This window comes from Rattus norvegicus, chromosome 4 (assembly GCF_036323735.1).
Source record: "Rattus norvegicus strain BN/NHsdMcwi chromosome 4, GRCr8, whole genome shotgun sequence".
Lineage (NCBI taxonomy): Eukaryota > Metazoa > Chordata > Mammalia > Rodentia > Muridae > Rattus > Rattus norvegicus.
In genome coordinates this window covers 156,083,537-156,197,453 of record NC_086022.1, presented here as the reverse complement: position 1 = coordinate 156,197,453, position 113,917 = coordinate 156,083,537, and the positions used below count along the sequence as shown (strand labels likewise).

General features: G+C 46.1%; 3 protein-coding genes and 2 long non-coding RNA genes across 12 annotated transcripts; 2 read left to right on the top strand and 3 right to left on the bottom strand.

Annotated features, from left to right (window-relative positions):
• Nucleotides 1–24,390: 24,390 nt before the first annotated feature.
• LOC102553072 (uncharacterized) lies at nucleotides 24,391–25,850 on the top strand. The gene is made up of 2 exons (XR_353592.5): nucleotides 24,391–24,527; nucleotides 25,500–25,850. It is a non-coding gene; the product is annotated as an uncharacterized LOC102553072 (long non-coding RNA).
• Nucleotides 25,851–26,161: 311 nt separating this feature from the next.
• On the bottom strand, nucleotides 26,162–53,684 carry Usp18 (ubiquitin specific peptidase 18). Of its 3 annotated transcripts, NM_001014058.2 has the most exons (11): nucleotides 53,530–53,628; nucleotides 47,047–47,297; nucleotides 45,922–46,018; nucleotides 44,788–44,933; nucleotides 41,589–41,668; nucleotides 41,203–41,349; nucleotides 40,615–40,710; nucleotides 40,009–40,155; nucleotides 28,192–28,323; nucleotides 27,817–27,866; nucleotides 26,162–26,607 (listed from the first exon to the last, which is right to left on the bottom strand). In NM_001014058.2, the coding sequence occupies exons 2-11, from the start codon at nucleotides 47,192–47,194 to the stop codon at nucleotides 26,562–26,564; spliced, it is 1,089 nt and encodes a 362-aa protein (NP_001014080.1). In that variant the 5' UTR covers nucleotides 47,195–47,297; nucleotides 53,530–53,628; the 3' UTR covers nucleotides 26,162–26,561. The 3 variants fall into 3 exon arrangements, with proteins under 3 accessions (NP_001014080.1, XP_038963593.1, XP_038963594.1); XM_039107665.1 differs by lacking the exon at nucleotides 47,047–47,297 and having other exon boundaries at nucleotides 53,530–53,665; XM_039107666.2 differs by lacking the exons at nucleotides 26,162–26,607; nucleotides 27,817–27,866; nucleotides 28,192–28,323 and adding an exon at nucleotides 31,252–31,515 and having other exon boundaries at nucleotides 53,530–53,684.
• A 77-nt stretch (nucleotides 53,685–53,761) lies between these two features.
• LOC120102509 (uncharacterized) lies at nucleotides 53,762–66,864 on the top strand. Of its 3 annotated transcripts, XR_010065920.1 has the most exons (4): nucleotides 53,762–54,008; nucleotides 64,196–64,363; nucleotides 65,573–65,686; nucleotides 66,238–66,864. It is a non-coding gene; the product is annotated as an uncharacterized LOC120102509 (long non-coding RNA). The 3 variants fall into 3 exon arrangements; XR_005504191.2 differs by having other exon boundaries at nucleotides 53,765–64,363; XR_005504190.2 differs by lacking the exon at nucleotides 64,196–64,363 and having other exon boundaries at nucleotides 53,771–54,008.
• Nucleotides 66,865–68,388: 1,524 nt separating this feature from the next.
• Tuba8 (tubulin, alpha 8) lies at nucleotides 68,389–86,892 on the bottom strand. Of its 3 annotated transcripts, none has more exons than XM_017592844.3 (5): nucleotides 84,970–86,892; nucleotides 74,663–74,885; nucleotides 73,887–74,035; nucleotides 70,747–71,427; nucleotides 68,389–68,705 (listed from the first exon to the last, which is right to left on the bottom strand). In XM_017592844.3, exons 1-5 carry the CDS (start codon nucleotides 85,423–85,425, stop codon nucleotides 68,412–68,414), a joined length of 1,803 nt encoding a protein of 600 aa, XP_017448333.3. In that variant the 5' UTR covers nucleotides 85,426–86,892; the 3' UTR covers nucleotides 68,389–68,411. The 3 variants fall into 3 exon arrangements, with proteins under 3 accessions (XP_017448333.3, XP_038964164.1, NP_001019510.1); XM_039108236.2 differs by lacking the exon at nucleotides 84,970–86,892 and adding an exon at nucleotides 78,310–79,334; NM_001024339.1 differs by having other exon boundaries at nucleotides 68,393–68,705; nucleotides 85,098–85,182.
• Nucleotides 86,893–98,357: 11,465 nt separating this feature from the next.
• On the bottom strand, nucleotides 98,358–111,487 carry Pex26 (peroxisomal biogenesis factor 26). Of its 2 annotated transcripts, none has more exons than XM_006237235.5 (5): nucleotides 109,928–111,487; nucleotides 108,150–108,290; nucleotides 106,491–106,786; nucleotides 103,795–103,941; nucleotides 98,358–100,926 (listed from the first exon to the last, which is right to left on the bottom strand). In XM_006237235.5, the coding sequence occupies exons 1-5, from the start codon at nucleotides 110,143–110,145 to the stop codon at nucleotides 100,826–100,828; spliced, it is 903 nt and encodes a 300-aa protein (XP_006237297.1). In that variant the 5' UTR covers nucleotides 110,146–111,487; the 3' UTR covers nucleotides 98,358–100,825. The 2 variants fall into 2 exon arrangements, with proteins under 2 accessions (XP_006237297.1, NP_001100088.1); NM_001106618.2 differs by having other exon boundaries at nucleotides 98,358–100,929; nucleotides 109,928–110,461.
• Between the last annotated feature and the right edge of the window lie 2,430 nt (nucleotides 111,488–113,917).

Here is a 113,917-nt window from a genome sequence, read left to right as displayed (position 1 = left end):
AGCAGCCTCTGTTCACGGCTCAGAAAGCAGGAGGCTGCAGAAGAAACGAGTCATAATACGGAGAGGAAACATGCTGGCAAATTGGTAACTGTGCACACTGCCAGCATTATGACTTTTAAAAGCAAAGAAGGGTTGAAATCATTGCAAGCACAGATCCAGCCTGCACTGCATGGTGAGTTCCAAAGCACCTGGAGTTGGAGTGAGAACTTTGCCATACACAGAAAGGAAGAAAAGAAGGCAGAAAGGCAGGCGGGAAGAAAAGAAAGAAAGAGGGAAAGAAAAAAATGCAGGGAGGCAGGAAGGCAGGCAGGCAGGCAGGCAGGCAGGCAGGCAGGAAGGCAGGCAGGCAGGCAGGCAGGCAGGCAGGCAGGCAGGCAGGCAGGCAGGAAGGAAGGAAGGAAGGAAGGAAGGAAGGAAGGAAGGAAGGAAGGAAGGAAGGAAGACAAACAGGCAGACAGGGAGGAAGGAAGGAAAGAACAAAAGAAGGAAAGAAGGCAGGCAGGAAGGTGGGAAGGAAGGAAGGAGGGAAGAAAGGAAGGAAGGAAGGCAGGTGGCCTGGAAAAAAGGAAGGAAGGAAGAAAAAGGCCAAGATCCAACCCCTTTGTCTAATGCAATAATTATGCTGTACAAAGTTGTTTAAAAAAAAAAAAGGGATGCGAATCGTTTAGTGTGGACCAAAGAGCACGCAGAAGCATTATGGGATTTAGAACTCACAGCAGCAGATTTAATGAGATGTGGAGATTTTTATTTATTCATTCATTTAAGTAGAAACTACTAACTTCATTAAATGCAGGAGATGAGCCGAAGGGAAGTTATAAACCAAATTGCAGCCAGCTTATAGCATTTTAGCCCAACTGAAATTGGCTGGGTTTGCTCTTAGGAATGCTAGATGAGGCATCCGTCTTCTCAACCTTGAATAGGGAAATGTGCATGGATCGGGTTTTAAACCTACGGAATTTAGCAGCTCCTCTTGGCTTCCCACAACAGTGCATTTGTCACAGGGACTATTGAAGGACAAAGTGGCTTCTTGTGATCCAAGCCTCCGGCTTCCCATCCTTCTATGACCTCCTCTTAGGTGTGAGCAGGAGCTATGAACAGCCTCTAGCCAAGTGAAGAATAAGACAAAGAGAGCATGAACGTGTGACCACATGTGACCATGTCACGTAAGAATGAAACATTGGTTTTAAGACATTGGCTCCTTGCTGGCCTGAAGATCCTAGCGGCCATGTTGTAGATAGTACAGAAGGCAAGGAACCAGAGGCGGCCAACAACCCATGCTCACAGATTGGCAAGATCAACGCAGTAAAAATGGCCATTGTACCAAAAGCAATCTATAGATTCAATGCGATTCACTTCAAAATTCCAAAACAATTCTTTTTTTAAGATTTAAATTTTCCAATAATTCCTTGGTGTTTTTTTATGTGCATTGGTGTTGTGCTTGTATCTGTGTGAAGGTGTCAGATTCCCTGAAACTGGAGTTACAGACAGTTATGAGCTGCCATTAGGAATTGAACCCAGGTCCTCTGGGAGAGCAGCCATCTCTCCAGCATCACCCTTCAATGCAATTCCTTTTAGGCCTTGAAAGAGAACTCACAGCTGGACGGAGATCCTGCAGACCCCACCTGTTCTGGGTTTCACTAAATCCTTCCAGCCCAGTGTGTACCTGCACTTGGACACCCAGAAGAACCAAGGTGCAAAACCACAAGTGTGTGTGTGTGTGTGTGTGTGTGTGTGTGTGTGTGTGCGTGTGTAGCATATATGTACAGGGGTCCTCAGAGCCCAGAAACAGTGTTGGACCCATGGAGCTAGAACTGCAGGCAGTAGAAAGCCACGTGACATGGGTGCGTAGGACCTAACTCAGACCCTCTGGTAGAGCATAACTGCTGAGCCAACTATCTCTCCAGCATCCAGGAAAATATTCTTGAGATGTTTTGGAGGCACTTGGAAGAAAATGGAGGTGGTTTTAAATATGATACTAAGATATATAAAGGTGAGCTAGAACTATCTGTTAAGCTCTATCAAATTAATCACTATCAAATTAATGATCTCAGTCATACTGATGAGAGGTCATTGTACCCAGAAGGTTGGAGCCACAGAGGTAAAACTGTGTGCTGTAGTCTTATGACATATGGTAGTTAGTATTCACTAGGATTGCTCACAGTGAATTTAAAGCTGTGGTCCTCCACCACAGCTGCCTATTAAAATAAACTGAGAGCTTCAAAAGAAATCCTGATGCACGATCCTAGAAAAGGGAAATCCTGTACATTGCTTAGTGGATGCTTGGGGCTGGGAGTAAACAGAGGGAGCAACTGCCAACAGGGCAATGGAAACACTCTGCAGTTCGTGTGTGTTGTGATAACTGCACAATTCTGCAAGTCTCTAAAAATCACCGAATATTTTTGTATGCAGAAGAAAGATTTGCAGGATATAAATTACACCTCCACCAAGCTATCCAGAAAGAGCCTCATCAATGCAGGGTCTGCAGGGGCAACAGCAAGTTTGGTTGTGGCTTTAAAAGCTCTCCAGTTGATTCTGCTGTGTCATTGGGGCTGAGACCCACCAATTCAGTTATCTGAAACCACTTTACATAATGACTTGCATGTTACCTGAAAATAATAGGAAAACATGCTCCAAAGATCTAACATGAGGTCACACCTAAAGCTAAACCTCAGACTATCTGACCCCTAAGTCCTATCCTGTTTACTTTATGTGATTCTAGGGTTCTCATCTAGATTACTAAACTTTTAATTTACAGAACATTCTTTGTCTCAAGCAGGCTCCCCAATACAAATTCTTTGCATAGAGCCACCCCAGTGCTCCTAAGGCTTCTAGGTGAGTTTTTTTTTTTTTGTCCACTGCAACACAGGCTCCAAAAGTAAAGGTGAAGGAGACTCATACCTAATTAATCTCATACCAAATTAATCTCATACCTAGTTAGTGAATCTTTACCATATAAAATGTTAATTAAATTATTTCTACCTACCTATAATTAATACTATTTCTTCCAAAGAAATACAACTTAAAGAAGAAACAGGATCACCCAGACAACCCAGTAATTCTAGGTACTTGTCACAGAAACCCAGTAAGGTTTGATATCCAGAAGCCAAGGTGGAGGAGAGGAAAATTGGCCTCTGATGTCCACACACACTGTGGCACATCTGCCCACATGCATAGATGTACACACACTAGTAATAATTAATAAAATTAACTTTTAAAGAAGGACAAATAGGTTAAAAGTTTTCTTAAAATATAAAATTACTTTAAAGTTTAATCATACGATATTATTTATATGTGACTTTTTGAGGTTTTGGTTTTAAAGGGGGGTTGCTGTGGAAGAGTACGTTCGTGAATCAGGAATAAGGAATGCTGCAAAATCACACAAGAATTTATTGGCGGTGAAGGGCTCGAAAACCACCCCTGAGTGGGTCCAGTGGGAGGGGGTCGGTGGGGGGATGGGAACACAAAGCAGGCATGATGTGCTTTATAAGGGGGAGGGTATGGAGCATGCGCATTCATGACGGTGAAAACCTGTCTCGTTAGTCGCACTGGCCTTAAGAAATGACGGATCACAGTGGCCTCTAGTAATGACTGTGACTGAAGGTAGAGTGGAGCAGTGTCTGATTCTGGAATGTGAGTGAGTTGTTCTAACAATTTTGGTGTGTGTGTGTGTGTGTGTGTGTGTGTGTGTGTGTGTGTGTGTGTGTGCTCGCGCGCTCCCGCGCATGTGCAGTGTTCTCTTTTACCATGTATATTCTTCCAATCCGTGGTTAACTTTTCCATGAAAGAATTCCAAGTTTCCTAGGATTTTTGCTTCCAAGCACAAAATAAGATTCCCAAGGTTTAATTTCTGGGAACCACACATGTATGTGTGCATGTTAACATCTATTACACACAGGGGTGCACACAATCACTCATACACACACACACAGTTAATTACATATAATAAAAAATATTTTTACAAGACATACTTGATCTGAATTGGAGGACCATGCAATGTTTAGAAAGTAAGACTTCATTCGATTAAGTTATTTTTTTTATTTTTTTTAATTCTCTGAGAACTTCATACACAGATGCAATGTTCTATGGTCACAACCACCATCCATTTGCCCCTTTACCCCTCCCTCTACACCTGTCCCTCCCTCTGCATAAGATCGTTTTCTTCTTTTTAATACCCTATTACATTGGATTAAACTAATCCAAGGATGGAAAAAGAGAAAGATGGAAAGAAAGAAAAGAAACCTTGCCTCTTCCACTTCACATTTTCTGAAAACACTACTGTCAGAAAATGTACTCGGCTAATCACACCTCATTACAGTGAGAGAGAAAATCAAATACCAGGAGCTACTCTTTCCAGTGGGGTGTTTTCTCAGTGAGGCTCCATCTTCCAGAATGACTCTAGCTTGTATCAAGTTGGCATGAAACTAACCTGCACACATCCTCCACCAACTAGTCTATCCTATGCTGCACAGTGGTGAGTGGATCCAGGCCAAGAGAATACTCCAATCTCAAAGACACAGTAACACTCACTCTCTCCCTCTAATGCTATAAATACCACGTGGCAAATCCATACCCGAAGTAACAGTGTGGTTTGATTTAAATGGACAGGGGTCTGAAAAACACTGTGCTTAAGGACCAACTTCAAAAAAGCAACTTTCAGTGCCGGAGAGGTGGCTCAGCAGTTAAGTCTTTTCTGCTCTTCTAGAGGACTAAAGTTCAAGTCCTGGCACCCCCATTGGGTGCACCACTGGGCAACAAGGCCAGTGCCAGGAGATCTGATACCTGTGTCGAAGTGACTGAGGTGATGCCACCTTGTCCTGATCCTCCCCTAACTCCACTTTCTGTCTGCTCAGTTTTCAGCCCCTACCTCCCATCCCTGGACAGCCATGCCTGCCTCGGCATCTCACTCAGGACCTTCCATGACCCTGGCTATGGTTCAGATACAACAGTTGCTGAAAGTGTAACCAAACGAGTGTTGGCAGGTCCCCTGATCTACAACCAACAGTGATATCATTGTGCTCATTGCCGCTATAAACACTGTACCCTGAGCGCCATTTTAAACATTGTCATAGTAAGCGCAGGCGCTGAGAGTTCCTTTGAGGGAGGAGCCTGAGCTTGCTCACTGGCTTAAATAAAAGACTCTGATTGGCCTTCTACGCAGGGTGGTCTGTATCCTTCTCGCCTGGACTAAGACGGCACATTCACGTGCACAAACACATACATGTACACATAATTAAATTTTTAAAGATAAATTTTAAAATAATTAGAGCTTCTTTCTACATACATAAAGTTTCAACGTGTGAAACTTTATTGAACATGGCTTCAGGGTTATATGGGTTTCCAAAATCCACTACGAACTATTATTTACTCCTTTAAGAGTCGGACTGTCCACGCTTTCGTAAGGCAGGCTTCCATGGTCCTTCCCTTCCTCCTACCTTACTCATTGACATGCAAATGTACTACAGAATTAAGGGCAGTTTCTTCACGTGCACTGAACTCTGTCCAGCAAACTAAGAGGAACAAACGGACATTTCTCAGGCCCAGTTGAGGACACAAAGCCGAGCTGGAAGGGAAGGGAAGCACTTGTGAAATCATGCTGACCTCCAGCACCTGGCAGTGTCTGCCATGTTCCTGTCAGGTCATGGGCCATCACAGACTGAATGTCTGTCTGCCTTTCAGCTCTTCCAAGTATGACACAGTAATTCATCCTCTCACTGCGGCTCAAGTCAGAGTCAGACGGGCAGAGTTGGCTCATAGCAGCCACTGCGCATGGCTTTTGCAGGAACGCCAGGAGGTGAAACAAATGTCTGTGAGAGGATGATGATGCCACCTCTTCTCCTCCAACTAAGGACCAGTAACTACTGCTCCCTTGTACTTCTGAATGTGGGGACTGCACAGTTATAACTTTCCTTTCATCAAAGACTTAACTGTGTGTGTGTGTGTGTGTGTGTGTGTGTGTGTGTGTGTGTGTGTTTCACTATATAACCCCAGCTGGCCTGGAACTTTCTATGTGGACTAAGCTGACCTTGAACTCACAGAGATCCTCCTGCCTCTGCCCCCCAAATGCTGGGACTAAATGACTGCACCATCACAGCTAACACATTAAACTTCCTTTTCTCCCTTCTGTTACCTGCATCAAAGTCTCTGTGATAAAGCTGTGAGAAGCAGCTTTGAAAGCATCAAGCACACAAACTAAGCTCTAATGGAGGAGAGGAATGGTAACTCTGCAGAGACAGAAAAGGCAAGAAACCTAAATCCAGTTTTAATGCGAACTTTTCAGTCTGCATGCTTTTAAATCTGGCAGAAGAGTACTAATTTCTCTCATATTCTTATCAGACATCTAAATCTGTGGTGAAGACAAATCAAATTCTCTAAATAAGTATAGAAAAAGTCAACTGACTCATCAAAATGACATATTTAAACTTTAAAATGTCAGGAGATGACAGGAAGCAATTCCCAGGTACAGACGGCCTTGTGCATATCCCAGGTCCAACACGCACTACAGAGAATATGGATTCTTCCTCAGACAGTCACTGAGATCCTTTCTTAGCCTCCTCCTAACTCTCCTCCTTCAATAAAAGTGGTTAATAAACAAAGAATCGGTAGGAAAGATGCTTTTTAAATGGATTCTGGGCATTTGGTACTTACATTTTAAAAGGTTGAGCCACTTAGCAGGGGAAATCATGCTTGGTACTGGAAACCTAGCCAACTCCCCAGGGCTGGCAAAATCATGGATCTTGGAGGTGAGCTTACAACTGCCATTCTACTGAACCACATCCTAAATATTTGTCCTTATATCCACAGATAAGTTAGTCCTCCCCTTCATCAGCAAAACTTCTTTGTGCAACTGACAGAGACCATTAGAGAAAACCACAACCAATGAAAATGCTGAGCTGTGGGGCGCCGTCCCGAGCTGTGGGGTGCAGTCCCAAGCAACACATCTATCTACAAAGCAAACAGCTCTGCGGCTAAGTCTCTGGGAACATTGCAGAAGAGAAGGCGGGAAGAGCCCGAGCATCAGGGAGTTTGCTACGAGATGTTAGAAGCTACACCCACGACAGCCTAAAATCTCAAGATGGCAGCCGTAAAGTGTGTTGAGAATGGACAACAGTACACAGTCTAATGTAAATGTGGGAGGGGGCAGGGCCCCTCAAGTCTTCGCCATACAAAGAGAAGCATGGGCAACTGAGGAATGCAGAGAATGAGAGAAATAGTCTTCCGCAGGGAAGAGCACATGAACGAACTGATTATCCAATACCAAATGGTCAGCCTTGAAAACGTACGTACAAGCAACAGTATAGAGACTGCGCAGGGTGTAGCTATGCGTTTATGAATGAATATTTTCTCTTCAGCTTTTGCCTTGGAGGCGTCACCTTGATATGTGTGGTTCCCAAAATGGTAACTTCTAAACATGCCCCCAGCAGGTGCTGCTCAATAACAAGAATTCCTCAGAGGGTGTGGGGATGTAGATCCTCTGGGGGTGAAACTGTTTTAGTAAATATGTTTTTTTTAAAGAAATGAAGGAAATACATGTTCTCACTTTTTTCGAAAGATGTAAGTGACTACCTGCTGTTCTGTAGATTACTTTTCTAAACATATATGTGTAAAACAATAATTAATGAAAAAAGGGGGGCCATGAATTAGAAAGAGAATAAGGAGGGATTTATGGGAGGGTTTGGAGGAAAGGAAAGAGAACTGAGGGATGATATGATTGCATTATAATCCCAAAAATAAAAGAAACGATTTTTAAAAGGACTGAATTGCTTTCAGTTCTTAACTCAGGAGTACTTCAATAATTTTACAAAGAGAAAAGGATACGTATTATATATTTATCTTCTATAAAAATAACCAGATGAGGGGTTGGGGATTTAGCTCAGTGGTAGAGCGCTTGTTTAGCGAGCGCAAGGCCCTGGGTTCGGTCCCCAGCTCCAAAAAAAAAAAAAAAAGAAAAAAAGAAAAAAAAAGAAAAAAGAAAAGAAGAAGAAGAAAAAGAAAAAAAATAACCAGATGAAGTTCTTTACAAAGTGACAACTTCCATACAGTTTGGCAAGATAAAACCCTATTAAATTGGATAATTAGCTACCTCATAATTACCACAGAAACTCTAAGCCATTCTCACTCATTGACCATAAGTTCTTCACTCTTTGACCCTAACACATTCACTTACTGACCCTAAGCCATTCCCTCATTGACTGCAACCAATTCGCTCATTGATTTTAAATCATTCGTCCACTGACCCTAAGCCATTCATTTACTGAGACGAAAAGTCAAGGCTCACAAACACAGCAACACCCCCAAGTGCAAACACTCAAAGCCTTCCCTGGTCTTAAGGAAGGAAGCAAAAGCAGGAAGTGTGAGCCACACAGAAAACATCTTTAGAAACCGAGATCTTGTTTTACAAAGCTCTTTTCTTTTCCTAAGACACCTCTCAAGTTAAACTTCACATCCACCCCATCTGAACCTGGGCAGTATCTCTCACTTCTGGTTCCTGGAAAACACTTCCTTAAAAGAGACTGGACAACAAGAGAGGCAGAAACTACAAATATTTTTCTAGCAATGCTCAGTGCCTCCCTTTAAGAAGACAACTGCTGAGTTCAAATCAAACTGCACTTTTTAAAAGCTTAGTATAAGACATTGAATAGAAGATGAAGGGACACTTTCCTAGTAATAGGAACTTTTGCAGCTACCTTGCTAACAACGAAAACACAGAACAGAACTGGACAGGGTGTAGGGTAAGGAGAGGGCACTACGTAGCGCCATGTGTTCAAACATGAAAAGCAACCAGCACTGTAGAGTAAGACCATGCTGTCCAACAGACAGGGACGAGTCCCTACACGCAGAGGAAACATATTGTCTGTGTGAACAAAATATGCTCATATAATGATAGACAAGGGTGTTGTAACTTCTTGGAGTGCAAGGAAGGAGTGGGATTTGTTTACTAAAAAGCTTTAGGAAAAGTAAGACTCCAAGGATCTTTGAAGATGATGAAGTTCTCTCTCTTATATGTACATATAACATATATATGGGAAAAAATAATCTATAAAACAGCCAGTGGAGGGGTTGGGGATTTAGCTCAGTGGTAGAGCGCTTGCCTAGCAAACGCAAGGCCCTGGATTTGGTCCCCAGCTCCGAAAAAAAGAAAAAAGAAAAAAGAAAAAAAAACAGCCAGTGGTTGAATGCATCTTTAGAAAAAATTAAAAACAATTTTTTCTCCTTTGTAAAAAATAGATTTACTAGAAAAGTTTCACACAGAGGGCCACAGCCCCACATCCTCTGATGAGACCCTGGTGTTATCCAACGGCACCTGCTGGATATAGGCATGTACAGAAGCTGCCATGTTGCAAAAATGTGCATCGAGTTGGGAAGAGCAAGGTAAAAGCTAGTATTTGCCAGTCTTGCTCATGCAGTGCCTGAAGAATGGTAGGGCCTGATATTTGGGGGGAAAATAAATATTTCCCCCAAAAGTATACATCACTGGGGCTCAGTAGGGTATCCTCACTAGTCATCATCCCTGCTCCCTCTACAAACCTGGATCCAAGTGCCTTCTCTTCCCTAAAATGCAGACGCAAACAGACAGACTTTACAACCTAAAAACTGATTGCCTAGGTAGGTAGGTAGGTAGGTAGGTAGGTAGGTAGGTAGGTAGGTAGATGTAGGTTGATGTCGATATGCAGGTAAGGGCTGGCATAAGCTAGGTCAAGGCCATGATTGCACAGTAAAAAAAAATAAGGAGGGGACAAAGTTTTTGTAAGGTGGGAGAGAAGGGGAAAGAAGGGGAATCAAAATGGAGAAGGAGAAGGATGACCCAGATCCGGGTGATCCTGATTGCCAAGGTAGTTGGGATGGATTTCTGTAGGCAAAGTATCTTATCTAGGTGAGCAGTTTACAACCTTATCAATTGGTTGTGAGTTTATTGTGTGGATGTATTGTGGATTGAGAATTTAACAAATGAATCTGATTGTTGGGTTACGGTTTGTTGAGTCTTGATTTTAACAGGTTGTTGGGAGTTTGTACCATAACTATTAGCGGGTGGATGTTGGGAATGTAAACAGAGCAGTGGCAGGGAGTTATGAGAGGGTAGCCGCTGCTGAGACCAGGGCGGATATGCTAGAAATGTAAGCAGAGTCTACAGTAAGAGAGCCAGGAGATTGGCAGTCTCTGCATGAAACTGGCAAGGCAGCGACCCACCTTGGGAAGTAGATGGGTAGAGAGTTGCTGCCTGGGTCAGAGAGTACTTGGGGGCAGCACGGAGCTGCTGAGATAAATTAGCACTAGTTTCAATGACCCCACAAAGCTGGAACTAGCGAGAGAGAGAAAGACCACAAGGGTACGAACAGGAACTGGTAGATACATTCATACATAGTTGATAGATACATAGATACATAAATAGATAGATGATATAGATGATAGATAGATGATAGATAGATAGATAGATAGATAGATAGATAGATAGATAGATAGATGTAGATATAGTTTCTACAATCTGATCTGTCAGATTTTTTTAACCTGATGACACCCTGCTGTGTAAGGTGGGGTGATCTGCCCCTAAAGATGAGGTTCTCTTTTGAGAGGTTTTCTTCTTGGTTTAAGTAAGCACAAGCAGCTGATGTCTACAGACTTTCAGCAGGGACAAGTCTGGCTTGCCCCTCCTAGTCCCCTAACATCAGTAGGACCTAAAATGCTAGTCACTATGAAAAGCAAGCTGTACTCTGACTCCTGTTAGCCCAACTAAAGAGATGTAGGCAGTCAGTGCCTCCAGATGTTGCTACCCTTAGGCTGTGAGCCTCTACCTAATGTCAACTGATTATAAGCCACACCCCATATGTCCTCTTATTACCACAGAAGTACCAAAGCCCATAGAGACAAAACAGCATGTGACTGAATGACAATTGCGTCAAGAAAGAAAACAAGAAGGAAATTTAACATTTCTAGAGTTGAATGGAAGTAAAAACACACTGTACCAAAATCTATGAGGCAAAATGAAGGCAGTGCTGAGAGGAAAATTTACAGAACTAAGTGCCTGCATCAAAACTTAATTAATTTTTCTTTTTGGTTCTTTTTTTCCGGAGCTGGGGACCGAACCCAGGGCCTTGCGCTTCCTAGGTAAGCGCTCTACCACTGAGCTAAATCCCCAGCCCCAATTAATTTTTTTAGGCATGTGCCACCACACCCAGCTTTTTTTGTCTTAGCCATTATGACTATCATAAGATGAAATCTCAAAGTAGTTTTAATGTGCAATTTCCTGATGGTAAAGAAGGTTGACTATTAAATATTTCTTGACCATGTATATTTCTTTTTTTGAAAACTCTCTGCTTAGTTTCATGCCCCAATTTTTAATTGGTTTGGTTGGACCTCAATTAATAACTTGATGATATCCCTGAATGATTTAGACAAACAAGAACAACACCCCAAAACAATAGGTGGGAATATATAATCAAAATTTGGGCTGAAGTTAATAAACTAGAATTTAAAAAATATGAAGCAACAATGAGACAAAGAATTGGCTCTTTTAAAATGTTTAATAGAATTAACAAACCCATAACTAAATTAACTAACACAAAAGAGGAACTAAATTAATGACATTTGGAAATGAGAATGGAGGCATTACAACAGACACTGGAGTTATTCAGAGACTCCTAAAGACATATTTGAAAATTTTATGTTCTGTGAACTAGAAAAACCTAAAAGAAACAATGAATTTGTAGACACAAATGACATGCAAAACATAAACCAAAATGGAGAAGATAATTTTAAAACACATTAAAAACCATAGGCAGTAATTAAAAATCTTCCAGCTAATTAAAGTCCAGGGCCAGATGGATTCAGCACAGAATTCTTTCAAAGAACTAACACCAATACTCCTCAAATTATTTCATAAAATAGAAAAGGAAGAAATATTTCCAACTCATTTTATAAAAAACTGTTACTTTGATGCACAAAAGCAGAAAAAGCATCCACTGTGACTAAGACAGCTTTGTCCCAGGGATACAGAGTAGTTCAATACATGTAAATCAATAAATACAATCTACCACATAGACTGGATGACAGAGATCACAAAATTATCTCATTAGATGCAGAAAAGCCTTTGACAACGCCCAACATTCACCTATAATAAAACTAAATTAAGAACACAGATATTATCCTATTTTCCTACAACCACCTTTTTGGACAAAAAAAGATCAAAAATAAACATTGCTGTAAGAACACAGCACAGTCAACAATGCTGGTCCAACCTAAGTACACATAGAAGAATTTAACCAGATCTGCATATCTGCCCCTGCATAAACCCTGATCCCCTGAACCTGTGCTTCAATTTACAGACACAAGAAAGCACTCTCTGAACCAGATGCTGGTAACACAGACATTAAGACTGACAATTCACAAATGGGAGTTCATGAAATTAAAGGGTTTCTGTATAGCCGTGGGCACTGTCATTCATGGGAATAGACAGCCCACAGAATGGGGAAAACAAGTTTGCCATCTGTGCATGTGACAGAGGGTTACTGAACAAAGAACACAAAAAAACTAAACACCAAAAAGACAGCCAACCCAATTAAAAAATTGGGGCATGGAACTAAGAAGAGTTTTTTTTTAAGATTTATTCATTTATTATATATAAGTACACTGTAGCTGTCTTCAGACACACCAGAAGAGAGCATCGGATCTCTTTACAGATGGTTGTGAGCCACCATGTGGTTGCTGGGAATTGAACTCAAGACCTCTGGAAGAGTAGTCAGGTGTCTTAACCGCTGAGCCATCTCTCCAGCCCCAGGTTTTTTTTTTTTTTTTTTGTTTTTTTTTAATTGTTTTTTTTTTTAAGGAAATTTACATGGCCAAAAAATATTTAATGTTCAACCTTCTTAGTCATCAGATAATTGCACATTAAAAAAACTACTTTGAGATTTCATCTGGTGGTTGTCGTAATGGCTAAAACCAAAAAAGCTGGGCGTGGTGTCACATGACTTTAATCCCAGCACTTAGGAGGCAGAGGCAGGTGGTTCTCTGTGAATTTGAGGGCAGCCCGGTCTACAGAGTGAGTTCCAGCACAGCCAGGGCTACACAGAAAAGACTTTTTTCAAAAAACCAAAAGCCAAACATAGGAACAAAAATGCTAATGTGGATCATGGATATAGGGAAACATTTATCCATTGATGGTGAGAGTTCAAACTTATGCAACCCTGGTGGAAATTAGTATGGAGGCTCCTGGAAAAGCTAGAAATAAATCTACGATCTGGCCCTGCTATACCACTCCTGAGCACATTCCCAAAGGGATATCTCCCATACCCTGCCGCAGCGGTGCTTGGTCACGCGTGTTCATGACTGATTTATATGCAACAGCCAAGACACTGAAACAACCTAAATGTTCATCAGCGGATACACAATGAAAATGTAGCTGCCTGTACACAATGGAGTGTTATTCAGCTGTCAAGAAAAATGAAATCTTCAGGGAAATAGATAGATCTGAAAATGATCTGACAGAGGAAACCTAGACCCAGAAAGACAAATGCCATACCTTCTCTCTCGTATGTAGATGCCATCTTTGAGTCTTTAGATGTGTGTGTTTAGAGTGGAGCACCCATAAAAGGCAGGAAGCTAGTAAACGGCCAATGGGTGGGCAAATGGACGGAAGGGGGATAGAAAGCAAGTGGTATGAAGGAGAGAAGTTGAATAATGGAACAGAGAGTTAAATGGGGTGGGGGATGGGGGCGGGGTAGAGAAAGGAGAATTAGGAAAGACGAGTAACACTAAAGACTTTTGAAACACCGTGACTATAGACTCTCTAAAACACACGCATGCGCATCTGTAGTGGGGGGTTATATGGAGTTACTCTGTAAGGAGGAAGATGTCCCCCAGATTCCATAGGCAACTAGATTAAAAGCCCGTTGCCTTGTATGTGTTATCTCTTTTCAAGTTGCTGGTCAGAGGGTTCCGTAGGCCTTCCAAATATTACATGTTGTTACCATTGCGCCAGAGCTTCATGGTAAGAGCCTATTGCTGAAGACGCCACATACCTGAACCATAAGACATGGAGATATCACGTTCTTAGTGACCTGGAAGCTTCATTCCTACTGGCTAGCTGTGGCTGTTTGGATGAGAATGACCTCCCCTACTTGGTCCACAGTTGGTGGAACCGTTTGGGAAGGTTAGGAGGTGTGGCCTTGTTAAAGAAGATGTGTCACTAGAGACAGCATAGAATTTTCAGAAGATTGAATTCCCAGCGCTGTCTTGATGCCCCCACTCCCAAAGCTGTATGGCTGTGGATCGAGACAGACGTTGGTACAAAAGGGTGAGATATTACTGTGACTGGCATGATCGTGCTGGTTTTGGAGGAACGTGGAAGACTTTGAGATCATGACTAGGAAGGCAGTTGGATGCTGTAAGTGGGGATTAGAGAGCCATCCTAGTAGGAGTTCGGAGACAATAGTGCTTACAGCAATGAGGATTGTGGAGACCCAACTCAAGAGGTTTCAGAAGGGAGCAGTATTGCAGCTGAGGTACAGACCATTCTTGTGGCATTTTGTCGAAGTGTGTGGCTGCTTCCTACCCTTGTGCTAAGAGTCTGTCTGGAGCTAAGTTAAAAGGCAATGGACTAATTTCCTGGGTGAAGGAGGTTTCGAGAGAGCCTAATATTGACTCTGCTGGATGGTTCTTAGGAATCAAGCTCACGCAGAGCTATAATGAAGAGAACAAGTGGGGCAAAAAGAAATACAAAATATACAATTTAAAGAGAACAAGGGCATCGGTAAATTTCAAAGTGGAGCCATTGTGGAGCACAACAATAAATGGTTGTGTGGGGAAAGGTAAGATAAAAAGAGAGGCTTGACCCGAAATGGAGTAAAGGTTCAACAAGCTCACTTATCAGGGAAAGATGCTTGTTGCCAATCCTGAAGACGTGAGTTCAGGCTCCAGGACACACACCATGGAAGGAGAGAACATACTCTGCCATGTATGTACACACATATGTACAAAATGTTTAATGTAATAAAAAATGTTAAGATTTATTTATTTATTATATATACAGAGTTTTGCCTGAATATTTGCCTGTATGCCAGAAGAGGGCACCAAGATCACATTACAGGTGGTTGTGAGCCACCATGTGGTTGCTGGGAATTGAACTCAGGACCTCTGGAAGAGCAGTCAGCACTCTCAACTGAGCCATCTCTCCAGCCCCCGAAATAAAAGTTTTAATTGTATGAAATAAAAGGCAGACAGGGGAAGGAGAAAGGACCTAGAACTTGGATTGAATAGGGAAACAGTCAGAAAAGGTATAAAAAAAAAATCGTAGGAAGGAGGCAAGAAAAGAAGAAAGGTGTTATCGTTGTTGTTCATTCACAATGCCTTTAATTCCAGCACTCAGGAGGCAGACACGGGTGGATCTCCGTGATTTTGGAGGCCAGTCTGGTCTACATTTCAAATTCCAAGCCAATCAGAGTTACATGGTGAGCCCCTAACTCAAAAATAAACAACAAATGCATAATGAAAAGATACATGCGTTCAGCTAAATAAACATAAGATAAAAATTAAATGCATAAGCTGGTATTTAAAATAAGTTACATAAGGGTCTCATGAAAGGCAAACAAAGGACGTAGTAACTTAAACACCCACAGACACATGGGCACATGGACACACCAGGCATTTCCTTCTGGCATTATTTCTCTAATATTAGGTCCTGACAGGTATAAGGATGGACGCTTGAGGTTGGAGACTCTTCTAGCTCATTCTGTTCAAGTAGGCGCTGAGCCTAGAACAATGTAGAGCTAGAGGCAGCGTTATGGTCACTTTCCGAGCTTCCCTTCTAACAACCCCAGGAGTCACTTCTTAACTCCCACTTCAGAGACTCTGATTTTAGCTGTGGGGCAGCTCATATCCATGCCAAGATGTTTTCCTGAGGGCGCTGTGGTATGCTGGAACAGGTGCAGCAGCACTGAGATCAGCTATTGGACCCATCTCAGGCTCTAACCATGCTGGGCATTTAACCCCCTGCGGGAGGGAAGACCTGCAAAGAGAATCCACTAGACCTGAACCTTAGATCCCTCAGCTCTGCAGATACGAAACTGCATGGCAGAGAAGAAGCTGTGGAATTTGAGGCACCCTGTCCCTCTGCTCCAGACTAACAGCCTCCTCGGTTCCTAGGTTCCTCGGTTACCTGAGCCTTGAGGAAGAGCCTTAGGCTTTCCCACCCTCAGCAGGGAGCAGAGCAGATAGATTCCTTTTCAGCTCCCCACCTTTTCTAGTTCTCCGAACTCTTCTGCTATTCTGTGATGTCTTCCGTAGTTTCTTTCTCTCTGTGGTATAGAGACTGGCCTTTGTTTCTCTGTTTCCCTCAATCCTGATATCACACAAACCAGAGATAGAACTCTGGTGTCAGCCTTAGCAGCGAGCACTTTAAACTGCTAAGCAGTGTCAGTGGTGGCACCTGGGCATTTCAAATAGCCTTTTTTTTCTTTTCTTTTCTTTTTTTCTTTTTTTTCCGGAGCTGGGGACTGAACCCAGGGCCTTGCTCTTCCTAGGCAAGCGCTCTACCACTGAGCTAAATCCCCAACCCCTTTCTCCCCAACCCCCCAGAGTTGGGGACCGAACCCAGGGCCTTGCACTCACTAGGCAAGCGCTCTACTGCTGAGCTAAATCCCCAACCCTCAAATAGCTTTAAAATACTATTGGTCAATGTTGTTACAGTAGCACTGTAGGCCCTTTAAGGAAAAACTATTATTGAATGAGAAGAAGAGAAGGAGGAGGAGGAGGAGGGGAGGGGAGGGGAGGGAGTAAAAAAAGAAGAAGGACATGAGTGTTCCTGGGTATGGTGGAAGAAAAAGCTTATTATAGATATGTGGGAGAGCACAGCCAGAGGCAGAACATCTGGAAGAGTCCAGAGTGAACATGACCAGACTGAACTGGCCACGTGGGAAAAGGGGAGGGGAAGGGAGAGTGGAGAGAGGGGAACCAGGTACAAAAGTCCAAAGGGGCAGGTAACCAAAATGTCTAGATTTTATAAGGAAGAGTTTATGAAGGAAGGGCAGCCCAGCCTCCTGGGCTGGAGAGTTCAGGGTGGGGAGGGGTATGCCGGCCATACCCTGTAACAGTTAAGGACTGAAGGGTGCTGGGAGAACCTGGAGGCCAGGTCCGCTTTGATATGTTAAACGGGCACCCCAGTCACCGTCCCTGGTTTGAAACTTAACAATTACCTCCTAGTCAAGAGAATGGGCTCTCTGGCTCCATCGCACTAGCTAAGGGACCCGCCACACCTTCCGCCCTGCCAGAGATAGGAGGAATGATCGTCCTTTTAATAACGATGTACCTTTTCTTCCCAGAATTCTCGCCCGCAAGCATGACAACCTGAGTTCCATCCCTAGAACCCACATGAAGGTGAGCAACTCCAAAAGCATGTCTAACTTCCATGTCTGAGTCTACACACACAATAATAGTAAATACTGCTTTAAGAGAAGAGTGAGCTGAGCATTGGCTTGCGCTGGCCCCTCCCTGGTTTTTACAGGTTTATTTTACTGTTCTATGTGTGGGGGTGCTTCGCCCGCGTGTATGGCTGTACATCACGTGCGTGCAGCATCTGCAGAGGCAAGAAAACAGTGTTGGATTCCCTGGTGTGATAGATGGTTGTGAACCACCATGTGGAGGGCTGGGAATCGAACCCAGGTCCTCTGGAAGAGCAGCCAGTGAGTGTTCTTAATCTCTGAGCCATCTCTTCAGCCCCCATCATCTCTCTGCTTCTTGATTGAGGATGCGATCTTACCAGCTGCCTCGGGCTCCTGAAACCTTGACTTCTCTGCTATGATGGACTGCACCCTTGAACTCTCTTTGATAGGAGGGGGGGAAAGATCTTCACATGTGCACAATGCTAGGCCTCTGTTAACATTACCACAGAACCCTGGATATGGACTTGGGGATCACTGAGTGTCTTTGTTCCTCTTCTCAATGTATCCACACGAATAAGTCCCCTTCTTCTAATTTCTATTAAATTAGCTGTTTTGATTGGTTTATGGAAGATGGGTGGCCAAACTTGGGTTGATGGAGCACAGGCTGCTACTCCAAATCGAGTAACAAAACAATGAATGTGAAAAGACAAAAGGCATATTTAGGGGTGTCTGCCACTCACAGCAAGTTGACCTGAACAGAAAAGAAAGTGTGGAAGGCCCAGGGGCTACTGGAGTCATCGCATCATGAAAACATTGTCCTGTCTCTTCCCTCTGCCCAGCAGCCGCCGTTCTTTACCTCTATTTAGTATAAGAAATATTCAATGAGGGTCTTTTTTATCCAATACTATAAAACTTGAGTTTGGGACAAGGAAACATTTTAATTCTCCTCATCCACATCCAGTTTACACAACGGTCCCGATGGTGTTCTAGGAAGCTGATGGCCTGGGGGAGCGAGACCCTTTCCCCTTCCTTCACTTCCTGGGTGCCCATTCTTTAAAGCCTGTCCAATTGAATAAGACGGACCCAGCCAATGAGGTAAAGGCGCAGTGGCCTTATAAGCTGGAATAGAGGCGCAGTGTGAGGTCTTCCGATCACATGCTCTCGATCAAGAGTGAAGTGTCCCTTGTCCAGGCGCTGCAGGGGAGTGGTGGCCTCTTTGTGATTCCAAACTTACTTCTAACATTGGTGAAGCAGAAAAGTGAATATTTGGAGTGTTTAGACCTTGATTCAGTCTGGGCCTTGGAGAAAGTTTCTCCTGGCCTGTGCACCCCAGGCTCTGCTTTTCTGGTCTTGTTTGTTTGTTTGTTTGTTTGTTTGTTTGTTTGTTTGTTTGTTTGATGCAGGGGTGTATAAAACAGCATGTGCCAGTGTTTTTCAAGCAACTTGGAATTCATCTGACCCATCGTTGACAGCTGTCCATTGGTAACTGGCTTTTTCTCTGGAAGTTTCTCCTGCTGGACTATTGGCACTATCACATCATCTGTATAACAGCCTCTCTCCGTTTGGAAGCTCTCTTTGACAAATTTGTAACTCTCTTGAACTGCTTGGGGTGTTTGCCATGTGACAGGAGAGGGCTTGGGGCCCTTGGGTCATTAGATTCTGTAGAGCCAGTCCAGGTAAGAGAGCAAGGACTTTGAGATCTCTGCCATGATTTAAAAAAAACTGTTGGGGTTGGGGATTTAGCTCAGTGGTAGAGCGCTTGCCTAGGAAGCGCAAGGCCCTGGGTTCGGTCCCCAGCTCCGAAAAAAAGAACCAAAAAAAAAACAAAAAAACAAAAAAAAAAAAAACCTGTTACCTCAGTGCCCCCTAGGGGGAGCTGTACTTCAAAGTGTTTAATAACCCTGGAGCATTTCTGTGTTGCACATGGACAGAGGGGTTCCCTTTGAAAGAGAAGACAGCTGGAAGGCAAGCATTGGGAGAGTCGGAAAGTAAAGGGAAAGCCGGACTTCAGGCTGGCCTGTGTAAAAGGTAATTATTGGAAAGTTAATTATGAGATTCCTTGCTGCTAGGATGTTCAAGCCTGATGCTTTCAAATGTCAATTCAAGAAACTGAGATAGAGAGAAGCCGTGGCAGGACAATGGAGGCTGACGTAAAGATCTCGCTCTGTGTATTTTCTGGTTGTTATCAATGTTCTTAAGGGATGGATGGTACCGGGCTTTGTATGTTTAAGTGGGCAATTATATCTTATCAATTGGATCTAAGATTATTGTGTTGTGTGTTCTTTTATGTGAGGGTTTGAGTGTAAGAAAGTGTGTGGCGGGAGACACTGGGCCGCCGAGGAGTTGGGATGTGTTTCTGCAGAGATATCTAGCAGATCTCTTGGGACACCGTGGTGCAGACCCAGCGAGGTAAAAGACAACAATACATTTTTTTATTTTTATATTTTTACAACAACAGATGGTGAACTAATGTGATGTGCAAGAATCCACTAGTAATCCTAAGAGTTGAGAGAAAGTTTTTATTTTCTAAGTAAGAGGAGGATAGCACCATGTTAAGTCATGTGATATCTTAAGGGCGGGAATTCAAACAAAGAAACAGGGAAGCCACCTGGTCTGGCAGGCTGTAGGTCCCCTGTTGTGTGATAAGAAATGGCAGCTCAGAGAGTTAGAGATTAAAAGCTGCTTTTTAAAGAAAGTTATTTAGAAAGTCTTTCAGGATAGTCATATTCTTTTTAACATGGGCTCCACGGGAGTTTTGGGTTGAAATCCTAGTTAGACAAGCTACTTCTTAATCACAGGTATTATTAAAAGGTGATTGAGTTTGTTTTTAGAAAGAAGAGAGTAAAGAGATTACCTGAGTCAGGTGGGGATTTTCATCCATGGTTCAGAACTTAGATAGGGAAAAAGTAGTTACTACCTCCAAGTAGAGAGTTGTGATAAATGTCTGTAACACCAGGCAGAGTGAATGCAGACATATATTATAGAAGTTATTACGGTTAAATACAAATCTGTGGCTCCAGGTAGAGGGCTTAACAGATGGTTATATTTTGGGCTAAAGTCCTGGTTTGATAAGCTGTTTAGTGGTTTTAGGATTGATAGAAGGTGTTTAAGTTTGTTTTAAGGAGAGTAAAGAGATTACCTGAATCACATGGGGATTTTCATCTATGGTTCGGAACTTAGGGAAAAATTGGTCACTAACTCCAAGTAGAGAGTTGTGATAAATGTCTGTAACACCAGGGAGAGTGAATGCAGACATATATCATAGAAGTTTTTAAGATTAAAGGAAAATCTGTGGCTCCAGGTAGAGAGCTTAACAGATGGATATATTTTGGGCTAAAGTCCTGGTTTGATATGTTGCTTATTGATACTGGAATTGATAGAAGGTATTTGGTTTGTTTTATGAATTATCCCGTTAAAGGCCATATGGCTCGTTGATACCAGATAGCGAGGGTTTGTGGTTACTTTTGATATTTACCACAACAGGAAGCTCAGATTCTCTTAACAAGAATTTTGGGTTCCTGATATTCACAGAGTACAAAATCCTATCAGGCTCATTGTTTAGCTTACTTTTTTAAAAAAAAATGTTTAATCTTCATAATGTGTGTGACTTTGAGTTTTATGGTTATATTTACTCTGGGAGAGAGTGCAAGATACAAGCTTTTCTGGTTACAGACTAAGGAACACAGTATTTTGGGAGAAAGATTTTGTCTTTGTGTTTTTAAAAAGTGTGATTAGGCTCTGGAAACCTCACAGAGTCATACTGATCAGATTTGATAGAGATAGACCGCCTGAAAAATTGATTCAGGAGAATCAAACAAGATATCTTGATTCTAAACTTTTGTCTTGAGAGCTGTATTTTGCAGAGTGTGCCTACTTGGATTCCTGGTCTCAAGGACTTTCAGCTGGGTCCAGTCAGGACACATCGGCTACAGCATTTGCTTCATTCTTCCTACCCCCTTACCCCCAAGGATATCTCAACGTCCATGTACAGCTTGAAGAAATTATGGAGGAGTCATCGTCCCAATTCCCTGGACTTTTGAGGGGCTTGGAAGTGGTTATTCTAAAGTTGTTTTTATGAGGAACTTAAAATTGATTGTAATTTAACAGGGAGGAATTAGCTAGATTGAGTTGTACAGTCATAATTTCATTTGGTAACCAAGCTAAAATCATATCTTTGTTTTGATATAGAATTTATTCGTTAAAAGAGTTTAAAAGTACAAATTTTAGAGTCAGTCCTTCTATTGATGTCATTACAAACTTCTGAGTTGATTACACATGTGAGTTAAGGGCCAAATAGCAAACATATTGCTGACTTTGTGAGACAATTTTCAAGATATTGTTAAGATATAAAGACAATAGTACAGATTGTCTTATATAGGTAGATGGTTTTCAAAAACATCAGAGGGGTTGGAGAGATGGCTCAGTGGTTAAGAGCACTAAATGCTCTTCCAGAGGTCCTGAGTTCAAATCCCAGCAACCACATGGTGGCTTACAACCATCTATAATGAGATCTGATGCCCTCTTCTGGTGTGTCTGAAGACAGCTACAATGTACTCATATATAATAAATAAATACAAAAACGTCAGAAATCCACAAAATTTGAAAATTAAAGTTATTTCTCTTTTGTTGAGACATATCTTCTCCTAAAGTCCCCCTTTGGAGGATTTAACGAAGAATTTAAACATCTCTACCTCCAGATGAGGCAATACTTTGTGGCTAGGCAGCCACTAGACAAAACTGCCTGTTTCATCTGCAGACTAATACTGTCCAGAAAAGGACAAATTATGCAGAATAGTTGACTGATAAACTGCCAAGACAGGGTGATCAGCCCTTCAAAATCTGCATTTCAAGAGTCTGTCAGTTGATTTTGGGCCAGAAGACTGAAGACTTGCGCTCACATGTTGCTATCAGGGGGCTGTGCTAGTGGAGATTTGTCTCTACAACTCTCAGTTCTGGAAGCCATATTAGGCTTCCTTTGTGTATAGATATTTGGTCATTCTCAGATTTCTAACAGGGTTGAAGACTGATTATAGTCTCATAGCCTATCAGACTTTAACTCTGAATATGCATATTTTATTGGATAGTTATCAGATAGTATACAAGCTAGCCAAGATATAATATAGATTTTAAGCCTTTCTTAAGCTGGAATGGATAACTAAATGTTCTGTTTAACTGATATAGTGATGGACTAGGTGTTGAGTATATCGTACGTTTTATAAATTGTAGAATGGTAATAATTGTACTCAATTTATATATAAGTGAAAAGGCTTTATAACTGGACAAAAAGGGGGAAATGTGGCTTGCCCTGGAGTAATCTGTATTTTGATGCTAATTCCACTGCCCCAAGGACAGTTGCTTAGTCACATACTCAGGAATCAGGTGGCTTCACCAAAACCTCTCCATTGAATTTATAAAATACAGGTGAGGGGCAGGTACAAGATAAAAGGAGGCCTGTCACTGGAGGAGAAGGAAGGAGGGGTGGGAGAGAAGTTTGAAGGAAGAGGAGGAGACTGGAACGAAAAGGAAGGGAGACTGGAGGGAGAGAGAGAAGCCATGGCAGGACAATGGAGGCTGACATTAAGATCTCGCTCTGTGTATTTACAGGTTATCAATGTTCTTAAGGGATGGATGGCACCGGGCTTTGTATGTTTAAGTGGGCAATTATATCTTATCGATTGGATCTAAAAAAAAAAAAAAAGAAAGAAACTGAGATAGAAAAAAATTATTACAAAAATTACAGAAGTTGGATAAAATTCAAGTCAAATCAAATAACACCTGAAAATGCTGTTATGTTGCTAAAGTGCCTCTAAATGATATACATTAAAATTATAAAATTAAAAATTAGATTGTTGATTATGGTCCTGTTATTTTCATATGAGTGATAAACAGCTTTAATTAAGACTATGATATAGGAAGCTATAGTATGTATGTACATCAAAGATCTTTACATTAAATTTCCATTTTTAATGAAAATTACAGGACAAGTAAAAGCATTTTAGAGATTTATTTTCGCCCTCTTTAACTGTGTATAGGAGCATGTGCCAGTTTGCCGGTCCATACACAGGAGTACAGGTGCCCACAGAGGCCAGAGACATTGCCCCAGCTTTCTTTTTGTGTAGCAATTTTCTTAAAGACCTGTTCTGTAAGTCTTAACAAAAGGAGATAACTAATATGTTACGTTTAAAGGCTGATTCAAAGCTAGCTGGAGAGCTGTCTCCATGGTTAAGAGCACCTAGGCAGGCCCATGACGAACTTTTTCATTAGGTTCATTGGTGAGGGAAGACCCGCCCTTTATGTGGGCAGCGCCTTCTATTAGCAGCCCAGATATAAGGAGGTCACAGGGGAAGGCTTTTGCTCTTTGCCTGCTTCTCTTAGCCGCTTGCTCGGAAGTGCATCTACTCTTTTGATGCTGTCACTGCAGCCACCATCTTTGCTGACACCAGAATTCAGCTCCTTCAGCCTGACAATGTGAGCTAAGGACAAGCACCTCTTGAGTCCTTCAGCAGCTGATGAGGAGCCGAGGCATCCGGCCTTGTGGCTACGCACTTGCTACTGGTCCCCAGCTTCTCGATGTAAAGATGGCCACTGCCGGCCAATCCAGGCCTTATCATCCACCCTGCTCATCTCCCAGTTTGCTATTGGCGCCTCTGGATTCCTCTCCCCACCCCCACCACGTTCTTCACCCAAAACTTCTGTTCCCGTTATAATTTTTTTTCTGTAATCTTTTTCACCTGAAAAATTAGTTTTACCATATCATAACTACGCATCACTTCCCCTTTCAACCCCTTCAGCAGTTCCTTAGCCATCTGGTTAAATCCAAACCGCTCAACCTATTTAAGACCTCTCTCCCAGTCTCCACCCCTGAATACTTGCTTCCCCAGCACGGGAAAGTCATGTTTGCGGACTTCATCCGACCTTGAATATTGTCTTTTCAGCCCCCTGACTGTGTATGCTTTCCCTACAAACCGTTATCCTTCCTCTAAGCCCCTCCCACTGGAAGGCTTACTCCCTGCCCCACAGCACAGGGGTTTCACTTTCAGTTCCTGTATCTAGGCACTTTGTGTTTCATCAAACCACAAGCTTCCCAGCTACTGGCACTGTTCTGAGAAGAGGGTGAAACTTCAGGTGGAGTCAAGTGGATGGAAGCCTGGCTTTGAAGGTGTAAGTGATCCCCAATCCCTTGCTTTCCTCCTCCCACCCTCCTTCTCTTGCTCTCACGTTCTCTCTCTCTCTTCTTGTCCACCGACGGAGGCTGGGGGGGGGGGGGTTCATTTATACTGCCATGATCCGCACAGGGCTCAGCAACCATGAATCCTCTGAAAGTGCCAGTCAAAATCAATTCTTCCTCGCAAACACCTTGGTCACGACTGTGCTAAAGTATCCTGACTGACCTCACAAAGACTGGATGATCACGATTTCTTTTCCCAGTAAATGTGTGATAAACTAATGTCTGGGCTGAGGGGCTGGAGAGATGGCTCAGCCATTAAGAACACTGGGCCAATGTGGGCCAATGGCTCACAACCATCTCTAATTCCAATTCCAGAGGCTCTGGTGCCCTCTGGTGGCCTTCACGGGTACTTCATGGATGGATGGGACACAGAGATGAACACGCAACCAAAACACTCCTACTCTTAAAAGAAAAATAAATCAAAAGAAGGCAGGCTGAGGTCAGTGAGGTTGTTCAGAGGATAAAGTGGCTTGTCGTCCAACACGACTGCCCACCTGAGTTCGGTCTTTGGATCCCACAGTGGGATGAGCAAACCGGCTTCCATGTGCATGCGGTGGCACACGCAGACACTAGTAATAAATATTAACAACAACAATAGTAATGTAACACAGTATTAATAATAATAATAATAATTAATAATAATAATAATAATAATTTTTAAGTCGAGCTGATTTTTAGCCAGTACCGAGGTGGAAATTTCTGGTTTCTTTGGAGACTCAGTTGTGTCTGGGAATTGGCTTATGAGAGGCTATTTTGCTGAAGCAGACACAGGAGAGGATGTTTTTCTGAGAATGGAAACGTGGTATTTTTCTGGGAACTGTCTTGTGAAAGGGCATGTGAGAGAGCAGAGGCTGGAGAGGGTGCATGATATTTAGAAAAAATAAAAATATATCCCCCACCGACAGTGAGAGGACGCTCCTGCATCGGTCCGCCTTCCAGCACTTCGCCGACCTTCTCTTTTCACGACTTCATGGAAAGAAATGCTTCTTGCCACTCCTGCTGACTCGTGCCAATTTGGTGGAGCCTTGAGGTTTCTTCTGGATTGAGCCGCTGCTCCTGATTTGTGCTTGGTGCTTTGGACCAGACTGCTGATATCCTGACAATGGAGACTGGAATTGCCCCCAAAGAACTATCTCTAAACAGGCCCACATCCCCCATTTCCTATCATCCTTTCTTTTCCCCCTACCACTGGTTGGTGTGCTAGCAGGGAGGTTGAAGTGTTTAAGAAGGCTTATTAAAAATACATTTTAAAAGTTCTAAGCCTACACAGTACATGCTAGTATAGTCACACTAGCTGTAAAACACTAAAATACTTCCCTCCACTGTCCCTTGTCACCCCAATTTCTCCTACAACCACTGATCCCTATCTGACTGGACTCCCACAGTTCCCCAACTCAACAGGTCATGTCTTGTACTGAAGGTCACAATCAGGACATGATCTGTTCAGATCCACTGGTGAAATTATTCATTCCAACTGATCTAGACTGATCTAATAGGGTAATTGCTAATATTTTAACAATTATATTCATGTATTTCTTATTGCTATAACAAAACACCCGAGGCCAAATAGTGTGTAATAACATTTATTTGACTTGGAATTTTGAAAGCTAGAGGATCCAACCAGCTTGGCACTGGCATGTTGGATCACCCTGTTTGCATCACCACGGAGAAACAGAAAAGGAACTATTAGTGCACAGAAGAGAGATCCCATGAACTGATTACCTCCCACTGGGCCCTGTCCCTTAAAAGTTCTGTCACCCAAACGCCTCCATACTAAAGACCAAGCCTTCTGTGTGTGAGCTGTTGGGAGACAAACTACAGCCAAGCCACAGCAATAATAATAATCCTTGCTTATAAATAGGGCTTAATTATGGTTTTTAAATTACGATTCTCGTTGAAATGCAGCAGATGTGGGTACAGGAGAGGAGAAAAGAGTCTGTCACTCTCTGAAGGTGTGAGTATATCTGTCAGGATCCAGTCTTCATGTAAACCAAGAGATAGGCAGTTTCCCTCCTAGAAAACAGAGAGCACGTGTCAGCACACCATCCACAGTGAAACTACAGTGCAACATGCGTCGGTCAACCTCCTGGCTCCCAGGTCAAGCACCTGACACTTAGGTCAATGACCCACCCAGCCATTCCCTCAGAGCGCCAAAATGGTGACCTGAGAGGGGAGCTATTAAATGACATCTAAATAAGATGGTGAAAAAAAAAATCTGTGAGATTCAACTAAATCTAACTCTGGGGGTTTTTGGGGAGTTTTGGGGGGGTTTTTTGGGGGGTTTGTTTTGTTTTTTGTTTTTGTTTTTTTGCGAGCAGGTTCTGCCATAGAGCCGATTTAAGTCCGTCGTTCACATACTGTGCGTGGCCTCCTTTGTGCTACGAGGGCAGCGCCACGGAGCTGCGGGCCTGCCAGTTCCTGCTGTAAATCAGGAAGATGCCAGCAGCCATGAGAAACAAAGATCTGGCATCTAATAGAAATGCTTGAAAAGAAACAAGAAAAGGCTGGCCAAAGGGTTGGCGGAGGATTTCAAATACAATTGCATCTGCCCCTTTATTTTTCAAGTGGCCAAGCCTGCCTCTTAGCTGAGGCGATCTCTGATCACCTTTTGTGTGTGCCATTGTTCCCAGACAAGGGAAAAAAACAGCCGAGAGAGCTTTACAAAGACTCTTTTCTATCCTCACCCAGCCTTTTATTTTTCTCTCCAGCATCCCCTCTGTAGTGATTGGTTTTTAGAGATATTTGTTGGGTTTTACTAAATGCAAGCCATTGCTAGACATAAAAGACAGAGAGAGAGAGAGAGAGAGAGAGAGAGAAAGAGAGAGAGAGAGAGAGAGGTCCTTCCCCCTCAAAGAGTATATGTGAAATGTGAGAGAAAGTTATATAAGCAAGCAATTATGACTGTTGGAGGGAGACATGTTCAAGATGCTATGCACAACGGAAAGAGCCCATGAGGAACAAAACATGGGGGTGGGGGGGACTTTGCAACTAGGAAGAAAATGGCAGATGGTACATTTAGACTCCATTACAAATCCAAAGGCATTGCTGAAATCTCAGTGCTGAGAAGCATGTTGTAGTGGGAAGGTAGTCACGGATAAAGCTGACTGGTTAGTCTGGGGAGTTGTCGGAATGCAAGAAACACAGAAGAAGCCTTAAGGATTTCACATGGCTGAGAATTCAGAGTGAGTTTGTTGGGTTTCAGGAACCCAGCCCTTCTCTTACCAACGATATATGTGATCCCCATAGGTACACTGGACATCCTTCCAGGTCACCTGCAAGGATATAACGACCAGGTCAGCATCCTACTGAGTTTGAAACGTATGAGACTGTAATGTGCCCCCCTTCACCCTAGATAAGTCCATTCCTCTCGTTAAACCTGGTTATGACAATCTAGGAGAGTTACAACTCTGGCTTTAGAGACATTTCCTACAGAGTCTGAAGCATTAGGGCACTGAGTCAAGAGTACCAGAAACGTGGGCACTGAGCTGAGCATGTCCAGTTGTAAACCAGAAGCTGAGCGCCCAGGTAGCCTCAGGCTCGGGAGTTACTAGAGGAAGCTAATCTAGGACAAGTAGCGATGTGGATGGCGTTTCTCACCCAACAAACATGTGAATCATTGAAGCAGAACCATTCTCCATCCACGGGATTCCGGATGTAGGCACAGTAATGACCGAAGTCTGCCATCCCAACATGGGCAATCACAGCAAAGAGTTCATAGTGTATCTCAGACTGGAGGGAGACAAACACAGAGACAGCTCAACCACCACACCTCCTCTCAGTGATGGCCCTGGACAGCGAAACCCATCCCCTCTTTGGTTCATTTTTTATTCTTTGCTCACTCTAGGTCAGGCGCTGGTTCCTCAACAGGCAAAACGAGTTCTAGCCGGCCACAAGTACTTTGCAACTAACTGGATGGCAAGGGGGAATAGGAGGCAGAAAGGTGAACCCCAAATTTCTGGTTGGGAAGTTGAGAATATGTTGATAACTGTGAAGTCGAGTACAGAGCAGGGCCATTTGGAAATGGAGACAGTGAATTTGATCCCTGGGATTTCTAAGTAAAAGCACTCGGGACTGCACTCTGTGCACATCCAGACGCCAGAGGAAAACACCAAACGCCATCTGGAACCCTGGTGCACGGAGCCTCCTGGAAAGAGCGGCGCAGATCTTCCCGGTTGCTGCCGCCGCGGAGAGGACTTAGGCAGTACCCCACAAGCAAACTTGAGCCTTGGAACCGCAGGTAGGACCAACTTTTCCCCTGCAAGAAACCTGCCTGGTGAACTCAGGACACACAGAGGCAAAATTCCTCTAGGACCGGGCACTTCCTGTGTTTACCGGAAGTCCCACACCCGCGGATCCTGGCCCGCAGCAGCTCTCTGCTCCCAAACCCCGTGGGGGAGAGACCTCACCGCCTGATCAGGTGGGCACTCCTGAGGCTGCAGAGCGGAGGAGACCACCAACACTGCCCACCCCTGCCCACATCCCTGGCCCAAGAGGCAACTGTATAAGGCCTCTGGTTTCCCGTAGGGGAGGGCCCAGGAGCGGCAGGATCCCTGCACCTGAGACACCGTCGGAACCTGAAGGAAACAGACCGGATAAACAGTTCTCTGCACCCAAATCCCGTGGGAGGGAGAGCTAAACCTTCAGAGAGGCGGACACGCCTGGGAAACCAGAAGAGACTGCACTCTGTGCACATCCAGACGCCAGAGGAAAACACCAAACGCCATCTGGAACCCTGGTGCACGGAGCCTCCTGGAAAGAGCGGCGCAGATCTTCCCGGTTGCTGCCGCCGCGGAGAGGACTTAGGCAGTACCCCACGAGCAAACTTGAGCCTTGGAACCGCAGGTAGGACCAACTTTTCCCCTGCAAGAAACCTGCCTGGTGAACTCAAGACACAGGCCCACAGGAACAGCTGAAGACCTGTAGAGAGGAAAAACTACACGCCCGAAAGCAGAACACTCTGTCCCCATAACTGGCTGAAAGAAAACAGGAAAACAGGTCTACAGCACTCCTGACACACAGGCTTATAGGACAGTCTAGCCACAGTCAGAAATAGCAGAACAAAGTAACACTAGAGATAATCTGATGGCGAGAAGCAAGCGCAGGAACCCAAGCAACAGAAACCAATACTACATGGCATCATCGGAGCCCAATTCTCCCACCAAAGCAAACACGGAATATCCAAACACACCAGAAAAGCAAGATCTAGTTTCAAAATCATATTTGATCATGATGCTGGAGGACTTCAAGAAAGACATGAAGAACTCCCTTAGAGAACAAGTAGAAGCCTACAGAAAGGAATCGCAAAAATCCCTGAAAGAATTCCAGGAAAACACAATCAAACAGTTGAAGGAATTAAAAATGGAAATAGAAGCAATCAAGAAAGAACACATGGAAACAACCCTGGACATAGAAAATCAAAAGAAAAGACAAGGAGCTGTAGATACAAGCTTCACCAACAGAATACAAGAGATGGAAGAGAGAATCTCGGGAGCAGAAGATTCCATAGAAATCATTGACACAACGGTCAAAGATAATGTAAAACAGAAAAAGCTACTGGTCCAAAACATACAGGGAATCCAGGACTCACTGAGAAGATCAAACCTAAGGATAATAGGTATAGAAGAGAGTGAAGACTCCCAGCTCAAAGGACCAGTAAATATCTTCAACAAAATCATAGAAGAAAACTTCCCTAACCTAAAAAAAGAGATACCCATAGGCATACAAGAAGCCTACAGAACTCCAAATAGATTGGACCAGAAAAGAAACACCTCCCGTCACATAATTGTCAAAACACCAAACGCACAAAATAAAGAAAGAATATTAAAAGCAGTAAGGGTCGATCCCCAGCTCCGAAAAAAAGAACCAAAAAAAAAAAAAAAAAAAAAAGCAGTAAGGGGAAAAGGTCAAGTAACATATAAAGGCAGACCTATCAGAATCACACCAGACTTTTCACCAGAAACTATGAAGGCCAGAAGATCCTGGACAGATGTCATACAGACCCTAAGAGAACACAAATGCCAGCCCAGGTTACTGTATCCTGCAAAACTCTCAATTAACATAGATGGAGAAACCAAGATATTCCATGACAAAACCAAATTTGCACAATATCTTTCTACAAATCCAGCACTACAAAGGATAATAAAGGGTAAAGCCCAACATAAGGAGGCAAGCTATACCCTAGAAGAAGCAAGAAACTAATCGTCTTGGCAACAAAACAAAGAGAATGAAAGCACACAAACATAACCTCACATCCAAATATGAATAGAACAGGAAGCAATAATCACTATTCCTTAATATCTCTCAACATCAATGGCCTCAACTCCCCAATAAAAAGACATAGATTAACAAACTGGATACGCAATGAGGACCCTGCATTCTGCTGCCTACAGGAAACACACCTCAGAGACAAAGACAGACACTACCTCAGAGTGAAAGGCTGGAAAACAACTTTCCAAGCAAATGGTCAGAAGAAGCAAGCTGGAGTAGCCATTCTAATATCAAATAAAATCAATTTTCAATTAAAAGTCATCAAAAAAGATAAGGAAGGACACTTCATATTCATCAAAGGAAAAATCCACCAAGATGAACTCTCAATCCTCATCTTCGATTGGTTTATATACAAGTGTGCAATTTCTAGGCTTGAAAGTAAAATGATGCTATCTGGTGCTGGATAGAGGAGCCTTATTTTTTATTATGGCAGCTTGCTATTTTTGTAACATGGTGATTTGGTTGAACACAATAAAGTACAGTAGTAACTGATCTCCCCCTCTTCCTGGATGAGTGAGGAGATGATTAAATGTTGATGTCAGCATCCTTGAGCATATTCAGATGAGCTTCTGCTTCTGTTGAAAAGGATGCTGTGTTTGATTGTGGTCCGAAGCTTTGAAGCACTACTTGGCATCTCCTTCCTTGGAGGTCTCACTGTTTAAACATAACAGATTTGATAGCTTGTTGGTAAGGTGAGGTCCAGCTTGTCTCCACTAGGTCATCTTCATGTGAATCTGGTGGTTATACGGTTTTGTTCTAGGGATATTTCATTTTTTTAATAACGGTTTTAGCTGACATTCATGGAGAGAATGAATCCTTAGAACTGTGCCACTAGTGAAAGGAAATCCTGTCTAGAGTATGTTTCTTTACAAAGCTGTGTCACACCATCCTTTGGGCCCTCTGCTGGAAAAGTAGAATCAAGTCTCAAATAATGCCTTTTAAATTGTATCCTCTAGTATTATAGATGTAGGACAGTACTGTATCATACCTCTGTGGATGTAAAATAGCTTGTACCTGCTTTATGATACGTAGTAGTGACCGTGCTTTATCAGAGCTGTTTTTAATGATGTTGCTCAGAATGTTTTCTTTCCAGATGATGATTGAGAAGCTAATTTAAAAAAAAATGGTGCCAGGTACCACAAGAGTAACAGAAAAAAACAAAAAAAAAAAAAAAAGCACTCGGTAAGATGAGAGCTGGGGGCAGGGGTGGGAGAGGGGGATGGGGAAAACTGGACAGGAGATTTGAGGTGATTGATGAAGACCATGAGAATTAATGAGATGACATTCAGGGGTGAGGCGGAGTAGACACAAAGTTAACATGCACAAAATGATGAGAAAGGGCTCCATCAGAGACAGACGTCACGGGAGAAAACCTGTGTAGATAGATGTGGTTTGAATGAGATGTTACCATAAGTCCTGGGCATTTGAAGACTTGGTCCCCTGTTGGTGGCTGTTTGAGGGGATTAGAAGGGCTGGCTTGGCTGGAGGAAGAATGTCACTGGGCTTTGAGGTTTCAAAACTTACACCATTTCTAGTGTGTTTTCTTCTTGTTGTTCATGGATCAAGATACGAGCTCCCAGTCACTATACTGGCCACTGGCTTCTGGCTACCTCCTTTCCACCCTCATGGACTCTAACCCACTGACACCATCTGCCCAAAATAAACTCTTTTTTTTCTATAAGTTGCCTTGGTCGTGGTGCCTTAGCATAGCAATAGAAGACCAACTAGTTTAGAAATTTATAACAGGAATAGGCTATAACTGCAACATCCCTGATCATAGTAGGATTTTTTTTTTTTGAGGAATGTGGGAGGCTTTGGAACTGTAAACTAGAAAACTGGTTGAATAGCATAAGCAGGGCTTAATAGACCATTCTAGTAGGAGTTTGGAAGTCAGTAATGCTAACAACTGTGCAAGTGTCCCAGCTCAAGAATCTTCAGAGGGGAAGAATATTAGCAACGAGGCTCTAGACCATTGGTGTGCTGTTTTGGCAAACAGTGGGGATGATTTCTGCCCACATCCTAAGAACTTGTCTAAGACTGAATTTATAAAGTTGTGGACTAATTTCTCTGGCAGAGGAGATTTCAAAACAACCTTATATTGATTCTGCTGCGTGGTTATTAGGAATCACTCTTATGCAGGTCTACAATGACAAAAGAACAGAGGAGAAAGAAAAACAAAATTACAAACCAGAAAGAAACGAGACACTGGCAAGCTTAATGTTACAGCTAAGGCATGTGCTTCAAGATAGTCTGTAATTGTTAAGATTTGCACCATTAGGGATGGGCCAGATCTGCAGTGGGATAAGCACCATCAGGGCAAGACCTCCACCCAGCTAAGTGTGTAACTTGTGAAAGGAAAAGGCCTAGTGAATTTTCTAAAAAGAAACAAAAACACAACTGGAAATGTGACTTGAAGGGTCCTGGGTTCATTGTGAGTTGCTGGCCAAACTTAGCAGTGTCATGCTGACTTTAGAGTCATGAACGATGCAAACAAAGGAATTGTGGGTTCTTCTGCAGTAAGAGAGCTTCTGAGGCCAAGTGTGCAGCAGAGGGGTCTCTGCCTGGAGGCTCCGAGAGGCCATTCGGTGAAGCCTGAGCTGCATTGGGTACCCCAAGAGGTGCCAGAGCTGTGAAACATCTGCCAAGAAGACCTTGGCACAGGGACAGAACCATACAAGAGAGAGGTGTATCCTGCAGGCAGTGGGAGGGGCAGAGTGAGCTGAGCCCTTCGACACGGAACATGGAGCTACCGAGTTTGGAATTTGCTTTGCTAGGTCTCATTCCTTGCTATGCCATCATGCCTACATTTTCAGGATCACAGTGTATATGCTGTGCCATTTTATGTGTGGAGTAAGTAACTTGTTTCCTTATTTTGTAGGGAGTTACAACTAAGAGACTACCGGGCTGGAGAGATGGCTCAGTGGTTAAGAGCACCGACTGCTCTTCCAGAGATCCTGAGTTCAATTCCCAGCAACCATGTGGTGGCTCACAGCCATCTGTAATGGGATCTGATGCCCTCTTCTGCTGTGTCTGAGGAGAGAAACAGTGTACTCACATACATAAAACAACTAAGAGACTACCATGAGTCTCGGAAGAGACTTGTACTCTGGACTTTTAAGCAGTGCTGAGACTGAGAAAGGCTACAGGACCTTTGAAGTTGGACTAATGAATTTTGCATCATCGTATGACAAGCCTATGGGGTCCAGAGAGCAGAACGTGGTAATTTGAATGAGATATTCTCCATTACGTCTTGAGAACTAAACACTTAGTTTCCATTGGTGGTTGTTTGGAAGGAATTATGGGTATGGCCTTACTTGAAGAATATGTCCCCAGGAGTGGGCTTTGAGATTTGAAAGCACTCTGCTTCCTGTTTGCTGTTCCAGATGCAAGCTCTCAGCCACTGTTGACGTGTACCTACCACCTACCACCACCATTTGGCCATCATGGACTCTACATCTCTGGAACCATAAGCCCAAAATAAACTCTTTTTCCTATAAGTTTCCCTGGTTGTGATGTTTTTGTCACAGGAATAGAAAAGTATCCATACATCAGACACCAGGAGAGCCATGTCACTATCACAGATCAAAGCATCCATTAGAGCTGACAGTAAATATGCTACAGTTTCTTCCCTTTGCAACATGACCTATTACAATGTATATTTATTATTACAAATATATACAATGTATAATTGCAATTGCATGGTGGATAGCTCCATCTAAGGAACTTCTAGTAAGGATACTGTTCTGTCTTCCCAGGGGGTGGGAGATGAGGTTCCAGTCTACTGTAACCTGAGCCTTAAGAAAACTGGAAGGAGGGGCTGGGGATTTAGCTCAGTGGTAGAGCGCTTACCTAGGAAGCGCAAGGCCCTGGGTTCGGTCCCCAGCTCCGAAAAAAAGAATCAAAAAAAAAAAAAAAAAAGAAAACTGGAAGGAATGAGAATAACTTAGGGTTTCCATTGCTGTGAACAGACACCATGACCAAGGCAACTCTTATAAGGACAACATTGAATTGGAGCTGGCTTACGGGTTCCGTGGTTCAGTCCATTATCATCAAGGTGGGAGCAAAATGTTCCACATTTTGATCCAAAGGCAGACAGGAGAAGACTGGCTTCCAGGCAACTAGGAGGAAGGTCTCTCAAAGCCCACTCCCACAGAGACACACTTCCTCCAACAAGGCCACACCTACTCCAACAAGGCCATACCTCCCAATAGTACCACTCCCTGGGCCAAGCATATCCAAACCACCACATTCATTAATTAGTGATTTTTAAAGGAATATACAGAAAACTGACTAGCTCATAATGGATTGTTCTGAAAGTTAGCATCTGGGACTGAAAGTAAGAGCACTTGCTGATCTTGCAGATGACACACAGACAGTTTACAACCATCCTTAACTCCAGTTCTAGGGGATCGGACATCCTTCTGGTCTCCATAAGCACCTGCACAAATGTAGCACACACATATACATTCAGGCATGCACACCACACACACACACACACACACACACCACACACATAAACACACACCACACACATACACACACACACACACACACACACACACACACATATTAATATAAATAGGGGCTAGAGAGATGGGTTAGAGATTAAGAGCAGAGGCTGCTCTTCTAGAGGTTTGGTTCCCAGCACTAATATGGTAGCTCAGAGCCATCTAAATCCAGAGGATCCTGTGCCCTCTTCTGACCTCCATGGGCACCAGACATGCACACAATACACATACATACATGCAAGCAAAATACACATAAAAATAAAATAAATGGATCTTTTAAAAAATAATAAAACAAATCTTTACAGTTCTGAGAGACATGAGAAGTCGTGTTGGGCAGCCCACTGTGTATGTAGACTTTGCTAACCATTGAGTAGGACCCTGTCTGGGTATCCTTCTGTGACCCTATTCTACAAGTAAATGTAAGTATGAACATTCACAAGTCAAACATCTACATGCTTTCAGACTCCCTGTAAAAATTAAAAGATGGCTTTCCGGCTACAAAAGTTAGTCACAGACTAAAATGAAGAGAAACAGACTAAGGTGGTGGATAATTGCCAAGGCCAGTTACCAGCAATAGTATCTATAGTGAGTAACAGTGTGTTGCACACTGGAAATTGTTTAAAATATTTTGAACACTCTCACTACAAAAATATGCTTGCAAGGGGGTAGATATATTACTTAATTGCTCCACAATGTCTTTGCACATATCAACATATCAAATTGCATACCATTTATTTTATACTTTTTTGGTTTGTTTTGCGGGGGAGTTAGTTTTTGTTTTGTTGAAATAAGGTTTCTCTATCATATACACCTGACCATCTTAAAACTTGCTATGTAGACCAGGGTGGCCTTGAACTCACACTCCGACTCTGCTTCCAGACTGCTGGGATTAAAGACGTATGCCCCCACACCCAGCATGACTTTGTGATTAAAAATTAATTAAATTTAGGCTGGCAAAATGGCTCCGCAGGTGAAGGCACTTGCCACAGAAACCCAGGGAGTTTAATCTCCAGAAACACACAAAAGTGGACAGAGAGACCAACTCCACAAAATCATCCTCCAGTCTCCACGAGTGTGCACACACACCAGGAGAGATAAAATTGTAAGGATAAAAGTTGAAGTGTGAGTTTCCTTGGGTCTTTTTTTTGTGTGGTTTTTGTTTTGTTTTGTTTTTTGTTTGTTTGTTTGTTTGTTTGTTTGTTTTCCTTGGGTCTTTTTTTAAGGTGACTCTGGACTTACCACATCTAGTTATTTCATATTTGTTACATACGTTACATAATGTGTGCATGCACATGTGTGTGCAGGCAGTGGATTCAGACAGCAGAGAATAGCTTGGAGAGTTAGTTCTCTCTCCACCATGTACACAGACCAAGTGCAGGCCATCGGGCTTGTCCTCCAGTGCCTTCGCTGGCTGAGCCCCTCTCCAGCCCGCTTTCAGTTTAAAGCAGGGTTTTACCATGTTCCATAGGCTGTCTTCAAACTCACGGCTCACACACCACACGCACTGCCGATTTCCCAAGAACTAACGCTACAGGTGCAAGCCCCATACCTGCCTAAATTTAAGTGTTTTCACGTGAACAAACAAAATGGCATTCTTTTTTTTTTTTTTTTTTTTTTGGTTCTTTTTTTCGGAGCTGGGGACCGAACCCAGGGCCTTGCGCTTCCTAGGCAAGCGCTCTACCACTGAGCTAAATCCCCAGCCCACAAAATGGCATTCTTTGTGGAGAAGTTATCTTAATAAAAGAATACTTTATAAAGTTCCTCCACATAGGCAAACAGCGTCCCCTACCTGTGTTTCAGGAAATCATATCAGTGCAGGAAAGAGAGCAAAAGCCTCAAGAAGAGGACAGATGGACAAAATGAAGGACACTGAGTGTGTGTGTGTGTGTGTGTGTGTGTGTGTGTGTTCTGCGTGGTGTGGGTGTGGGTGTGGGTGGGTGTGGCACATGTGTGTATGATGTGTGTGGTGTATGTGTGGTGTATCTGTGTATAGTGTGGGGGGATGTGGGGGTATATGCGTGTATGGTGTGGGGAGGGTATGGTGTGTGTGTCGGGTGTGTGGTGTATGTATGTATGGTATGGTGAGGGGTAATGTGGGCAGTGTGTGGGTGGTGTGGTATATGTGTGTGTGGTGTGTGTGGTGTAGGGGGTGTATGTGTGGTGTATGTGTGTATGGTGTGGGGGGCGGTGTGTATGTTGGGTGTGTGTGTGGTGTATGAATATGGGGTGGGGGTATCAGTGGTGGGAGGTGTGTGGGTGGTATATGTGTGTATGGTAAGTGTGGTGTGTATGGTATTGTGTGGTGTGTCTGTGGTGTGGGGGGGTGTACAGTGTGTGTGTGGTGTGTGGTGTGTGTGTGTGTGTGTAGTATCTGTGTTGTGTATGTATAGGGTGTGTGGTGTGTGTGGGTGTGTGGGTGGTGTGTGTGTATGGTATGTATGTGGTGTATGGTATGTGTGTGTATGATATGTGTGTGTATGATATGTGTGTGTGGTGTGTGTGTGTGTGTGTGGTGTGGATGTGGTGTGTGTGTGTGTGTGTGTGGTGTGTATGGTATGTGTGTGGTGTGTCTGTGGTGTGGGGGGTGTGCAGTGTGTATGGTGTGTGGTATGTGTGGGTGTGTGGGTGGTGTGTGTGCATGGTATGTATGTGGTGTGTGTGCATGATATGTGTATGTGGTATGTGTGTGTATGTGTGGTATGTGTGTGTAGGTGTGGTTTGTGTGTGTGTGTGTGTGTGTGTGCTATGTGTGTGGTGTGTATGTGGTGTGGTGGATGTGGTGAGTGTGGGGGGATGGGGGATGTGTATGTGTGTGTAGGTGTGGTGTGTGGTATGGTGTATGTGCCGTGTGTATGTGGTATGTGTGTGTATATGTGGCAACTTTTGCTGCCAAAATTTGTTTCAAGGAAGGTAATATCTGGATATGATGATCAAGTTACAGAAAAGGGTTGGGGACTATGGCAAAGCAGCCAACTTCAGACTATAATGACTCAACTGCACCCAGTAAACTTCAATAAAAAGAGCAGGATGCCCCCATGGCTTGCTCAGTTTCCCTCTTATACAACCCAGGCTGACCCACCAAGGGGCGGCACTGCCCACAGTAGACTGGGCCCTTCCACATCAATCATCAATCAAGAAAATGCCCCCACAGGTTTGCTCCCAAGCCAAATGGATGTAGCCAATTCTTCAACTGAGGTCAACTCTTCCCAGGTAGCTCCAGTTTGTGTCAAGGTGACTTGACACAAGCAACCAGAACAGTTGAGCAAAAGAGGAGGCTGGGTATGGCGGTGAAGACTGGCTGTGAGTGTGTGATTACACACTCTGTGAGTGTGTGATTACAGCAGGGTGACAGATGAGGCCTTGTCATGTGTGTTCCCCACTCTTTTGGATTGATCTGAAATTTCCCATAATGAAATCCTTTTTAAATAAAAGGAAGTTTAAATGCACTGCACAGTCAGACTGAGCAGGAAAGCAAAGGGGAGAGCAAAGGTGAAGGCTGTGACACATGGACAGACACCTAATAGGTAAAGATGAGCTTTATCTTTTCATACTACGGTTCCGGAGCACAAACAGGCAAACAGACCGATCTAACAGAAGAAACGGTCCAGCGATGAAGCCATGTATGTGAGATCTAAGACTTGCAAATGTAGCATTTCCTACTTCCAACCCACAAACAAAAGATAGCCTTTTTTCCCCCTCAGAGTCTCCCAAAAAGTTATTAGATTAGGACAACTGAATCAAACTTTCCTCTGATTAATTTGGTCCAACGACAGACTGCTCTGACACCATCTTCGAAGCAGACTCTGGCTGCTCGATATGACAGCTTAGTCGGCTCCAAAACCCCAGGGTTTGCATTTACTTATGTGCCTGTCAGAATTCCACATATCCTTTCACATGGGAAGTCCCGAATTGCGGGTCCCGTTTCTCAGTCCTCCGAGGCGTTTCCATAAAGCCCAATGTGTAGAAAAGGGAAGCTTTCTAAATCTTTAAAAGCAAAAGATGGGCAGGACAGTGGGGAGATCACCCACCACTGCTTCGGAATGACACAGGCTTGATCATTAAATATTGCCTAAGAAAGAAAGTCTGCCTTGGGCTGGCAAGACAGCTCAGCAGGTAGAGGTGATTGCCTCCAAAACCGAAGACGTGGTTTCAATCCTCGAGACCCAGGTCGTGGAAGGAGAGAGCCGACTCCCACCTAAGGAGTCCTCTGACTCCGCTCATCTCACACACACACACACACACACACACACACACACACACACACACTAACAGATATGTAAATGCAATTTAATTTTTTTAATCTTTAAAGAAGGAAGAAAAACAGAGAAGTGTGCCTTTGCGAATCACACCAAGCTGCAGTTGGTTCTCCACTGTTGTATATAAATCTGGTCCCTAAATATGGCATCAAAGGGCCTGGGTCCCTGAATGAAAGCCTCACCCAGGAAGTGTTTGGCTCACATGATGCTGGTCCACGTCGCCTCACAGTCTGCCGAGTTACAGACTAAGTCTCCGGCATGGACTTGGTACTTACAACTATGGCACTTATGCGTGAGTGTGTCCAGTAGCCGATGGAGATGGACGGCTACGTCAGAAGAACAGAGTCTCCCAGGGTGAATAAGGGATGGAAGGCAAGCCTCACCTGATCCGTGGTTGGCAGAATCTGACTGAAATCCAAGCTCTGCGGGAAGTACACTGAGTGGCAGATCTTTACTGTCTGTGAGTTCCTGACAGAGAATCTCATGAGGTGGATGGTCAGGGTCTGAGGGAAACCAGTCAGCTTCTGAGCCTGAAGAGGCAAAGTCAGAATGAAGATGAAGTCTATGGGCACCTGAGACGGGCAGGTTCAGAGCAGGGTCAAGGGTGGCGATGTGCTCTTTCCCATAAGGGAAGTGCAGAGCGCCTTCAAGAGTCATGTGACTGAGTGTCACTCACCACACGTCTCCAGAAGGCCTCTGCTCAGGTTCAGGAACCGTGGGATGTATTCTAGGCAACTCACCCAGGAGGAAAAACTCTACCTACTGTCCTCAAACCTTCTCTTCTTGTTTCTACAAAGTTCTTCCTGTCCCTCTCAATGATATGGTCTGAGATGCCAAGTCTGAAGTTATACAAATAAGAAGCCCCAGGACTCCAGGTACCCAGATTCCCTAGGTCAGCCATTATGAAATGCCCTTGACTGGTCTGCAAAGACTTGTCAGGAAACCATGGGTCAATCCAGACCAGGGAAGAGTCTGGGTTTAAGGAGTACCTGTTTGCAAGGCGTCTTCTTCCCGCAGGTCTCACAGAAGCACTTGTCTGAGCTTGCTAACTCTTTGGGCTGGAAGAAACATCTCAAGGCATCCTCCTGCCCCAACCAAGAGAACAAGCAAAAGGTAGCATCATTGTTTCCCATCTCAAAGACAGCCCTCCCCCACTGCTAGTGGAAGCCCAGGCTACCCTTTAATCCCCACTCCCCCCAAGTGGGCACATGTGTTACACTGGGCAGAATTTCAGAAAGTGCCCACTGGAGGGAGGAACAAAACTGGAGGGGACTTGCCAGAGGAAGAGCATGAGGAAAGCAGAAGGGGACAGAAAAAAGTACCCTCGCCCAAGTCAAGGGAGAGATTGGCCCAGGGTCTACAAGTAGAGAACAGGAACTGGTTCTCTAGTTCCCATCTTCCACCCTGTGGGACCCAGGGATCGAACTCGGGCCGTAACTCTTAGCACCAAGCACCTTTACACGCTGCACCATCTTGCTGGCCCAGGAGTTACTTCTTTAAAAATCCAAGGGCAAGTCATAGAGGCAAGGGTCAACTCAGGATACACAACAATGAGTCACCAACAATGAGTCTCTCACCAGTGTTTTTAGGGGCTTTGAATCCATATCAAAAAGAGGAAGAGAGAGAGTGAGCAACTTGCCCCTCCTGCTGCTCTCTGCTCCACAGCCCACGCACATCAGGGACTCCTCGGTCCAGATTGTGAACAGATCCTGCAGCCGCTCTGCCTGCAAGTAGAGAGCCGGGATAGGTAAGATGACCTAGAAGTCACTTTAGCTCAGGGAACGTGGTTTTTTTCAGACAGAAGTTCTAGAAACAGCCGATACAAAATTTTGCTTCCGGGCCCATAAAGGTGCACGCCAGGGAGCTATGCCAAGCAGTGGCGCATTCCTCGCTAATAGCGCACACAGTAGTGGAGCAGGTTCCACCAGGAACATCTCTGACTTCTCCGGATCCCAGCCCTTACCAAGTCTATGTCCGTGATCTGGTCCTTAGTCAGGTTCCAGATTGTAAGGAAGAGATGAGCAGCATCGTGCTGGACAAACACTGGTCGGGGGGGAAGCGCAATTAGTAAGGAGACATGTCCGTGCCCTTGCCGAGCCACCAGGATACCAGCCTCGTGATCGCTCAGCACTTTGTCCTCACCTAGCTTTCCCTCATTTTCAAAAAGACCAAATGAAAACTAAGCTTTCGATTCTTTTTTTAAGAGTTTCTCTTAGAGCTAAGGTCACAGTGCCACCACTTCCTCTCACCATCCTCTGTCAGCGAACCCGCAGATCCCAACTATTTTCTCTCTGGTTGGTTTGTTTGTTTGTTTGTTTGTGTTTGTTTGTTTGTTTGTTTGTTTCCTGAGCAGAGACTACGTCTGAACTCTTCTGCCCCCTGGTGGCAATTTTTGTTTACGTCACTAAAAGCAGGGCCTCTTGCTAATCTGACCAGGTTTCCCCAAAGGTGACTGAGTAAACAGAGCAAAGAGAAAAGGGTAATACCCATGTTGGATGATCCTAGCCAAGACCAGCAGGAACTTTGCAGGGTAACTATCTGTTATCCTATATAAGGAGGCCTGAAATCGGGAATGGACACAACTGACTTTAATGGTGTTGGTCCAAAGAAGTGGGAAGTAAGAAAATCACATCCCTGCCAGAATGCATAGACATTTCAAGCCAAGGCAGTTTCTCAGATCATGCCGAATCTTCCACAAAGGCACTAATGACTTCCCTTCATGATACACATCACAGCACAGACTTGATGCTCTTTGTTCTCCTTTGATTTTTGACCTGTCCTGCTTCTAAAATGTTAGTTCCCTGGAGGCAATGTCTCTCTGATTCCTGTTGCCTTACGCACATCAAATCTACAATGATTGATGTGAATATATTAATTGAATCGAATACATTATTTCATCGATATAATGAATCCCAACTCAAAAACAGTCTATCAGACAACTCAGAAAAAGTCTATCAGATGGTTTAAACTGATTTAGCCAGGGAATTATGCGCAGAAGGCTTCCTGACACAGAGCTAACACTGATGTAAAGAAAATTAGATATGGGTGCTGAGATGGCCAGTTTTGTCTTGTTTTGTTAGATTTATTTATTGATTTTATGTGTATAGATGTTCCGCCCATATGTATGTATGTATGTGTACCGTGTGCATGACTAGTGCCCTTGGAGGTCATAAGAGGGCATCTGATCCCCTGAAACCGGAGTCACAAATGGTTGTGAGCCACCATGGGGGTGAGGGGTCCACACCTCGGTCCTCTGCAAGAGCAACAGGTGCTCTCAACAACTCTGAAGTTTCTGGGACATCAGTTTTTTTGGGGGTTTTTTTTTGGTTTTTTTTTGTTGTTGTTGTTTTTTTCTTTTTTCTTTTTTTCGGAGCTGGGGACCGAACCCAGGGCCTTGCGCTTGCTAGGCAAGCACTCTACCACTGAGCTAAATCCCCAACCCCGGGACATCAGTTTTAATTGTCAACTTGACACAATCAAAAAACACCTGGAAAGAGGGCCTCAGTCAAGGACTGTCTCGAATGCGTTGGTCTGTGAACATATCTGCAGGGGTTGCTCTGACTGTTTTAATTGCTATGGGAAGACCCAGCTCGACCTGTGCTGCACTGTTCTTGGGCTTGGTCCTGGACCATATAAACAAAGAGAATAAGCCAAGCATGAGAAGCCTGTCTGCATTCATTTTCTCTGAGCTTGGCTGTGGGTGTGATTGGCCCAGCTGTTTCAAGTTCCTGCCGGCCATTCCAACGTCCCTGCTATGACAGACTGTACCCTAGATTTGTGAGCTAAGACAAACCCTTTCTTCCCCAAGTTGCTTTTCTTCAGGGTATTTTATCGCGGTGACAGAAATGGAAGTTGGACGGCCACCATCTGCAGTGGTTATTTTTAACCTCACCGGGGCTCCCAGAGCCAAGAGTCCCCAGTCATCTACAAAGTGCAAAGTTGGAATCTTTTTAAGAATCATGAAAAACTCTGTTCTCTAGTGTCTCCAAAGGAGCACAATAACTTTCTAGCAATGGACCCTAAAGGAAAGAAAACTAATGTGTTGTGTAACAGAGAACTCAAACAAATGACTACAAGGAAATTTAATGAGATACTAGAGAATTAAAACATCGATTAAGTTAGAGAAACTATTATGTGAGTGAGAAATTCAGCACACATAGAGATAATAAAGATACATCATGATCTTTAGTAAAGATACTGAAGAATATAATAAGTTAAGAAAAAAAAACATAGAGACCCTCAACAGTATTGATCAGGCAGAAAATAAATTTCTAAGCATGAAGATAGGTCCAGTGGTGTGTGTGGGTCACAGTGAGCAGAGCCCTCCTACGTCAATCAACAACCAAGACCATCAGCCACAGACACACCTACACGCCAGTCGAATCTGGGCAATTCCCTCTCTCAGGCGATGATTGGCTGTGTCAAGTTGACAGTTAAAAGCTAACGGGGGGGGGGGGGGGTCGGAATTTAGCTCAGTGGTAGAGCGCTTGCCTAGCAAGCACAAGGCCCTGGGTTTGGTCCTCAGCTCCGAAAAAAAGAAAAGAAAAAAAAGCTAACCGGGACAAAGGACAACAGGGAGGATTGACAGGTGTGTTTTGGCAGAGGTACACTTGCCTATAGGCAACCGTGTTTAAGGAGTGTAAGGAGTGTTTAAGGGGAAACATATACTAACTACCCAGATGTAATCATTAACTGTATAAAATCCACACACTACACCCTGAAAACAGCTAGGCGCTGTGCTAGTCTTTTAAAGCCACTTCAAAGCAGTAAACTGATAACAGTCATAAAAAAAAAAAATCATATTGGGCTGGAGAGGTGGCTCAGTGGTTAAGAGCACTGACTGCTCTTCTAGAGGTCCGGAGTTCAATTCCTAGCAACCACATGGTGGCTCACAACCATCTGTAATGAGATCTGATGCCCTCTTCTGGTGTGCCTGAAGACAGCTACGGTGTACTCATATACATAAAATAAATATTAGAAATATTTTTTAAATTCATGTTAAACTTTTGTTCAGAAGTAAAGAGATGTATATTTCAGATCAACACCAAAACCTCTGATGTCCGTTCACTGCCCATCAGCCCTCTCCCTCGCTCTTCCCCCTAAGGCTCCCTCCCTACCCAACACTGTATTGATGGGCAGGTGGGAGCTGAGAGGGCTCTTACATGGCACGTTGTATTTCTGGAGGCACTGAACGAGCTCCGTGGGCAGCACTGCCTTCTGCCGGCTGTCCTGCATCTTCTCCAGCAGCAAAAGCAGCTGGAAGGGGACACTTCTCTTCTGTTCTTCTGCCCCTCGTGGCACTGTTATCCTGCCAAGTTAGAACAGCCAGGCAGCTCAAACCATCGCTCTCCAGGCCGGGAGCACACTGAAATCACTTAAAGAATTCTGAAGGCTCTCTGTACCCTTGCCGTTCTCTGGATTAGGTTAGAATGATAGGAATGGGTAGATCTATGCTTGTACTCAAGTGACTTAGAGACCGGAACATTCAGAACGCCTTACTAAGAGGGAGATCAGCACGGTCCCCAATGAGGCTCAGCCTTCACATTAAGGACAAAATGTCTGCATCTGTTCACTTGTATCAGACCACTGACTTTCTCTGAAGTTAGCCTGGTCCCAACTCCAGACCAGCGACTGTCACCTATGGTTGTACCTCAGAAGTATCTGGGGAGCCTTCTTTCCTTCCTTCCTTCCTTCCTTCCTTCCTTCCTTCCTTCCTTCCTTCCTTTCTTTTTTTGTTTTGGTTTTTCAAGACACAGTTTCATTGTGTAGCCCCGGCTGTCTTGGAAATCGCTACAGACCAGGCTGGCCTTAAACTCACAGAAATCTGCCTGCCTTTGCCACCCAAGTGCTGAGATTAAAGGCACTGTGTGTAGGGGTTAGAGAGATGGCTCAGTTGAGAATATTGGCTGCTCTTCCACAGGATCCCTACATGGTGGCTCACAGTCCCATGGGATCCAACTCCCTCCTCTTGGCTTCCGAGGACATGCACGTGGTACACAGAGATACATGCAGGCAAAATACCCACATGCATAAAACAATAAAATAACAATTAAAAAATATATTCTCAAAGGAGCACTAATGACCCACACTACCTGAAACCAAATGGAGGTGAGGGCCAGCACGTGCATGTTTCTAAACTATAAATGAGACTAACCTGCCGTACAAAATACACAAGAAAAGATCTTTTCTCGGGCATGTTTGGAAAGGAGACCAGTAAAAGTCAAGGTCACGGTGAATGAACGGACATTCTAAACCACGAGGGACGTGCACACGATCACGCAGAGCCCCAGCTGTACCTCTTCAATACCATCCTGAAGTCCACATTCATCATGAACACCTGAATCAAGGAGTTAAGGCAACATGTCTGACCGATGTTGTGTAACCCAACGAAACCTGCAAAACAAAAACGAAAAGCATACTGAAGGCAAGACGCAACACTGAACAAAGCTCAAGCATTTTTCTGGGGTCTACTAAGGACATGGACTCTTGAGAAATACCCTCCTGGACACAGCTCCTACCCTCTGGGAAGGAGCTGTGAAGATCTGCAAAGTTAAATGACCAACAAGCCTTACTAATGCACTAGAGAAAGGCAATATCACACACTGACAGCAACACAGCAGGGGTTAGGAGAAAAGGCAAAGAAACACCAGAATGCATGTGGGGAGCTATCCCTTCCTGAGTCAGAGTGGGGGGGGTCAGTGTGGCTCAGAGACAAGCACGGGGTCTTCAGTGGCTCCAGGAGAGGAGTCGCTCAGGTGGACACTGAGACAGTGGTGGCACACGCCTTCAATCCCAGCTCTTGGGAGGCAGAGGCAGGTGGATCTCTGAGTAGGCCAGCCTGGTCTACAGAGTGAATTCCAGGACAGCTGGAGCTACCCAGAGAAACCCTGTCTTGAAGAAAAGTAAAAAAAGAACTAAGAAGGAGGGGAGAGGAGGAAGAGAAGGGGAAGGAAGGAAAGAAGGAAGGAAGGAGAAAGAAATGGATGAAGGACAATAAAGGCAGCTGTGGGGAAGACCCACGAGCCCTAAACTTACCTCAAGAGGAGGATACACCTTACAAGGACGTGGGAAAGAAATCCAAAAATAACATTTCTGTGCTACATCAGCAGCCAACCTCATTTCTGTGCTACACCAGCAGCCAACCTCCATTCCCACCCCACCCACAGGCTCAGCTGACCCCGGAAGATGAGACGCTAAAGACCAAGAGAGTATCCCAAATTTCAGAGTCCTGGACAAAGAGCTACAGAGACAGGTCAAAGCAAATGGTTTCAGAGGCAACAGATGTTAGCTCACAAATCAACAGGGCGCCTTCTTTAAGCAGACAAAAACTAATGTGGAGAGTTCCGCTTCCAAAGCAGAGAGCGCACTGAGCCACTGAGCGTTTCTACAGAGCGATAGGAGAGGGTGGGGGCTCTGCTGACCATGAGGGCGGTCCCAGGCACTGCAGAGCTCTCTAGACAGCACTCTCTTCCTCTTCATGTTCTTCTCTTCCTCCAGAGCTGAGTGCTGCTGAGGATTAGCCACAACTGACTGGCAGGTTTTCCTCAGGAGCCCAAACCCTTTGCCCATTAGTGATCACACCCAAACCCCACGCTTGGAACGGGCAGGACTGGAGGTCAGGATTCCACAACTTCACTTCCAGGAAGGGTCTACACAAGCCAGAAAGGACCCTCTGTAGAAACACAAAGCAATAGATATCAGTAAAGATGGAGAACCATGTGGTCATGGTCTCACTGCTAGAGGAAGGCTGGTTTAGACAGCCCTAAAACAGGAAATAAGGACAAGCTGAACATTCCAATTCTCCTTCCACCCTTCCTTTCGCTCATCCTTCCTCAGCACGGACAGCCGTGTCTTAGCACTGGCTTCTTCTTCCTCCTGTGTTCTCGGTCTTAGCAAATGGTCTGAGCCAAAAAGCTGATGGTCTCCTCACTCGCCACTCTCAATCCTTATCAGCTGGAAAAGGTGTCTAGCCCACTGGGTAGAGACTGCTCAGAGGCAAATCTCTTACTCTGTGCATTCTGGATGCCCTGGGATATTCCTGCAGACTGGAAGCTTGTCCAGTCCCCCAGGAAGGCTCTGGCGGCTGCTTTAAGTTCATTCCTTCACAGACCCAGACGACAACTGAGTCCCTTACTCCCAAGCCAGGGGTTTGTACGCACATGATCGTATTACAAATGAGGAAATGTACTACTGTGAACCCCAAACCCTTATTCTTACTTCCTCCTCACAACACAGACCTTGGCCACCTGTAAACTCTTCCCCAGAATTCTTTGGGATCCCCAGAAGTTTCACATGTGTTTGAGAACAAAAGTCCCAACTGCTGTACCAACCTTTCTCTCTCTCTCTCCCTCTCCCTCCCCCTCTCCCTCTCCCTCCCCCTCTCCCTCCCCCTCTCCCTCTCCCTCCCCCTCTCCCTCCCCCTCCCCCTCTCCCTCTCCCCCTCCCTCTCTCTCTGAGAGACACTGCAAGACACAGCAGCCAGCTGGAAAGAGGATGCTGGCATCTTAAACGAGGGATACTGTCGACGTGGAAAACACCCAGCTATCCTCAGGGCCGTGTGCCATTTGATTTCCCAGTTCCTTTTGAAAGGGTTTCAACTTCTGCCTACAGCTTCCCTCTCATCCCCCGCCCAGCCACAGGTCTAAGCTGGAGCTCACAACTGCACCATGTGTGTCCTCTATGTCTCCTTCTCTTTAACCAGAGAGCACACACACATACCACGAGAGTTCCTCTGTGTTTCTCTTTCCCCACAGGCAAGGAGAAACCAGAGGCCTGAGAACCCATTGGCAGGGCCCTAATCAGCTGGATTCAGCTAGAACTCTCTCAATTAGATTCATTTTGAGAGAAAGGCTGGGACTGGGGGGATCTTCCTTGATTTCCATCCATCTCATTCATTGAAGCAGGGTCTCTCAGGTGAGCCCAGGGCTCGCCAACACGGTCTGGTCTAGCTAGCCAGTTTACTCCAGGGATTCCCTGTCCCCCCACCTTCAAGCACTAGAACTTCAGGGAGACCACCATGCCCACCTAGCATCTACACAGGTGTAGGGATTCCAACTCCTGTCTTTACTCTCACACAGCCAGCATTTTACCTAGTGTATAAATTCTCCTGTGTGTAGATTTATGCTTATGAATGCAGGTACTGTTGGAGACCAGAAGAGGGCGCCAGATTCTCCCAGAGCTCGAATTAAGGGCTGTTGCTAGCTGCCCAAATCAAAACCCTGGCCCTCTGAAAGAGCAGTATGCACTCTTGAACCCTAGGCCACCTCTCCAGGACCAGAAGGCAATATTCTTAAGACGTGTGTTGCTCCAGTTCACAATCTGGCCAATGGAGTGTAAGAAGCCGGTCAGAACTCAGTGGCTAAACGAGTAACCTAAGTCTGGTTGTGTTTTTAAAGGTGTATTTCATGGAGCAAGTCAGACTGTAGCCAAGTTTACTAAAGACAAGAGGACGGAAGGGTGTATGTGCACTAAGGGTATTAAGTCAGACATGTTGCTAAACACCAGTAATGCCAGCACTTGTGAGGCTGAGGAAAAGGAATAAGTTTGGGGCCAGCCTGGGCTACAGAACAAGCCCTTATTGACCCGGTGCAAAGAGTAAGGTAATATGGGTGTTGCGCAAAAGCTTGGTTTCTGGGAAAAGAGGATATGGGTAAGTTTTTGCAGAGCATTTTAAGAAGATTTGCATAAGTAAATTTACATAAGTAACTCCAAATTGAAAATGGAAGGAAATACAAACAGTAAAGAAAGTCACTAACTGGTAAGCAACCAGTCATGGCAACCCAAATCGAGACCAGGATATGATATCATTTCACAGCATGCTTTTGGGACCAGTCAGTAATTCTGACAGACTCTGATCACCACACACTACAAATGTGCCGAATCGAGAGATGACTCATCATACCTTCTATTATAAAAGTCCAGTGTGGGGGGAGACGGGGGTGGGGGGCGTGTTGAGGAAAGATGTTATTCTGCAGCCAAGACTGGCCTCAAACTCAATACCCTTGCCTCAGCCTCCTGAGTACCAGAATGGCAGGCAGCAATGCCACCACACCCAGGAGAAAGTGGTACAATTCCTGTGTGTCGATTAAAAATAAAATATATATATTTAAAACTTTTACCAAGTCGAGTGTTGGGGGGGCATAGGTAAAATAGGATTTTTTTTCTTTTTAAACTTTAGTGATTTGCATGTGCGCACACACAAACGGATATGTGCCACAGCATATATGCAGAAGCCAGAAGACAGCTCAACAGAATGGGTTCTGTCTGGGGATTGAACCCGGGGCCCCAAGTTTGCACAGTACACACCTTTACCGGCTGAGCCATCTTGCTGGACTCGAACATGATTTTTAAAGATTAAAAGTTTTTTGTTGTTATTTAGTTACTTACTGTGCGTGCCGTGCACACGAGAGGTGGGGGAAGAGAGGGAGCGAGGGAGGGAGGGAAGGAGGGAGGGAGCGAGGGAGGGAGGGAGAGAGGCGACATGAATGTCATGGCTCACAAGTGGAGGTCAGAGGACAACCTGTTAGAGTCAGCTGTCTCCTTCCACATAGGCCCTAGGAATCCAACTCAGGTTGTCAGGCTTGGCAACAAATGCCTTTACCCACTGCCATCCCCTGCTCAAGAGTTCTTTCTTTCTCTCTCTCTCTCTCTCTCTCTCTCTCTCTCTCTCTCTCTCTCTCTCTCTCTCTGTTAGCTAGTTTGTTTACAGTGCTGGACATGAATCTAGGTCCTCTCAAATGCTGGGCAAATGGACACTGAACCACATCTAAACCCTGTAAGGGAACTCTCCGATGTGTCGTCCTTGGAGACATGTGAAACAGAATCATAGCAGCACTACTTGGGTTACACAAACCACAGACAAGCCCCTTCATCCGTGGATGTGGTAGGCAACAGCATGTCAAACAGGCTGAGTCTTAGAAGCCAAGTATTTACTCAGGGGGAGCTAGAGAGACGGCCTGACTTTAATGGCACTTGCTGCTTGCAGAGGACCTGGACCCATATGGCAACTCAGAATGCCAGCTCTAGGGCCTCCGAGGCCCTGTTCTGTGTGGTGCACACACACATGCAGGCAAACCCTGGGGCACGTAAATCAAAAGTAAAAAAATAAAGAGTCTGCTCAAAACAGCCCATCTCAGGACTGGGGAGATAGCGCAGTCTGTAAAGTGCTTGCTTGGTAAGCATGAGGACCTGAGTTTGATCCCCCAGAACTCACATAAAAAAAGCCAGATGTGCACATCTGTCGTCTCCACGATAAGAGAGCCTGTCTCAAAAAACAAGGTAGCTAGCTACTGAGGAACTACACTGAATGTGACCTCTGGCCTTTGTGCATACATCCACATAGACAGATAGACAGACACATGCACACGCACACGCACAGACACAAATACTCATAGACATACATCACACTCACATACATCACTACCACAAACCACCAGAAAAATTCAGAAAACATTACTTGATTGCTTACTGTAGATTCAAACTTAGTATCAGTGGAGAATTGTCAATATGTGTGTGTGGTTAAAAAAAAAATTTCTAAATAGAAAGTAAAAATCAAGTTGCGATAACTACTTTGTGGGAAGGCGAGGGCATGAGGCTGGAGAAAGGTCAGCTGTTGCTTGGGGTCAGTCTGCTTTGGAAGCAGAACAAATACATGAGGTTTATTTTATGACTAGTCGGTTTGTTATCTGGAACCCAGAGTTAACGGACGGACGGACGGACGGACGGACAGAAGCGACAGGGTCTAGCTTAGGCCTGAGGGAAGCAGCTCTCTCACTGGGCAGAGCACATGCACAGCCCAGGTGTGGGCAGCAGGGAAGGTCTACAAAGCTTAGTTTGACTGTGATGGGGAGGGCAGACAGGTAACAGCGCATCATGAGGAAGGAAATGGAGATGTACGATGTATGGGACTGAGGAAGGTGGCAAGTAGGCAGACAGGAAGAGGCTGGACCAGGCATACAGCTCCCAGCGCAGAGGACGCTGCATTCCCAAACTCACCCACTGACTGAAAGCACGCTGGCTCCAAAGCAGAAGCCTGGCTCCATCCTCGAGGAGGCTTGGATCCTTCAAAGGAGGGACGATGGTGGAAATAACCACCGTAGGCCACAGAATCAAAAGGGTCTTGAGAGAAAGAGCTAGCAGGCCAGTGATGTGATACCGGAACTCTAGGTGATGAGTCCCTCCCTGGCTGTTCGTTCTCGTTGGGGCTCAGGGGAGAACAGTTCCCAGGTGTAAATACCCGATGAAATTCACGTTGTCAGCAATATCTAAGCTGCCCGGTCTTCAAAACTTCTGAGACAAGTCCTAGTAATGTAGTCCACGGACCTCAAACTTTTGTGCACAATTGTTTTAGATAGGGTCTCACTATGTAGCTTGGGCTGGCCTCAGATTCTCAGCAAAACTCTTCCTTCCCCGGCCCCTCCAATACCATGATTATAAGTGTGAGCTGAGCCACCACATCCAAACTCTAATCCCCCTGCCTCATTCAGCCTACCTAGGGCTAAAAATGCCCGGGGATTTCTAAAGGTAGGAACTACTGGTCTGGGCTTTGACCTCATTCTTCATGATGTGCTTGCACTTTATGAACAATGGGAATATAATGGACAACATCGGATCTCTCCAGAGGAAACCCAAACTAACAGAGTACTTGGGGCTCCTCTGGGCCGTGTGGGGATACAAATCAGTGTTCTTCTTAGCCTACCCTTAGACATATCCTCAGCCTGGAGAGGCTGAAACACTTTTCCAGTACCCACTGGGGCTCTGGCCACAGCCCAATCACATGATGCACTCAACGAGGAGACAACGTGATTTTCTCCTTTATGAACATAATGTTGCGTAAAAGCGCTAAGACCATGAAGCACAATTTTCCAGAGTGGAAAGAAGGAAAGGAAGGAAGGAAGGAGAAAGAGAGAGAGAGACAGAGAGAGAGAGAGAGAGAGAGAGAGAGAGAGAGAACAAGCAAAAAACTCTTTTTTAAAAAAGTCTTCTGCTAGTGTGCAGTGAGTCAGGAGGGAGCCGCACACCTCGCCCCCTATGCCATCTTCTGCCCAGTTTGTTCATAGGAACACAGGAGGTGACGGTATCCAAGCACACAAAGGACACTTCACAGGAAACATTCTAAAGTGTTCTGGGATATTTACCTCCCTTTTTGAGCCAAAGTGTAAACTACCTAAATGTTAAGTATGAAATTAAGTTGCAACTTTGAAACACCACGAACTTGGACTTCAAGGGGTTTTTTGGTTGGTTGGTTGGTTGGTTTAATGCTTAAAGATATATTACGCTTTCTTCACAGAAGATGAAAGCCGGAGAACAGGTCGAAAATACCCTGACTTAGGAGATTTGACTGAAATTGTTCCAGTTTCTCAGTGCACTGATGTCAATTTTAGGAGTTTCTCATGAGTGTGACTGTATATTTGCACAAGGGCATAAAAATGACATTTGTTGATAAACCATCTATAACCAGGAAAAATAAGACTCATCCCACATGTAATGAGTTATTTAAATAAACCTGCACTTCTCACGCAACACATCAGTTAACATACCGGCCTGGAAAGGCACAGAATGAGAAGCAAGAGAACATTGCTAAAGATGTGCATTAAAAGTATTTCTGATAAAGTGTACATAAAATTGACACTGAGCTGCAAATTAAGATCCCTACACACCTGTCTGCATTGTTTGAAATTTTAACAAGCCACCTTTGTGATTTCTTTTTTAAACTAAACACAAGTCACCACTACAGTCTGAATAACATATCTGCTTAGGAAACAAATCCACTGGCCCAGTATATACACACCAGGAATACAGATTGCCACTATTCGCGAAGCCCGCGGAAATTCTTAACCATCTGGAGATACATAAGCAAAGCTCTGGCGGATAAAGCACAGTTTCAAAGAGAGCCACAAACTTGCCTCAAGCACCGAAGCGAAGACCGAGCGGTATCTGCAAAGGGCTCCAGAGGAGAACGTGGCACCGCGGAGCAGAGCAGCCAAGTCACCTCCCAGCCTCGCAACTCTGGAGTGACTGCTGTCCCCAAGGCACAGCCGCCTTCAGTCCCGCCCTGGCACTGTCGCCAAGCCCTCTGCACGCCCGGCCACGCCCCCCTCACCTCCAAGCTTTCGGTTTCCTCTAGATCCGAAGGAAAGCGAAACTCAGGCGGCAGGCGGGCGGGCCTGCAGGAGGAGGAGCCCGTGTGCAAGTGTGCTTACCCCAGGGAACCCGCAATCGCGTGCACCGGGATCTCTGCGTACTCGCCAGACCTGGCCCGGTAACTTCGGATACGCGATCTTTTTTATCTTCAATTTTAAGACTGGAAATACCCACAATTGCTGTACCTTCTGCTCTGAGAGCCAGCAGCAGATAACTCCCTTGCTGAGGCTGTCCCCAGAGGGTAAGGAGACAGCGATGACATTTACTGCACCTCTGTTAATTACCAGACGCATCGTTAAGAACTGAAAATAATTTTATCCACACAATGTTCTTTTGTGCCTCTACGTTTAATCCCAATTCTATAGGGTAAAATGTTAAATTTTTATTTTATCAAAGAGGTTATGACCTACTCAGAGCCACAAATTGTTAAATGCTGAAAGCAAGATTCTAACGGGACCTCTGACCAGTCCCACCCTTAGTGGAAAATAGCAGATCCGTTGCAATTAGCACACCAGGTGGCCATGAAGGTACAGATGTTCGAGGAACAAACACAGCCTAAGCCGAGGCTGGTTTGAAGGCTCTGAGATTGCGCACACACACACACGAAATGCTTGCTAGCTCCTTACAGATGAATCTCATATGTGCAGGCTCTCGGCAGAGGCACAGGGGGATGTGCTAGCTGCTGGGCTATTCGGAATGAGGTTTCCACATGTGCTTGTTCTGAAAGTGGTCCCCCAACCCCAGCACTGGACAAAGGTGACAGACAGTTACCCCTAACCCAAAGCTACCAGGACTTTATGAAATCTGTATTCGGTTTTGTTGTGGTTACAACATAAGATATGCAAGTATGTCTGCCTATAGTGTGTGTGTGTGTGTGTGTGTGTGTGTGTGTGTGTGTGTGTGTGTGCGTGTGTGTGTGTGTCTAGCATGAGCCATCCACAGTTGTTGATAATAAGCCAGTGTTTCCATGTTTGGAAATAGAAAATGGTATGGTGCCCAGGGCAACACATGGCCTCTTGATCAGTAGTTGAGGTAGACGTGGCATTTGCACACATCATGGACAAATACATTTAGTCTCCAATATATTTGCAAACGCATCAATCGTGTGACCAGCTTCTTCTGTCTGCTTGGTTGTCTCCAAAGACCAGGAAAATAAAAAACTGGGGAAGGGGGGAGGTTGAAAAGAGAATGTTACAAAATGTGATAGTTTTTGATCAACATATTATACCTGTAGAGTTCCAGGAAACAAACTGCATTTGTTTCTAGTGGTGATTAGCAAACAGCTCCTTATAGCCAGGTGACTTTTGTTTTGTTCGAGTCCTGCTTGTTCAGAGAAGCAAGTGATTGGCATCTGTACCATAACAGAACAGACTAAGGTCAATCTTAGACGGGAGATACCTGGATAATGCAAGAACCCATTGCAACTCTTATTGGGGCTCTTCCCACCCCTATCCCTGGTTTCTCCTTACCTTCCAGAATAGTTCAGGGAGTCTACCAGGAGGTAGACTGAGTGAGGTAGGCATCCCTACCTGTGAAGCAGCACCCCACAGCAACCCAGGAAGGGGGTTTGGAGGTGGACAGCAAAGAGGGGGCTGCCCACCATCCATGTCAGAACCTACGCTAGTTCAAGAATCCACTCCTACATAAAGTGGATGCAGCTTGGCTGGCCCTCAGAGCGTAGAGGACTGGAGTGAGCAGTTAGAGAGGTGTGCCTGTATATGTGTGCACACATCCCCTAGCTTGGCCCACTGAGAGTGCACGGATGGCTGACACTCAGAGGCATGTCTAGCACACTGCTTCTAGTTATTATTCTCAAACAAAGGAAACCAGAGATGCTTAGGGAAATGGTGCTTCCCAGATTGGGGCAAAGAAAAGCAAAAGGGGGGACCCCTTTCTGCCAAAAGACAAATGCTCAAAGAATGGGAGGGGGTCAGAAAATGATTTTACCAATGCAAGTGAATAACTGAGTAAACTGGGACTAGGGGGAGGTTTTAGGTATTTACACAGTGACAAAGGACTTTCCCTCGAGTATACAGCAGTTACCAGCAATATTCTTCATGTAATTTCACACTCTGGCTGCAGATAATGTAAGTAATGTAAACACTAAGTAGTCAGAAAGAAGTGTCCTTCCAGCGGCAGCGGAGGTCATCGTAGTCTGCAAAGTCGCAATCACACCAAGGAACAGAATATAACAAGACATGGTGAACAGAAAGGGACACAGCTCCCTCCTGCTAGTCTCCTGTCACTGACCTTTGACCTGACTGCTCCCCAAGAAGCGTCTGAGTAACCCAAAGTGACAGATGTTCTGCAAATCAGCCAGCTGTCTTCATTAATCTAGTCGAGGTCGTGAAAATCCAAGGTATGTGGAACAGTTCCAGGCTGGCAGGGACATGGTGGTGAAGAGAAGCCACGTGTCCTGAATTGGAACAACTGGTAACGCCTGGGAGGGAAGAGACATCATCTGGAAAGCATTCCTCTTGCTGGGGGTGGTGGCACACATCTGTAATGCCAACACCTGAGAAGCAGAAGTAGAGAGATTGCTTCAAGGTAAAGGTCAGCCTGGTATACAGAGTTAGACTTTGCCTCAGAAAGGAGGGAACGAGAACCTGCCCTTATATGGTACAGAAAAAGGCTTGAAGTACAGCTTTCCCATGGGCATTATATTGTTTCAGATTTTTAAATATAAAACAAAATTATGAAGTACTAGATCCTTTTCTGAAGATTGCTAATACAATTGTTTTGGTTTTTTTCCGTGCGAGGGAGGGAAGAATTTAAGTTCAAACCACAATAATACTTGTTCCTCAGGAGCTTTTCCTGAGGCTGGTCCATGCTGCCTACTTGGAGTAATTTTGGTCTTACCAAAGTCCCCACTGGCAGAATATCTAGCTTTTTGTAAAGTTAAATTACGAGAGAGAGAGAGAGAGAGAGAGAGAGAGATATCATTGCCTAACCACCTCACTCAAAAACTTGTCACAGAAGAAATTGTTGACTGACTCAGTCTCCTCCCTGATGGGGAAAGTTCCTTCAGTGACAGGTCATGTCCAGAGGCCAGGACAACAATGCCCATAAAAGGGATAGACACTGTCACATGGAGTAAGAAAGTTTTGTTTTTTGTTTTGTTTTGTTTTTAAAAAGCAGTAGCTAATACAGTTTTAGTAATTCTTTACCATGATCACGTCTGTATGCTCCATCATGTGACCCCCCCATCTCCACAGCTTCTTCCCTACTTCCCTCTCTAGATGTTGACATGTCTGCACTCTGCTGTGGTCTGCATAGAGCCAAGAATAAATAATAATCTTCTCAAGATGTGAGTTTGATCTCCCTCAGCAGAGCCGTAGTCCCCGAGAAGGAGGTAGGTGGTGCTGAAGCAGACACACAGAACCTTAAGTTTCATTTTCCTAGCTAAAGGCTCAGAAGACAAAAAAAAAAAAAAAAAAAAAACAAACGCAGCCAGTGGTGGGGAAAAGAAAGTGTCTGTTACCTGCTCAGCCCTTCTCTGTCCTCAGCCAACGTATTGCTTCTTCACTGGAGGGCCCTTCAAACTTATTGCTAAGTGTCTTACTTTGGAAAATAGGTTTTGCACGTCGGGGAAAAGGAAATATTTCAATGACCCCAGCGTGACTCTTACTCGGTATTCGCAATATTTTGGGTACAGCCCTTTAAATGTTTCTCAGCCTTGAACACAGGCATACCAAACACACCACACACAAATCTATATATTTCTTTTTCCTATTTCCTGGATCACTTAGTTGTAAATTACAGACTGCAGATTGTTCAGCTCTGACCAATTCACTGTGTACCTATCTCCTAGAATCGAAGACACTTTATTATGTAACCTGGTACAATTTTCATAAAATTCGGAGAGTTTCTAAAGTCTTGTCAAGATCATAGGCCCTTGCTCCTCCTCCTCTTTTCCTAACTCTTGGCGTCTACTCATGTGATGTCCACGTCTATAATTTTGTTACTTCAAGCATGTCTGTGAAGGAGATTTACTAAAAAAATGTCTCAGGGACTGGTCAGCTGGGTAGAAGTTTCATGAAATGGAGAGACCGAAATGTTGCAGATCCAGAGACAAATTATACTTATTTGCCTAGCTTTAGCTCCCCTAAATAACCATCTCCCTGCCCACCTCTGTGTAGGAATTTAAGTCTGTGATTAACAGAACTTTTGGAACTTAGTAACTTACGAGACCACTAGGTTCCACCAATCCAAAAGCTAAAAATGTCATTAGATAGTGTCTCAGACCTGTCTTACTTTAGCCTCTTCTCTGATGTACCCACCACTATTTTAAAATTGCTTTGATTTGTGAGTTTCTTTGTTCTGCTACTAGGAAAGTACTTTCCTGTTGGAACATGGAACCTGAGGTAACCTAGCTCTGTGTTTCCATGTCATTGTCACTCAAATTTGGCTCCAGAATAAACTTTTACTTCCTTTGAAGCTAACCTTGTGTTTTTGTGTCAACTAGTTACATAAACAGATAATAGCGCTCTCTCTCGCTCTCTCTCGCTCTCTCTCTCTCTCTCTGTCTCTCTCTCACACACACACACACACACACACACACAATTCTTTTATTATTGATGAGTAATATCAATAGTTTGTTCCTTTTACTGAGTAGTATTTCATGGATAAATGTATTTGTTTAGCCATCTCGAGTTATTTCCATTTTTTATTGATTACACATAAAACCACAATTTAAAATTATGTTATTTTTCTGCATGGAGCTTTTCCCCCCTGGGGTAGATGTTTAGGATACAATTGCTGGGTGGCATATAGCTCCATGCTTAATTTTTTCAGAAGTATCAAATTCTTTTCCACACCTGACAACACGGTTTTACATTCCCAGTAGTCATGAATATGCGATTTGGTCACTGCCACCCTTCAGGCCTTTGCTGGTGTCACTGTTTCTTAGTTTAACCAATCTGATATTGTGCACAGTGATGGGCAGATTTAGCCCTCCACTGCTGCCAGTGGCCTGAGGAGTCTCCCACTTAGGGACCTCCATTCATATAAAGCCAGGCCCTTGACTATTTTCAGGACAAGTCAGCTAGCGTATTAAGGAGGAACTAGAGACAGAGCACAGTTCCAGATTTAAACACAGAGAGAGGGGGAGATAGAGAGGAGAAAGGGATAGTGAAGGCACGAGGGGAGATGACGAGAGAGAGAGAGAGAGAGAGAGAGAGAGAGAGAGAGAGAGGAAGAAGAAGAAGAAGAAGAAGAAGAAGAAGAAGAAGATAAGAGAAGAAGAAAAGAAGAAGAAGAAGAAAAGAAGAAGAAGAAGAAAAGAAGAAGAAGAAGAAGAAAAGAAGAAGAAGAAGAAAAGAAGAAGAAGAAGAAGAAAAGAAGAAGAAGAAGAAGAAGAAGAAGAAGAAGAAGAAGAAGAAGAAGAAGAAGAAGAAGAAGAAGAAGAAGAAGAAGAAGAAAGGAGAGGAAGAGGGAGGGAGAGGGAGGGGGAGGGGGAGGGAAAGAGCATCTTTTCAGGTTACTCTGTTCAAAGGATGTAACCCACACGACTTAAAGATTAAGCAGGGTGAAAATCAAGTTTAACAGTTAGAGCTGTTTAATTTCCTTGAAGAATTTCCTTTATAAATGAGGTCTGACAGTGGTTCTGTGAGGAGACGTTGTTGGAAATAAGAAAGGAGGTGTGTTGCCGAGGTCGTCTTCTAGACCTCGAGTACAGGCAGCTCCTTTGCTGTTGTGAACATCCTCGTCTGAGAGTTCTCGCAGATAACACACAACATCTCTGTGTCCAATCTTTGTTTGATTGGTTACATTTCTGACTCAGCCAGCAAGAAACGCAGACCGGGTCCCAGTATGAGCAGCTGTTCTGCCTTCCTGTGTCACCATCAGTTTTCCTCTAAAGCCTTTTGCTGTTGCTATGGCTGTCTTGTTCTGTGGCTGGGGTGGCTGCTGTTTGACATGTGGCCTCATGTAGCCCTGGGTGGCCTCAAAAAGCGCTGGGTAACATCCAGGTGGTGGTGGTGGTACATGCCTTTGATCTCAGCACTTGAGAAGCAGAGGCAGGTAGATCTCTGAGTTCAAGGACAGCCTGATCTACAGAGTGAGTTCCAGGACAGCCAGGGCTACACAGGGAAACCCTGTTAGGGTGGGGGAATCACTAGGTAACCGAAGATGGAGAAAAATCACTAGGCAACAGGAGATGGAGAAAAATCACTGGGCAACAGAAGATGGAGAAAAATCACTAGGCAACAGAAGATGGAGAAAAATCACTAGGTAACAGAAGATGGAGAAAAATCACTAGGCAACAGAAGACGGTCTTTACCTCTACCTACTCATACTCCTACCTCTGCCTCCTAAGTCCCTAGTCACAAGCCAGTTTGATAATTAATCCTTGTATATCTGTGCTTTAGCTAGGACTGGGTCAACTTTGTTTTTTTCCTTCCTTCCTTCCTTCCTTCCTTCCTTCCTTCCTTCCTTCCTTCCTTCCTTCTTTCTTTCTTTCTTTCGTTAATTTTCAACACATGGTTTCTCTGTGTAACCCTGGATAGCCTGGAACTTACCATGTAGACCAGACTGGCTTCTAACTCAAAGATCCGCCTGCCTCTGCCTCCCAGGCGCTGGTACCTACATGCACCACCACACCCAGTGAATAGCCAGTTTTCTTGAAAGAGACCACAAAAGGTCAGGAAACCAAGTAGTTACGCTGAAGAAAAAAAAAAAAAAAAAAAAAAAACTCCACATTGCAGTCTCTCACACACAAAAAAAGAATGACGACTCAGAATTGTGAAGGTTAACAGCTAAACCAACAAACAGGGTGGCACACAAGCCACTGTGAGGACCCCATATTTGTCACAACACGGGCTATCAGGAAACCGAAAGAACATAATGAAATCATATTAACTTGGGGTGTACTCTTGGATATTTGGGCCAAGTGGATTTTTTGTTGTTGTTATGATGTTTCTTTAAGTTTTATACTGAGGCTTCAGGGTTCAGTAGGAAAGGAAAAAAGTCAGAAGAACAGGAAAAACCTTGAATACTCAATTTCCTTTAGCGTACACCTTTAAAGAATTGGAGGAGGCTCGAGTACACCGTTGTAAGACAGCGCCCAGAGAGGGGCCGTCCAAGTTCCCTGTGGATGAGATTGCAAACTTTACAAAAGGCAGCTCCTGAAAGAGCGGGAGGGGCTGAACAATCAGCCAGAACGTCTCTCGTTTTCATAGAAAAAAAAAAAAAAAGATAAGATCTTTATGAGCAAAGAACTGGCCAGCTAAACGTGCTTTGGAACCTAAAATGCGCTGATTAAAGATACTATCTCCCTGGGTGCCACCTTAAGGCTAATACATCTCCCAGCGTGAGAAGGGTTTCTGAGGCCAGGTTGTGGCTTAGGATTCACGATTCACACGTAAGGTAGCAACGTAACATCCGTGCACTGTTTTACCTGGCGCAGGACCAGTGTGTCGGTAAGGAAGTCATGCTAGAAGCCCTCTATCGCTGGGGACACCATACCTCAAGGAGCAGTTCCCTCTCCCAGACCGGACCGGTCTGTCACTTAAGCTAACAGACTTAATTCCTGGTGCTTCGACTTCTCACAGGGGATGTTGGGTGCTCCTCGAAGTGGGGGGACGGTAGGAACATACCCTGCTCCTCACCCCATGTCCCTTCCCCTGCCTGAGAATCAGAGGAGCCTGGCTGCAGGCTTCTTACTGCAAAACTATCCTCAGACAAGTATACGAAGATGCAAGGAGTAAATTACAGGAATCCATTTTCTAAGCGCGGTGAGCTTAAAGTCCACTGGAGTTACAGATCAGCAGGGTGAGCCAAGTGCCCCTTTCTCAGAGCAGAGCCTGAGGGGTTCCCCACTTAGGGACTTCATCAAGAAAAGCCAGATGCTTCTGTACCACCGAAAATAGTTTCAGGACAAGTGACAGGAAAGCAGGCTCAGAGATGTTTTGGATTTTGTAGTTTGATTTGGATTTTAATTTATTGGTTTGTGGCCGGTTTGTAATTTGGTTTTTTGTTTGGTTGGTTTGGTTTGGTTTTTGGATTTTTCAAGACAGGGTTTCTCTGTGTAGCCCTGGCTATTCTGGAACTCACTCTGTAGACCAGGCTGGCCTTGAACTCAAGAGATCCACCTGCCTCTGCCTCCCAAATACTGAGGTTAAAGGCATGCAACACCACTGCCAGGCTGTGTTTGTTGAGTTTTTGTTTGTTTGTTTGTTTGGTTGGTTGGTTGGTTGGTTGGTTGGTTGGTTTTTCTTTGTTTTGTTTATTTTGTTTTGTTTTAGTTTTGCTTTTCCCCTCCTACCCGCTTCCTCCTCATCTCCTTCCCACTACTCCATGGGTTAGTTTATTAAGCCGAACTAAGAGACAGCACAAGGTTTGAATAACTGTGAGTATTTAGAGAGATCCTTAAGACAGGAGCAGTATAGTAGAGACCCAACCTTCCTTCATCTTAGACTTTAAAGCCCTCTTATTCCAAAGACAGACTAGGTTCCTTCCTGTTCATGATCTGACCTGTTTCTCAAGGACTGGGCTATGCCCCACCTATAACCTTAACTAAAAATGGTTCTCTACTGCCTGTTCCAGGAATGGCAATCGTGTCTTCAAGATTCAAACAGTTGTTTGTAACCGTCTTGCAACACTACCTGTTTTTCAGCAGGTTGTTGTTATGGCCACCTGGCTACCATGCCTTCGTTTCAGGAGGGTGATAACCCTGCCTGCTTTACTCTTCAAACCCCACCCCCAGTTGGAAACCCCCTACCTCTGAGCTTTCTTTTTCCTTGTGAGCCAAGCCTTTTAACAGCTAAGCCATGTCTTCAGCCCACACCTGGGCTTTATGAAAAGCTTGTCTGCCTCACATCTGTTGATGACTGTTTGAACCCCACCTTAGGGAGGGAGACAGCCTGAGTACACAAATATCAAAGCCTACTTTGATTAATTGCTTGTTTTAATTAATTTGACCAGATGATTCAGGTCCGTGGTTTTTCTCCAGCACACAGCCAGGCGCCTGTAGCAGTACAAGTCTTTAATCCTAACACTGGAGCGATTAGGCATGAACTGATCAGGAGTTCAAGACTAGCCTCAGCTGCAGAGCAATTCAAGGCCAGTCTGGGCAACATGAGACCCAGTCTCAAAACATGAGAAGACGGGGAGGGGCATTTTGGGTGGGGGGAAAGGAAGAAGAAGAAGAAATAGGAGGAGGAGTGGAGGAGAGAACACACATGTCCAAAACAGGGTACAAGAGTCTCAAATGCATACATGTGCCCCTGCATAAACACGAACACACACGCACACACATAATTAATTACAATTAGGTTAAAATGGTGGGAGAAGTCTCATTTCCTCTCCATCTCGCCTATGACTTTTATTCAGTTTATAGAAATCTAAGACAGTGGCTACAAGGGATGAATGTTTAACTATCACACAGGCAAACTCTTCCTTGCCTCTGAGGAAGGGGACCTCAGGTCCCAGGTTGTCTTTAAGATAGCTTCTTAGATAAATCCAGGTAGAGGAAAGTGGAGCCTTTGAAATCCACCATCTTGAAAAAGAACAGAACTGACTGTGTGAGATAGATGATTCATACCCATTCCGAGCCCAGCAGAGTTCTTTAATGAACAGAGAAGAGAAGCCTTTTGTATACTCTCTTTGGGGGTCAGCTTCAAGCCTCCTGAATTCCAGTTAAACTCTGAAACTGGCTGCCTGAAGGAAAGAATGTCCTAAGGAGCCTTTGTGACTGGCTGGCTGACATCCCAAAACAGAGAACCCCAGGGAACCGGAATCTCCCACCCCAAGACTTCCACCCTAGAGAAGGAAAAGCTGAAGCCTGGGGCCAGCCAGAGAAGAGGGCGCTTTGCAGAACCCAACAACTTGCTAATCCCCTAAAAGAGAGACGGAAACTGAGACAGGTCAGTGGTGGAACCATACTTGGCCAGGGCTGTTAAGTATGAGATTCTCTTACCTTCTACCTAAAGTCTATCTCCATGTTAACATGGGGGTTCTTGGAGGAGCTCTGGATATCTATATACCTCTTTTCAACGTGCCCACATTGAATTAATCGCCTTTTTCTGTTTGTCACTATTAATTTAGCTCCATTTTTAAAATTTGTTTTGTTTTATGTGCATGTGTCTGTGTGTGTCTGTGTGTGTCTGTGTGTGTGTGTGTGTCTGTGTCTGTGTGTGTGTGTGTCTGTGTGTGTGTGTTCATATGTGTGCGCATGTGTACCATTGCCCAGAAAGGCCAGAAGAGGGCCTTGGTTCCTCTGAAGCTAGATTTATTGGTGGTGGTAAGCTGCCCAAAGTGGATGCTGGGAACCAACCTTGGGTCCTCTGGAAGAGCATCACCTGTGGTTAAAAGAGCTCTCTCTAACCCCTCTTCCGTGGTTTTTATTTGAATTCCAAGATGGTAGACTTCTATCTGGCTTTTTTCATACCCCCTTCATTTTGTTTATTCTATAAGTTTCTGTTCCTCTAGAGAATCCTGACCAAAACAAGGACTCATCAAATTGCTAACAGAATCAGCATGTGCAAAGAAAAGTGAGCGTGCTACTGTCTTCCTTGGTAGCGTCACTATGGACCCAAAGCTGACGCCTAAACCGGAAGCCTGTATTTCTCGCTGAGAAATCAAGATAGCGCCACAAAGGTAAAGTTAGGGACGCGTGCGCAGCCACACACTTCTGCCCAGAGGAACATGGAATTGCATTTGATAAATCAGAGAAGAAAATAAAACTCACTGATTCTGTGTCAGCCATGGATTCTTCTAGGTCCTGGTATAAAATAAAACAAAATAAAAGTATTTTTCCTTACGGAATAAATTGTCTTAGGGGCTCCAGTGGAAGTGGCATGAGCCAAGTAAGCTAAACAAGGAATTTCCCAAAACGGTACAGTATAACTGTCCTTCTAATCCCGAATTTAGCTGGTATTTGCAGAACTTGCTTTTTACCCTGGCCCCTGGCCCCATTCTGAATATGTGTGCTTGTGTAGTGTGGGGGTGGGGTGGGGGTGGGGGTCCTGTGTGTATGTGTGTGTTTGTGTGTGTGTTTGTGTGTGTATATGTGTGTATGTGTGTGTATGTGTGTATGTGTATGTGTGTGTGTATGTGTGTGTTTGTGTGTGTGTGTTTGTGTGTGTGTATGTGTGTGTGTATATGTGTGTATGTGTGTGGGTATGTGTATATGTGTGTGTATGTGTGTATGTGTGTGTGTTTGTGTGTGTTTTGTGTTTGTGTGTATGTGTATGTGTGTGTGTGTGTGTGTGTGTGTGTGTGTGTGTGTGTGTACCACATATGTACAGGTGCCAAAAGAGCATGTCAGATCCCCTGGAGCTGGAGTTACAGGCTGTGAGTCGTTGCATGTGGGTACTGGCAACCAAACTCAGGTCCTCCGGAAGAACAGAGAGCACTCTTAACCACTGAGCCCCCTCTCCAGCCCCTACTTTACCTTCCTAAGTGGCCTCAAGCTGCTCTGTAGTAGGCTAAGATTCACACGCTGATATCCTGAGAGACAGCAGGTACCTCTCCTAGGGTACACTGATCTCCACTTCTAAAACTCCACACTTCTTCCACCTCCTGAACCAGGCCATAAGAGTGGAGCTGGCCTAGAGGTGCCCAAGATCCCAGTAAGAAGAGGGCCCAAACAGAGGGAAGCCAGACAAGGACAAACAGCCTCAACCAAAACTCCCTTAAGGATGTTTCACAAACTTCCCTGAACCCCTCCCCCACCCCACCCCCTTCGCACTCCCTCAGACACACACATCTGAGGCATTGCTGAGACTGCCACTCACGTTCATTTTAAATCTAATTCACATCAGGTTGGTGTCTATTAGCGAATGTATCTCTCACTTCTGCCAGCAGAGACGAACGACAGAGCTTCCTAACAGCTCCTGCCACAGACATGTGCTCAGACAGCTGTACGGCTGGAGAGTCCACCTCCACGAAGGACATGTTCTGTGCTGCGCTTCCTACCAGGTATCTCCACAGAAAACAGACCTGGAGCTGCTGTTTGGTTTGGTTTGGTTTGGTTTTGAGCACCATGATCTCAGAGAGCAGGCTCTCTAAAGACAGTTGGCACCACTTCTTGCCTAAATTTTCTTTTCTTGGACAATGACACTCTACTTCTCTCAGGGCTTCCAAGGAATAGACTAGAAACTGTAGCTGCTCTTAGCTACTATGTGGGCTCTTCCTTTTCCCCTCCTTTATCCTCCCTGGCTTCACTTATCATTTGATAAGAGAGAACGAAGTATGGGGGGGTGGATCTAATTTCTTTCTTCTTGTTTCTTCTTTGAGCACAAGTACTAATAAACCACAACCGAGCCCATCTCTTGGGGCCCTAGCATTTATATGCCTTCTGAAAAGTTCCCAGAATTCCAAGTGTTATACACAACAGAGGTTGGCAAGACCACACCTCTATGACAGTACAAGGCAAATCACGGTCAGCTGCTGCAAAAGCAGCCCCATATCCCCACCCCTGGGTTTAAAACAAAAACATATTTTTATACTTCTGTGATTTTTTTTTAAAGAAACCAAATTTCCAGAATCCTTCCTGCAAGAAACCTTCGGAAAACAGGCCTGAAGAGGTATGCTTTGGATCCATAATCTAACAGGCTCAACCCTGGAAGTCTCACAGGAACTGAAATAACAGCCTTCCAATTGCTCCTGAGGTCCTGCGCTGTCAGCAGCAGGGATGCACTATACCTCCCATCCTCTCCTTGGCAAACAGCAGACTCGTTTCTCCTGTGGGCTATTCCATGAGGAACTCAGAAGCACAAGAGACTGAAACAGTGGAGAGGGGCCTGGTGTTGGGACCCATCTGAACTCCACCTTACTGTCCCTAGCACACACCTCTCTGTACCCGTGTCCATACAGAATGACCCAAAACTCCATCTTGAGACTGTTGAAGACCCAGAAGGAGGTGTATATTAAAGATTAGGTACCGTGGGCTGGAGAGATGGCTCAGCAGTTAGGAGCACTGACTGCTCTTCCAGAGGTCCTGAGTTCAATTCCCAGCAACCACATGGTGGCTCACAACCATCTGTAATGGGATCCGACGCCCCCTTCTGGTGTTCTGGTGTGTCTGAAGACAGCTAGAGTGTACTCACATATATAAAACAAATAAATCTTCAAAAAAAAAGACTCATAAAAAAAAATTAGGTACCATGGAAGCCTTCCTCAAGCCTCCAAGTGCTTATGCTTCACTTAGGAGACATCTAAGGCATCCATGATGGTTTTTCCTCTGAGGCTAGATAAACTCCAGGGCCAGCCTGACTTCCCACGCTTCTAGCAAATGCCTCTTTTTTTTAAGATTTATTCATTTATTATATATAAGTACACTGTAGCTGTCTTCAGATACACCAGAAGTGGGCGTCAGATATCTTTACAGATGGTTGTGAGCCACCATGTGGTTGCTGGGAATTGAACTCAGGACCTCAGGAAGAGCAGTCGGGTGCTCTTAACCGCTGAGCCCTCTCTCCAGCCCGCAAATGCCTCTCTTGCAGTCAGAATGCACACATGCCCCCTTCTGTTTTCACATTGCTGGTTCCCATGCCCAGTATCCCTGGACTCATGTGTCCTGGGCTCCATCCATGCACAGTGTCACTGCCTTTTGACATCTCTAAACATCATCTAAAGTGACCTTATTATTTTTAAATGTACCTAGGAAGCAGAAAGTTGTCATGTTTCTAACTCTCTGGCTCTTGGGACAGTGTCTGGGTCAGAGATTAGGCTGCAGGCACCATTAATTTCACTTTCTCTTTCTATGGTTTCTTTTTCCTATAGAAGAGGGAGTTAAGGCATCCTCGGATGAGGAAACAGGAGGAAGCAGACACACCTGCTGCTCTGTCTGTCTCTCCGAGTACAGTGGTAGAAAATGAACCCAGGACTTCACATAGGCTAAGCAGTTGCTCACCACAGAACTACTGCACCCCAAGCCCTCACGTAACTTTTATGACAGTTATTTTCTTGTAGTTGTTCCATTCTGCTGATGGTGATTGCTAATCTCTCACTGTGGTGAGATATAAACTATACGTCACAATGTGTGTTAAGTATGGAAAAACACATACAGACGTAGAGAGTCAGGACTCTTGGTGACCGTCAACGTCTAATGAGGGTCTTAGAACATAGCCCTGGTGGGAAAGCGATGGAGATAATCAAACGCTTGATGAACGGATGTGATCCATCCGGACAAGGTCAGGGCTGTGCTACGGATCCATCCCACGAGCGTCCCTTCCCTCTCTCTACAACACCATCCCAGACTGAGCTTTTGCTGGTGTGCTCCCATTCTACCAGCCAGCTCTGCCTTGGGGCGACCCAGCTTAACCTAGAATTAAGATTCCCAACCCTGTGTTTGTGACCTGCTCGCTTTCATTCTTCAGTAATGAAGCTATTCCATTCCAGGGAGAGTTCCCTGTATGTTCAGTACCCATGTGGCTGGTCACATTGCCTGATTGCTGGAGTCAGGGGCCCTTCTATGTAGGACAGGAACCAGGCCAGGGCTGAGAGGCCAGCCTGTCACTTTCTCTTTCTGTGGTTTCCTTTTCCCCACAGTAGAGTGAGCGCGACATCCTAAGAAGAGAAAACAGGAGAGAGAGGGTACATCTGCAGCTGTGTGTCTGAGTACAGTGTTAGGAAAGGATCCCAGCATGCTTTGAGGGGAACCAACACAACAAAGAGACATAGTCATGGGGCAAGTGTATATTTAAAATTCCTCCCCCTCATTTTCTTCTTCAAACGAATCAGTCCCCACTTCTTCATAATCCTTCTCCAGAGCAGCCAGGTCCTCCCTGGCCTCAGAAAATTCTCCTTCTTCCATTCCCTCTCCAACATACCAATGTACAAAGGCCCGTTTGGCATACATGAGGTCGAACTTATGGTCAAGGCGGGCCCAGGCCTCTGCGATTGCTGTGGTGTTGCTCAGCATGCATACTGCTCGCTGGACTTTGGCCAGGTCTCCTCCTGGCACGACAGTAGGTGGCTGGTAGTTAATGCCCACCTGGGGAACAGAGAAAGGAGACAGGCCACAGAATGACACACGATTCCGCCAAAGACAACGTCAGGACATCAGGACAAGCTATGTTGGTAAGACCTGGGCATGGGGCTGCTGAATGGAGCAGGAGAATAGACAGAAAAGTTGGGGACATGGGCGGATCTAAAGGATGTATGCTGGGGGTGGAAATCAAAGCAAAGGGGAAGGGGCACAGTGGTGTGTGTGTCTGTCATGTCCGGGCCATGGATCTGAAGCAGGAGGATCGCAAGGGCTTAGAAACTAAAGGCTGGAGGAGAAATAAAGGACAGGCTGCTAAAAAGAGGAAATGTTAGTGGAAGTTATCAAGTCGGCAGATGTTCAAATGAAGCTGCAATGTGAAAGGGGGCGTTTCGAATGTTTATCTCAGGGCAGGGAGGGGGGCAGGAAATGCCTTGCCTGTTAAAGGCAGATCAGTTTCTAGAACTCAAATTATTATCATCAAGCTTATTGTTTGCTAGATGTTTATCTGACGCCCCTTAGTCTTTTTCAATAATTTTAGGGAAGTTTCTCTGTCAGGGTGAAGAGCTATTTATGAGGTCACAGGAAGAATCCAGAGCAATAAATTAAAGAGGTCCTTGGGGGTGCTGCTACTGCTTGAAAGGCCCGGTCTCTAGTAAACAGTGTTCTTAGAAAAAAAACAGAAACACCAACCACAGAAGAGGTCACATGCAAGCAAGACAACCTTCCAAGATCTACTAGCACATTGAGGGATGGAGAGGGAGGCTTCTCCCATGGGGCTCCCACCCTAGAAATCTCCCCACAAAAGCCCCAAACCAAAGCAGACCAAGAATTCTAGGAAACTGTACTAAGAACCATGGCATTGCCCTAAACTAACATAACCCAGGCCAATAAATTGCCAGCCTCTTAGATTCACTGTTTTAAAACCGTGTTTCCAGATACTGCTGACTGTAAGGGACACCACTGCTAAACAAACAGCAGGTCATGGATGTGAAAGAGATATGATTTGCCACACCATGCCTGTAGCTGGTGTGGCTCTGGCCAGTGTAGGCCTCCCTTCCCATCCACCGTGACATCAGTGACATCGTAGACCTGAGTTGAGTTGGGAGAATGACAAGAGGAGAGGCTTAGCAGAATGGATCCTGCTGGCTGGGGCCACCCTGAAAAGCAACTGCCACCTGACTCATCTTTCCATACGGGACCTCAGAGCAAGCTTAAGATAGAGAGCCATCTCCTCTGTGTCCATCACCCCACCTCCCCACTTTTCTATCAGTTGTTCTTCTTCCTTATCAGCTTATATTGTTATTTCAATTTTCTAAAAAAGGAAGTCCAGTGCTTAGACGACCTTGGCTGCTTTGGCCAGGATGGCCAAACTGACCCATTACCACAGGCAGTGTCTAGGAAGGAAAAGACAGTGTGCATCACAAAGAGTGGAGTGGTGAGCAGGAAAACTGTGTCCCCTTGCTTTGCAGGAGCACAGCTAATAGAGGAGAAAGTCAGGGCTTCATGGCTAACAGGACTCAGTCACATTAAGACTAGAAACTCTCTTCATGTCACTCTGAGCAGAATAAGTCGTACGAGGCAAATAGTTAACTTTTATCATATATTAGGAATATACATCTTCTGTTAGAGAAAGGATTGTGCCTCTCCAGCAATTTGAATCATGTGGTAGGCTCTAAAATTAAAATGTACCTAGAAGTGTAGAATACCCATTGAACTTTCTTTTAGGCAAATTAAAATGAATTGCAAGTCCTCAAGACCTTGTGATTCAGGTCCCTCAGTCTAAAAAATAAACAAAAACAAAAAACTCAAGGATGGTCAACTAATCGTAAAGAGCCTTAAACTCTACCCTTTCTAAAGTGGCTTAAGCAAACCATCCTTCAACAGCTGAACATCTCAACGCTGAATGAAATCACTGTAGGATTTGCTTTAAGTCATCTTCCCGCGTTATCATAAAAGACCAGAAGCTCCCAAGATTCATTCTCCCCAATCCTCAGTAATCCCCTCTGTATCGCCAAGCACTCTCCCAACCCAAGTCATCAGTTCTCACCTTGAAGCCTGTGGGACACCAGTCAACAAACTGAATAGTTCTCTTGGTCTTGATGGCAGCAATGGCGACATTCACATCCTTGGGTACCACATCACCACGGTAGAGCATGCAGCAGGCCATGTATTTGCCGTGACGTGGGTCACATTTCACCATCTGGCTGTTGGGCTCGAAGCAAGAGCTGGTTATCTCTGCCACAGACAGCTGCTCGTGGTAGGCTTTCTCGGCAGAGACGATGGGTGCGTAAGTGACCAGCGGGAAGTGGATTCGGGGGTAGGGTACCAGGTTGGTCTGGAACTCTGTGAGGTCCACGTTGAGGGCTCCATCAAAGCGGAGAGAGGCCGTGATGGAGGAGACAATCTGGCTGATGAGGCGGTTGAGGTTGGTATAGGTGGGGCGCTCAATATCCAGGTTCCTGCGGCAGATGTCGTAGATGGCTTCATTGTCCACCATGAAAGCACAATCAGAGTGTTCCAGAGTGGTATGGGTGGTCAGGATGGAGTTATAGGGCTCCACCACTGCTGTGGAGACCTGTGGGGCTGGGTAGATGGCAAATTCTAGCTTGGACTTCTTGCCATAATCAAGAGAAAGGCGTTCCATCAGCAGAGAAGTGAAGCCAGAGCCTGTGCCCCCACCAAAACTGTGGAAGATCAGGAAACCCTGCAAGCCGGAGCAGGCATCAGTCTGGAGAGAGCCAGAAACAAGGAGAAATTAGGAAGAGTCCTAGACACAGACACACAGACACACACACACACACACACACACACACACACACGGAGAGAGAGAGCGAGCGAGCGAGAGAGAGAGAGAGAGAGAGAGAGAGACATACACACACAGACACACACACACAAACAGACACATAAACACACACACACACACGGAGAGAGAGAGAGAGAGAGAGAGACATACACACACAGACACACAGACACACACACACACACACGGAGAGAGAGAGCGAGAGAGAGAGAGAGAGACATACACACACAGACACACACAGACATACACACACAAACAGACACATAAACACACACACACACAGAGATACACACACACAGAGACACACACAAACAGACACATAAACACACACACACACACGGAGAGAGAGAGAGCGAGAGAGAGAGAGAGAGAGAGAGAGAGAGAGAGAGAGACATACACACACAGACACACACAGACATACACACACAAACAGACACATAAACACACACACACACACACAGAGAGATAAACACACACAGAGACACACACAAACAGACACATACAGACCACACAGACACACACAGAGAGAGACACATACACACAGACACATAAACACACACAGACAGACACAGACACAGAGAGAGAGAGAGAGAGACATAAACACACACAGAGACACACAGACACACACAAACAGACACATACAGACCACACACACACACACACACACACACACACACACACACCCCAATTGGAGAAATATCCAGACCATTATCCCATCCTCTGTATTTTTATGTCAGAGAAATCGCAATAGCCTATAGGGACTAAAACACACAAAAAAGGTTGTTTTGATCTTGGGAGAAGTGGTTAATGCCCAAACTGTCAAACCACACATGTGTGTGTACACAAGGCTTGGCCTCTGAGCTCACTAAACCAGGAGTAGAAAGTCTCAGAGTTGCCATGGCAGTGACCTTGCCTTCTGAGAACTCAAACCTTGCCAGATACCCTATCCTTGTCATAGGATTTTATGGCCATGGATGTCTTCCTGCACAACTCAACCTTGGAAAGGGCTCAGGGTACAGGTCTTTGAAATGTAAATGGAGCTGTGGTTTTGTTTTTTGTTTTCTGTTTTTTGGTTTTTTTTTCTATTAAGATTTTTCAATTTTTTTTAAAGTGTTTTCAGGTTGACAAACCATAGCCATGTGTATTTGTGGGGTATATCGTGATGCTGTGGCTTTTGTGTACATCATGACCACACCAAGCCAACCGATACATCTATGAATTCCCAACTTGTAAACAATTCAGCCCCTATTAACCTTTCTAAGGGCCCAGTCCTCCTTAACTACATCCTCATCTTGGAAGTTCTGTGATGGCTAATGAGATCGCGCCATGTTCCCGGCAAGCACCTGACGTGTAGTAAGCGCTCAGTGTTGACTCCAGGAAAAACTAAGAGAACCCATAGACTCACTAAATTTTCCCCAGAGGCTGTGAGCTATGATCACTCAATCCAGTGGTTCTAAACTTTTGGGCACCACAGGCCTGTCATTTGTTTCCCCCAGCATATGGAAATGAAAACTTAAGAAGACACAGCGATGTAACCCACAGTGCAGCTTTGCAGTCAAGCCAACCTATTCAGATCCTAACTCCATACTCTCTAACGTGTGATCCAAGTTAAGGCACCAAGCTGCCCTGGCCCTCAACTCCTGAATCCATCAATTACAAAGGAAATATCTCGGGGCTGGGGATTTAGCTCAGTGGTAGAGCGCTTACCTAGGAAGCGCAAGGCCCTGGGTTCGGTCCCCAGCTCCAAAAAAAAGAACCAAAAAAAAAAAAAAAAAAAAAAAAGGAAATATCTCCCCTGTGTTAGAGAGTAAACGAGGGTATGTAATTGGAAGGTATGTAATGCATATGTAAGTACTCAAATACAAGGACTCAAATCTCTTCCTCACTTCTTTCAAACTAAAGCTTTACTAACCTATGTTCCTAACTTCAACCTCACCTATGGCTGAAATCTTCCTCGGCTATAGGGCTATAGGGCAGGTTAGGATACCCAGGCCTGAGAGGTATACTGTCCCTGTGAATGTTCCTTCTGAGACATGAACAGAAGGCTAGGGGAACAGCCAGCAGTACAGCATGTGCCTGACGGGATGGGGCCCTGGATTTGAACCTCAGCACCAAAAAAAAAAAAAAAAAGAAAGAAAGAAAGAGAGAAAGAAAGAAAGAAGGAAAGAAGGAAGGAAGGAAGGAAAGAAAGAGAGAGAGAAAGAAAGAAAGAAAGAAAGAAGGAAAGAAAGAAAGAAAGGGAAAAAACAGAAAAGAAAAGAACCTCTAGGACAGATGAGCTCTAGGAACTATATGCCCTCAGCCAGATGCAGATGATGTCTTGCTCTATCATCTCACCTGAGACCGTGCCTCACCAGACTTGCTCTGCCCTGCCCCGCCGAGCTTACCAGTTTACGGATCCGGTCCAGCACCAGATCGATGCTCTCCTTGCCCACCGTATAGTGTCCGCGGGCGTAATTGTTAGCTGCATCCTCCTTCCCTGTGATCAGCTGCTCAGGGTGGAAGAGCTGGCGGTAGGTCCCTGCCCGCACCTCGTCTGTCAAGAGACAGGACCCTCAGATCCGGGTTTCCAGGAGAGACATTCTATCCCTCTCATCTGAGACACCCCTGGAGTGAGGCCAGCCCACCCTAGAACGAGTCTGTAATCGACTGAAGAATCCTGGGTAATAAGAGTTTAGCCACCCCTGGGGCCCTGAGCCACCAAGGGTGGAGGAGGAGATCCCACTTTTCAAACACCAAAGCCATTCTCTTCTCCTTCCCTCCACCTGGATATGGATCCTCCAGAGGGCAAGGGGAACCCTGTCCTGATTAAGCTGGAATCCATCCCTGTGTTTTTCTGTGACTGTAAAGTGTTGCAGGATTACACCGTACCCATGAGGCCAGATGGCAGGCAGCTCACAGAATCAGAAACCTATACTTTAGGAAACGGGCTGTTTGTGAGGTTTCTAATTGTTTCTAAAACTGTTTATGTTTCGAACGCCCTGCTATCCTATCAGTAACAATGTCGACACTTTCCACCCCTAATACTAGCTCCCCAGGGAGCTAAGAGAGGTCACATGGAGGACGAGTTGGCTCACTCAGACCTTTCATCTCATCTGGCTCTCAAAAGCCAAGGGCCCTGCACTTTGCTGTTCCCAGCAGAGAGCTCTCTGCCAGTTCTCACCTACTACTGTAGGCTCCAGGTCCACCATGACAGCCCGGGGCACATGTTTTCCGTTGCCAGTCTCACTGAAAAATGTGGTGAAGGAGTCGTCGTCGTTGATCTTGCTGGCCTGAGTGCCAAAGGTCCCATCCGCCTGGATACCATGCTCCAAACAGAAGAGCTCCCAGCAGGCATTGCCAATCTGAACTCCCGCTTGACCCACATGGACTGATATGCATTCCCTCTGTGGAAACAGAGCACATCAAGATCAGAGATCCAAGATCCCAGCCACAGACTGAGGCCTATCCCTTCCCCGCATTCAATGCGCAGGGTGCTCAACCCCTCATCAGGGCACATCACCCCACGAACAGGATGTGTCTGGGGTTCGAGGTGCCTGGCACTGCTACGTCTCGCACAAGACAAAAAGGAGTCAGTTGTTTCGTTGTCTTGCCTGCTCTGTAGCTTGCTCTCCAAGGCTAGTCCCTCACGCCTGGTACTGAGGAAGAAAAAGACAGCAGAACTAACTTTAACCTCCCGAGACAGCACACATGTGGGTGTGCACACAGAGCCTCAGACTATCACAGGGCAGCCATCATACGCACAGTCAGTGTCAAGTGTCATCAAGGTCAAGTTAGACTCTTCCTGCATGCTGAGAAATTAGAAACATTTTCACAGCCGCCATTCACTACTTCATCACTGCTTAGGACAGGCCAAGTGGCAAGTAAAACTCACCTCTTGAGTGTCCTTCTATCTCTATTTCTCTGATTTGAAGCCTCAACTGTCTAATTCACCCTAGCCTTATCACCTAAAAATAAGGTGGTGTGTGTGTGTGTGTGTGTGTGTGTGTGTGTGTGTGTGTGTGTGTGTTCAGTCCTGAGGATATAGACTTGCCCTTCACCCATTCCCAGCCTGTGGGGAAGCAGTGGCCAACATGGTGGTGACCGTGTACTATGGTACCTGCCAGAACCCAGCAGGGAAGCATGTGCCTGTCTGTAGGTTTCTATTCTTATCCATGACCTGATTCGGCCCTTTCCAGCTCCGGGTAACCCAAGCCAGGAGGCTGAGCCTCCGGAGAGCAAGGCTAGTCATGGAAACAAGCAGTGTCCACATCAAAGTTCCAACTCCTGGGAACGTAGAAACCTCTCTGAACACGGACAGAGCAGATGCCCTCGCTGTCTCCAAGAGCCAGGGATTTCAGGACCTGTTGCTTCCTGGTTGGGTTTCTGCAGCTGAGTCCCCAGTCTCCCTCTGCTGGCCTTTGCCCCAGGAAGTGTGCGGGCGTTCAAAGCCACCAGCATGGAGCACAGTGCTGCAGGCTACATACAGCCCAACAGTACTTCTCAAAGCCCACCAAGGCACTGTAACCCTCAGGGGTCACAGCTCGCCATCTCAACGAGGAGAGGTCGCTCCACCTCTCCTCGTCTGAAAACAACCATTTAGCCATGATTGCCATTGGCTTTACCATAGTCGCCATTATGGTGTGAGCAGACAGAGTCTGAGCTCGCAGGCTCCCATTCCTTCTCCCTTGGCTGCAGAGCTGTTTGCTGTTTCCACCAGAGGACTCTGCTCAGGACTAAGGAAGCCACATCCCATACCAACCAAGCACGGTGAGCATGTTGTGATTGACACAAAACTACACCACACACAGCAAGAACCTGCGGCCTCTCAGGAAGATACCAACGCTGTGGGAGCAATGGGCAGGCCCACACAGAGCCTGATCTAAGATCTCCCCCTCTTCCTCTTCATCTTCCTCCTCCCTTTCTCCTTCTCCCCTTTCTCCTCCTCCTCTTCCTCCTCCTCTTCCTCCTCTTTCTCCTCCTCCTCCCCCTCCTACCCTTTCTCCTCCTCCTCTCCCTCCTCCTCTTCCTCCTCCTCCCTCCTCCTCTTCCTCCTCCTCCCTCCTCCTCTTCCTCCTCTTCCTCCTCCTCTTCCTCCTCTTCCTCCCCCTCCTCCCCTTTCTCCTCCTCCTCTTCCTCCTCTTCCTCCTCCTCCCCCTTCTCCTCCACATTACAGTATCATCAGTGGCCCCAATCCTCAGCCTTCTGAGCTCTGTCCCTTCCTGTCACCATCGTATGCCAACCACCCCCACAGTTTATTGAGGGTGCTGCCTGGTTTCCAGTCAGCTGACTTTCCTTCTGGAACATTCCAGGCCTTTCCAGGGAAGATGGAGGGCTTTTGCAGGAAAACAAAAATAAAAATAAATCACCAGAAGAAGAGCCAAGGATAGAAGTGGGCTGCAACCACCAATATCCGATGCAGTGTTTCTGGTCACTTTGACACCCTCAATCTTTTATTAATGAATAAATATCTTTACAAAGTGCCCCCTCTCTCAGCCCCTTCCCTCCTCTCTCCCTCTATTCTTGAGTAAAAACCAAAAAGAAGACATTCTGAGAAAAACTCATTTGTCCCCACTCAAGCTGTCCTTTTTGCTCCACCATGGAGCAACATCCCAGAATGCTCTTTGCTTAACAGTGTAGCGCCCACTAGACACCTACAGGCAGAATGAAGGAGTAACACTGCCCTGTTGCATGTTCTCTCTCTCTGGCTCTCTCTTTTATCTCTCCTCTCTCTCCATCTCTTCCCCTTCTCTCTTTTCTCTCTCCTCTCTTTTCTCTCTACCCCTCTTTTCCCCCCTCCCCACTCTCTCTCTTTCCCTTCCCTTTCCCTCTTCCCCTCCCTCTTCCCCTCCCTCTTCCCCTCTCTTATCCCCCTCTCCCCCTCTCCTCCTTTCCCTCTTGCCCTCCCTCTTTCTTCCCCCCCCCTCTCCCTCCCTCTCTGCCCCACCCCTGGCATACCAGGACAGCATCCACCTCTAAACCACACTATCTTTGAGCTCATGAGAAATAAGAGTGGCAGCAGGGACTGTACCACACCAAAACCACGTAAGAAGCAAACAGCTACACGGACCATGCAGACTTTGAATTCTGACTTGAACAAATCAAAATAGAGAAATTCACTCATTTTAGTCACTGAGTAAAATAAATATGAGGTTAAATATGAAAATGTTACTTGTGTCTAAAATTACATCTGAAACACCTAGCAACAAGATATCATGATATCGGTTCTTTAAAATACTTTTTTTTTTAACAGTATTTGAGACTAAACTCAGGACCTTCGATGTTCGGTCCTGCACTCCCGGCTATTTTAAAACACCCGCAAGCACAGGTGATGTGTGACTGTAGCCTAAGATAATCACTGTCACACCTGAGCAGGAAACATGGCTGGCATTTACTCATCTATTTCTCGGACTCATCTATTTCTCGGGAGGTTTACATTCTTTCATAGTAAAAAAAAAATGAGGAAATTAATAAAGTAAATCTAGGTGAGAAATGGACGTCAGAGCACAGACTCCATCCAGGGTCCAAACCACTTAGCCTGGTTCTTTCCGCTTCCCACAGCCCCTCGTCCAGCCGGCATTTACTAAGCGCCCACCCGGCATTTACTAAGCGCCCACCCTGTGAGAGCAAGCGAAAGTTTCAACGTTGTAGAAAGAGAGCTTGCCCACCGCACACAAGCTCCTGGGCTTGATCGGTCTCTGTTTCCTGTTTGGAATTTTACGTGCTGTGCACTCGATGCAGCCACCCCCGAGGCACCAGAAGCTCAGACTAAAGCCGGGCAAGAGTTTGTGCTGGGCAAAGAGTTCAGATGTGAGTGAAATTACAACTTACAGGAAGTTTCTTGGAAACTGCGGTCCATGAACATCCTCGGGGCTCCATGGGATACTTGGCTCATGAGGGGGTCCTATAGTTCGTTTGGATCGAATGTCTTCTATAGGTGCCCCCTGTTAAGGCCTGACCCACAGCCTCTGGCGCTATTAAGAAGTAGGGGAGGCTAAGGGGTGGAGACCAGCAGTGTGTGATTGGGTTCCCGGGGGCAGGCTGTCATGGGACTATGGAGCCCCAGCCTCTCCCTCGGCTCCTCTTTCACTCCTTAGCCATCAAGGATGTGGTTTATCACTTGCTTCTGCTGTATGTCTCTACCTCAGGTCAAGGACCACCAGGGACAACCAAGCACACACTGATACCTCTTAAAACCAAACCAACCTCAACCCCTCACATCCTAAGTAGGTAACCTCAAGGCTTGTTGCCCCAGCAGATGCTGGCACAAGCAATGAGTGATCTTCTTTACACTGTCTGCCCAGCCACCCCTCTTCCCACTCGAAGCTCTACAGATGAGCACGGGAGACCAGCATGACACCCGTGGGAGGCCAGTCCTCACACCCATGAAAGGTCGCCTGTCTGCTATGCAGAGGATGAGATGTAAGTGTAGAACACTCAGCATAGAGGTGGCCGGGCCCCACGGATCACCTAATGATCCCTTCTCCACTGCTGGGAGATAAAACAGAGGCACAGAGACACAAAGGTTAGCCTGAAGATTCACAACAGCGCAGCAAAAAAAAAAAAAAAAAAAAGCCTGGCCCAGAACCCAGGGCGTATGAGTCCAGCCTGAGAGCTCTCCGTCTTTTGCACCCTATAACCTCCACCTCACTCTTACTCTCGATTTCCAGAGCCTTGGGGTGCGGCTGCATCTTCCTCAGTACAAGTCCAGTAGTAGACGTCAAAACGAAGCTCATCATGCCAAATTCCAAATAGGAAACGCTCTCTGTACAGAAACACTGGGGAGAACCAGAGACCAATCTCTTTAAAAATGAGTCATCTTCCTCTGCCGCTACCAGGAGGCTGCTCCTCGGGATAAGACAGGCGCAAAGGTAAGCTAGGTCAGCAGGCGTATTTCAGTCTCATGTTGCTCCAAACTCCTATCTCAGGTTCCCATTGGTAGCCAAAGCTCCCAGTCCCCTCCTCCCGATTCTATTTTGAATCAGTGCCTCTGGAGCTCCGTTCTTCTGGGTCCCTCGAAGAGAAGGCCCCAGAAGCCCTGAATTCATGATCCGGGGGCGGCTGGCCTCACTAACCTGATATACCAGAACACCTGGAAGGTTCAGCCCAGCGTGATGAGCACTGTGGTGTGCAAGACGACTCTAAATGGCAGTGTGCTGGCACCTATTGGGTTCTCAACATTCCAGCCACAGGCCACTCCCTACTGGCAGGAAGTAAGGATAACCACAGACCAGCCCTGGGGTCCCTGCTGGATTAGCTCCTAATTGTCTCTTGGTTTATCACACAGCGCTCAGCCATGATGGTTGTTTCTTCAGGTGTCTCTCTCTTCCTGCTATAGAAGACTAAAACACCATGGGCAAGCAACTGTCCAAGCACAGTGCTTGGCCATAAGCAGAGATGAGCGGAGTGAGAGCTCTGTGGGTTGCCAGCACGTTTAACACAGAGAGAGAAGGCAGAGCCTAAGAACACATTGATGCAGTTCATGGCGGTTAAAGAAAGAAACCACAACGGCCGGCTTGGCCCGCTGAAGGACTAGACTCCTGGTGAATTTAGACAGGCCTAGGGCATGTACAATTAGGAATATGAACAAGAGTATTTAGGACATGCCCCACAACTGCCAGTTTATATGGAGCATGAGTTCATGAAGGGCAGAGCTGGTGGGACAGCTGTGTCCCCTGTGCCCATCCTCCGTAGAAAGTAGATCTGTCACAGACAATATTCTAGAACTCCACAGCCTTTCAGAGTCTACTACAAGAAACCCTCGTGTGGATCCTGTTTAACATATTCCCTCGTTTTAGTATCGTCAGTCCCTTTTGCTCTGTTCTCAGAAGACTAAAATAAGCTACACGTTCTCCTCAGGGGAAGAATGTTTTGAATCTTCCAACATCATTTCAAGGCCAGTGGCACAGCTCAGAGGTAGAGCAATTCCGACCATGTTGAAGACCCTGGTCTGAGTCGGCCTTGGTGGCTCACACCTTTGATCCCAGCACTCTGGAGGCAGAGGTACCTGCTCAGATCTCTGAGTTCAAGGCCAGCCTGGTCTACAGGATGAGTTCCAGGACAGCCAAGGGCTACACAGAGAAACCCTGTGTTAAAGAGAAGAAAAAAAAAAAAAGTCAGTTCAAAGTTTCACAAAAATCAAGAGCAGAATATTTCTCTCGGAAAGTTAGTGACGCAGCCCGGCATCAGGACGCGCGTGAAGGACTGACACAGGTTCAGTGTTTCTTGGCCACCTGTGCTTGGGTGTCATGCGGGCCCTCTCAGGAAGCTTCTTCAAACGGCATTAGAAATAATGCTGTGCTAATTCTAATGTTGGGCTTTAGGGGGAAAAAATCACATAGGACCTCGGTCACAAAGCTGGCAAGTAGAGCCATGGTGTTCCAGGGGGATAATTAAAGAAAGAACAAACATGACTCATCGAAGATGGAGTTCTCGCTGCCCAGACCCTTCAATTAGTGTGTGTTTGGGATCCCTGATGAGAGAGAAGAGCTAGAACAGCCAGAGCAGAGAGGGGCGCGAGTGATACAGGCAGCAAGAGTGCTGGTGAGAGGCAAGTGGTGGGGGTGCTTGGGATGCAGATTCTGGCGCAAGGGACCCTGTGGTTATCAAAGGCCCTTGGGCTCCCGCTGGCTGGCGTTGCGACAGGACAGGCTAGGTCAGGTTTCGGTGGGACACACACACTATCTACTGCATTTTTTCACGCTCCTTCAGGAGACAGAGGAAATGCCAACTACAGAGGCCACATCATTGTCAGCTCCCCAAGTAACCCAAGAAAAAGTGAACAGTTGGTCCACTTCCTTCCTCAAACGATACCACATCCTCCCATTCTCCCTATCTCTGACCTGGCTCCCAGCCATTTCTTCCTCAAAGTTATTAACTTTCATCCTTTGCAAGGGCGCCCGGGAGCCCCTTCACCAAGGACGACGGTCAGCAAACACTTGAAAATAGCATTAACGCCCGCACCCCTCCCCCAGCTGATTCCTATCAAGACACTTCATCCACACCACAGTCGCCAAGGACCCATCACTCAGGAGCAGGTCCCCAAGTGTCCGGTGGAGAGAAACCTAGGAAAGGAGCAATGGCTGTAACCCCCACAGTGCTCTGGGCCACAACGGCCATCTATGTATTCAGCACAGCAAAGCCACATGGTGCAGCTGGGTGATGCCAGGCAACACCAGACAAGCCAATGACTCTAGCCCTGTCCCTAGACACACTGCTCTCCCCTCTAGCTGCCAGTGTTTGCAAGTGTGTGTGATATCTGTCACCATTTGATGTTCATTTCCATCTGAAGCAGCCAGTGTTCCTCAAAGCTAAAGGACTGACGTGAAGGTATTTCATTCAAGGGTCATGCTAAAGGTGTCCCCATCTCCACGTGACCTTTATAAAAACTCTCTGGTTCCTGCTCCATTGGCATGGATTTGGCTTAGGGTACCTGGCCAGGAACCTTCATACTTTTCCCCCCAAACTAAGCACCATCAGCTGCTTGCTGGAAGAATGCAGATAGCAGATGGGATGCTTGGGGTGTGGGATTGTCCTGCTGATCTGAAGGTTAAGGGAGGCTTTGCTTTGAAGAGTCAAAACCCTCCAGGCGTGTAATTTGAGTATCCAGTGTGGAACCACGCAAAGGCATCGGTGGATAGAGTGACATGCATTCCATATGATTTGGGAAGAAAGCCAGAAATCTCAAGAAGTGTGCCCACCTGCCTCCTGACTGGAGAGTGACCTCCCTGAAATTATGTGTGGGGACATGTCTCCTACCCGACAAAAACCAGAAATGACAAAACTGATTCTGCTCAACTCCCAAGGAGACCTCCCTGACCTGCATAGGAAGAAGGGCCACGCTGGCTGCCTGAAACTTGACCCCACTGTAGGAAGTGAAGACACCAGGAAGGGCAGAATTCTTGAGATCAAGGTTTACAAACTGATCGTTCTAGTCTTTCAGGAAAGAGTCAGGGTCTGAGGATGTGGCTCAAAGATATGGCAGTTGCCAAGTGTGCAAGGTTGGGCCCCAGGACTGCACTCCCAGCCCCAGCCCCACTGTAAAAAGAAAAGAAGAAAGAGATTGAGTCTCCCATCTGCTCAGGAAGCTGAGGGGTTAGAAAACACAAGTTTAAGGGACGCCTGGGCAATGGAATAAGGCCCATGTCAAAGTAAAAGATAAAGAGGGAGGGAAGGAAAGAAAGAATCACTAAGAGTTTATGGGAATGGCCCCATCAACATTTCCAGCCACTGGGAAATGTTGTCCATCAAGAAGGTGCTGGGCATACATGTCAGTACACAAAGCTCAGGACTTCATGATACAAAGATGGGCTCCTTTCAAGGTAGTTGACCATTTTCAAAACCCTTTTAAGCCTTGCTGTTGTGTTTTGTCATTCCTCTATAGCATTCGCCAACAGGCTGAATTACATACAATTTCTGTCCCCTTCTCCAGGCATCGTCCAGGCTCTACTCTGAGAGTCAGAGCAGAGCTCAAGTGTAGACATGATAGAGCACTTTGGAACCTTTAAAGCAAGAGCTATGCACTAGGTACTGTAGGTGCTAAATATGAGCTCCACGGCATGTGGCCAATAAACAAAGCAAGTCTAATAATAGTGAGACCAAAGAGATGGTTCAGCAGGTGAAAGGACTTGCCAAGCAAGCCTAATGACTGGAGTTTGGTTATCAGATTCCACAGTGTAAGGAGAACACCGATGCCTAAAGACCTGTGTGCAAGCACACCTGCACACACACACACACACACACACACACACACACACACCACATCCACGCACATGAACACACAGTAACACACAGTAAATAAAACTTTGAATTCTTTTTCCTGGATGTGACCGTGCATGTCTTTAATCCCAGCACATAGGAGGCTGAGTCAGGAGGATCTCTGTGAGTTTGAGGCCAGCCTCGTCTATAACATGAGTGCTAGCCCAACAGTGATACATAACGAGTACCTGTCTTTTAACAAAAAATTAATGATTGATCCTGGCAATAAGGGAAGTTGGATGATAAAGCTAGAAGAGTAACACTCATTTACCCTTCACATATGTGCACAGGTATATAATTCATATACATTTAAATACATATTTATATCACCCTATAACAAAAAGCCTAAAAATAATAAAAATCTATGTAGAGCCTTGGAAGTCTGATGTAAGCCCTCTTCGTTTTGTAGATGTGAAAAGCCAGTCCAGAGACGCTTGATGACCTTCCTGAAGTGACACAGATCGCTGTAGAGCCAAGTGCCTGAATCTGAACTTCTGCTCTGCCCTCCTCTATGGTCCCACACCAGGCACCTGAACAGAAGTGGTTTCCTCTGGTCACTCTCTCCTGCGTTGCCAAATTCTTCAAGCTCCCAGGTGTGTCTGGTAGCATGTTTGAGGAGTGATAGGCTTAGAGGTCGGGCTAACAGGAGAGCCAGCCAGCGCCAGAAAGTCTTGGGCACTCTCCCAAATGAACAGCCAGGGAGGAGGAGGGAGGCAGGAGGAGGGGAAAAGAGGAGGGAGGGGGGAGGAGGGGGAGGGGGAGGAAGGAAAGGAGTGGGGAGGAGAGAAGGAAGGTTCTGGGCTGACTGTCACTGACACCTGAGCAAGTGGCTCAGAGAACCTGACCTTGGTTTGTGAGATACTCCTATTCTGCCCTACCCTCCACCCTAACCTTTCTGTCCCACTTCACTGCCGAAACACTAGGGCTTCCTGGCGTCCGGGGGGCGGGGGTGGGGAGGGCGCTGATTGACGCCATCGTTAGTCCTCCTGGAGCTTCCCAGGGGCTTTTGCAGAGCTGCCCTAGTGCTCAAGAGGGTCTCTCTCGCTATGAAGGTAGCAGCCGCTAGTGGAGACAGCTACCAGTGAAGAATTGCTGCCCCGAAACCAGGAAAGGAAATAAATTTAAAGTCCCTTGGTCTCCGGGGAGGGAAACTTCTGAGTCTCAAAGTCTTTCTGACTTTGACAGCTGGGAAAGGTGAGGAGCTTGCTCAGCGCCAGGCGCCTGGGAAGCTGGTTTGGACCCAGCTCGAATCCAGGGCGCCCCAAACCCAAGCCGATGGCCGGAGAGCCAGCACTGGTGACAGGCACCATGAGAAGCTTCTTGGGTCCACAGCACCCATATCGAATTGAAGTTGCCCTCAAACCCGAGTGGATAGCCGATGGCCGGATGATGAGGGTGGAGAATGACCCCGGTATAGAACGTGTCATCTTTGATTCGATTTGGAGACTCGACTCAATCTACTCCCCCAGCCACCCAAGTCCAGACCACCTGTCCAGAATCCCTCAACATCCCATTTCTTCTCACTCTGGTCCACGACTGGCTGTCCCCTAGATTCTAACTCGTCTCTCCACCGGGCTCTCCAGGTCCGCCCTCCTCTCAATAGCCAGCGCAGATCTCTTAGGTCCCTTTAAGGGTCGAATAGCCCCTGCTTTCTGCATTCTCCACAAAATATAAGGTACCTGACAACTAGATGTCTCCCACCCCTGGGTACAAGGCCCTTGACCCTGAACTGACCCACAGCCCCTCCAGGAGACTTGGAGCCCAGTAGATCCAAAACCACTCCACAGCTACCCGGTGGCCCCGCAGCTCTCTGCCCCGGCACCTGCGCGCGTCCCCGGCCAGCCCCGGCGGGGAAGTCTCACCATCGTGGCCGCTCTCTTCGCCCGCTCGCCTCCCAGCTGGGCCTGCCCACCCCAACTGCTCCAGATACGGCCGCCTCCGCGGTTGTGACACACTGTGAGGGAGGGGGCCTGAGACAGACATGCTGGGCCAGCAGTTGCCCTGCAGCATCACAGTACCCGCGGAGGGGAGGGACCTGGGTAGGTCACAATGGCACTTCCCCTCCCACCAGCGGCTCCCTAGTCCAGCCCGGCTGCTTCTCGTGCCTGGAGCCGCTGCTGAGCTCCTGCGCCTTGCAGTCTGGGAAGCAGTCCTGTGACCGCGACACACGTGTGCGTACAAACCCCGCATCCACTCCCGAGGCCATTGGAAAGCAGTGGAAAAATACTCCAAAACAAATGCTTGTTTCTCCCCGCAAATGTTCACAGTCGCCCTGCCGCCAGCACTAGCTGATGTGGTGGGAAGACACTGGTCTGTTAGCCAGAGTCACCTCAGCCCAGGAGAGCCTGCAGGATCAGACCAGCCCCGGGTCAGGACCCAAGCTTCTACCCTTGCCTAGTTACTGGAGAATTCAATAAGATGGCATACATCTGAAGCAAGCCCTCCATACGGGCTTCAGGAATTCAGCGCTGTTTTAAATACTGTCAAGAGTATTTCCCTCTCCATGTTTTTCAGATCTCTCCTCCTGACTCACTCCAACAAGAAGAGCCCTTCCTACTTAATCCCCAAATGTGTCACTTTGCATGTCCTCCAGAATATCAGGGTTCTCATTGCCTCTGCCCTGTTAGGACCTCCTCTTTGTGGCCACAGATGACATTGAGGAGTAAGGGAATTCCCTCACCCTCCATCTAGTTGGGCGGGGGGTACAGGGCTCGCCTAGCCTGTAGTCCTGGCTGTCCGGGAACTTGCCTTGTAAACTAGGCTGGCCTCAAACTCACCAAGATCCACCTGTCTCTGCTTCCCAAAGAATGCACCACCCTGCCCGGCTTAAGAGCCTCTTCAGTTGCCACATTACTAACTGGCCCCACAAGTCCCTTTGTCTTCATGCCGGTGGTCCGTGGTCCGTCAGGGCTGGATGGTTCTCACACCTGAACTCCAACACGGAATTCCCTGCCAAGGGGCCACTTCGGACTTAAGAGATGTCACCCAGCCTTCCTTCTCTCCCTCTTTTCTCTAGTAACTGCCCACTCACACAAGTCACCATGGGAAATCGAGTTCTTCGAGATGCGAGTGGAGCTGCTGTGGCCAGATGTGCCTGTCTGTTTCCAAACACAGGTGAAGATGCACCTTTGCGCCTTCGCTTCGGTGCTAAGAAACCAGGGGAGTAAAACTTACCTAGGTAATTTATTCTGTTGGCCCACCATTCATGCATTTGACTATGAGTGCCTTGAGGATAGGATACATGTTTTAATTATCTTCGCCCGTGAGAAAGTACTGGTACATAGCCTCCACGCTGGAACTGCCTATCCCAGTGGCTCCAGATAAGCCACCTCCATTGCTGTAACACACCATGAAGAGTTGCATGAAGAGTTCCAGGGACAGAAGTGCTGGGCCAGCAGCTTCCCGGTAGCATCACGGTGCCCACAGAGAGGAATGACCCAGGCAGGTCATAGACTTATAATGTAATAGCCTAAAAATGGAGACAGTCGGATGGCTGTGGGGCACACCTTTAATTCCAGCACTCCGGAGGCAGAGGCAGGCAGATCTCTGTGGAGTCTGAGGCCAGCCTGGTCTGCAGAGTGAGTTACAGGACAGCCAGGGCTACACAGAGAAACCCTGTCTCGAAAAACCAAAAATAAAAAAATAAAATAAAAATGGAGACCCACAGTTAAATTGTGTCGAATGCATGGCAAACGCTCCACAATTTATTTATCCTCCTGCAGCCTATTTTATTACTTCTTCCCTTTGTTTATTACTGACCATTTTATATGCCTTGGATTACAGGTTGTGTGTTCTCATGTTTTAAAATGCCTATAAAATTGCAATACCTATAGAAGTCGTTCAGCTCACTGCCCTGCCCCACCAGGGCTCAGACAATGCTCCTGAATAAGTTCATTTTATATTTATATATTATGAACAGGCTCTCCATGTCTCAGGAAAAAGTTGATGATACTTGTCACAGTGATGACATTCAATCGCATCTTATAATGGCGATGTCCTTGGATATCCCATCCCGATGGGATTGGATGGAGCCATGGCTCTACTATAAGTGCTAGACCTTTCGGTTCAAAAGGGAATAAAAGGAATGCTTGCTGTCATTTATGGGACTGTTAGCATCTGCTCCCAACCCCCAGTTTCTGAAGTCCTAATCCCCAGGAGGGTGTATTTGGAGATAGGGCCTTTAGATTAAGGAGAAGACCCTAGGGCTGAAGAGAGGGCTTAACTCTTAAGACCACTTGTTACTTAGGCAGAGGACCAGAGTTCAATTCCCAGCACCCACATAGCAGCTCCTAACACTCTGCAACTCCAATCACAGAGGGTTTGAAGTCCTCTTCTGGCCTCCTCAGGTACCACATACATGTCGAACAGAGACATACACGCAGGTAAAACATCCATACACATAGCTGGGCAAAGGTGGTGCGTGCCTTTGATCCCAGCACTTGGGAGGCAGAGGCAAGTGGATCTCTGTGAGTTCAAGACCAGCCTGGTCTACAGAGTGACCAGGAAAGCCAGGGCTACACAGTGAAACCCTGTCTTGAAAAACAAAAACAAACACATAAAATAATGCCTGGTGGGCTGAACTGCAGCCAAGAGCCATATTGACTCAGGTGGACTGCACTGTCAGCTGAGCCATGGTGATGTCTGGGTCCACGCTGCTGCCGCCTAGGGCTGCGGCCCCACTGTGCCCGGGTCCATGGCCCTAGTACAGATGGAAGCAGTGTTCCTGGTCTGTGCTGTGGCCAGAAACCATGTGGAGGCTGGTGATCCATGCTCCTGCTGGCTGTGAAGAGTAAGGAAGCTATCTTTGCTGTGACATTGATGACTGCAGACACATGGCTGACAGAGAAGGACATGGAAGGCTTCCGGGACAGCACCCATCACCAAAAGAGTAGCAGCCTGGACAGGTAGCCACCAATGAGAACGAACTCTTAAAGAGTGTAACAGGGATACTCAAGTGTGGCTCTCTACAATTGATAGCTTCTGGCATGGATGTGGGAGAGGAAGGACATGTTCTATTTAAGGGGCAGGCTGCTCAAAGTTTGACCATGCTCCAGTGAGTATAGATAACACATTTGGACTTGGGGGTTTTTTTTATTCTATTTTTTTATTTTTACTTTTTTTGGGGGGGAGGGTTATATGAATGGGGAGACAGACATGGAAGGACTGAGAAGTGTGATTGGGGTGCATGATGTAAAAGTCCCAGAGAATCAATAAAAATGTTATGGGAGGGGAGGGCTACTCCAACAGGACTGGTATCCTTATAAAAAGAGGCAGAGAGTCTCGGGATGCAGTCCCACAGGTCACGTGAGGACACAGCAAGGCAGCCAGCTGCACACGAAGGAGACAGGCCGCAGGAGAATCTCACCCTACCTGCACTTGATCTTGGACCTTCCGCCCAAGAAAACACATCCTGCCCTTTACACTGCCCGGTTCTGTCTTTTGCTTTGGCAGCCTGAGTAGACTGGCAGGAGCTTTAGAGTAAGAAATGTGTACTGGGGGCTGGAGAGATGGCTCAGCGGTTAGGGACACTGGTTGCTCTCCCAGAAGACCCAGGCTCAGGCTCCAGCACCCAGGTGGTGGCTCACAGCTGTCTGGAAGTCCAGTCCAAGGGGATCTGATGTTCTTCTCTGGGCTCTACTACATGCGCACAGTACCCGGACACACGCAGGCGAAACACCCACACACATAAAATAAAATGGGAAAAAAAATCACATAGGACCTCGTAAATATGGTAATTTAAAAAATAAAAGAAGTACGTGCTTCTTTTCGATATTTAAGTCCTTGTTCTTAAAATGATTTGACCTCAGCAATTCCGGGATGCTTGCTGATACCCCGTGTGCCTTTACTGAGGATAAGTCCTGAAAGACAAAGGGACTTGGTTTTCCCATTCCTGTGTGCATGAGTGTTCACGTGTGTGTGTGGTGCTACTTTAACTGGGTTACAGGGTGTCAAACATCTGGGTGTATCTGGGAGAGCATTTCTGAATGAAATCAACATCAGGTTAGTCAGATGCCTTCCTAAACATGAAAGGCTCGCCTGAATGAGGAACGGAACAGAGTACAAAGCTTAAGTTGCAAGGTAGCTTCTCTGCTTTCTTGCACTTGGATTAGAACTGACAGCATGGACTCTCCTTGGTCTACAGCACAACTTAGCACTTTAGCCACCATAACAGCATGCACCAATCTTTCTGATCAATCTCATCAGAGTTGGGGGTGTGGCTTGATGGTCCAGCATCACCCTACAAGGTGCAAGGTTCTGGGTTTGAGCCCCAGTTCGCCTTATGTAAATGAAATAAATCTCTTTTATCTATGTCTAGATCGATAAGTAAATAAAAACATTTCCATTCCTTGGAGAAACCTAATAAGATCCCCTTTCTGGACTATACATGGACTGACCCAGGGCTCCAACTGCATATGTAGCAGAGAACAGCCTTGTTGGGGCACCAGTAGAAGGGGAAGCCCTTGGTCCTGCCAAGGTTGGACCCCCAGTGCAGGAGAATATGGGGGGGGGGCAGTAAGGGGGATGTATAGGGGGAACACCCATATGGGGTTGGGGGAGGGGAAGGAATGGGGGCTTATGGACAGGAAACCGGGAAGGGGAATAACATTTGAAATGTAAGTAAAGAAATATATCTAATAAAAATTTTTTTAAAAAAGAAAGAAAATAAAGGATCTGGACTTGGGGCTGGAGAGATGGCTCAGCGGTTAAGAGCACTGACTGCTCTTCCAGAGGTCCTGAGTTCAATTCCCAGCAACCACATGGTGGCTCACAACCATCTGTGATGAGATCCAATGCATTTTTCTGGTGTGTTTGAAGACAGCTGCTGTGTGCTCATATAAATAAAAATAAATTTTAAAAAAAAAGATCTGGACTTGAAAGGAAGTCCTGTTGAAACAGCAGGGGCATAAACACTGAAGAGGAAAAACCATTTTTTAAAACAAATGAGAAAGTTAAGTATTTACAAATGTCATATACCACAAATGGACTATAATGTAAAAATTAATGGCATCTATGTAAAATGCCTCATGGCTTCTGTACTGTTAATATTTATTTGCAATTTTATAATTAACAAAATTAAACATGTTATCCTTATTACTTACAACTAAAAAAAAAAATCCCCTTTCTGCAAACAGAGACCGTTTGTGAGAAAGCAGCCACCCATAGCGCGTTTGAAAAGCCTCCTGAAGGGAATGCCTCAGCCTCCACTGCAGTCTGGCCCGCAGGTCTGACATACATAGTTCTGGTATGCTTGTCTACAGAGTGAGTTCACATCACTGGAACGATTGCAACGGCCTGAAAGTTGAGCCATACCCATTTGAATAGGAGATAACATCTACAGAATAAACAGGAAAAGTTAGTCTACACAGAATGAATATGAATATATACATATATATATATATATATATTTGTGTTTGTGGTAGTGAAGACTGAGCCTCGAGCCTTGTATAGGCTAGACAAGCACCCTACAACCATTGTAGCCTCAGTCCTTGTTCTTTCTTTCTTTCCTTCCTTCCTTTCTTTCTCTTCCTTTCTTTCTTTCCTTCCTTTCTTTCTCTTTCTTTCTTTCTTTCTTTTTTCTTCTTTCCTTCCTTTCTCTTCTTCCTCCTCCTCCTCCTCCTCCTCCTCCTCCTTTTATTTTTGAGACAGGGTTTCTCTGTGTAGCCCCCGGTATCCTGGAAATTGCTCTGAAGACCAGGCTAGCCTTAAACTCAGAGATCTGCTTCCAGAGTGCTGGGATTAAAGACATGAGCCAACACCACCCAGCTTCTTTTTTAGCTTTCACTTTTGAGACACTGTCACAGTGTTACCTGAGTAATACGCTGTAACCTTAAGCTTACTAGGATTTGGGTCCACCAGCCTCACCCTTCTGAGGGGCTGGGACACAGGCCTCCTTGTGATGTTCATATTTATTTGTGTAGTATTTCCTGACGTTGAGCAAACATTTTCTGTGAGTTATTCCCTTTACTTCTCCCAACACCCTACAGAAATTTTTTCATTACTTTCATTGTACAGATAAAGAATTTGAGACCCGCAGAAGTTGATTCTTAGTCCTCATTAAACAACTGGTAAAAAATAGAGTCTGATGCCAGAGGCCTGGAGACTTCAACTATGCTGGCTGTGACCGCATAACTGGGAAGCCAAACCTTGCATGAAGAACATGTCCATGTTCTATTGGCTTAGAACTGAATGGTGCTGCCAGGTGAGGGGTGCCAAAGATGGAGTTTACCTTGTGCAAAGAACTAGGAAGAAGCTTCCACGTCCAGGTGCCAATGGCCTGTGACCATCAGCAAGCAGTATCTTACCATGAAACAACCTGGACTCAAGTACTTGACATCGGTAATGAGTGTTTGTACCCCATACCGCCTTAAGTACATTGGTACTTAAGTGTTAATATCCCAGTCCTAATATCTCAGAGTCTGAGGGGCATTTGGAAAAGGGTGAACCTTTGGGCCATAATGTCACAGACACAGTGGTCCCCTTTTCAAGTCCCCATGGTTACGGCACCTGTGACCAGGCTACCACCAAGGAAAGAGCAGATCTCAGGACAACCTTAAGACCACCCCCTCTGGGGCTGGAGAGATGGCTCAGCGGTTAAGAGCACTGACTGCTCTTCCAGAGGTCCTGAGTTCAATTCCCAGCAGCAGCCAGAAAGGAGCAGGACCAGCTCGGCAGGACCCTTGGACATCAACATGGCTTCAGGTGGCAGTCCAGACCACAGACATCTATCTACATGGCCTTCAGTGGTAATAAGGGCCACAGACATCAGCGTAGCCTTTTGCCATATCTAGACCCTGATCCACTCATGGCCCTCAGTGGCTGCCCAGACCTGGGGTCTTAGCTACACATGCCACTCACATCAGCATGGACACCAAAGGCAGCAAAGCCCAGGACATCACCAAGTCAGCAGTCAGCAGCACGGACCGCATACACCACATGGATCTCGGGTTTCATCTCGGCCTGGGGCTGCAGGATGGACCACAGACACCAACATGGCCTCTGGTGGGAAGGACTTTTTAATGACACCAGTTAACCACACACACCACACATGTAGCTCACTAGAAGGGAACAGGAAACAGTGAGTACTTGGAGCTGAAAGTCAAGACAGCACAGAGAAGGAAATGCAGAGGCCATTAAGGTCAAAGGACGAAGAAAAACTTACCATCTCCTTTGTCAATTGCTTCAGGCACCCTAGGCTTATAATTAGCACCTAAAGCTTAGATCCCTCAAGATGTTGAAAGTCAGCTCAGATAACCTCCTGCACATTTTAAAGAAACTGAGGCACTGCAAACATGATTTTTCAAAAACAATGGGAACCAAGATATCAATTCACATATTTAGGTCTCAGGAACCAGACTCCTCAATACCATCTCACAGGGCCACTCCCTCATATAGCAAAGTTCACCATGGAGCATATACCTTGTTGGGTTTTTTAATTTATTTATTCCTCTCAGTATATACTGTCTTAGTTGGGGTTTTACTGCTGTGAACAGACACCATGACCAAGGCAAGTCTTACAAGAAAAACATTTAATGGGGGTTGGCTTACAGGTCCAGAGGTTCAGTCTGTTACCATCCAGGCAGGAACATGGCAGCATCCAAGCAAGCATGGTGCAGGAGGAGCTGGGAGTTCTACATCTTCATCTGAAGGCTGCTAGCACAATACTGGCTTCTGGGCAGTTAGAATGAGGGTCTTAAAGCTCACATCCACAGTGACACAACTACTCCAACAAGGTCACACCTTCTAATACTGCCACTCCCTGGGCCAAGCACAAACAAACCATCACATACTCCTTGTTTCAAAAAAAAGAGAAAGGCTCTGAAGGAATTACTAATCCTTGGGGCTTGGCAGTAGTTTGTGCTTAGCATGTACAAGACTCTAAGTTCTAAAATACACACATACACACACACACACACACACACACACACACACGTGCGCGCACGCACACACACGTGCACACACAGGCACATACACAAGCATATCTTTTGGCCACTGTCTGCAGTACCTATAAAAACAAGTCTTTGTCACTTCCCTAGGAGATCATAAACTCCATGAAAGGGACTGGACACTACACTACTACAAAGAGAGCAGCTAGGATCCTCAAAATGTCCCAGATCTAAGAGTGTTCACCAGAAGGAGGCTCGTTTGCATCCACTGCCAAAAAGGGACCAGGACCAGGTATGGCAGCATCAGGTATGGGAGCATAGGCAATTTTGCCAGCTCCCACCTTTGCACTAGACTAAGGAGAGGAAGCAGACTCTCAGACAACTCTTTGAAGAGGACCAAAGGGGACGATAGGCACGAAGTGACTCTTCTTGGAAGAGGCAGCTTATCTGCTGGAATCCAGCTAAGGTCAGTGGTGACCAGGAGTGGTGGCTTATCCACCCAAGTACCTCGGTGAAACCACCAAGCTGTCTTTGCCATTGGCAGTGAGCTGAGCAAGGGCAGTACAAAAGCTGCCTCCTCCCTGCTCTCACCTCCACAGTCTTGATGTCTGCCTTTGTTGCTCCCCAACTTCTGCTGCTTCTAATCCTTCCTCTGACGCTCAAGACCAAAATCCGACTTCATCCAACTCATCCTTATCACATGTCCTCTTACACATCTAGCTTCATTCTAGACGCAACAATGGAAGGTAAGAATTTGACCTCGGGTGCCAGTCAGCCTAGTTTACAATCCCAGCACCCCTTAGCAGCCAAAGCGAGCCCAGCTATATCTGCCTGTCATCTCCAGCCCTGCCTCACTGATGTGCTGCAAGATACAGTTTGCTAATATATGGAAATTACTTAGAAAGGTGGCTGACACACTGAGCAGGGTGACACGCAGCTAAGGAGTATGTGGCAGGAAGAACACTCTATTAAGCCTCCTCGAAACATGTCTCTTGACTGAGTGAAATGAATGTAGCCCTGGATGTTGTGGCTGTCCTGGAACTCACTCTGTAGACCAGGATGGCCTCAAACTCAGAGATCCACCTTGCCTCTACCTCCTGAACGCTGGGGTTAAAGCGTGCGCCACTACACTCGTGAATGACTTATTATTAAGTGCAAAAATAAAAATGTCTAGAAAGGGAAACGTATTTTAGTAGGGGCAACAGCGTTGGCCCCACAGAAAGAGGACCATAGCTGAGCATCAAGTACCTACATGTTAGGTAAACTATGGAAAAACGAAGAACAGAGAATGTTGGAATGAACTAAACCAACAAGGAACAAGAATAAAGGGGAATATGGCAGACACGACATGGGTCCAAGTTCTCTCTGCAGCTGGAAACGGAGTCAAGCAAACATTGATGGTCAGAACAGAGCCGGGAAACTTCCAAATAATGGCAGTGGTGGTTGGACTCACAGAGGTAAAACTAGACTCCGAGAGAGCAAAGGGTAAGGGAAGGACCCCCACAGGCCATACCCTCCACACACAGCCCCAGAGTACCCCCACCTCCCTACACATGTCCGCTTCCATAGCCCCACAGAGGAGGAGAAGGCATGGAGCTTAGCTAGGAATGCTGTACTGCCAGCATGGGAAGATACACATTTCCTGCAAAGATGGAGGGGCTGGGGCTGGAGAGATGGCTCAATGGTTAAGAGCACTGACTGCTCTTCCAGAGGTCCTGAGTTCAAATCCCAGCGACCACATGGTGGCTCACAACCATCTGTAATGGGATCTGATGCTCTCTTCTGAAGACAGCAACAGTGTACTCATATAAATAAAATAAAATAAATCTTAAAAAAAAAATACGGAGGGGCTGGAGCAGAGCCTGGGGCACAGCTCCACATCCTGGTCTAGACCCTGGGTTCTCTCACCAATATAGGAAAAAGAAGTATGAATATTTTTCCCCAGAGCCTAACACCTCTGAAGGTGGGGACTGTTGGTTACAGTTTAGCCATACAAATTGATTCTCCACCCAAGAAACATCTCCACAGAAATAACACTAATATTATTGTTAAAGTGGCTTTTTTTTTCAAACTGAAATAAGTCTACAAAAGTTCTTTGGATTTTCTTTTTCTTTTTTTTTTTTTTTTTCTTTTTTTCTCTTTTTTTCGGAGCTGGGGACCGAACCCAGGGCCTTGTGGTTGCTAGGCAAGCGCTCTACCACTGAGCCAAATCCCCAACCCCTAAGTTCTTTGGATTTTCAACCAAGACTTCAAATACAATCTTACACTTTTCAGTGTCCCTCTACTCTAACACTCCCACCTCAGGTAGGACGAAAGGGTCAAGGGGTATTAAAAAGTTTCAAAATGCTACCAGAAAGTAAGAGAGAGATGTAATCTTGGGTCCATAGCAGTAAGGCCAGCAGTGGGCCACAAAACCCTGGCCGGGGGTGAAGGGTGGGCCCATGTGGTCATGCTAGGTTTCTCCGGCACTGTCCCCAGTGGAGCCCTCCCAAGTTCATTTCCCTTCTCTTGGAGCAGCGGATGCCCAGTTACCCCTCAGACCCTCTCAAGTGCAAGCTGCTGAGGTTAAGTGTTTATATTAAAAACAAAACAGACGACTGTAGAAAGCTGACGGCCATCACAGCACAGGCCTGCAACCCCAGCAGCTGGGAGTAGGTGCAACACCCAGGAGTCCAAGGTCATTCTCTGCTACATGGTGAGTTCAGTTTGAGACAAACCTTATTAGGAGGATCATCACGCTATACACATGCACATACACACACACACACACACACTACCTCTATCTTACCCAAAGAAATGAAACTCTCCCCTAGTGGGTGCCTAAGACTGAGGATAGTGGACAATCTTAATATAGAGATGTGTGTGTGTGTTCCTTCCCATATTTATTATATACATATATATGATAAAGATAATAAATTGGGGGCCAGCAAGATGGCTCAGGACGTAAAGGTGCTTACAGCCCAGCCTGAAGCCCCAAGCTCCCAAGACCCACATGGTAAAGGGAAAGAACCAGCTCTCACAGGTTGTCTTCCTCTGACCTCCACACATATATAATGTGCAGTCACATATATAATGGCTGAATATGTTAAGTTTATAAATTGGATATGGTATGAAATTAATCACATACTTGATAATAATATAGAACAATCACTATAATGATAGGCATGCTCTCTCTCTCTCTCTCTCTCTCTCTCTCTCTCTCTCTCTCTCTCTCAGAACCAACTGAGGCTGTGAAAAGCAAGACCTCAGCTAGGTGAACAGGCTGAGGCAATGCTTTAAGGCAGGGAAAATGGTATCTGAGTTGAGAGAGGTTATGGTTAGCAGGTGTGAGACCCCCCCAATACCCCCAGCACCATAAAAGAGAAGAGCATGTGTTTTATCTGGAGGCTAACATCTGGATCTACTTAATCCAGGGCAGGTCTTACTAAACTTCTCAAAGCATCGTGCGCATGGCATTTAACCTCTAATTTGAAGGACCAAGGGAGGGAGACAAAACACTGAGGGAGAGAACATAGGGGCCCACACTTAAGCATTTCTCAGCTGTCTTCTGACGAGCAGGGTGAGAATAGCCAGGGCAAGGAACAGGCAGCCTGCCTAAGGCAGAGGCAAACTCGCCACATTGGAAGGTCAAAGCCCACTGACCCTGCTGCAGCTTTTCCATACAAAGAGTAGAGAGCCAGGCTGACCGTTCCCCATACACCGTTCTCATACCTTTCTCTTTCAGCCATTTCTTCTGGCAGCGTTCGAGGGAGACTGGGTTTAGGAGAAGCCTCCAAGTCCAGAGTATGCATCGGCCTGCCCTCCACCCAGACACACCAACACTGCTGCCCAGGCAGCACCCAGGTGGCCAGAGCAGCCGCCCTTTGCCTGCAACTGTTAAGAGCTCTGAGCATCGTCTTTGGAGGCCAGGGTGGCAGCACCCAGGAGGCTGAAGCAGAACCATCACCTCATCCTGCAGTCTATTGGCCAACCCAGGCCATGTGGCCAGACACCGTCACAAAACTTGGCTGGTCAGTAGGTGGGCTGTTTTCTTAACTCATAGGCTCATTTATGTGCATGAGTATTTTGCCTGCATGTGTGTATGTGCACTACTGTGTGCCTGATACCCGAGGAGGTCAGATCCCCTGGAACTGAAGATGCTGATGGCTGAACCAGCACGTGCACGCCCAGAACACCAAGGTCCTCTGCACTGTTACAGGTGATCTTAACCACTGAGCCATCTCCCCAGGGCCTGCTTTTGTTTCTAAAGGAGAAAGTGATCTTGACACACAACTGTGAAAAGTGGGGCAGGTCTGCCTGTGTGCACAGGGAGCAAAGTCACCTTGATCAATGAAGTCAGTTTTGGTTTTCCTTTGTTTTATCTAAGTGTGGCAAGGGTGTGTAAAACAGTGTACTTTCATTTTGTAAGAGAAAGGAAAACTTGAAGGAGGGGTGAACACAGCTGAGGACCCAGCAGCAGTTCCCTCTGGGGCAGGAAACGGGACATGGGAATGAATGCATAGAAGGGACAGGCTTTGTTCCCCATAATGACCCTTCTACACCTCATGCATTGTTTTGTATGCATAGAACTATAACATATTAATGGCCTTCATATACATACATGCAGACATACACATGCAAAAAGCAGGGCATGTTACACGTCACATCTTCTTAGAAGTTCCTATCTCCTTCAGGAGCTGGCTATCCTGCTGCCTGCCCACCCCTACCTGATCCGGCCACCACACCAGCCCAGCCTCCTGCCTAACATGGGACAGCTGCTCCTGCTGTCCTAGGCACTCCTTAAGTTGGAATGTCTATTCCCTGTCACACACTGCAGACACCGGAGAGCTGGTCAATTCTATCTAGTTCTCCCTGGTACATCTGCCTATTAACAATTAACTCCGGCTAGAGAATGACAGAGAAGACTGCAGGTGAAGGAGGGGGGGCAGTGATAGAACACTAGAGGGTCAGGAGGCCTGGGTCTTATTCAGGCTGTGACTTAGGACAAATGGTTTCACCTTTCTGAGTCTCAGTTTCGTTAACTAAAAGAGAAGGTGGCTGCAAGATACCATCTGCAACTGAGACTCTCTAGACCCGACATCTCCCAGTCCCAGCATGCACTGCTCTTCGTGGACACTGATCCCCCTCTGAGACCAGCCAGTGTGTGAGGTGTCTTGGATGGCGCTATCTAAGTGCACGCAGCGTAAGACATTTTAAACATTCTAGAAGTCGCACTACAGAAAGCAGAGGCAGCTGAAATTAGCTTATTCAATTTTATTGAACCAAATATATCCAAAATATTATCATTTCAACATAATCAATATAAAAATCTTCCAGTTTTTTTTTAATTTAATTTTTATTTTTTTGTACTTGGTCTTTGAAATCCAGTGTGTATGTTTTACAATTACAGCATGTGTCCACATGGGTGAGCCACAACTCAAATGCTCAAAAGCTGCCTTTGGCTGATGGCTGCAGTGCTGGCCTACCAAACAAGGCCGGCCCTCCCTTCACTCTGACCTCTTAAGCCCAGAGCTGAGGACCAGCCTACATCCTTGGAAAGGTCAAAGTAACAGCAGCAGTTTGGGCTTCGAGTTCCTCACCTGATAGGCAGGCAGTGAGGGTACAGACAGCCCTGCGGCAGTCAGGTAAAATAGCCAGAGCCCCATGGGCCACCAGCAGAGCGACACTGAGGAGCATCAGGAGAAAGACAAGCTGGTCTGATCAGTTCAGGATTTCACAGCACAGGACAGCGCAGGCACCAGAAGCACGTGCCCATCACTCACTCACCCCTGTGCCTGGGAATAGCCACGGCTCACAAGAACTGTCCCTCAGGGCTGTGGAAAGTGCCAAAAGAGCCCTATTCACTCATGGAAGAGGCCCTGTGAGAAGAGGACCAACCTGTAGCCGAGAAGGCTGAGCCCTGGCCAACAGTCACCCACACAGCAGAGCAGGAACGTGAGCCTGACTCAAACACTGTGCAGCCTTGCTCTGCGGCTTCAGAGGCAAACAGTCCTGCCACCACCACGCTTTCCTGCAGGAGGGGCGGGAGGCAGAGGCTGGGAAGCAAAGGATGCTAGGTAGCTCTTGAGGGAGCCTGGAAAGCCAAGGATCTGGGGCAGAGCCGCTACAAGACCCTCCAGCAGTTACAGCGAAGCCATGACAGAGAGGCCTGAGGAGGGCCTGGCAGCTAGAACGCAGCCTGCTGAGGGAGCAGGGCAACACGGCAAAGGAGCCGTCAGCCAAGCCTGCGAACACTGGGCCTAAGTTTCCACTGAAGAGAATCTGGATTTTTATCCTGTGGGCCACGGAAGCCATTAAGGAGTTTCTTCTAGGGCAGTGAACATGCAGATCCACATTTCAAAACCATTGTCATAAGGTGTGTGAGTCACAGACACTCAAGAGGCTGGAGGGTGGAGTTCAGCACTTGAGCCCAGGCCTTCTGGGCCAAGTTGGGCAACAGTGAAGGAGTCATGGCCAAGGGATTTCAACCTTCCGGAGTCCTTTTCTCTCCCCAGCGATCTAGGGTCTGTTTTTGTTTTTTTGTAAGATGGTTCTAGTTACCAAGTCTTCAGGATTTTGATGGAATTCTGTCTGTGAGTTTTCCTCTTCTAGAGAAAAGCTACTGGCTCACAGTCCCTAAAAATCAACCAACAGAAAGGCTAGCAAACCCTCTCGGCACTCTTGCCATCCGGTGTCAGAGATCCGGAGTGGGTGGCCGGCTGAGGGCCTCCATCCTGGCGGCACCAGAGTATTCTGCACTTTCTTACACAGACATGCTGAGGCCTGTGCAGTGCCTCCTCCCTGGGGTTGTCCCTCTGACCCCCACCCCCAGCCCCCTCGGATCTTACAGCTCACCTGATTACCCAGTTCCATTTTCAGCTCCCAGCCCTGTGCCTGGCCTACTTTTCACAGCACAGGAGCAGAGACTTGGGCATTATTCAAACAACAGACAACTAGGACCCTGAGAAAGGACCAAGGAGAGTCAGTGGTGAGACACAGGGGACTGGACAGGTCAAAAGGTGGTGGGGTAGAGTGGGAAGACAGTGGGTCCCAGAGAGCAGTGCATGCCCCAGGCATGCTGGCAAACTGTGCTAAGACTCAGCGGCACCAAGAAAGATCACATTCCCCAGAGATAAGGTCAGGCAGGCTCACATTGCTCCTGTGGCTACCTGGGTGGGTCAGAAGCCACATCCTGTCTGAACAGAAAAATGCCTCTAGCAGAAAGCTGGACCAATGGGAGGGGATGGTGAACTGATCCCAGCCTCTGTGGGAGGGGCGTGGGGGAAGAGAGGACTCCGGTTTTACTGAATTCAGGTACTGAGCTGTGGAGGGGTTTCAGAGGTAAATGGCTAAGGGCCGCTCCACCGCGTTTGTGAATCGCAGCTCCTCCAGCGCCCGATCTGGAAGGTCACCCTCTGCCTTTGTCAAGAAACCACAATGTCTCAAGACCCAGTCCCTGCTCCTAAACCCCTTCTTTTTGAGGAGCTGTGCAGAATTCTGTGCGCTGGCCTCGGGCACCACTGTTCACACACTCCTTTTGAGGCCAGCCACAATGGGATACGGAAGGGCGGGTTCACAGGCAAGCCATGGCTCTCCCGCCTTGGCTCCTCCTCCTAGAACGAATGGGCCCACTGCCATGGTGCCATCTGGGACCCAGCCACTGGGCTCGGCTTTTCCGCTTCTGTAGATGGGGACTGTAAGAAGCAGAGGCAGCCACGTAGGACCACTCAGTCCCGGAGGGTGAGCGGGTAGAGCCGAGAAAGCGTGGCCTTCTGGATCCGGCGGAAGAGCTGGGTCAGCTGGTAGAGGAAGGGCAGTGAAGAAGGAGCTGCTGTGGGAAAGGAGAGACTATCGTGAGTGTTCTTCCCTCAGCCCCTCCGAGGCAGCTAGAAAACACAGCCAGGCTTCCTGCTATTCGCAGCCTCCTCGGCAACAAGAAATTTCACTTTCTCTGAAAATTTTTTTTCCAGTTGAATTACAATAACTTTAAATATTCTAGAAAAAAATCCAGATTTATTACATCTTAATCATTCTGGCATTTACACAACCGCTGGTGACTCTCAGAAGCCTACACCGAGCTTCTGGTGTCGGGCGTGTCTCAGGTGTGTCTTGCTTTCTTCCAAATGCCTCTTTCCTAACTTTCCATGCTTAGGCCTCTGTTAAAATTTTTCTTCGGGGCTGGAGCGATGGCTCCGTAGTTAAGAGCACTTGCTGCTATTGCAAAGACCTGGGTGCAGTTCCTAGCACCCACATTAGAGGCTCACGACCAGTTCCAGGGTATCTGACACTTCTGGCTTCCAAGAAAACCAGGCATGCATGTGGTACCCATCCACATATGCAGCCTCATACATATTTTTTAAGTCTAAAAAATGTCTGTTAAGCCCCAACTCCACTTCCTGAAAGAAATAATTAACAACCATGGGAGCAACGTCTACCACTAGGGAGAGCCATTTGGAAAAATTTCACTGCACTTTTTGCCTTTCTGTGCCTTTCAGTTTGAAGCCTTAGGACAGTTTGACGTATTTTACCACGAATTAACGACATTGAAAATTTAAAAAAAAAAATCAAAAAACAAAAAACAAAAAACTACCATTTGTTTCGTTTCCTTGTTTGGATTACAGACTTAAAAAATACATATTTCTACTTTTAGTTTGATTTGGGGAGGTTGGCCAGGTTGGGCAAGGATGACAGAGTTGGGCCTTCTGCTTTCGCCTCTTAATGCTGGGACTCCAGGTGGGAGCCACCACACCAAGTTCTTTGTGGTGCTGGGAACTGAACCCAGGCCTTAGTACATACCAGGCAAGTGTGGTATCTGAGCTCATCCCTGGCCTCCAAAATAAGGAATACATATTTCTCTCTTAAACACCCTAGCACCTTAGAGAGCTAGGACAGGGGCTTCAGCTGGCACTGGAGGCCAGCCTGGGCAAGGCTATGAGACACACACAGACCTGCTCCTCTAAGTGGGGGGAGCAGTGTTTAGGGCTAAGGAGATGGCTCGGTAAAGTACTTGCCAAAAAGTGTGAAGACCTAAGTTCGAATCCTAAATACTCACTTGAAAGCCAGGCATGGGGTAGCACATACCTGCAACCCCAAGGCAAGTGAAGAGACTCAAAAACTACAGCAGAAGGGCTGGGACTGCAGCTCAGTGACAGAATAGTCACTCCTCAGGGCTGAGGGCCTCAACTTAATCCCTGGCCACTGTCATCCTTATCATCACCATGTGGAGTAGCCAACAGTGCACACACGCGCGCACATGCATACACACACATGCACAAACGCATACAAACACATATAGACATGCGCACACGCATGCTTGCATAGTGGGAGCAGTGGGAAGAAAGGTGTTTATTCCTCTAAGGCTGGAGATGCAACCCAGTCCTTCCTACATGTATGTATGCCACATGCATGCCCAGCCCTCCATACCTGTTATTTTTCTTTAAAGTAACTGACCTTCTCCCCAAATTCTATTTGCAGCGCCACCCACCCCCCATGTGGGTCCTCCTCTCCTGAGGAGAGCTGCTCAGTACACACCCAAGTTTGAATGGTTTTCTTGGTCACCATTTAGGAGATCAGGGTTTAGGGGAAGTCATAAGGAACTTCTACTAAATTCTTATCAACTATGCAAAGTAGAGAGTCAAGGACAGATGGGAAATCACAGGAACTGAACTTCCCCTTTTCAAACGTGTTTTTCCAGCACTGAGAATGTGCTTCCCACGGTAGGGGTGTCTCTGCTCACCCCTCATTTCTGTCCTGTTTCTGGAAGCTGCTGGTGGCTTTCTTGTATAACCAACAGAGCTGTCCAGAGAGGACATTCCTGCTCAGAGTCCAACAAGTGAGAGGGGAGGTGAGGAAAACAGGGACCTAAAGTCAAAGGTTTAAAACCAGGCGAACTGTGTGGCTCTGGTCTAGTCACTCTGGTTATTAGATTTCTCAACCAACAATGAAAGAAAATTAAAGGCTTCTCATTTCTCCTTGGTTTTGAAAGTTGCACAATCCTATCTACATCTAAATTCTTGAGAAAGTACAGACTGCTTCACAACCCACAGAGAGTGACTCGGAAAGTCTGGCTTGGTGGTGCACGCCTGCAACCCCAGCATCTGGGAGGCAGAGACAGAAGGTTCGACACCATTCTGCACTATACAGTAAGACTTGTCTTTTGTTTTTGTGTTTCTCGAACGGCAGTCAGTCACCTAACTGTGGCCCAGAGTCCCATATCTGAGTGTCCACTACACAGGTGTTTTCCCGAGTCTCACCTCTACTCCACAGTGAGGCAGAAGAGATTAATCACCCAAAGGACTGACACATATCAATCAGGGGAAAAGTCTATAAACCAGAATATCATTTAGCTGTTTCACATTTTTTCCCCCACATCGTCTAAAATATGTCAGACTTTCACTTACGATTTCAGGGTCATTACACGAGCCAGGAGACCTTAACTAATTTAGGTTTTACTATGAGAAAGCTTCTTAGCATTGCATTCTGATCAGAAGTCACCCCTGGATGGAGCAGGGCCCAGGTGAGTCCATCGGCATGCAGAGCAGCAGGGAAATGTTCTCCAACTGCTCTCCTAGGATCTGGGCCTGGTCTCCCCCCCAGGTGAGGTAGACTCTAGTTCTTTGTGGGACAGGCTCAATATCACAGGAGGTGGCGCCCTCCCAGGCTCTCACAGACCCTGCCGCCACACCCCTTCACTCACCTGGATCAAACCGTAGAACCAAGAGACAGAGGATCAAGGCAGCCAGGAGGCCCTTTCTAAAGGGCTGGGAGAGAAGGTGGCTCACCGCAGAGCCACAAAGGCGGCGAAGCAGCATCAGCAGTGACAGCAACTTACGGGGAAATGAACCTGGCCAGGGGACAGAGCGTCATCACAGGGTGAGTCAGGCAAATCAGATCTGAAGAGTCAATCCAAACCAAATGAGAATGACTTCCTTGCACAACTCATTAAGCAATTCAAAAGAAAATACTAAAAGCTTAAAAATAAAAAGAGGCATCGTTTGCATAGGGGTTTGGTTTGCATAGGAGTTTGGTTTGATTTGGATGGAGATGAATCCCATGATCTTGTAGACACTTGGCAAGCATTCTGCCACTGAGCTGCACGGATCTTTGTGGTCTGGTAGGTCCACTGCTATCTCAAGATGTTTTAAGGACAGGCTGTATGAAGACGCAGTCCGTGCATGCAAGACCTACGCATCCATGTAAGCATTCTTCATATTATGGACTGACTTGTGTAAAATAACTCAGAGCCATACTTGTGGCCCATCGTTAACACGGAGAAACGGAGGGCCTTTAATATAGGCAGTAGAGAACTCAAGACTGGGAATGTGAATGAGGTCATGATCCCAGCAGCCCCAAAACAAGCAAAGCCCATCCTGACAGAACTCGCCACACAGGTTACAGATGTGCTCATTCTCACGTGGAGAATTGTTTGGGGAGAGGGAAGCTCTGCTGAGAAAATGCCTCTACCAGATTGCCCGTGGGTAAGCCTGTGGGACATTTTCCTAATTACTGATGGGGGTGAGGCTATCCCACAGTGGCGGGTGGTCCATCCCTGGGCTGGTGGTCCTGGGCTCTATAAGAAAGCAGGCTGAGCAAGTCCTGTGGAGCAAGCCAGTAAGCAGCATCCTTCCATGGCCTCTGCGTGAGCTCCTGCCCTGACATCCTTTAATGATGGACTATGCTGTAGAATGTAAGCTGAAGTAAACCCTTTCCTCCTCAAGTCGCTTTTAGTCCTGGTGTTTTACCACAGCAACAAAACCTAACTAAGACAATGGTGGTGGGCCTGGGCACCCCTCACCCCCAGAAACTACAACCTGCTAACAAAAGAAGTGAATCTATTCCAGAAGGTCTACACAGAAAAGTACTTTGGAGGACATGATTATAGTTTCCTGATTAAAATAACAGGTTTTCCTGTAAATTTTAAAAAGAAGAAGGCTTACTGATCGCTAATCTGTCCAAAGACAGACAGTGCTGAAAGAGGGGATACAACTAATTGCTGTTCTAGTTCTGCTCTGAAATGGATATTTTGTTTCTGGTGGTGGATAAGCACATAAAAATGTATTTGATGGAAAAGTATAGTTCCAGTGTGAGACTCCCCGGCTTCGCCTCCAAATGGCTACTCAAACCGTGCAGAAGCTCACTGAATTGTACAGCCTTTCAGTCTGGTCAATTTCTGTGTTTTGGTTTGTTTTTTTTAATTTGTAACCATCTTCCCCGTATCTAAATCTTTGTTCCGTTTATTTATTCCACTACACGGCAAATAAAAGGGATGCAACCCGAGTTTTCTAATCAAGCTTCACAGGCACCCGCACTCACACGCACATATCCAAGCACAGGCAAATGCACAGACATAATTTAAAATGAAATATATCTTGTTTTAAAAATCAGAAGGCCCTGTTTCTGGAGACAGGTGATTTTCTAGCCCTGGAAGTCTTCACATGCAGATTGAGGCAAGAGAGACTGAAAGGCCTGAGCAGGAAGGGTGGTCTAGGCCAAGGGCCTTTAAAGTTCCTGGAACAGACCAATCCCTCTCCCAAGTGCGCTCCACTGCCTCGTAAAGGATGCTAACAGAAAGGGGCTGGAGAGATGGCTCAGAGGTTAAGAACACAGACTGCTCTTCCAGAGGTCCTGAGTTCAAATCCCAGCAACCACATGGTGGCTCACAACCGAAGACAGCTCAGTGTACTCACATACATAAAATAAATAAATAAATCTTAAAAAGGATGCTACCAGAAGCCAGTGGATAGCACAACTATATGCTAAAGAACATGGCTGACCTCAGCTAAGAGAACAAAACACTCAAACAAAAGCTCTAGTTCGGTGAAGGCAGATAGGAGGCCGGGCGCAAAGACCCAAAGCTGAAGAAGGCCATTTTTATTTCATAAGTTACATATTTAAGCTATGAGTGTATTTTTTTAAAGGTTTATTTATTATATAAGTACACTGTAGCTGTCTTCAGACACACCAGAAGAGGGCATCAGATCTCATGGTTGTGAGCCATCATGTGGTTGCTGGGATTTGAACTCAGGACCTCTGGAAGAGCAGTCAGTGTGCCCTTAACCACTGAGCCTTCTCTCCAGCCCAAGCTATGTGTATGTTAGGGCCAGTGTTCAAAGGAGGAGTTAACGGCTCCAAGACAGCATGATGGAAGAAAAAACCCTAGCAAGAGGATCCCAAGGAGACACCTGATCAGACCCCAAAGGGAAGCGACTTTTCAAGTCAGTGTCAAGAGACCCCGCAACACCTCCCCATGTGCAGACTCTCCCTGCGCTCCAACTTCAGAGCCTGCTTGGTTTGTATACAACAGAGTTAGTCTTAAGTTCCTAGGCTTAAGAAACTCAGAACTGTACAGGGGATGCCACAGAACTCCTTAGCCACAAAGCCCTGATGTCCTACCTTCCTGCCTCAGCTTCTGGGGCTCCTGGGAGCTCAAATGCTCCTGTGTGAGCTGTTGTTGTGCTGTGTGGATGGCCTGGAGCGCCTCTACCCGCTGCTCCTCGCTGAAGGCCGCAGAGCCCACGGCCAGCTCCTCAGCCTCTGACAAGCGACCCAAGGGTAGCAGCAGCCGGAACAGGTGGAGTTTGGCCAGCGATCCATATTCTGGAAGGCCCTGGTTATCTGGGTCCTGGAGCCAGGCTCCGGCCACACCCAGCACAGCTTCGGGATCTTTCATTTTGCTGTATAAAAGGATGCTGTGTCCGAAACAACACAGTCCCCAAAAGAGAAGAGTCAGTGATCTACAGGTGGCTTCTCCTCAAAACCATAAATGTCTATAATCCTACCCTCCCAGGTCCTCCAGCCTGTCCCTCTGAGCATGGACACTGTTAAGAATTAGAGATCAGCAGCGGGGTTGGGGATTTAGCTCAGTGGTAGAGCACTTGCCTAGCAAGCACAAGGCCCTGGGTTCGGTCCCCAGCTCCAAAGAAGAAGAAGAAGAAAAAAGAGAGAGAGAGAGAGAGAGAGAGAGAGAGAGAGAGAGAGAGAGAGAGAGAGATCAGCAGCTAAGAGCACCGGCTGCTCTTCCAGAGGTCCTGAGTTCAATTCCCAGCAACCACATGGTGGCTCACAACCATCTATAATGGGATCCAATGCCCTCTTCTGGTGCGTCTGAGGACAGTGACAGTGTACTCACATACATAAAATAAGTAAATCTTAAAGTAATAATAATAATTAGAGACTAGATGGTTGGAGACAGTGATTAAGAGTGAGTATTGCTGCTCTTGCAGAGGACTGGAGTTTTATTCACAGCACCCACACTGGGCAGCTCAAAACCACCTATAACTCAGGCTCTGGGATATCTGAAATATCCATCTTCTGGCCTCCAAGGGCACTGGCACTCATACGCACACACAAATAACCTTATTTTTTATAATAATAACTTTCTTTTAAGAGTTAGAGACTGAGGGCTGGAGAGATGCTCAGAAGTTAAGAGTGCCGGTTGTTCCTCCTGAGGACCCAGGTTTGATTCTCAGCCCCTACGTGGAGGCTCACAACTGCCTGTAACCACTGTTCCCCAGAATCCAATGCCCTCTTCTGGCATCCATGTGTACCAGGCACACGTGCAGTGCAGACATACAATGCATGCAGCACAGACTAACACTCAGGCAAAACACCCTTACACATAACAAAGCTGTGTAAGCCCGAGGCCCAGAGTTCGGACTTTGGCAGCCAGGTAACCAGCTAGACATGGCTCCACCCACACCGGTAATGCCAGCATTGAGGGGAAGAGGCAGGGGGATGACAGGCACTTGCTGGCTCTCAGCCTAGCTACGAAGGAATATGAGGTTCATGGAGAGACCCTGCCTCAAAGAATAAAGCAGAGAGTGATAGAGGACTCCAAGTACCGTTCTCTGATCTCCACGCACACATGCATGTGTACCCACATCCACACATGCCTGCTCCTTGTCCTTAATTGCCGTGGTGTGAGGTCTGAACTCAGTGAGGAGACCCGAATTCAAAGGGAACTGACTAGGAATGAGGACAAAGGAGTTGGGAGACTCTGACTCACAAGGCCCCATGATCCCACCCTGACCCAATACTGGCACGGGGACCTACCATAGCTCCAGGACTTTGGGAGGCAGCTTTTCAGGAACATGGTAATACCCGAGGACCCAGGACAAGGCTTCTCTCCATCGATCCATTTCTGCCAGAGCCTGGATCCCCACTACACACAGGGAACATTTCACCTCCACAACACTGACAACGGAAAAACACAAGTCAGCTTCATTCTCGTTTCCCCTCTCTCTACTCCATCATCCATGCTGGGGCGGGAAGCCAGCGTCCAACTCAGAGGCTACTACCTTTACCTTTTCTGTTATTTATTGGCCCAGGCCTCACCACAGGTCTCATGGGCTGCCATCCCACCCTGAAGTTAAGTTCTGGAAACCTTTTAGAGCACAACACACATCTCTGCATCTGAATGGAAGGAGAACTGAACAAACCGAAGGTAATCCTGTGGGAACAGCACACCTCGAACATGTAGCAAGCGGGTGCGCACTGGCAGAGAGTGGGAGTTGAGAGTGTGCTAACTGAGAAACGGGCTTAGAGTGAGGCTTCTGGCTGGCTGCTCCTATCGGAACTTAAGTGATCTTTTAGAATCATCTATGTCCAGCCGGGCAGCGGTGGCATTACTCTAATCCCAGCACTTAAGAGGCAGAGGCAGGTGGATATCTGAGTTCGAATCCAGCCAGGTCTACACAGTGAGTTGCAGGACAGGGCTACACATAGAAATCCTGTCTCAAAATGAAAAGGAAAAATAAAAATAAATAAAAAGTAAAACTATATCTAAGGGCTGGAGAGATGGCTCAGTGGTTAAGAGCACTGACTGCTCTTCCAGAGGTCCTGAGTTCAATTTCCTAGCAACCACATGGTGGCTCACAACCATCTGTAATGGATCTGATGCCCTCTTCTGGTGTGTCTGAGGACAGTGACAGTGTACTCACATACATGAAATAAATAAAATAAATCTTTAAAAAAAAAAAAAACTATATCCAAGGGCCACAAAGCAAAGCCCTCAACATTCAATGTGCACCCTTTATACTCCCTAAAAGCACAGTCAAGTCTCTCCAGTTTTTGTTTCTCTGCTGTCAACTCTGACTACTGTGCCTACTCCCTCCTCACCGTGAAGGTTTATACTCCACAGAGAAATGGTGCCCCCAGCTGCCAGAGGAGGCCAATGCATTAGAAAGAGCAATCTAAAGAAAGGGTTTCCTAAAGGCAATTCACCCAGTCCTTCAACAATACCAGAACAGTGTACCCCCACCCCCACCCCACACACCCATTTTCCATGATCTGCCAAGGCCAGGAATAAATAGGAGGGTTCCTCTTTTTTTTTTCTTTTTTTTTTTTCGGAGCTGGGGACCAAACCCAGGGCCTTGCGCTTCCTAGGCAAGCGCTCTACCACTGAGCTAAATCCCCAACCCCAATAGGAGGGTTCCTTTTTTTTTTTTTTTTTTTTTTTTTTTTTCCCCGGAGCTGGGGACCGAACCCAGGGCCTTGCGCTTCCTAGGCAAGCGCTCTACCACTGAGCTAAATCCCCAACCCTATAGGAGGGTTCCTAAAGGAGGCTGCTACCTGCTTACTTAACTTCCTCACGACTGAACACTTAACACACGTCCACCCTGTCCTCCTGCACTGTAAAGAATTGGCTGTGGCGCCCCTCCAAACTGTTGCATGATTTGACTTCAGTGTGCAGTATTGTGGGTGCAGGATGAGCAACCAGGCTCTCTCAGAGAGGATCCCCTAGGGAGGGCAAGGTGTTTGGCGCAATCTCGCAATGCCAGAAATTCTGAGACCGAGCTCCTCCCCAAAAAGGAACACAGCCCAGCACGTACGTGCCACTCGCGGGCTCCTCCGCCAGGCTCTGCCAGGCTCGTTCGCAAGTCTCTAGTGCGGCGTGGAAGTCCAGGTGCACCACCAACAGGTCGGCCGCCTCTTCCAGCAGGTGCACCGCGGGTGACACAGCCGGGAGGGCGAGCGCGGGCTCGCTGCTCCGCAGAGGGCCCACGAGCCCTTTCAAAGGGGCTGCAGAAGTCGAAGCTTCGCTCTTCATAGCCAGCCTGGCTTCGACCAGGTTTCTTCACACGTCAGGAGGACAGCTTCGGAGCTTCCTGGAAATCCGGAGTAGGCCTGGTAAATGACCCGTAAGCCTCTCACTCTTCCTCTCCACGCCTCTCCAGATCTTTTTCTAGGGAAGGAACATGAAGGCGCTGGACCCAGGCACAGCCTAACCTTTGAGGGACTGGCCTGTTCAAAACTTAAGAAGCTGTCGAAGGAAGGCCCAGCACTAGTTCCTCCTACCCATAGACCTGTGCTAGAAGCACCGAAGCACCCAGAGTAGAGAGGGGGACAACAGAGACGTGCACAGGGAACTCACGGCCATAGACAACTCCGCCCCACTCCCTTCGCCACTACGGCGCACGCGCGCGCCCTGGAGCTCAGGATTCTGGGAATTGTAGTCCTGGCTTCTTGGGCCTGTGAAGCTTCGGGGAACCTCTGGCTCCCAGAGACTGTCATCTTCCAGAAATAACTCACCAGATCACCAGCTTCGCGGTGGGAAAGATGGGGAAGCTGAAACATTAGTGAAATGCCTTTGTCCTGTGAAATAAGATCCATTCCTCGCTAACCGGAAGAGGACGGACGGAGGAAATTTCAGTAAGGAGGTGGAGCTGCCTGCACCTTTATTCGTAACCTCAGGAAAAGAAGAAAAAGAAAAGGAAAACTCTGGAGCTGGCTATTTCCTTTTCCTGGGTTCGATGATGCTATAAAGTGTGGCAGAGTGCAAAAACGCTTTCTGTCTCATTTATTCATCTCTATGAGTTAAGGACAACTATTATTCTATTTACAGATGAGATAGGTCACACAACAAATAAGTCACGAAAACATTGTTAAACCAAAGAAAGCACTTTTTTTTTTTTTTTTTTGGCTGAAAGGAGTGTCAGGGCGGAATGGAGTGTCAGGTAAAACTGATCTGTTATGGGGGCTGGAGAGATGGCTCAGCGGTTAAGAGCACCCGACTGCTCTTCCAGAGGTCATGAGTTCAATTCCCAGCAACCACATGGTGGCTCACAACCATCTGTAAGGAGATCTGATGCCCTCTTCTGGTGTATCTGAAGACAGCTATAGTATATATAATAAATAAATTTAAAAAAAAAAAAAATAAAGTCTTTTAAAAAAAAAAAAACTGATCTGTTATTTGTATTCAGCAGATGAACCAGCAACACACAAGTGAGTTACACAAACTCCTGGATCCTGTGTTGTATGTGTAAATAAGGATGTCATAAAAATAAAGCCATGCACGCGTGTTGTCATGCAATTCTTCAATACAGTACTGGACCAATGTAAGAACTGATGTTTTATGTATGTGATATGTAAAAATAAATATATATGTATATTTTCATGTGTTGTATTTATATTGTTCGTTGAGATGGCATTTCTCTGTATAGCCTTGGCTTTCCAGGAACTCACTCTGTAAACCAGGCTGGTCTCGAACTCAAGGATCAGTCTGCCTCTTCCTCCCTAGTACTGGGATTAAAGGAGTGCACTATCCTGCCTGGCTTCCTATTAAATCATTTTACACAGACTCATAAATCACCAGTATCTGGGCTCTTCTGACAGGATTTCCTAACTCTCCCACATTTTTTTTCTTTTTTCTTTTTTCTTTTTTTTTTTTTTTTTTTTTTTTTCGGAGCTGGGGACTGAACCCAGGGCCTTGTGCTTGCTAGGCAAGTGCTCTACCACTGAGCTAAATCCCCAACCCCACTCCTCCACATTTATACTCAGCCTTAGTGGTTCTCTGTCTTCTGAACTCTCTCCCAAGCTTTTGTAGAATCCCTTGCTCCCTTAGTGACTGGGTAAGACAGCTAGGCGCTAGGCCAAGACCGCCTCAGCTCATTCATACATTGCTGTTCTTTCACTGCTAACACTGACACAGCAGCCTTTAAATGCCTGCAGAAGGTCGTCACACAGCTGAGACAGAAATGTCAAGTCTGTTAAAGCCTGGTTCTGTGACCGTGTAAGGTGAAAGAACCAGGATGTAACTTGTTTAAAAATATATATATTGTTTAATTTTCCCCCACTGGGAACTGGAGAGATGGCTCAGCAGTTAAGGGCATTTGTTTTGGTGGAGGACCTGGGTTCAATTCCCAGCACCCACACAGCAGCTCACAACCATCTTAGTTCTCATACTTGTAAGCCAAACAGTCGCACACATCAAATAAGATGAATGGATCTCACATATACATTCTATTTTTCTACATGTGTTTGTGTGCCTACACACAGGTGCTATGACACACATGTGGAGGTCAAGGGACAGCCTGCAGCAGACAGTTCTCTCCTTCCTCCTTTTGTGTCTTGGAGACCAATCTCAGGTCAGGCTTGGTGGCAACCTCCTTTACCCAACTAAGCCATCTCACTGGCCCCATAAATACTTTTTGATGCTAGTAGATGACAGGCATTGTCCAAGACCCTGAGAGGCCCACCGAAATTAAGGACAAAGCCTTGGTGAGTTTATATCATAATGGAAGAAACAACCAACAAAAATGAGCAAATGCTTATTAATCAACAAGTACGCACACCTGTGTACATCCAGCCAGTCCTGAGGTTGATGTAGGAAGATTATTATAAGGCCAGAAGTTAGAGACCAGCCTGGACAACACAAGAGTGTGTGTGTGTGTGTGTGTGTGTGTGTGTGTGTGTGTGTGTGTGTGTGCATTTTGTTCCATGCCTGCCAGTCATTTTATTATTGTCACTGATACAGAAAAATAGATCAACTCAGACAAGGGTCAGTCTGACCACATACTCTGTTAAGTTTTGAGGTTTGTTAATCTTAAGAAATTCCAAAACCCTAAGCTTCGCTTAGGACCAATCGAAATAAAGGTCAGTTAGAACTGTTCTGTCTAGCTAGCCAAAATAGCTTGAGTCAGAGCCGACCACTGGGAAGCACTTCCTGCACCTACACATGAGCTCATTGCGGTTTTTGCCTTTATAAACTGGCCGTGGGAAGCATTCGTGATTAGTCAGCTCTTGAGTCTGGTCTGTGGCCCTGATTGATTTGTCCTGGAGTGAATGGTCAATAAACTATCCCTGAACGACTGAGCTTGATGTACAGTGGCGTGGGGTGACTCGTGGACCCCAACAATACATACATGTACACATATACACCCATACACACATATGTACGTGCACACATACATACATTTAAGCAAGCAAAATGCATGGAACAGTGTGGTTAGAAGATAAAGACTAAGGAGAAAGAGAAGGGAGATGGGGAACCATGGAGGGACCAGCATGGCAGGTGCATTTGCCTTTGTCACCTAACAGGAAGTCCAAGGGTGGGGACAGAACACAGAAAACGTGGCCTTTTTGCTCTGCACTGGCCCCTGTTGTTGGGGGTCAGTATTTGGAGCCTCACATTTGGGTTCAGTATATTCTCTGCATCGTTTCAAGGAGACCATCTTCCTCCACAGACAGCATTTGCTCTCCTGCGGCAAATACTAGAACAAAGCAGAGACACTTGGATGTGAGTTGCACAGACCGAGGCTGTGGAAGTGTCTGACCATCATCTCTGCCTCCAATTGAACATTAAATGATAATGATATAACATAATGATAATTATGTTATGTCAGAATAACATAATTATAGGATCACAAATCACAATAGCTCATCTGTTTCTCAAACACAGTTGTTTTTAAAAAAGAAATTTTATGTGGATGGGCATTTTGCTCTGCATAGCCCGTGTACCATGCACGTGCCTGGTGCCTTACAGAGTCTGGAGGACAGTGTTATGTTGGTGTAATCATCTGTAACTGGTGAAACACGCCCCC

Coding starts and splice junctions, on each gene's coding strand:
- Usp18 (NM_001014058.2), bottom strand. CDS start 47,194: ATGGGCAAAGGGTTTGGGCTCCTGAGGAAAACCTGCCAGTCAGTTGTG. Junction 41,669..44,787: donor CCAGAAATACAACGTGCCAT/GTAAGAGCCCTC, acceptor CCCCCCGACCAG/TGTTTGTCCAGCACGATGCT. Junction 40,711..41,202: donor CAAAGCCCCTAAAAACACTG/GTGAGAGACTCA, acceptor TGGTTGGGGCAG/GAGGATGCCTTGAGATGTTT.
- Tuba8 (XM_017592844.3), bottom strand. CDS start 85,425: ATGCGGGGTTTGTACGCACACGTGTGTCGCGGTCACAGGACTGCTTCC. Junction 71,428..73,886: donor TGGACCGGATCCGTAAACTG/GTAAGCTCGGCG, acceptor GGCTCTCTCCAG/ACTGATGCCTGCTCCGGCTT. Junction 68,706..70,746: donor GGTGTCCCACAGGCTTCAAG/GTGAGAACTGAT, acceptor TCTGTTCCCCAG/GTGGGCATTAACTACCAGCC.
- Pex26 (NM_001106618.2), bottom strand. CDS start 110,145: ATGAAGAGCGAAGCTTCGACTTCTGCAGCCCCTTTGAAAGGGCTCGTG. Junction 103,942..106,490: donor CCAGAAGCTGAGGCAGGAAG/GTAGGACATCAG, acceptor TCCCCTGGCCAG/GTTCATTTCCCCGTAAGTTG. Junction 100,930..103,794: donor GGTTCTACGGTTTGATCCAG/GTGAGTGAAGGG, acceptor CCTTTCCCACAG/CAGCTCCTTCTTCACTGCCC.